At 34.0% G+C, this 144,179-nt stretch overlaps 8 protein-coding genes, 2 long non-coding RNA genes and 2 pseudogenes across 20 annotated transcripts; 6 read left to right on the top strand and 6 right to left on the bottom strand.

The window, feature by feature from the left end:
- Positions 1 to 14,889: 14,889 nt before the first annotated feature.
- Positions 14,890 to 83,520, bottom strand: LOC146922864 (serine/threonine-protein kinase CTR1-like). Its single transcript, XM_085715666.1, has 15 exons — positions 82,169 to 83,520; positions 81,365 to 81,666; positions 81,001 to 81,145; positions 80,707 to 80,822; positions 80,247 to 80,449; positions 79,712 to 79,804; positions 18,252 to 18,524; positions 18,123 to 18,163; positions 17,809 to 17,877; positions 17,478 to 17,747; positions 17,298 to 17,398; positions 17,141 to 17,207; positions 15,972 to 16,103; positions 15,757 to 15,851; positions 14,890 to 15,231 (listed from the first exon to the last, which is right to left on the bottom strand). The coding sequence occupies exons 10-15, from the start codon at positions 17,517 to 17,519 to the stop codon at positions 15,135 to 15,137; spliced, it is 534 nt and encodes a 177-aa protein (XP_085571792.1). The 5' UTR covers positions 17,520 to 17,747; positions 17,809 to 17,877; positions 18,123 to 18,163; positions 18,252 to 18,524; positions 79,712 to 79,804; positions 80,247 to 80,449; positions 80,707 to 80,822; positions 81,001 to 81,145; positions 81,365 to 81,666; positions 82,169 to 83,520; the 3' UTR covers positions 14,890 to 15,134.
- On the bottom strand, positions 17,785 to 19,090 carry LOC146922865 (serine/threonine-protein kinase CTR1-like). Its single transcript, XM_085711621.1, has 6 exons — positions 19,037 to 19,090; positions 18,760 to 18,919; positions 18,635 to 18,652; positions 18,252 to 18,536; positions 18,078 to 18,163; positions 17,785 to 17,877 (listed from the first exon to the last, which is right to left on the bottom strand). The coding sequence occupies exons 1-6, from the start codon at positions 19,088 to 19,090 to the stop codon at positions 17,785 to 17,787; spliced, it is 696 nt and encodes a 231-aa protein (XP_085567747.1).
- On the top strand, positions 20,115 to 22,014 carry LOC146922866 (uncharacterized). Its single transcript, XM_085711622.1, has 2 exons — positions 20,115 to 20,732; positions 21,379 to 22,014. The coding sequence occupies exons 1-2, from the start codon at positions 20,115 to 20,117 to the stop codon at positions 22,012 to 22,014; spliced, it is 1,254 nt and encodes a 417-aa protein (XP_085567748.1).
- On the bottom strand, positions 40,691 to 42,739 carry LOC146922867 (uncharacterized). Its single transcript, XM_085711623.1, has 2 exons — positions 42,598 to 42,739; positions 40,691 to 42,025 (listed from the first exon to the last, which is right to left on the bottom strand). Exon 2 carries the CDS (start codon positions 41,513 to 41,515, stop codon positions 40,691 to 40,693), a length of 825 nt encoding a protein of 274 aa, XP_085567749.1. The 5' UTR covers positions 41,516 to 42,025; positions 42,598 to 42,739.
- Positions 49,721 to 51,399, top strand: LOC146922868 (uncharacterized). Its single transcript, XR_015010876.1, has 2 exons — positions 49,721 to 49,805; positions 51,210 to 51,399. It is a non-coding gene; the product is annotated as an uncharacterized LOC146922868 (long non-coding RNA).
- Positions 75,433 to 83,520, bottom strand: LOC146922869 (serine/threonine-protein kinase CTR1-like). Of its 8 annotated transcripts, none has more exons than XM_085715664.1 (17): positions 83,364 to 83,520; positions 82,169 to 83,241; positions 81,365 to 81,666; positions 81,001 to 81,145; positions 80,707 to 80,822; positions 80,247 to 80,449; positions 79,712 to 79,804; positions 79,327 to 79,599; positions 79,198 to 79,238; positions 78,885 to 78,953; positions 78,480 to 78,580; positions 78,293 to 78,377; positions 78,115 to 78,213; positions 77,951 to 78,019; positions 76,653 to 76,784; positions 76,437 to 76,531; positions 75,433 to 75,951 (listed from the first exon to the last, which is right to left on the bottom strand). In XM_085715664.1, the coding sequence occupies exons 2-17, from the start codon at positions 83,000 to 83,002 to the stop codon at positions 75,855 to 75,857; spliced, it is 2,754 nt and encodes a 917-aa protein (XP_085571790.1). In that variant the 5' UTR covers positions 83,003 to 83,241; positions 83,364 to 83,520; the 3' UTR covers positions 75,433 to 75,854. The 8 variants fall into 8 exon arrangements, 5 of the variants coding, with proteins under 5 accessions (XP_085571790.1, XP_085571788.1, XP_085571789.1 ...); XM_085715662.1 differs by having other exon boundaries at positions 79,327 to 79,611; XR_015012626.1 differs by having other exon boundaries at positions 76,653 to 76,850; positions 82,169 to 83,520.
- Positions 83,521 to 88,585: 5,065 nt separating this feature from the next.
- LOC146922870 (uncharacterized) lies at positions 88,586 to 92,855 on the top strand. The gene is made up of 2 exons (XR_015012630.1): positions 88,586 to 89,430; positions 90,338 to 92,855. It is a non-coding gene; the product is annotated as an uncharacterized LOC146922870 (long non-coding RNA).
- A 413-nt stretch (positions 92,856 to 93,268) lies between these two features.
- LOC146922871 (65-kDa microtubule-associated protein 1-like) lies at positions 93,269 to 96,584 on the bottom strand (annotated as a pseudogene). The gene is made up of 8 exons (XR_015012628.1): positions 96,566 to 96,584; positions 96,367 to 96,475; positions 95,291 to 95,366; positions 94,951 to 95,004; positions 94,624 to 94,779; positions 94,234 to 94,545; positions 93,682 to 93,769; positions 93,269 to 93,524 (listed from the first exon to the last, which is right to left on the bottom strand). The product of XR_015012628.1 is annotated as a 65-kDa microtubule-associated protein 1-like (transcript).
- A 185-nt stretch (positions 96,585 to 96,769) lies between these two features.
- LOC146922872 (65-kDa microtubule-associated protein 1-like) lies at positions 96,770 to 104,917 on the bottom strand (annotated as a pseudogene). Its single transcript, XR_015012629.1, has 17 exons — positions 104,552 to 104,917; positions 103,842 to 103,899; positions 103,632 to 103,717; positions 103,354 to 103,466; positions 103,007 to 103,147; positions 102,808 to 102,916; positions 101,392 to 101,445; positions 101,065 to 101,220; positions 100,675 to 100,986; positions 100,114 to 100,210; positions 99,859 to 99,998; positions 99,362 to 99,699; positions 99,111 to 99,270; positions 98,111 to 98,551; positions 97,401 to 97,458; positions 97,191 to 97,276; positions 96,770 to 97,025 (listed from the first exon to the last, which is right to left on the bottom strand). The product of XR_015012629.1 is annotated as a 65-kDa microtubule-associated protein 1-like (transcript).
- Positions 104,918 to 106,262: 1,345 nt separating this feature from the next.
- On the top strand, positions 106,263 to 110,406 carry LOC146922873 (uncharacterized). 2 transcript variants are annotated; one of them, XR_015012631.1, is made up of 12 exons: positions 106,276 to 106,660; positions 106,892 to 107,276; positions 107,352 to 107,418; positions 107,497 to 107,589; positions 107,696 to 107,839; positions 107,981 to 108,042; positions 108,651 to 108,816; positions 108,918 to 109,018; positions 109,135 to 109,207; positions 109,284 to 109,367; positions 109,550 to 109,752; positions 109,840 to 110,406. XR_015012631.1 is itself a non-coding variant. In XM_085715668.1 (10 exons), exons 5-9 carry the CDS (start codon positions 107,995 to 107,997, stop codon positions 109,322 to 109,324), a joined length of 429 nt encoding a protein of 142 aa, XP_085571794.1. In that variant the 5' UTR covers positions 106,263 to 107,276; positions 107,352 to 107,418; positions 107,497 to 107,589; positions 107,696 to 107,839; positions 107,981 to 107,994; the 3' UTR covers positions 109,325 to 109,367; positions 110,031 to 110,170. The 2 variants fall into 2 exon arrangements, 1 of the variants encoding a protein (XP_085571794.1); XM_085715668.1 differs by lacking the exon at positions 109,550 to 109,752 and having other exon boundaries at positions 106,263 to 107,276; positions 110,031 to 110,170.
- On the top strand, positions 107,168 to 107,952 carry LOC146922874 (beta-galactosidase 8-like). The gene is made up of 5 exons (XM_085711625.1): positions 107,168 to 107,217; positions 107,352 to 107,418; positions 107,497 to 107,589; positions 107,696 to 107,839; positions 107,899 to 107,952. The coding sequence occupies exons 1-5, from the start codon at positions 107,168 to 107,170 to the stop codon at positions 107,950 to 107,952; spliced, it is 408 nt and encodes a 135-aa protein (XP_085567751.1).
- Positions 110,407 to 124,220: 13,814 nt separating the features above from the next.
- LOC146922875 (GATA transcription factor 25-like) lies at positions 124,221 to 129,085 on the top strand. Its single transcript, XM_085715669.1, has 7 exons — positions 124,221 to 124,615; positions 124,832 to 124,915; positions 125,740 to 125,873; positions 127,259 to 127,366; positions 127,548 to 127,653; positions 128,399 to 128,458; positions 128,712 to 129,085. The coding sequence occupies exons 1-7, from the start codon at positions 124,346 to 124,348 to the stop codon at positions 128,802 to 128,804; spliced, it is 855 nt and encodes a 284-aa protein (XP_085571795.1). The 5' UTR covers positions 124,221 to 124,345; the 3' UTR covers positions 128,805 to 129,085.
- The last annotated feature ends 15,094 nt before the right edge of the window (positions 129,086 to 144,179 follow it).

The raw sequence follows: 144,179 nt of genomic DNA on the forward strand, positions 1-144,179 counted from the left end.
GAAGGTATTCTATTCTAAAAAGTTGAATGCTGTCTTTCACACTTATACCTTTATTATAGCTGAGTATTCATAGAACGTAAAGACGATACCTTAGGAACTATTCCATTCACCGCGTGAGGAAGATTCAATGGTTCAAGTTGCCACTTCCCATAAAGTTTAATTCGTTGTGATACTATCTTGTACCACTTCCTACAGTACCTAATATGTCAATATGTACCGGCAATGTCAGGCAAAGAAATGTAACTTTACAACCTTATGGAAGCTAAAAATTAGCATGCATGCAGAGTCGAGTAGTGCTGCAACCGTATAGAACACCAAATGGAAAATATACATCGTTAAAAATGAAAAAATGTGCGACACATATTGCAATCTGTAATACTTATTTGTGTCAAAATTTGACATGTGTTGCCTTTCTGTTAGTGATCCATAACGTTTTCAATGGGATTTTGTGACAGACTTGCATGCTATTCTAAAATCATGAGAAATTTCCATACACAAATAAAAAGGGAACTCAGCAAACAAGCAAGTGTTTATGCAAAGCTATCAAGAAATTGACTAGTGTTTATGAAGTTAAAAACCATCACTGTTTTCATTCTGAACATATACAATGTAGAAAATATCAAACCTGCGGGTCACATCTTTGGCCCCCTAGCCCAGCAAAAGCAACAACATATCTCAGAGAGCAGCAACCATGGCTTCAATCTTGTCTTCTCCATCAATAATCAAATTCACAGCATCGATATACACCCACTTTCCTGTCAAATTTTCTTCACTACAATATACTTCTGCCCAATACTTTCCTGTCAAGTTCCCAGAAGCAAATTCCATAGTTTTTTATTTTTTGAAAGGGAATCAAATTCCATAGTTGTTTATGTTGAATACAGACTCTCTCTATAACACCCTCTACCTACTGTGGTTAATCAACGGTGGATTTAAAAGGGGGGCCTCAACCATCAGTTGAATTTTCAGGAATGGACAAATAAGAAATGGAGGGTGTGAAACTAAGTTGAAGGGACGGATGTAATCAATTCCATGGAGAAAGAGGGAGAGAAAGATAGGTTTGGGTTTGGCGCTTGTTCGTGAAAAATGGTGTTCGTTTGATGTTACCGAGTGGGGTGGCTATGTTCTTAAAGAAAAATTGAAATTAATTAAAGTGGCGCTCAAGGATTGGCATGCTTCAAATACTCAGAATTTGCTGGCAAAGATTGATTCCTTAAAAAACAGACAGGCGGCCTTAGATAGTAAGGGGGAGGAGACGGAATTGTCTGAGGATGAGCTTGGTGAATTGCACGGTATAGCTACGGATATTCATGCTTTGTCCCGTCTTAACACTAGTATCTGTTGGCAACAGTCGAGATTAAATTGGCTTACTAGTATCTGTTGGCAACAGTCGAGATTAAATTGGCTTCGCGATGGTGACGCTAATTCTAAATTCTTTCATTCTGTTTTGGCCGGTAGAAGACGCCGCAATTCTTTGTCTTCGATCATGGTGAATGGGACGGTGGTGGAAGGTGTTCAGCCTGTCCGTCAAGCTGTGTTTACGCATTTCAGAAATCATTTCATTTCTCCAAGAGTGGTGCGGCCCAGCGTGGGAAATCTTCAGTTTAAAAAACTTTCGGGAGTGGAAATGGGTAACTTGACCAGACCTTTTTCGGTGGATGAAATTAAGTCGGCGGTGTGGGACTGTGATAGCTTTAAGAGTCCGGGTCCTGATGGTATCAATTTTGGATTTATCAAGAATTTTTGGAACGAGATGAAGGATGATATTGTGCGATTTATTACTGAGTTTCATAGGAATGGGAAGTTGTCGAAAGGTATAAATTCTACATTCATTGCTCTTATTCCTAAAGTTGAGAGCCCTCAATCCTTGAACGAGTTTAGACCTATTTCGCTGGTGGGGAGTCTTTATAAAATTTTGGCAGAAGTTCTAGCAAATAGGCTGAGACAGGTTATTGGGAGTGTTGTGTCCGAGGCTCAATCTGCGTTTGTTAAAAATAGGCAAATTCTTGATGGTATCCTGATAGCCAATGAGGTGGTAGATGAGGCTCGTAAATCCAAGAAAGATCTTTTGTTATTCAAAGTAGACTTTGAAAAGGCGTATGACTCTGTTGATTGGGGGTACCTTGAGGAGGTAATGGTTAGCATGTCGTTTCCGACGTTGTGGAGAAAGTGGATTAAAGAATGTGTTTGTACTGCCACAGCTTCAGTTTTAGTGAATGGCAGCCCTACAGATGAGTTTCCTCTTGAACGGGGTTTACGTCAAGGTGACCCTCTATCTCCCTTCTTATTTTTGTTAGCTGCAGAAGGTTTGAATGTGTTGATGAAAGCTTTGGTTGAAGCGAATGTCTTTACGGGTTACAGAGTGGGGGGTGCTAATCCAGTAGTAGTGTCCCACCTTCAATTTGCTGATGACACGCTCTTGATAGGGAATAAAAGTTGGGCTAATGTTCGTGCACTGAGGGCTGGTCTGGTTTTGTTTGAGGCAATGTCTGGGTTGAAAGTCAATTTCCATAAAAGCTCTTTGGTTGGGGTCAATATTAATGCCTCTTGGTTGTCCGAAGCGGCTTCTGTGTTGGGTTGCAAAGTGGGTAAAGTTCCGTTTCTCTATTTGGGCCTTCCGATTGGGGGCGATCCGCGCCGGTTATTATTTTGGGAGCCTGTTGTTAATCGTATTAAATCTAGATTGTCTGGTTGGCATAATCGGTTCCTTTCATTTGGTGGTCGCCTGATTCTACTCAAATCCGTCCTGACTGCGCTTCCTGTCTATGCACTTTCCTTTTTCAAAGCTCCGTCAGGTATAATCACTTCCATTGAATCTTTGTTTAATAAATTTTTTTGGGGGGGTGGTGAGGAAAAAAGAAAACTTTCTTGGATTGGTTGGAATTCTGTGTGTTTGAGGAAGGAGTATGGAGGGTTGGGTGTTAGGAGGTTGAGAGAGTTTAACATTGCGTTGTTAAGGAAATAGTGTTGGCGGTTATTAGTTGATAGGGATGGGTTGTGGCGTAGGGTGTTGGTGGCTAGGTATGGTGTGGCGGATGGTGGTTTGGAGGATGGGGGCCGGAGTTGTTCTTCGTGGTGGAGGGAGATAGTCAGGATTAGAGACGGGATAGGTGAGGGTGGGAATGGTTGGTTTGCGGATTGTGTTAGGAGGAGGGTGGGGGATGGAGCCGATACCGATTTTTGGCGAGATTGTTGGTGTGGTAGTGTTCCGTTGTGTGAGCGCTTTAGACGGCTATATGACTTAGCTGTCAATAAAGTTATCACGGTGAGGAACATGTTTTTGTTGGGGATGGAGGATGGTGGGGGGGCGTGGCAGTGGCGTCGTCGTTTATGGGTGTGGGAGGAGGGCTTGGTAGCGGAGTGTAGGGATTTATTACTAACAGTCTCTTTGCAGGAAACAGAAACTGACAGGTGGTTGTGGTTACCGGATCAGATTGGAGGTTATACTGTTCGTGGTGTTTATGAAACGCTGACATCACAGGAACAACCTCATGTTCATCAAAATATGGAGTTAATCTGGCATAAACAGGTTCCTTTAAAAGTTTCAATCCTTGCTTGGCGGCTGTTGAGGGATCGTTTACCTACAAAATCAAATTTGGCAGATCGCGATATTATATCTGTGGAGGCCCGATTTTGTGTCACGGGGTGTGGGCATGTTGAAGATGTGAATCATATGTTTTTGTCCTGTCCAATTTTCGGTGCATTGTGGCCTTTGGTGCGGGCATGGCTTGGTGTCGAAGGGGTAGATTCTCTTGCTATTTCAGATCATTTTTTGCAATTCATTGAATATGCAGGTGCCTTGAAATCCCGCCGATCCTTATTTCATTTGATTTGGCTTCAGTGTGTGTGGGCTTTATGGAATGAACGGAATGACAGGTTATTTAGGAACCGTCAAAGTTCTATACCACTTTTGTTAGATAAAGTAAAATCATATACTTTGTGGTGGTTGAAAGCATGTAATGTGGTCTTTCAGTTTGGTACACATAGTTGGTGGTCGAGCCCGCTTGTATGTATGGGCATCGATTGAATTTGATGTATTTTTGACAGGATGTTGATTTTTTCGTGATTGTTATGGCACACCTTGTGCTTCAACAATTACGTGGTTCTTGGTAATATAATTCATTTTTGATTCTTCAAAAAAAAATTTAATATTTAGTGGAATATGAATGGATAAATAAGAATAGGCATTTAAAAAAACACTACACATGGTAACATAAACAAAATGCATTGGGTCCAATTATATTCCTTTGGCTAATTTATACCATTTTTATTAGGCTTAAATGTGTTATTAATCCCTGCAGTTACACCATTTTTTGAGTTTAGTCCTTGCGCTTTTTTTGGTTTTAGTCCTTGCACTTTATAAAAATTTTGGCTTTAGTCCTTGCCAGAGTTAGCCGTTAAAAAAAAAGGTTAAAATTAACTGAATGCCACGTGGCCCAATCGTTACATGCCATGTGGCACATCAAAAAGAAATATTTACAATTTTAATTAAATAAAATAAAACAATTGATTTATAATTTGTTTTATTATTATTAGAGCTTACTGTTCATCATCCCCTCCAATCCCACATCAACACCTTCATTTCATTGTTCTGTTCCGAATCACTCACGCTTCCTTAGGATACCCATCAATTTATTCATCAATTATTACCATTATACCAATCAATTTCCACATTTCCCTTTCATTGTATCGGAAAAACTACCCATTCACCCAACCGAACAAAAAGCACTCTACAATGTTCTCAACTCCATCAAGCCAGATTTCCCATGGACTACTCGCTTCCCCGCCGACCTCTGTCGCTTACTACCACCCGACGTCGTTTGCCGTTACTCCTACTTTCGTTTTCTGAAGTTTCTAGTACTAATTTTTGCGAACTTGAATTGAAGCTCAAATTAAAGTCAGCTCTGAAAATTGTATTGGATGGGATGAGATGCGTGTGTTATAATTGCTTTCCTTTACAATCCATAAGATAACAATGTTAATCGTACTAGAGTAATTTGTTTTTGGAAATTGGAATTGAAAGTTAGAGAAGGTTAATAATAGTAGTCCTTTGGAGAAAGATGGGACTCTTATGTGTATAATTTGGTGTTGGGTGGGTTGTGTAATGCCAAGAAAATAAAGGATGCACACGGAAGGTTTTTTTTTTTTTTTTTTTTTTTTTTCTGGGTTGGATTGGGATTGATATGAAGAAAGGAAGAACAGTACGCTTTAATAATTATAACAAAACAAATTATAAATCAATTGTTTTATTTTATTTAATTAATATTATAAATATTTCTTTTTGATGTGCCACATGGCATGTAACGATTGGTCCACGTGGCACTCAGTTAATTTTAACCTTTTTTTAACGGCTAACTAACGGCAAGGACTAAAGCCAAAATTTTTATAAAGTGCAAGGACTAAAACCAAACAAAAAAAAGCGCAGGGACCAAACCCAAAAAATGGTGTAACTGCAGGGACTAATGACACATTTAAGCCTTTTTATTAATTAGCAATCCAACACTCATTTTCAAGTTCCAAAAGCTACAACGTATAAGCATTGTTGTTTTGATAAAAATGAATCAAGTGATATTTATTCATTAAATACTAATAAGAAATCTATCACTCTTTCCACTATCCTGGTTTTAATTTGTGTCGATATATCTCTCCTCAAATTTATTCATTTCTAATTCACACCCTTGATCACACACATATATAATAGCATTCTTGAGTTAGATAACTCATCTTTCATTCATAACCTTGATATCACACACACACACACACACACACATCATTCTTGAGTTTGATATCTCATTTTTTAGCTTCTCCTATTATCATATTTGCCTAATGCTTTATGTATCAACTGTTGAATCCATAACAACGTATTTTTTTTGCCTAAATTTCCATGATCATGATGAATCACTGAGTCAACATGAATAGTAGAAATTATCAACTAAGGAGAAATAAATTGAGAGAGTTGAGTTGATGACAATCAAGCTATGTCATCCGTGCACAAATTGTGACGTTGCCTCAACTATGATGACTGAAAGAGCAACACCATGTATCTCCAATACCATGAATTGGGGTGAGACACTGACCATGAAAAAAAACAGAATTCATATTTATAATCTATTTTTTTAGGGATCACATGTCTATAATCAAATTAATAAAGTTGTTAAGCTTGAGTTAAAAAAAAAAAATTCACCCTCTATCTTTATTTGGTGTGCTTAATTGAGTGAACTCAATTGTGTTGCCATTCTCATAACCCATTGTATCAGCATCTAATCTTAATTGATATTTGTTAACGTATTTTGAATTTAATTTGGACAAATGTGTTTCTGATTGTTTGCTGGAGTGGTGTACGATATTTACAACTTTTATTTACTTATTGCTCTATATGTAGAGTCATATTCAATTTTTATTATGGAGCCATTGTAGTATATTATTGTAATAATTTATCAAATTTATCCAATGATATTCAATATGAGGTTTCTCAAAGCTCTTTGATGTCGTCAAAGAAAAAACATACAAATAAGTCATTGTTGCACTTAGTTTCAGCAAATTGCCCTACTCAGTTTTTTAAAAAATGAAACTATTTTGTATCAATTTAATTAATACTCCACACGTGTCTTTGGTTGAACATGTATATATGATTTTAAAGCATATTAATATTGGAACGTGTCTTTGAAATTTTGAAAGTTTGGATGTTTTTTTAAGCTAGAACCGTGTTGATATGGCACACAAAAAAAGTCCCACTCTTTTTGATACTATCTAATTTTAAGTTAGAATTGTGCAACTCTTAAAAAAACTTTCCACTCTTATTCTATCTAATAATCACTAATATTAATGTAATTAAGCATAAGTTAAAAAAAATATCACCCTTTGATATTCCATAATGTCTATACCTGATTAAATAAACCTAGGAACATAAACATTAATTGGAAGAAAAAAATAGACAAACAAAAATAGGAAATAAGCAAAGTGAAAATTAGGTAATCCAAATCGTTGGCTAAAATAATTTGAACCAAGCAAGGTTCAAAATATTTTAATTTATCACCATAATGATTATCTTTTCAATAAATATAAGAGACCTTGAATAAGAAATAGAAAAGTAAAAGTAGTTAGGTCAGATGTAATTTAGAAGAACATGGTCAAAAGATGAAAAAGACAAAACCACCAAAGATTAATCACATCCTAACTTGAACTTCTTGCAACCTTTCTTACAAAACCATCAAAGATTAATCACATCCTAACTTGAACTTATTGCAACCTTTCTTCTGGGTAATATTGACATGTAACATGAATGACTCTAACTCTAATAGAAAAGAATATGAGATTCCAAGATAAAAAAAAACCAAGCAACATATTATTACACCACGACTATACCATAAAAAAAATTTTCTTATATGATTTGCATTAAGATAAACTATGATATATGTCTTTCAACTTATTAAATATTGTAGGATCCACAAAAAACTGTATTATTTGTCCTTAAAATATTTACACAAATAATCTACGATATAAATCAATATAAATTCTCATGTGTTTTAAAATATTATAAATCAATAAAATATATGTAATTATACTTATCACAATTTTTATTTTCTCAAGCACAAGCTATAATCCAACTCGTGCAACGCACGGGTTATATACCTAGTAATAACATATAGTGAGAATCAGTTCACAGATTAACCACATAGTGGAGCAAATACCACACTAAAGTCCATTAAGGAAAAGTAATTCACACCCTGAAAATTGACCTTAAGTGGGCAATAAATCAAGTCGTAGTGACTTGAAAAGACTGAATATTTTCTTGCACTATCCATGGCCATCAAGACTATTAATATTTTCTATCTTTTAGAAGCTCCGTAATTCTTGGCCGTGACCATATATTTTTACCTGATAATGTAGGAATTCCTTGCTCCCCAAAATGCTTATATGAGGACTTACAGAATATGCAAAGACGATATCATACGCTTTTGCTGTGATGTACGCTGTGATTCTGATGACGGTTTTGATGAGGCTTTTGACATTGCAAAATAAGCCGATTTTGTTGTTATAGTTGTCGGGATTGATACAACACTAGAGACAAAGGATCTTGATTGAGTTAGTCTTCTTTTACATGGTAAACTAATGGACCTTGTATGGCATATTAGTGCTGCTAATAAAAGACCAGTTATTCTAGTTCTTATCGGTGGAGGACCCCTTGATGCCTCCTTCACTGAAACAAACTAACTAATCGCAAGTATTCTTTGGGTGCGGTACCCTGGTGAAGCTGATGGAAAAGCACTAGCCGAAATTATCTTTGGAGAGTTCAATACAGGTATGTATTTTGTTAGTAAATGAATATATGCTGCTCAAAAAGGATATTGTTATACATAGTGAAAACTTGAAGTTGATTTTGATGCAGCTGGAAGGTTTCCGATGACTTGGTACCCTGAGTAATTTAGAAATGTTCCCATGAACGACATGATAATGCGAGTTGATCCTTCCCGTGGTTATCCAGGAAGGACCTTCCGATTTTATATTTGAACTTGGCACCTTGAGTAATTTAGAAATGTTCCCATAAACAACATGAGAATGCGAGTTGATCCTTCCCGTGGTTATTCAGGAAAGACCTTCCGATTTTATATTTGAAGTAGAATATATGATTTCTCCAAGTAAACCTAATTTGTCTAGAATCCCCGGAGGTAGTTTTAGAAAAAAGTTTGTTTATTAAACAAGGTCAAGAAATGTATGAGTATGAAGTTGATCATGTTTATGTTGATGAGTTACAAAATTGCAACTCATTAAGTTTCCGCAAAACTGAATGCACCAGCGGAAAGTTGAGTACGACAAAAATAGAAACAATAGGCAAAATTGAAACACATTAGTAGAAACAAAATTTAGAGATAAGTGTGTACCAATGTACCAATTTCGAGAGATTTTTCAATGTCTCCTACCTTTTACTCTTCATACCAATTCCTTAACATCTTTCTTATTCCTTTATTTCATAATAAAAAAATATCAAATCAAATGACAAGATATTGAACTTATTTAAACACACGCCCATTAAAAAAAACAAATATCCTTGCGTAAAAAAGGTAAATAAATATTGCATTTTGATTTTTGATTTTTTGATTTTACTTTTTTAATATTTATTATTGTTATTATTAACGTTCTTTTTATTGCACTAATATTTGTTTTTTTTTTAGTAAATGCACTAACATTTATAAATAATCAACGTTTGATATTGAAATATCTATATTAAAAGCACATTGCTGATCAAGGTTTAATTTTTGAATGTATCGTATAAGTTCCCATATTTTATTTTAAATGCCACGTGAGTCCTATTCATAGGAAATAAATCTTTTAATTTATAATTATATGAGTGGTCACACATTTAAAAAACCAATACCAATAAGTAGAGGCACCAACAATAAGTAAATCAACTCACTAATACGAGTTATAGGGAAGGCTAATGAACGGCATCCACTAATCATAATATTCATAACAATTTGATAAGAAAGCGAGGAAAACTAATGAAATAATTAAAATAAAGACCAAGTGAAAACTTTAAAAGTTATAATACGAAATTGAATAAAATATATATATATATAAAGTAGACTAGACTTTTTTTTTTTTTTTTGAAGGATGTAGACTAGACTTATAATTCAAGACGGAGGAAGATAGCACAACAAATTGAAATCACTGAAATCGCAGCAAATATACCAATTAGAACCCATGCCATTATTTCTAAGAAACAGTTGATAACATGAGATCGAGGCTTCGATACAGGTGGACTTTGAGGGACCACATCTTCACAGTTGATAATAGGAGGTGGAGGCTTTGATAAAGATGGAATTTGAGGGACCACATCTCCACCGCTGACAAGAGGAGATGGAGGTGGAGGAGGTAAGATGTGATGAAGTGGTGGATCATCAAAGTTCACATCAGGAGACAAAGGAGTCGATGGCATGTTTCTTCCAGCAACAACTATGAAGAAACTGAACGCAAAGAGGCAATTGATGATCTTCACCTTCATATCAGCGAATATAATTTTTCTAGAATGAAAAATAAAAAATTAGTATCAAAAGAAGGTTAACAACAGCGGTGAATAGATTCAAAAAAAAAAAGTAGCAATGAATATAGGCAGCTTAACATCATAAAATAAAGAAAAAGGGGTTTGGGGTGGTTTATTAGGGGCTGGAGATATAAAGTGGCCTATTAACAGGAGATATAAAGCACCAAAAAACCCTAATATCAGAAAAAAATAGCACAACTGACACAACAACACACAGCCAGAAGAAGAGCAAATATACAACATCAACTAGGAAAAAAAAACAACACCAATAGCAAAGACAATAGACATATAATAGAAACCCCTCCATACAAACAAGATTTAGAGAAAAGTGTGTACCTACTTCAAGAGATTTTTTTGTATCTCCTACCTTTTACTCATCTACAAATTCCATAACCTCTTATTCTTATTTATTTATAGGGAACATTTAGGTTATACAAATAAAAAAATTATCAAATCAATTTACAAGATATTGAAAATATTTAAACATGCAGATTTATAAAAACAAAACAAAAAACAAATATCCTTGTGTAAAACAAATATCCTTGTGTAAAAAACGTAAATGAATATCACATATTGATTTTCTAATTTTTTTATTTTCCTTTTTTACTATATTATTATTATTGTTTTTTTATTTTCCTTTTTTACTATATTATTATTATTGTTGTTGTTGTTTATTTATTAATATTGCTTGTTAATGAGCTTTAAATTACTATGATACCCTTCCATTAAATGTAGGAGGATTAACACAAATTAGGAACAATATTGGATACTATTAAAAAATATTTTTATTTTAACCTTATATAAAAAAAATATCAAATCAGTTTACTAGATATCAAAAATATTTAAACATGCACATTTTAAAAAAAATATATCCTTGTGTAAAAAATATGATTGAATAATCCATTTTGATTTTCTATTTTTTTATTTTCCTTTCTATACACTTCTCTTTCCTCCTGTTTATGAGTTATAAGAACTACATTGGTTTTTTCTTATATTCACTGTTTTTTTTGGTTCCACGGTAGTAACTACTCAACTCAGAGTTTGAAATGGTTCAGCATGGTTTTACCCTATTATTTTAAGTTTGGTTTTTATATCGAGAATCAATTCTAAGTTAGAGCAACTATTTTTAGCTTTCACGTTGAAGTTGGATCAATTCTAACTGTTTGCAATTTTTTCATATATATGTTAAAACTCTTTTTGGTAATTACACACTCTAAAGCAATTTTGATCTAAAATATGCAAACAACATGATTTTATGTAAATGCATCCCAACACAAACCACTTTACAATCAACTTAAGTTTAACCGAAATCAATTTTAATTTATGAGTTTGATTGATGACAATTTCTCTTCACATGTTGAAGAAGTATGAAACCTCCCAACAACAAATGGTTTATTGAAAGGCATTAGTGAAGTCAACTCTTTTTCACCATATTGTGCTAACAATTTTGCACAATTGGAGTGTAACCGTACAGTTAAAAGAAAGTTGTAGTTGGCATGAAAAGGTTAAAAAATCAGCACAACATTGTCCATAAACTCCAATGACATACATGGAAAATGATATTAATCCATTGAGAACTTACTTAGAATCAAATTATCATAAAGAGGTGACAAATCATGAAAATATGATATTGCTTAGAACTTATTTAAATTCAAATTATCTTAAACGAATGTTCTTTGAGGGTAGTAAATGAAATGAAATGTAATATACGATGATTTGAGTGATTGGACTTGTACTTGTGTGAGGGAATATTATATTTTCTTTTATTATCAAGAGAAAGTTATAATAGATTTTTTTACCCAAGATAATTTTATTTAACAAACTATGATTTGGAGCTTTATCAATGGAAACTCAATCAAGATGTCACAAGTTTTAATTCAAATCATGGGTTTAAAAAATATCATTGACAATTTCAAGTTAAACTTGTTCATCTTACGCAACTATAGTTTGTTTGGAATGTCCATGGTGTTTGTTCATCTCGCACTTGTGTTTGTCTATTTGAATACTTGTGTTTGTCTATTTGAATACCAACGTATTTTTATGTGTCAATATCTGGAGATTTTTATGTGTCTCCTACTTTTTGCTCCTCATACCAATTCCTTAATTAAACTCTTATTTTTATGTTTTTTATAGTAAAAGTTTAGGTTATAATAATAAAAATAGATCAAATCACCCCTAAAAAAATAGATCAAATAAATTTACCAAGTATTGAAAAGATTATTTTTGAGATGAAATATTGAAAAGATTTAAATAAGCACAATGAAAGAAGCAATGTGTCTTTTTGTTAACCTTCCGATTAGGAGGAAAGGGGTCTTGTTAAAGCCTCCTTTTTTATATTTCAATTTAGTACTATGACTTTTAAAGTTTTCATTTTAATTATTTACTTAAGTTGTCATCACTTTCTTATCAAATTCTGTTTTATAAGCATTAATTATAATGTAAACAAGTTTGCTATAATTTGCCACTAAAACATACAATGGTCTTAAAATGTTACTGAAACAAACAATTTAACGAGAAAAGCCACTCAAATCTTATTTGAGGCATTTTTTTCATGAGTATGAGTTGAAGTGTTTAAATAATTAAGACAGATACATTCTGGAATGACCAATATACCCTTTAACTGAAATAATTTTTTATTTAATCTAAAACTCTTTCATTGCATGTCTCGCTTAATCATTCAAACCCCAAAAACTTAGTTCGCGTATTCATCATTCAAATCTCAGAAACTTAGTTCACATATTCATCAATCATCATCTTCAAACACTCGCACCATTTTTGAAAGTCATCGCTATTTTCACGTATTCTTCTCTCAAACCCTGACAAAGGCAGAAAGATAGACTTGTACACGATTTTTGAACGCCTTCATCTCCTCGTCTCTTTCCACTCTCATACTCTTGAATAACATTTCACGTAAGATAGAAAAATTGATCAATCTGTAAAATTGATTGAAACGTATGATAGAAAAATGTAAAATTAAGAGAAAGATAATAGTTTTTGAAGCTATGTAAATTCAATCTACGTAGTTAATATAAACTGAGTTTATATAAGCTACGTAAAGTAAGTTTACGTCTTTGTGTATAAATCTATTTACGCGCACTCTACATAATATATATGTAAAACTTAGTTTACACTAACCTCTCATAGTTAATGTAAATTGAGTTTACATAATCTACGTAAATTAAGTTTGCGTCTGTGTATATGTAAATACGTTCACGCACACTCTACATATTACATAAGTAAACTTAATTTTCACTAACCTCTCATAGTGAGTAATTGTACATACGTAAACTGAATTTAGACTAACCTCTCATAGTTAATGTAAACTAAGTTTGCATAAGCTACGCAAACTAAGTTTACCTCTGTGAGTGTATAAATTTGCGCTCTATATAAGTTGTACATACGTAAACTTAATTTACACTAACCTCTCATAGTGAGTAATTGTACATACATAAACTTAATTTACACTAACCTCTCATAGTGAGTAATTGTACATACGTAAAATCAAATTATGTTTACCTTAATAATTGTTTTGTAATCTTAAATAAATAGAAACTATTCAATAATGAAATTCATGAGATTCACTGACCTTTATGAATAGAGCACCGATCAAAGAAAAAGATGTTGATTCAATCTTTGATCTTGGTTGCACAACTATGGTGGTTTGTGGGTCAAATGGGGTGAAGGTTTAGAATGATCAAGAAAAAGAGGTTTTTAGAATTTGAATTATGCTCTTCTCCCAGTAAGATTTGCTCACTTCAACCAAACTTCTGAAAATACCTCTGACGTGAGTTAAGTCACGCATGTGTTAAGCTTAGCGTGATTTAAGTCACGCTAAAAATTCACACTGAACCCCCAGCGTAAGTTAACTCACGCAGCGTGACTTAAGTCACACGCAGATGTATTTTCGAAATTTTGGTCGGGAGCGAGCAATTTTTGATGGGAGAAGAGTAGAATTCTTAGAATTTTACATAGATAGACAATTTCAGTATTATTGTAAAAAATTAAGTAAATTTGAGTGTAACTAGAATTATATGAGGTGAGACTAAAAAGATTCAAAAATTAATAACATCCAATATTATTTCATATTACGATACATTCAACCTTTATTTCATATTACGATACTCTGTCCACGTGAGTTTAGCTCAGTTGCTAAGGACAATGCATAATATATGCAAGGTCCGGGGTTTTTTTATTTCATATTACGATACTCTGTCTACGTGAGTTTAGCTCAGGGTTCAAACCCCAACCACCAAAAAAAATATTATGATACGATTTTGTCCGGGGATTTTGTCTCCATCTCATTGCGTCTAGGGGTCCGACTCTTGCCACTACTACAAACTGTTGCATTTGACACATTTTCATTTATAATAACATGGACATTATTTATATTTTTTGAATAATAACATGGACATTATTTGTCTATAATAGTTGAACCAGAATGTTATGACATAAGTGAAATCAGATAGGCTAAGAGTAAAACATGTTTGCCATACTATACAATAGAAAATATATGAAGTATTCACCTTGAGTTTAAAAATCTGAATTCGATTCCATTCAAACCAAATGATGTTTGTGCTAAAACATTTCTTATACAAGTTTTGTGTAAGCTATTTTAAGCCTAAGAATAAAATAACAAGTAACTAACATGTAATCAAATGGAATACTATGAGATAATGGTTGCCAAAATAAGTAATTCACGTTTTCAAAATCATTATTACATAATTATAGGCCTAAAAGCCAGAAGCAAGTCACAAGACATAAGTGCTTGAATATTTTACAGATCTCAAGCTACAAGATAAATGAGCTTGAGGTCCAAAAACCACTTACAAAAATCCCATATTCGCACCTTTTTTTCAGTTACTAGACTTCATTGCTTTAATTGCCCTTATGAAATGTGTTAGCATGAAACAACTGATATCCAGTTGCAAACAACCAAAAGGTTTCATCAATACTAGTTTATGACCAACAAGGGTCAGGTTACTTGTTAATTAACATTTCCATACATAGCCAACAAATTTTAGCGACAGAAACTCCGATCATGAGCGACATGCTCCTTATGGTTCATTCCACCCAATCACGGGAGGCGTACTCGTTATGTTCCACCCATTTTTATCGCATCCGCTGGTGACTTTAGCAGCTTCTTTATGGTCTCAACTATGCTAGCAAAAGATGGGCGATCAGCAGGGTTACTGCAAAAAAATTATCAAGCATCAGAAATGAATCTATGCTACAAAATGTGTATAGAAAGAATGAAGTTTACTAGACAATGGAAACATAAAGCATTCAATACAAAATATAAATGTAAACCATGATAATTTTTCCTAAAGCAAAAAAAGGTCCTCCTTAGAGAATCTGAAGTTGGTAAGATCCAAGAGAAACAACTAAATAGTGAGTTATCAGTCACATTAAATTCTGTTTTTGGTTTTATTGTTGCTAATTCAATATTCAGTAATCCCAAAATGGAATCCATCTGATCAACCAACTAATAGCAATACAAAGAAGCGCAAAACCAAAATTAAGCCCAACCAAACATTACATTTATCTAAACTACGCAAAGCTTCATCCAGAATTCATAATTTATTAGAAAGGCTATCCTACATTAGAATATATACACTTCACAAGGATTAAAAAAGGCTTTCCATAAAAATTTGGACAAATTGACGATGTGTGAGCATATTGAAAACTGCCTGAAAATAAAGCAAGTAAACACTTACTCAGCCCAACAAGATTCCATAAGGGATGCTAATACTGGGGAAACGTTTGGAGGGATAGAAGGTCTGCTATTCTGAAATGCGACGGCTCCAACCACCTGAGCATACACATGAAGATTATTTTACAAAATTCACTTGTAAACATTGCAAATTTCATTTTGTCATGCACTGTTTGGAACATTCAAGGTCAGACTCAAATAATTACTAAACAAATTTACCTGGGCATGGCTAAGTCCATTCCATGGTTGTTGTAAGGTCACTAGTTCCCACATGATGACACCAAAACTGTAAACATCAGACTTCTCGTTTGTAGGTTCTCCACGAAGAAACTCTGGAGCCATCCACTCAGGCTGAAAATAAAATTAAGAGAGTTACACACTTATTGAAGGTGAGTAGCCGTGAAGTGAAAGTTTAACCTGCAAAATATTAATAGAATAGTGACTTTTACTAAAAGGATTTTCCTGTATATATTACATCATAGAGAACCTCTCAAGTCAGATATTATAAAATACTTTGTTCCATTTAGTCGTTATTTAGATTTTCTCCTTTTTACTTGTAATTTCGATAGTTTAAGATTTTACTTTGTTAACTCTTCCCTTATCCCTCATTAATTATCTTGCACATTTTCCATGTAGTGGTGATCAATAGATTAGTGGTGATCAATAGATAATCGAAAATATTAGAGATGAATTTATTATGCTACGCCTACTCTCCAAAAGATGATCTCCACATTTTTCAATTCAAGTTAGTATTTCCATGATTTTTTAAAACATGATCTCCACATTGTCAGTATCAAAGAGCTTATATGGGAAATAGAGGGTGAAAAACGTTGTGTTTTAAAAGAGAGATCAAATTGAGTAGAATACTATTTTGACGACTTCACTAAGGAGAGAGATTAAAACGGTAGAAGTTGAGTAAGATGAGCACATAATAGAATGTTTTTATCAAACAAGCTCTTTCTTGGTAATTGGAAAATATCGAAAAAGACAAGCATTAAGGATAAGAGGGAGTATAAAATTGGCTTCCATGAAGCACACAAGAAAGAGTGCATGCTTACCACCCAAGGCAGCATCAAATAATTGACTGTCAAAAACCGAATCTCTATGGTAATAAAACAACTACAGAAATCAGGATTATATCATTTTATTGAGAACAACTTCAAAGGACATGGTTAATGAGAAGTAACAGGAATTTTGTCTACTTCACAATGGTTTTCTTATGTATGGTAACTCCACAAGTAAAATTCTCTTCAAAATTCAAACTTGAAATTGCTACCAGAATAATTTTATTTGGAAGCAGTGGATCACTTGCGACTTAATTAAAAGAAAACTTCAACACTAGATTGTATATTGTCGATTATGTACATGCTAGAGTTCAAGAGACTCACTGTTCCAGCAACAGATTTTGATGACAAGAAAGTATTTGCCTTAAATCTGGACAACCCAAAATCACAACCTGAGCATAAATTTGAAAAAAATAATCACCACCTTTCACAAATATTTTAAAAACATTGAGAAACTCAAATTCTCTGTCAGTTTCAATATACCTTTACATTCCAATTTTTGTCTACCAACAGGTTTGGAGATTTGAGATCCCAGTGCACGATCGGAGGCTTCAGACAGTGGAGATAATTGATCCCTTTAGCCTACAATGAGAAAAAACCATATATCACCTACAATTTAAGTTATTCATGTAACAAAAGAATAATAATGTTATGTACAAACAACGTCTAGAGCCATTCGTAATCTTCCCCTTGGATCGTGCATTTCACTGGATGCTGGCCGGTGAATCAGGCGGAATAAACTACCTCTGCGATACACACCAAGAAAATAAAAGACATACACTATCTTATACAAAAGAAATTTGTTGTATTTAGAAAAGGATCAAGTACACAGCACTATCCCAAAGCAACTAATCACCCTAATGAGTCAATTAATACTTACATTCAATGGCATGCCAGAAATACAACCCTTAATTGAAGCATAACTCAGATCCTATACAATAAATAGATATACCTCGCGTAACATTTGTTTAATCAATACTAGGAAAACAAACCTCTCGTAAAAACTCCTTCAACTGATCGTCATGAAAATTCTGAACTGATAAAACTTTGACAGCAACATCCTGCAATTTTAAAACATCTGATAAATACACCAAAATGATAAAAACAAAGAGAAGAGTAATAAAATATCCAGTCGTCATGGCAGCTAAACCTTATTCATGCAATTAACTACAAGTCTACAATCAAACAGACTTAAGTGACTAGAGACTGTGACCCCAATACAAAGCATAATTAACTCATGAACTTATATATGCAAAAATACAGTAAATTTCGGCATGAAGAAGAAAGTGCTTAATATAACGCTTACTGATCCATGCCATTCAGCACGGTATACTGTCCCAAATGATCCTGCATAAATAAAAGAGCAGTAACATTTAGAGCCATCACTTCATTTATGCTCCTTCAAAACTGCAAGCATGAGAAACAGAAAATTTACCAGCACCAATGCGTTCTTTGATCCGCAGCTCATCCCATGATATCTCAAGCCAGTCCATTGCTAGTGATGGTTCAAGATTCACATATTTTGGAATATCCCCAGCACCCTGGTTATAAAGTCGATTTTCTACTTGATCCTGCTTTGACTGGATACCATTTACCACTGAACTTCCCTTTGCAATGATCTCATTGTAAGAAATTTCTTGGACTACAACTGAATCTTTACCAACAAACGGAATGTCATGTAATAATGCTTCAGAGGCTGGGCGAAGAGCTTCAGAAACACCTTCACAAGTAGAAGGAAAAATTTAGTAGCGTAAATTTTGCACATTGATATTGATGCCTTTCAAGCCAAAAGGAATTACAGGTGGTTCTATTCTATACCTCCAGGAGTTTTATCAACTGAAGCATAAATCAAGTCATTGTTATTTTTGAGCAAATCGGTTTCTTTATTTGGTTGATCTATCTATCTGTACGCGACCTGTAAAAGATTGAGTAGCAACTAAGACCAACTTCAAAATCTGACTGGTCTCTCAATTCAAATTTATTATGACAGAACAGTTGCCTGTCATCTTTGATCTTCACAAGAATAGAGGATTTATGATCTGAAGCACAGTACCTGCAACCTCGAGCAATGCGGCATGGCAAACCTATATAATCCGCCAATCTCTGCATCAACAAAACAAAACCAACAGTGAATAACAATCAATATCTCAGGGCATCATGTTAATCCACACCCTCCTCTTAGGGGGAGCTATTTGGATTGACTTGTTTGATTTTATCTACTTGTATAGCACTTGTGAGACTGTTTGAAAAGCTTATGGTATCAGCTAACCACATGTTCGTAAACAGTTTATGGCTTATGTAAACGGCTAATAACTTATCAACTTACTTTATTTTATCTCTTGTTATAGAAATAATTTATACATAAATGACTTATATGATAGGTATTTATGCTATAAGCGATCAATTAAAACGTTTATCCAAATAGACATAAATAAACCATCCAACAATCACCAAGTAACAAAATGATTTACCTTGAACAGAATTGCACGATGCCGACAGAGTCCCGTAGACAAACTACCAACTGGAAGCACAACACACTGATGAAAATGAGGGAATGAATCTAAAACTTTAGGCTAAACTAGAAGAAATCCATTATCATTTTATTCAAGTGCTATTGGGTGCTATAACTACCTTTTAAGTCAAACAAAATTGTTAATTTTTTTAAAGTAATAAAATTGTTTTTTGTTTTTAAGGAAACAAACCAAATTGTGTATTACTCTTTGTAATACACAATGTAGTATTACTCTTTGTCACTTTTTATATAAACCTTTTCCTTAAAAAAAACAAACATAAACCTTTAACAAAAATTATGAGTATTAAAAAAAAAAAGTAAAAATAATATATTTGTCTAAATTATTATGTATGTCTATTATTAAACCATTCTTTGTGTATAAATGTATTATTTAACATTAATGATTTCCGTCCTATATTGTTGGTGGGTTGCATGTATAAGGTGCTAGCTAAGGTTATTATGTATGTCTATTATTAAACCATTCTTTGTGTATAAATGTATTATTTAACATTAATGATTTCCGTCCTATATCGTTGGTGGGTTGCATGTATAAGGTGCTAGCTAAGGTTCTTGCGAATCGTTTGTGAACTGTTATTGGTAGTGTTGTCTCTGATGCTCAATCTGCTTTTGTCAAAGGCAAGCAGATTTTGGATGGCATTATGGTGGCTAATGAGGCGGTGGATGAGGCTCGCTGTCTCAAGAAGGAAATGTTGCTTTTCAAGGTAGATTTTGAGAAAGCATACAACTCGGTGGATTTAAAATACTTGGACGCGGTAATGCAAAAAAATGAATTTTCTGACGTTGTGGAGGAAGTGGATGTCAGGATGTGTAGGAACGGCTACTGCGTCAGTGTTGGTTAATGGGAGCCTTACGGAAGAATTTTGTATAGAACGTGGGCTTCGACAGGGTGATCCTCTTTCACCGTTTCTGTTTTTATTGGCTGCTGAAGGTTTCAATGTCCTTATGTCGTCTTTAAAGGAGGAGGGGTTGTTTCATGGTTATCAAGTGGGGCGTGACAATGACTTGTGTCTGTCACATCTTCAGTTTGCTGATGATACGTTAATAATTGGTAACAAGAGTTTGTTGAATGTCCGTTCTATGAGGGTTGTTTTGTTGATTTTCGAGCAACTATCAGGTTTAAAAGTTAATTTTCACAAGAGTTTGCTTACAGGAGTTAATGTGTCTGATTCTTGGTTGTCGGAGGCGGCGTTGGTTTTAAATTGTCGTGTTGGGGCCTTTCCTTTTGTGTACTTGGGGTTGCCTATAGGACGGGATCCGCGGAAACTAGACTTTTGGAAACCGATTTTGAACAATATTCATTCTAGATTGTTGAACTGGAAAAGCAAATTTCTCTCAGTTGGTGGCGGTCTGATTCTTCTAAAATCAGTCCTGTCGTCCCTACTGGTTTATTTTCTTTCCTTCTTCAAGGCTCCCACAAATATCATTTCTTCCATTGAATCTATTTTTTAAATTTTTTTTTGGGGCGGGGGTGAGGATGTTAGGAAAATTGCTTGAGTTGATTGGCATTCTGTCTGTTTACCGAAGGAGGAGGGAGGGTTAGGTGTTAGGAGGTTGCTGGAGTTTAATGTGGCGTTATTAGGGAAATGGTGTTGGCGGATGCTAGTGGAAAAGAAGGGTTTATGGTATCAAGTTTTAAAGGCTCGATACGGGGAAGTTGGGGGGCGGTTGGTAGAGGGAGGGAGAGATAGTTCTATTTGGTGGAGGATGTTGTCTGACATTCATGGAGGTATAGGTGTGGGGGCGGAGGGTTGGTTTGAAGACAATGTTCGGAGGAGGGTGGGAGAAGGGAGTAGTACATACTTTTGGCTAGACAATTGGGTGGGGGGGGGGGGGGGATGGGTCACCTCTTCGGGTGCAATTTCCTCGCCTTTTTGATCTGGCACAAGACAAGGGGGCGACGGTTAGGGAGTTGGAGGAGAGGGGGTGGACGGTTGGTGGAGGTGCATAGGTGTGGAGGAGGCGCCTTCTGGCTTGGGAAGAGGAGTCCGTTGCGGAGTGTGTGGCTTTGCTTTCTGACATTGTTTTGCAGGAAAATACTCTTGACAGGTGGCGATGGGTTCTCGATCCCATCAACGGTTATACGGTTCGAGGGACCCATCAATATCTCACATCATCTGATTCACCTATGGAGTGGGGCTGTTCTGACATGGTTTGGCTGAAGCAAGTCCCGTTGAATGTCTCTATTTTTGTTTGGCGACTTCTTCGAAACAGATTGCCAACAAAAGACAACTTGCTTCGAAGAAGAGTCCTTCAACAAAACGCCATTGCTTGTGTTGGAGGGTGCGGATGCCCAGAGACGGTGGTTCATTTCTTTTTTCGTTGCGACATTTTTGGGAGCTTGTGGCACCTTATTTATCAGTGGGTTGGTATCTCTTTCATATCTCCTGAATTGGTTGTTGATCATCTTTATCACTTTGGTACTTTGGCCGGGTTACCACGATTTACACACTCTTATTTCAAAGTGATTTGGCATGCTACTGTTTGGGTCATTTGGAAGGAGAGAAACAATAGGATTTTTAAGAATGCAGCTCAGGATCTACATAAATTATTAGATACTGTCAAGTTTATGTCATTTTTATGGTTAAAAGCTAAGCTGCTTACATCCGCTTTCAGTTATAACGACTGGCGGCGGCACCCTTTATTATGTATGGGTGTTAGGGAGTAGTTTGCTTTTAGTTTGTTCTCGTTGTGCTTTATGGCAACAAACTCATAACTTTGTATCACTTTTGGGTGGTTCTTTTCGGCACACCTTGTGCGAATTGAGCCACTTTTGTTGAGTTAAATATCATTTTGGTTTCTTCAAAAAAAAAAAATTATATTCAAACACAAATTGAAAGCATTAATAAGAATGTATTTAAAAAATAAATAAATGCATATTAAAATTCGTAGATTATCCTATAATTAAAGACAAACCATTTTTACACCAAAAAAAAAAAAGGCAAACAATTTTTTACAAAAGATGCTAACATTAAAAACGGGTGGAGATTGTTATATGCATGCCACTGTGTTTTTTTTTTTATTGTCACGATCATGTGATGAAGAAAGGGCATGAAATTTGTCAAGGGAGTGAGAATCCACTGCTATTAAACTGAAGAATGTTGATCAAGCAGGGGTATGAAATTACATTATTAAACACATTAGCATTCATGTCTGTCTGATATTTTATTGTGTTAATGTGTATAAATTACGGATATTAGTTTTTACCAAATTTCGATTAAAATTATAGTTATAGATAATTTGCATTTTTATATTGTCACAAATTATATTTGTCTTTTTCAATGATGAGACCACTAATATACAGAATATAATATAAATTTTATTTTTTTGAATGACACCAACAATGTAACATTCTTATAAGAAAATTTGTTTAAGGTATAATTAAAAGTGAAAAAACCAGAATGACACCAACAATATAACATTCTTATAAGAAAATTTGTTTAAGGTATAATTAAAAGTGAAAAAACCATTTTTTACCTAATTTAGATCTAACCCAGTAGAATATTAAACTAATGATGAGTCAAATAGTTTATCTTTAAAAACATGGTAAATGTAATTTCTTCAATAGCTTGCATTGTGAGATGAGGTTATATACTTAGATCTAACTGAGTTAGAGGAGTGCTAAACATAGCGAATTATGTTTTCACGAATGCATCATGATGCCTATTTTTAGTTTTTTTTAGAGATATTTTAAGTTAAAATGACAATTGTGAAACTGTTTTAATTTTGAAAACGACGGAAATCACCATTAGTTGTGAGCTTACAAATAATCAATCATGATGCATTTGTGATCAACATTCTCGCGCTATATAACATTTTCATATAAATTATTGTATGCGAGTAAGCCTTGCTCCAAAAATGATGTATCAAGTTTGAACCTTACCAAATGTGCTTTTACATTTGTTCTTTTTATTTGAATTTCTATCAACATTACGTTTTCTAGCAAATTATTTTTCCATTTATGCCCCATAATTTTTTTTCTAATTCGTTGAACATAAACTTATAATAACTCTAGAGAAAATCAAACCATGCTTAAGCTTCTTCTAACTATCCAATTCATTTATATAGAACAAACAATTATCATGTTGATGTATATTCTAAGGATCATGTTTAAATTGTGAGACTTTTAAGGAAAGAGAAGGAAAATGATGATGTTGTAACATTGATTTCTTGTTAGACTTAGGTTGAGTTTTTCTACATTGAAGTATAGCCGGTGGGTGCTAATTCGTTCAATTAGCCATTGTTTTTCTACATTGACTCATTGAGTTTGTCTATACTAAACTTCCCATTTTGCTTTCTCTTTTGATCAACCCTTACTGTTTGTCATTGCTTGTTTATTTTGATGTATATTCTATCTATGATTGAGTTTAGAAGCTTCAGGAAGGGTGCCATGCCATTAGTTTCATCTTGTAATGGCTAGTTGTTCGATATGCAAGGCTTTTGGTATTGGTGTAATCAAATGGAATAAAATAAGAAGTAACTAACATGTAATCAAATGCAATACTAAGTTACCAATTTCACGTTTTCAAAATCATTATTATTACATAATTATAGGCCTAAAAGCCAGAAGCAATTCACAAGATACAAGTGCTTGCTTGAATATTTTACAGATATCAAGCTACAATTGCTTTAATTGTAGACTTCATTGCTTTAATTGCCCTTATGAATTGTGTTAGCATGAAACAACTTATTTCCAGTTGCAAACAACAAAAAAGGTTCCATCAATCAACAAGGGTCAGGTTACTTGTTAACTAACATTTCCATACATAGCCAACAAATTTTAGCAACAGAAAATCCAATCATGGGCGACATGCTCCTTATGGTCCACTCCACCCAATCACCGCAGGCATGCTCGTTATGTTCCACCCATTTTTATCGCATCCGCCGGTGACTTTAGCAGCTTCTTTATCCTCTCAATTATGCTGGCAAACGATGGCCGATCAGCAAAAAAAATCAACTAGCATCATAAATGAATCTATGCTACAAAATGCATATGGAAAGAATGAAGTTTACTAGACAAAATAGGAACATAAAGTATTCAAGACAGAATATAAACATAAACCATGATAGTTTTTCCTAAAGCAAAAAAGGTCCTCCTTATAGAATCTGAAGTTGGTAAGATCCAAAAGTAACAACTAAAATCAATGATTTATCAGTCACAACAAATTCTGTGTTTCGTTTTATTGTTGTTAATTCAGTATTCAGTAATCCCAAAATGGAATCCATCTGATCAACCTACTAATAGCAATACAAAGAAGTGCAAAGCCAAAATTAAATCCAATCAAACATTAATGTATCAAAACTACGCAAAGCTTCATCCAGAATTCCTAATTTATTAGAAAGTCTATCCTACCTTAGAATATATACACTCTGCGAGGATTAAAAAAAGCATTCCATAAAAATTTGGACAAACTGACCATGTGTATTGGAAACTGCCTGAAAATAAAGCAAGTTAATACTGGGGAGACGTTTGGAGGGATAGAAGGTATTCTATTCTAAAAAGTTGAATGCTGTCTTTCACACTTATACCTTTATTATAGCTGAGTATTCATAGAACGTAAAGACGATACCTTAGGAACTATTCCATTCACCGCGTGAGGAAGATTCAATGGTTCAAGTTGCCACTTCCCATAAAGTTTAATTCGTTGTGATACTATCTTGTACCACTTCCTACAGTACCTAATATGTCAATATGTACCGGCAACGTCAGGCAAAGAAATGTAACTTTACAACCTTATGGAAGCTAAAAATTAGCATGCATGCAGAGTCGAGTAGTGCTGCAACAGTATAGAACACCAAATGGAAAATATACATCGTTAAAAATGAAAAAATGTGCGACACATATTGCAATCTGTAATACTTATTTGTGTCAAAACATGACACGTGTTGCCTTTCTGTTAGTGATCCATAACGTTTTCAATGGGATTTTGTGACAGACTTGCATGCTATTCTAAAATCACGAGAAATTTCCATACACAAATAAAAAGGGAACTCAGCAAACAAGCAAGTGTTTATGCAAAGCTATCAAGAAATTGACTAGTGTTTATGAAGTTGCAAACCATCACTGTTTTCATTCTGAACATATACAAAGTAGAAAATATCAAACCTGCGGGTCACATCTTTGGCCCCCTAGCCCAGCAAAAGCAACAACATATCTCAGCAAAAGCAGCAACCATGGCTTCAATCTTGTCTTCTCCATCAATAATCAAATTCACAGCATCGATATACACCCACTTTCCTGTCAAATTTTCTTCACTACAATATACTTCTGCCCAATACTTTCCTGTCAAGTTCCCAGAAGCAAATTCCATAGTTTTTTATTTTTTGAGAGGGAATCAAATTCCATAGTTGTTTATGTTGAATACAGACTCTCTCTATAACACCCTCTTCCTACCGTGGTTAATCAACGGTGGATTTAAAAGGGGGGTCTCAACCATCAGTTGAATTTTCAGGAATGGACAAATAAGAAATGGAGGGTGTGAAACTAAGTTGAAGGGACGGATGTAATCAATTAATTCCATGGAGAAAGAGGGAGAGAAAGATAGGTTTGGGTTTGGCGCTTGTGTTGGTAGCGTAAGCATGTTGTGGGAGGAGGTGGTTGTTAGTTGATACTATTGGATATTGGAAATTGAGTTATGAAAACATTCACAGTTTCACACATACTAGTAGCTACCATGGATTGTAAATCGGTTTTGGAAGAAAACAAAAGATGCATAATGGAAGACCAAACTGGAGAGAGAAACCCACGGGAGAGCGACAATAACACGCAAGCTGCATTGAAAAGTCATTCGCGAGGCTCTCGTGAAACTAGTTTTCGCGAGATTTACCATTTTCCTAATTCAAATCTTCAGCAATAAAAGGATCATAAGGCTGATACATATTGCTTGGTGCAGTGCATTTCTTACTTTTCCGTGTATGACCAAGAGAACTTTGACATAGTTTTTCTCTCACAAGACAATGAATTTTCAGGTGACATAAAATTCAACTTTTGCTTAGATACCATTGGTGTTGAAGTATTAAATATCCCCTTACTAGAACCACTTACAATTGGTCTAAAGTATTGATCTCGTTTAAGTGATGAAAAGTGGGATCCTGCAGGTGGTTAAAAATTAAAAGAAATGAAAGGATAACCTTCTGTGCTCTTATCGAATACCTGACTAAGATTTAAAGCTCTGAACAGTGCCATCAACAAAGCTGCAATCTGCCAAAAAAAAAAAAATCTCCCTGTAAATTATCTCAAACTACCGAGCAATAATATAAAGTTAACAGATAACACAACCAACCCATTCTTGAGAAATTTTATTTTACTTTTGATTTAGGTTAAGTCAACTCTAAGCAGATAAAGAGGGTAGTTAACTTAAAAGGCCATCATTTCATTCTGAGATTGAATTAGCACAGACCCTGCACTTTCTACCATTTAATGCCTGATAGGAACTAGTCTCTCAATTAGAAGAATTAGGAAAGAACTTCCCTTAATAGTTAATACAGTAAGGATCCTCTCCCTCTTCATCCCTCTTCTTATTTATTGGCAACATGCCTTATTTCTCTAATCATCCCTTCCTGACAGCCGTCAACTACTAACTATATAACTAACTATATCTCCCTCGACTAACAAATCTATCAATATATCATAGGAAAATGTTGAATGTTACGGTAGATTGTATGTAAGAAACACAAGAATCCTATGTGGCAGCAAGTTACTCTTTCAGATAATAACCACCCACTACCCTATGTATGATCAGCCATAACCTAATTGATCAAATCCCCTAAGTTCATGGATTCTTCTCTTTCTTGTGTAAATAATCCTTACTAAATAGCATTGCTCTATATTATATACCCCGCTAAAATTTTCACCTAGTTCTCAAGTTTGGATCACTCTCTTCTTGTATAGCTCTACTGGTTAAGAGACACCTCTTCTGGATTATCATCATTTCCTAAGGCGTCAATAGTAATGGTCAACCGTTCATGTCTCACATGTTGGCCAGTGATAACTGTGACACCTTGTAAATGCTGCTTCACAGGTGAAATTTCTTCAACATCATCAACTGTATTGTCAAACACAACAACGGCATGAAGACGGGGCTCGCTCCCACTCTTGCTACAACTGTATCACTTGGACCTTCATTTTGCTTTTTTATTCATTGACTTTGTTTCATTTACTATACAGCCCACCTCTAGTATAAAAAAGGATGAACTTGGCCCACGGGGGGTTAGAGATAATCAGTCCTACCTCTCCTTCATCCTTAATCAGAATTTTAGGGACTATAAATTAGTCAAGGTACCTTATGGAACAAAATTGACCCCACCTTGCTCACGTCTCTTTTACGCCCTGGCCTTGAATTTGTGGCACCACTGCCTGTTTAACATTCTTCTCTGTCATGTGAGCAGTGTCGCCAACGGAACGTGCAACACAGTTATGCCGTTCAAATGGAGAAAACATCCCCAGTTTCGTTGTTGCTAGTGTTTCATTCCCCTCATGTCCCTTCCAGAGCGTTACTAATTCTTCCGTTTTTGAAGCCATCATCACTGTATAGACACCATCACCCACATGAGTCTTCTATTTTTGTTCCTCCACCCTTCACGATGACATGATCTATGGCAACACCATCTGTTCCTCTGATTTCTTTTTCTCTTTGTTTCTCTTCTGTTAGGGGTTAATCAGCATCTTTCTCCCTCATTTTGTTATCCGTTTTACTTTCTTTCCCAGTGTTATGTACTAATAAGTCTTCACTGTTCTTTCAAATTTTCAAGATTCCTCGTGTACTTGAAAAAACTTCTTCACTCTCGTATTTCAACACTTCTAGTTCCGATTTCTTGCTATCATGTTCATATGTCACAGATTCTAATTCTGTATCATTTTTTGCATTTGCCTCCTCTTCACTGCATTTTTCTTTGGCTTCTTTTCTTGATCATTTTCATGGCTCATCGACAAATCTTGTTCTTCTATATCTCTACTGTAACCAGCCTCCGTTGCTTTGCTTTTCCTCAAAGTTCCGATGAATTGTGAACTCGTGGCGCCCCAATCCTTCCTTCCACAACACTTCAAACTGGCTCAGCAATTCTTGCACCATATAATGGCCCTCTCTCTAAAATGACAAGATACCTCTCATTCTCATCCCTCTTTTTATACATAGGCAACACATCTCAATTATTTAATCATTCAAGCCCCCAACTACCAACTAGGTAGTTCTAACTCCCTCAACTATCAAACCTATCAAAACCTTACTAAATGACAAACTACGAATCTAGTAGAGTATGTATGAGACAGTAAATACAAAAAGTCATAAACAACAAAGCTTCTATTAAAAGAAATCTACCTCTTCGGATGTAATTCTAAAGCGGATGCCAAAGCAAAGTGTGGAGGATACTTTTCTCCATTTGTGTATCTTTTAACATGGAAATTGTCATGAAACTGCAAGTGTTACACGCAAGGAATCAATCAAGATATAACAAGTGATATAGCATAATAGCAAAGCAATGCTGATTAAAGAATGACTATTGATTATCACAAAAATAGGGATGCTAGGGAAGCACAGGAATGATAACAAAATGATACAAAACGACACGAGCAAAGCAAATGAACCTTGTGCACAAGTTATTTTGATTCTAAAGCCAACTCCACTGATGTTTAAAGATAACAGCTTACCCATTTGGGTCGGCCTGGTGGTATTGGTTTAAGACCGAGGACCGAGGAATGTGCTCCTTCTCAAGGTCTCAGTTCGATTCTCCCCAGTGCCAATTTGGATGGGTTAATTTAACTTCTTCAAAATTAACCCTCCAAATGTCCTCTATTCCTTCATAATACAAAACACTCTCCGTTTTTTCAAAACCTAAATCATTGCCGGTGTCTACATGTGTGTGTTAATGTTGTATCCGACCGACATGAACACATTGTGAATTAAAAAAATCTAAAAAGGAACTAAGAAAATGATGTGACATAACACTCTTCGATTTGATTTATAAGAAAGAGAATGAAAACTACCTGAGGTCTTCTTCCGTTGTTTGTGAAGTGCTTCATCTACGTGGCATTCTCATTCTTCAAAAGAAAGCGGGAAGTGAAAAACGACGTCGGGCCCAAAATTGTTTCCTTAACCTAGATTGTATTGTACTACCCTAACATAGATAGAGTACGATTTAAATATAGCATGAGTTAGCCAAAAATTTTATAATTAATCTACTATCTGCTATGAATATTAAAGTGTTAATTGTTTAAATGAACCTTTTTTTTTTTTTTGAGGGAAATTGTTTAAATGGACCTTGTTAATTGTTTAAATTGTCCTCGTGAGCTTAGCTCAGTTGGTTGGACAATGCATAAAATATGTAAGGTCCGGAGTTCAAACCCCGACCACTACCAAAAAATTATTTAAATGGACCTTGTAAGTATGAAGAATGACTATTTAAAATGAAGAATGACTATTTAAAATTTTATGAAGAATGACTATTTAAAATAAAATAAAAAATAAGAATGACTATTTAAAATTTTATGAAGAATGACTATTTAAATTATGAAGAATGACTATTTAAAATAAAATAAAAAATAAGAATGACTATTTAAAATTTTATGAAGAATGACTATTTAAAATAAAATAAAAAATAAAAAACAAATCTTTAACCTTATAATTTGAGTTTTTTTTGTTATTTTTAACCTGTAATATATACGAATCTAAAATAAATAAAAAAATCTAGAGATTAAATTTTTTCATGATTTTTTTCAAGCATTTAAGATATTAAAAATATGGTTTTACACAAAACAAATTAGGATCTTTTGACTATGGACGAATTAATTATGAATTTTTAAAGCGTCAAAAACTCAAAAAACAAAACAACATAAATCTTGACCTATAAATCGAATTTTAAATTGATTGTTTGCATAGACATCTCAAAAAAATATAAAAAGCATATGCAAAGTTTCATAGCATTTCAAATGTGTTTTGATTTATTTTTATTTTTCAACCTAAACGTGCAAAAAAATTGAAATGTTGTTCCGAGTAAACGTATATTCACAGGTGAAACTTCACTCCCTAATTTTCTGTGTCTCCTACCTTTTACTCTTCATACCAATTCTTTAACATCTTATTTTTATAGGGGTTCTTGTTCTTATTTATTTATAGTAAAAAGTTTAGGTTATAATAATATAAAATAATCAAATCAATTTACAAGATATTGAAATTATTTAAACACGTACATTAAAAAAAACAAATATCCTTGTTTAAAAACGTAAATAAATATTCCATTTTGATTTTCTATTTTTTTATTTTACTTATTATTATTATTATCATCATTAGCGTCCAGGGGCACTCATCATATATAACTCATAAACATTACGCTTTTCTTTAATCCACTAATGATGATTAATCAGGACTAAAAATATATGTGCTCACCAAAAAATATTATCAATGGAAAGCCTTTATTGTGATTAATCAACGCTTTTGCTATGTTGTAGTAAGATTAATCATATTTTTGGCACTATACCAGATTGTGTCATAATAATTGATTATTCACATCTTCATCCCATCACTTCCAGGTCTTTATCCCTCATGCCATGCGCCCATTTTATGTTATTTGCACATTCTCTTGAAAATCTCAGCTATCTAATGCCTCATTTCTCAAGTTTGCACCGATTCAAGAAAACTACAATTCTTTAGTTAATGAAATTAAAAACCTTTAAAAATGCAAGCAAGAAGACAATCGAATTTAGTTAACACCGTGTAAAAGAGTAGTATATAAAGCTTATGACATAAGATATAAAAAACCAGAAGATAGTCATAGAATTTAGTTAACACTATGTAAAAGAGTAATATATAAAGCTTATGACCAGTGGCGGAGCGAGAAAAAAATGCTTGGGTGAGCCGTTAAAATAAGAACTTTTTTTTAGTATAAATATTAATTGGAACAATTTTCAGTTGACAAACAACATAAAGGAGATTTGAAACCACACAAATTAGAAGGTCTGTAAAATTGATAGCTCACAATTGAAGGTGTAATATGATTATATGAATAACAACCTAAGTTTCAAAATAACCAAAATAGCATTGCAATACACATAACAGTAATAACTAATAATAATTAACATTCAATAATTTATGGGTCTTGTTAACAAGTGCCCCCGAGGCACTAGTTAAGGAAACAAAAAAGGAAATATTTGCATTGAAAACATCATTATTTACACTTTTTAAACTTTGACTACACAAGTTTCAAGGTGCTTATACTATATTTGGTTTTCTTAACCAGTGCCCCGGGGCACTAGTTAACATTTTCCATAATTTATTTATAACCTTGAGTAGAAAAGAAGTTTAGTGTGTAACGTGTTACTGAGGAAAGGAAAGGACCGGGTGGGCCACTTTGGAAAAACAATATAAAATGAGGGTATTTTTGTAATTTCCATATAGAAGAAATAAAATTAATTTTTGTTTGGCCCATACTAGGCTCCGCCTTTGCTTATGACGAAAGAAATAGAAACCTGATGATTAGAGATCTCATTGCGTTCTCCACTCATCGCAGTCCACTATTTTTTTGTTTTCTTATTGTGCTGACATGTGTATTTGTGTGTGTGTTTTTATTTATGTAATTATGGTTACAATTTATAAATTATTTAGATATTTAATATGTCTTCATACACTTAGATCATTTAGACAGAGCTCTCTATTTTGTGTGTTTAAGTGAGACTCACATGTGCTCATACAAAATTACACACATAAAAATAACTTCAAAGAAAACCATGAAATATCGTAGGGGATAAAATATTGCATGACCGGTTTATGTAATGGAGTGTTGTACATTGTAAATGATCCAATATTATTTGTTTCAAAAAAAAAAAAAATGATCCAATATTATTATTATTTTTTTAAAAAGAAAATGATCCAAATATTAACGTGAGGTGGAATTTTTTTTTCCCTTCATAAATTGGTTTAGATACACATCAGTTTCAAGATTTTCACAATTCAAACAAACTCTTAACTATAAATTAGAGGTTTGATAGATGGTTTAATTTCAATTATCATCATCACAAACACAGACTCTTACACAATGAAATGTATAGACCCAATACACAATGTTGGCAACAAATTTAATGAATAGACTCCAAATAATGATTTAATTTCAAACTATCGTGAGAAAAAGATTAACTATTTCTTATATACATTTTTCACTATAAATATATTTAGAAAGAATTCAGAATAAAATATTGCACAAAGAAGAGTCATTCCTCAAATTGGTTAATGTAACTACAAACACGATCCCTATATCTAAACTTCTAAGACTGAAAATATCATGGTTTGGTCATAAAAAAGGTGATATTTGAACTATGTCCAAAAATGTCGTTGAAAAAAAATATAAAGGGATGAAAAATATGAACACAATGATATCTAAACCAAAGGGCAAAAAAATAATATATTTTTTTTTGAACAAGCCAAAATGAGATATATTAATAAAAAGTTTTGGTCCCTAGCACAAGGAGTGCCAAAGGAGACAAAACAAGATTACACAATAGTTCCAATCAAAACCGCAAAAAACATGAAGGAAAACAAATCAGTCAATCCCTAAACAAGCAAGGGGACGCTGCCACCACAAATGATAACCAAATGGAAAGCACACATTTTTTGCTTTCAACCATTTGAGAGATGTAATCTTAACCTTCTCGAGTAGTTGCTCTGGTTGTTTTTGCTGTGTTGGCAAACAATCTTTGGTTTCTTTTATTCCAAAGAACCCAAATGCCACAAAGCCAAATCAAGTGGAGAAAAGATCTTCTTGGAGCATAACCACCTGAAGAATAAACAAACTGATAATAATGATCCAAAACCTATTGAGGATCCACAGAGAACGCCAATCCAAATCTTAATTTGTTGCCAGAGATCACCAAAAATAGGACAATGAATAATTAAGTGGTCTATTGTTTCATTTTGACCACAACCTGTAGCACATAACTGAGAATCATGAGAAATAACACCTTGTCGCACCAAGTTATCCTTTGTTGGCCATCTATTGCGGAAAAGATGCCACACACAAATAGAGACTTTCAAAGGAGCACTCTTATGCCACGGAGCATCCGAAACGACGTCATGGTTATGCATCTCCTGCCGCATGAGCATTTTCTACACACCACGAACAGTGTAGCCATTACCAATGTTGGACCGCCAAAGCCAGACATCTGATTCCGTATCCTGTGGGAATAAGAGCAAAAAATAATATTTGATTTACTTTACTAAAAAAAAATATTATGAAGGTTTGATATTGAAATATCCATATTAGAAACAACTTTTTTTAAGGAGTTAGAAACACCCTGCCGATCTTCAAGATATATTTTAGGCTCAAGTGCAATTTTGCCCCCCTATTTTGACTGAATCGGAATTTTACCCCCCCTATTTTAAAACTCGGAATTTTACCCCCCCAATTTAATGTTTTTCGGAATTTTACCCCCCTATTTTAAAACTCAGAATTTTACCCCCCCAATTTAATGTTTTTCGAAATTTTACCCCCTCCACCACATTATCTTATTATCCCCTAATTAATTATTTAAATTAAATAATTTTTAATTACAAAAAATAAATAACTTTTTAAAAAAATGGAAAAAAAACTTTAAAAAATACCTTAAAATACAAAAAAAAACTAGAAAATAAAGATAAAATGTAGGAATTACAAAAAATAAATAACTTTTTATAAAAATCGAATTGTTTTTTAAAAAATACCTTAAAATGCAGAAAAAATACTAGAAAATAAAGATAAAATGTAGGAAATAAACCAGAATAAACAAAAAAAAATCCATTAAAAATACATGGAAAAACAGTATAAACGGAAAAAAAAATCCCATTAAAAATACATGAAAAAAAACGTAATGCACCTGTAAATATTTGGATGATCATTAGCCAAATATACGAGTGTAATAATACACCTAATAATTGATCATCCAAATATTAGCCATGTATTTTTAATGGAATTTTCCATGTATTTTTATTGGATTTTTTGGTTTATTCTGGTTTATTTCCTACATTTTATCTTTATTTTCTAGTATTTTTTCTGCATTTTAAGGTATTTTTTAAAGTTTTTTCGATTTTTTTTAAAAAGTTATTTATTTTTTTGTAATTCCTACATTTTATCTTTATTTTCTAGTATTTTTTTAGAATTTTTTCTGCATTTTAAGGTATTTTTTAAAGTGTTTTTCGATTTTTTTAAAAAGTTATTTATTTTTTGTAATTAAAAATTATTTAATTTAAATAATTAATTAGGTGGATAATAAGATAATGTGGTAGAGGGGGTAAAATTCCGAAAAACATTAAATTGGGGGGGGGGGGGGGGGTAAAATTCTGAGTTTTAAAATAGTGGGGGTAAAATTTCGAAAAATATTAAATTGGGGGGGTAAAATTCCGAGTTTTAAAATAGGAGAGGTAAAATTCCGATTCAGTCAAAATAGGGGGCAAAATTGCACTTAAGCCTATATTTTAAATGCCACGTGAGTCCTATTCATAGGAGATAGATATTGTAATTTATAATTATATTATACGAGTGATCACATTAACATTAGAAAAACCAATAACAATGAGTAGGGCCACCAACAATAAGTAAACCAACTCACGCTAAATGAAAGGCCATCTATCTACTAATCATAATATTCATAGCAGTTTGATAAGAAAGTGAGGAAAAACTAATGAAATAATTAAAATAAAGACTAAATGAAAATTTTAAAAGTTATAGTACTAAATATATTATAAAAGGTAGCCTAGATTTTTAATTTAGTGACGGTGGTAGATAGCACAGCAAATTGAAATCACATCAATCACAACAAATATAACAAGCCCAACATAAACATATTCGATATTCCATTGTTTTTGATGGAGAGTTGACAATACGAGATGGAGGCTTCGATAAAGGTGGACTTTGAGGGACCACATCTCCACAATTGATAATAGGAAAATTAGTCACTTTAGTCCTTGAATATGAAAGGAGTCGTCATTTAGTCCTTGAATGCAGATAAATTGTAAAATAGTCCATGAATGTAGACTATGTTAGTCAATTTAGTTCCTGAATGCAGACTCCGTTAGTCAATTTAGTCCTGAATGTAGACTCTGTTAGTTTTAGTCCCTGAAATTGACCAACAGAGTCTGCATTCAGGGACTGTTTTGCAATTTCTCTGCATTCAAGGACTAAAGTAACTACTCATTTCCCATTCAGGGACTAAAGTGACTAATTCCCCATGGATAATAGGAGATGGAGGCTTCGATAAAGACGAAGTTTGAGGGATCACATCTCCGTAGTTGACAAGAGTAGATTGAGGTGGAGGAGTTAAGATGTGATGAAATGGCGGATCATTAATGTTCACATCAAGAGACAAAGGAGTTGATGGCATATTTCTTCCTGCAACAACTAGGAAGAAACAGAATGCAAAGAGGCAAATGATGATCTTCACCTTCATATCAACAAAAATAATTTTTCTAGAATAAAAAAATTAGTGTCAAAAGACGGTTAACAATAAATTATCAAAAAAAAAAAAATACAATGAATATAGACGGCTAAAATCATAAAATAAAGAAAAAGGGGTTTGCTTTGATTTATTACGGGCTGAAGATATATAGTGGCCTATTAATTATTGTTTGTTTATTTATTTTTATTTATTTAATTAGCACTCATAAACTTTAATATCGTGGAAAATAGCATAACCGACGCAACAACACACAGCCGGAAGAAAGCAAGTATACAACAACATCAACTACAAAAAAACAACACCAATAGCAAAGACCATAGACAAAATAGAAACACCTCAATAATACAAACCAAATTTAGAGAAAAGTGTGTACCTATTTCGAAAGATTTTTTTGTATCTCCTACCTTTTACTCCTTTGCAAATGTCATAACCTCTTGTTCTTATTTATTTATAGTGAACATTTAGGTTATAAAAATAAAAAAAATATAAAATCAATTTATAAGATATCGAAAATATTTTTTGTCAAGAAAAGAGATATTGAAAATATTTAAACATGTACATTTATAAAAAAAAAAAAAATCCTTGTGTAAAAAACGTAAATGAATATTACATTTTGATTTTCTAATTTTTGAGTTTCCTTTTTTTACTATATTATTATTTTTGCCGTCGTTGTTTTTTTTTAAAAAAAACTAAAATGAAATTTATTAAAATCGCAATGAATCATAACCACCACAAGGAGTGATAGGCTAGGAGTCTTACAGTAGCAACATACAAAGGATAGATGGGAAGCTCCGGGAAGCTCCCAATGGAAAACCCATACACCCGTGAATCAAAGAAAAATCCAAAACCTATAGGAAACGCCTCCTATCAAAGAGTAATCTCCGAAATCAATAAATAGAAATACCAAAACAAAGCTAACACCATGATCAACGAAACAACATAAACAAAATCCTCAAGCAATTCGGTTTTATTTGGAGTACATAATATATTTCCACTCTCAAATGTAAGAATCTGTTGTTGTGATAAAAAAAAAAAAAAAAGAATCTGCTGTGTTGAACATTTTTTTTGACTGAAAACCAAATAAAACCGAATTGTTTTTCATTTTAGGGAAATCGACTTTATTTTTTTTGAAGAAAGATGAAAACTGAATCGTTACATCCCCTATCTCTAACTAGTTTTCATATTTTGATTAATATTCTTACATGTACCCATTTTTTTTTGAAGAAAGATGAAAACTGAATCCTTACATCCCATATCTCTAACTAGTTTCATATTTTGATTAATATTCTTATATGTACCCAAACTATTCTTAGAAATGAAATGCTATAATCATCTCTTTTTTATAAGCAAGTATCTTATGCGCACAACCGTAGAAACTAGTCCCTAAAACCATGTTAGATTACAATGGATAACAAAATTGTTCTCTTTTCTTTTAAAGATTTAACACTGTTTTAGCCTATACTCTCAAGGTTGAATTCTAATCTAAAACGTTTTTTTTTTTGGAAATGAATCTAAAACTTTAGGTTAAACTAGCCTATATTTAAAGTGTTATAGGATGCTAACCAACTTCAAGTCAAACAAAATTGTTATTTTTTTAAAGTAACAAAATTGTTTTTGTTTTTAAGGAAATAAACAAGATTTTTTTTTTAAGGAAGGAAATAAACAAGATTGTTATTTGTTTTCATTTACTTATGTATATAAACTTTAAAAGACAATACAAACTTCATTTTTTCTTCCAAAAAGTTACTATGGTCTATGTTTCTTCCAAAAAATTATAGTGTCTTTGTTAAGGATAAAATATTAAGAGTGACAATTATTTCTTGGGTCATGTTAACATGTGCCCTAAGGGCACTGATGTAATTTCCTTTGTACATGTCATAAATCTATATATACGTTAGTATAGTATAGGATCGTTTCCACAGGGAGTTACGTTAATCATAAGCATTTTCACAATAGTTCACATTAAGGGTTTGGATATAAATTGTTTGTTTGTAAAACTATATTCCTACACGACATAAAAGTAAAAACGAGAGGAGATTGAACTATTTCGCTTGCGGTATAAGATAACAACCAAGCATAACAGCAGCAATCTCTCGATCGATTAACAGACTCTAGCTTTAAAACCAATATTATCACAATCATTTCTACAACATCCTTCGTGTCCAAAGCGAAATCGTTATTTCTAAGTTAGCGTTTAAACATTCGTGTCCAAATTCCTTAAACGATAACAAAGTCGATCGGATAACTTAATCGACCGTGTCCAGCCTGATTAAGTATTCGAAAGCATTAAGTTCTTGATTAAAAGCAATTATCAAATGTTTACAAGCTTGTCAAGAGTGTTATAACATAAGATAGATTGTTATTATAGTTCTAGATTTAAGAGTTTGTGTCCAAATCATCTTGAATCTCTTTGAAAGCATTAAACATAATAATAACAACAATATTGAATCATTAAGCTAGAACCTTATGTATTAAAAGATCAAAAGATTACATAATAGCTTGTTTAGTTACCTCAATACTACAAGAGTAGATAATAGCTACACATAGACATGTAAACTATGCAAGAGATGAAGGAAAGATGAAGATTCCATGTCAAGATCCTTAGTGTCCAAAGTGATCTTGAGTTGAATCTACTCCTCAACAACTTGCTTTGTGTTTCTCTCTTGAAATAGCTCTAACCTCTCTCTTAGAATGTATGAAAATATCTTAATAAAGCAGTGAATGCCCTAAAAGAGAGGTAAGAATGCTATTTATATGGGCCTGTGTTTTTGTACCTACGCTAATAGCGTCATTTACGCTAATAGCGTGGTATGTCGGCTTATAAACTGGCCAATGGGCTGTTGCCACGTTGGCCTTGCCCTGCTTCTACGCTTCAGCCACGCTAATGGCGTGGCTTTCTGGACTCTTTACGCTAATAGTGTGTCTCACGCTAATGGCGTGTTTCTTCATGGCCTGTTACGCTCCAGGTACGCTATTAGCGTATCTTTCGGGAGTGATTACGCTAATAGCGTAGCTTACGCTAATAGCGTGTTCTTCACAAGTGCTCCAGATTAACGCTCCAGGTGCGCCATTGGCGTACCTTTCTGACCTTGGGCTTTTCTTCCTCACGCTAATAGCGTAGGACATGCTAATGGCGTGGCTTCCTTGAATTTTGACTTTTCTTGCTCCTTGCTTGTATTTTCCTGCACAAAATGGGTAGAATAAGGCTCAAAAGCATAAATGACATATTAACACAATATTTGAAGTTTTCCATAGAGAATCTTGCAAAACAAGTCATTAAAATGCCTAAACTCCTATATGAAATATATCACTTTTAAACACTTATCAAACTCTCCCCAACTTGGCTTTTTGTTTGTCCTCAAACAAATCAATTGAAAAGGAAACTAACAAGGCTTTGGACAAGGTTTTCAACATGGTGTCAAACAATTCAAAACAAAAATAAACAAATGGTGATTCAAATATGATCGCGTGGACAAGCATGAAGTCCTCCGCTACTCTAGATTCAAACTAAGAATGCGAAAAATGTCCTAAGCACAAACTATACATCATAAACTTCAAGACATAAACATAACTATCCATGAACCACACCTAACACACTTCTTTAAAAGTATATGAAATACTATGATAACAATAAGTAAGGTAATGAACACACATCCAACAATCATGCTAACATCCTATTTAAGTTAGGTGTCCATCCAAATATCGTCTTAAAAAGCATAAAAGCATGGATCAAAAGGTCTTGAAAAGGTTATAACTTGGCCGGGCTACAAAAGAAATGTCATATGTGGGGCAATTGATCAGAAAGCCTATCAAAGAGGAACATTCTTTGTATCACAACTTGAAATCCAATATCTTCCCTACCAATAATTACAACCTTTGGTGATTATCAAACAAACCAATAACCTTGACAACTTATTCTATTTTTTTTCTTTTCCTTCTTTTTCTTTTCTTTTCTTTTTCAAATGTACAACTTTTTCTTTGATTCAATGTTGTCAGGTTATTTTAACAATTTCACCATAAACTTGACATATAATGCCTCCTTTTCTCCCCAACTTGAATACAACAAAACTCTAATTGAATGTTCTCCTATCCTAAGGCAAGGGACAAAGTACAAAGAGGTTAAGGGTTCAACAAATTAAAAATTATCAAAGTCCTTTCAGAAACAAGCATGAACTGGATTTATGAAAAATTTCAGACAAATTCACTAAGCATTGTGCTTATGAATATTGACAGTTCATGTTTGAGGACTTGATTCATTAGGCTCAGATTGGGGTATCAGATACTCGCTCTTCTCACAGGTAGGCTTTATGTGGTCAAGTAGGTTACTCTCAATTCAAAAAGTGCCTTGATCCTTTCCCTGTTTTCAAACAATTCAAAATGATTATCAGATTTAACATAACTAAAACAAGTTAGACGGTGATTATCGGTCTCCAACATATATACAACAGATTGAAGCTACCTCACATTTATGTTAAGTACTAAGTGGTTCAAAAATATTTATGTTTATGAAAAGAATTAAATGATACATATTTTGTGCAAAGTACAAGTTTCAAATTCTTATTAAAAACCTAGAATAACAGGAAACCAATACCTTGGCCTTACGCTTTCTCACAAGTAATATCATTATCACTCACCTGCTTTTGCTCAACATGGCTCCATGGAGCACTTTAAAATTTTTTGTTAATGAGCAATTTTCTTTTGAGAGACACAAGCAAGATGTAAACAAAAAAATTCATCCAAAGCATAAGTTAAAAACCAAAAAGCTAAGTTATTAAACCACAATAATATAAAGTACTAAAGTATCAGGCCGAGCACTAAAAACCACAATGCTCGAAGAGTACAAAAACAACCAAATTAAATAAGTTCCACATGAAATAAAGAAACATAAGTTCGAAAGCAAAAATAAAAACATCACTAAAAATCCATGATATCACTGATCATCCTCTCCATCATCATCCATATCCAGATCCACGTCCACATCCAAATCATCATCTTCACCTCCAGCATCAGCAGCATCAGCATCAGGTGTAGCCTCATCATCCATAGCATCTGCCACCCCCACATAAGGACATGGCCTGCCCTCAGGCCAGTGAACATAGCTCTGGTACTGGTCAGGTGTCATAACCGGGTAATCAGCATTCCCCGGATACATGTGAGCATTGTAGAGGTCCTGATGAATGCCCATGTTGCTCCTATAGATTGCCTCGTTCTGATCCATCAAGAAGCTGTTCTGGTCCCTCACATACTTGTTATGCATTTGTTGCTCCAGCATGAAAGTCTGAAAACCTGAAAAATCAAAGGAACCAGGGCCCTCAAATGGGCCACCCTCATCATCAGAAAAGTTGCTTTGAGAACATCGCTGCTCTCTCTTCTCCCAGGTGCGGATAGAAGTGTCAGTAATGGTCCCCTCAATGTCTTCATCAAAGGGTCCAGTAATGGCTACTCCATGGGCCTTAAGCAAGGCCATGATAAGTCCGGGATAGAATAGTGCAACCTTCTTAGCACCGGTGGCAACCTTCAACGCCACAGCCTTCAGCTCATTGGCTATTATGCGAGCAATATCAACCTTTACTTTCTTCATAATACACCAGATGAGTGGCAGGACAGCTTTTGGGGCATCGGATGTATGGGCTCGGGGTAAAGCATTGTGGACAAGAAATTGGAACACTAAGCAGGCCTTAGCATTCATCTCTTTTGTGAGAGCATGCCTGATCTCTCCCCTGTCATTCTTCACAAAGTACCTCCCCTTGTTCATGATATCCCGCTCAATTTGCTCATAGGTCCAGTTTCCTTGAGCATTTCTCTTAGCATAAGTACACAAAGGAGGGTCAGTTGGATCAGGTGAAGGTGCAAGGACTAAGGGATTGCCTAGGAATTCATTGATTGAATCCCTATCAAAAGGGATTTGCTTCCCTCTCACATATGAAGTCCAAGAAAAAGCATCAGCAAGGGTGGTGGGTGAGGCATCAGGTGTAGCATTGCAATAGAACTCCTTTACTAAATCAGTGTTAATCTCAGTTGTAGGATAAAAGAGTTTATGCCACTTACGATCAGTGAAAATGTAGAGGAGGTCACAATGTTCACCATCGGGGTGAATGTCAAAAGTTTTCTCGTGCCAGGTTTAGTATTGAGCCATCTTCTTAAACCTGGCAGAGTGGGCAGGGGTGGGAAAACGGTTTGGGGTTACAGGTGTAGCAGAGGTTGAGGCACCTTTGCCTCTAGCACGTTTGGTCCCGGTGATTTTGTCTTGGTTCTTAGGTGCCATCTGCAAAATAACCAGGAAATACCAACATATTGCATAGGAAATACTAGCACAAACTGGAATTTATCATTTAAAAACATCAAAAATTTTGAAAATCTGGGCAAGTATGAAGAACCACGCTAATAGCGCCTGCCACGCTAATAGCGAAAATTTCTGGAAAAATTTCGCTATTAGCGTAGATTTCGCTATTAGCGTATTTCTTCGTTCCTGCAATTTTCAAATTTTCAAAATCTTTGTTCCTGCAATTTCTCAGCACAAACCAGCAAATTTTAACCCTAAGTTTCATCCTATGTCTCTACAACACACTAGAATCTTGAAAAGGAATCAAAATCACAACAATTGCACACAAATCATTCAAACCCCTGTTTTATTGAAAAATTTACAAATGGGTCATAGATCCAAAACAGAATGTTTGTTGCATGTGGGTTATGATTCTTGTTCCTTTTCAAACTATAATCAAGGAAGAACAATCTCTACTCACAAATCAAAACTCTAACCCTAACCTAACCATTTAATCATGTCAAAATATGGATTTTTCTCAAATTTAAAACAAGGAAAGGATGAGAAGATCAAACCTGTTAATGCAGAGAGAAGCAACACAAATGCAAGATGGGATGATGCAAAATGAATGCTTGACTTGAATTGACCCAAAATGGAATGGGTTTGATTTCTAGGGTTAGTGAGTGGGAGAGAAGTTTTTGTGTGTGGTTATGAGAAAATGAACGAGTGAAACCGTAAAAAGGGAAAACTGAGGAGTTGTGGGAAGTTAAGGGGAGTTAATCCCCTGGGCCCACCAAAAAAAATTTCTCCCACGCCAAACTCACGCTATTAGCGTGGCTTTCTGGAGCTCCCACGCTAATAGCGAAAAATACGCTAATGGCGTGAGGCTTCAGGATCAGTTTCTCAAAATTGTTTCATTTTTACTTTCAATGCTTATGTAATACTACTATATGCGATAAACATAAAAAATACTTACAAAACTGGGTGTACCTCCCAGCAAGAGCTTGTTTTACGTCATGAGCTCGACGCATTTTGAAGAAATCATGGTTCGCCTAGTGAAATCGTCGACAAACACCGATCAATTTCACCACCGAAATAGGGTTTAAGCCTTTGCCCATTAACAGTCCAGTTGGCTTTTGTGACTGGGTCCTCAAGTTCAACAGCTCCATATGGTTTGACCTCTTTAACCATGAAAGGTCCGGACCACTTAGACTTCAATTTGCCCGGAAACAGTCTTAGTCTTGAATTGAAAAGTAACACCATTTGCCCTGGCATGAATTGTCTCAGAATGATCTTCTTGTCATGATACTTCTTGGTCCTTTCTTTGTAGAGCTTTGAACATTCATAAGCTTGATTTCGCAATTCTTCAAGCTCATGCATTTGAACTTTTCTTCTTTCACCGGCCTTCTCTTGATCAAAGTTTAGGAACTTCAATGCCCAAAATGCTTTATGTTCGAGCTAGACCGGTAAGTGACAAGATTTGCCATAGACCATTTGAAAAGGAGTGAGGCCTATAGGAGACTTGTATGCAGTCCTATATGCCCACAAAGCTTCATCAAGTTTAGCCGACCAATCCTTCCGAGATGTAGAGACCGTCTTCTCAAGTATTCGTTTGACCTCCCGGTTGGAAACTTCGGCTTGTCCATTCGTTTGCGGATGATACGGTGATGCTACTTTGTGCTTGACTCCATAATGATCTAGAGCTTTGGCAAGTTGTGCATTGCAAAAGTGTGACCCTCCATCACTAATAAGAACTCTTGGTGTACCAAATCGGGTGAAAATATTCTTTTTTAGGAACTTCACTACCATCTTGCTATCGGCTTTAGGCGATGCTACGGCTTCCACCCACTTTGAAACATAATCAACAGCTACCAAGATGTATGTAACACCCCATTTTTATTTAATTATTTTTAGTAGATGTGTGAGTATTTTTATATGAATTTATTTGTTAAATAGATGATTTTATGTGAAATATGTGTTTTGGGTGATTTTATGTGATATATGGTGTGATGCTATTTTATTATATGATTTATAGAGTTGTGTTTTATTTGAATGAATATTGTCTTATTATTTGTGGAAATAATAGGAGAAATAGAAATAGGTAGAAATAGTATTTATTTTAGTTAATGAGAATTAAGTAAATAATTATGAGAGTTTAGTGGGAGTTAAGTGAGAAAAGGAAAGAGTTATATTTTTGAGAGTAAAAGAAAGAAAAGTGAGAACATAAACATTTTCACGTACAATTGAGAAACAACTGGTTTTGGAGAGGAAGAGGAGAAGAACCAAGAGAGAGCTAGGAAGGAATCGATTGTTGTAGCTATTCGTTCATTTCTGCTGAATTAAGGTAAGGGTGGGATTCCTTTCAATAATCGTGATATATAATTTGAAAATTGATGAATTTGTTGTTCTTGGTTTCTAGGGTTTGAGAAGTTATGATAGATGATGAATTATGATGTAACTTGTTGTTGAATTGCATAATTATATGTTGTTTTGTTCCCTATGTTGTATACTAAACCTGTAAACATGTTTCTAAGACAATTTGGGTGATTAAGGGATCAAAGATGGGATTTTTGGGTGAAACTATGTTGAAATCGCACTTTTGAAAAGCTGTTTTTTTTTGACCTGGTACTGTCAAAAACGTGGCACGTTTTGGGCATCGTGGCACGATTTTAAAATGTCGAAAGTTGGGTTTTTCTGGTCGTAAAAACGTGGCACGTTTTCCAAAATCGTGACACGTTTTCTGCAAACTTTTTCCTCGATTGTTCAGTGATTTTCACCCGTTTCTGTGTTGAATTAGCTTTCAGTGTAAACATGAAAGTTGTAGATAATTAAGTTAGCTTTATAATGGCCTTGGTTTGGAGTGGACAAGATTTGTAGATTTTGAGTTATGATAAAAATAGTTTAGGTGGGTCTTCAGAAAATTTTAAGAAAACTTAGCATAACTAATCTCTAGTTAGTCCAAAAACTTATGGTTGGTTTTCCAACTTCAAACTTAAGTGTTAGGGATTTAGTTGAGGTGTTTTATGGATATTTGACTTATGTTCTATTGATCAAAACTTAATTGCTTTTGGGGGATGTTTTAGACTTTGAGATGAATGTAATTGATTTATATATATGCTATGTTGTTGATTTCCGTTGTTGACGTTGTTGTATCATCTAATGTCAAAGTTGGGGAGTGTGTCATAATTGTTTTAGGCACATATGTTGTTGTTGTAGTCGTTGTTGAAGTTGTATGTTGATATACACAAGTTGAGTCCATTTGCATACTCACATCTGTTGGGGGCTTATGCCCTGGAATGTTCATCATTCAACCCGTTGGGGGCTTATGCCCTGGGATGCTTTAACCATCCAAATCGTTGGGGGCTTATGCCCTGGAATGCTTAGCATTCAACGCGCGTAGATTGGTACCACCTGCATGATGCATTAGTTGTTGTTGTCGTAGCATTGTTGGGTTGTTGTTGTCGTTGTAGCATTGTCGAGTTGTTGTCGTTGTTGCATTGTCGAGTTGTCGGTGTCGTTGTGGATAATGTTGTTGTTGTCGTTGTTGCTGTACCTTGTTGCTGAAAATAATTATGTCGTTGTTTAGGTGTTTATTTAAATACATTATTAATGATGCCTGTTGTGATATGCTTTGTTGTTTTCATTAATTTGATGAATTATATATTATTATTATTATTATTGGATAAGTTTCTCACCCCTTCTGCGTATATGTTGCCTCGACCGTGGGTAATGTGCAGGTACTGATGACTTGTAGGTTTGGTCGGCTCAAGTGTCTAGGGCTCTGATACATACTAGGATGGGGAAATCGTTGCGAATGTCTTCTCATTCTTTTATGTATCATATTTTGAAAGGACCTCGTTGTTGGATTTATCATTGTTGAGGATAATGTCTATTACGTTGAGGCCTTTGTGCCAAGATTTTCATTGATGTTGAATTCGGTTGAAATTATATTTTTAAAGAATTATTCCGCTGCAGTTTAGTAAGATATTCTAAACATTGATTTTAAATAAATAGATATTTCCTATTTATGAAATTTTGAAAAGTAGTGTGACACTTCGTTGTGTGATTACTCTGATTATAATAATTAATATTACGTTGTTGGGAGAACGGGGTGTTACAATTGGTATCAGAGCAAGTCGGTCCGTCCGGCCAATTAGTAGAGTCGTGTCGAGCCTAGTAGTGTCGTGTGGCAATTTTGTATTGTCCTTGTTGTCCTGTTTGTTGTTTGTTGTGTAACCCTTAGTATGAACTGGTTGGAATACAACCATGTGCATATTAATTGTTTTTATCTACCAAGCAGCTGAAGCGGTTAGAGCATGATGGAAACTTAATGTTTTCCTTGATGGCGTATTTGTCTGTAGAGAGTCAGTCGATAATTGATAGATTGCCCGTGATGAATGAATTTCCTGAAGTTTTTCCTGGTGAGATTCCAGATGTACCACCAGAGAGGGAGGTTGAATTTTCGATCGATCTTGTGCCGGGTACGAAGCCTGTGTCGATGGCTCCTTACCGTATGTCAGCAGTTGAGTTAGCAGAGTTGAAGAAACAGTTAGAAGAATTGCTTGATAAGAAATTTATAAGACCGAGTGTCTCACCTTGGGGAGCGCCAGTATTGTTGGTGAAGAAGAAGGATGGTAGCATGAGATTGTGCATAGATTACCGTCAGCTTAATAAAGTGACGATAAAGAATAGGTATCCACTTCCGAGGATTGATGACTTGATGGATCAATTAGTGGGTGCACGTGTGTTTAGTAAAATTGATTTGAGGTCAGGTTACCATCAGATTAAGGTGAAGGATGAAGATATGCAGAAGACGGCCTTTAGGACACGGTATGGACACTATGAATATAAAGTGATGTCTTTCGGTGTTACTAATGCGCCGGGTGTGTTCATGGAGTATATGAACAGAATTTTTCATGCTTTTCTGGATAAGTTTGTTGTTGTATTTATTGATGATATTTTGATTTATTCTAAGAATGAAGAAGAGCATGCAGAACATTTAAAGACTGTCTTACAGGTGCTGAAAGAAAAGAAGTTGTATGCAAAACTGTCAAAGTGCGAGTTCTGGTTAAGTGAAGTAAGTTTCCTTGGCCATATTATTTCTGGTAGTGGTATTGCAGTGGATCCATCGAAGGTTGAAGCGGTATCGCAGTGGGAGACTCCTAAGTCAGTTACGGAGATTAGAAGTTTTCTTGGTTTGGCTGGTTATTACCGTAGATTTATCGAAGGATTTTCGAGGTTGGCACTTCCATTGACTCAGTTGACCTGTAAAGGTAAAGCTTTTGTGTGGGATGCTCAGTGTGAGAGTAATTTCAATGAGTTGAAGCGAAGATTGACGACGGCTCCAATTTTGATTTTGCCAGAGCCAGATAAACCTTTTGTTGTTTATTGTGATGCGTCCAAGTTGGGCTTGGGTGGTGTGCTGATGCAAGATGGTAAGGTAGTGGCTTATGCTTCTAGACAGTTGAGAATTCATGAGAAGAATTATCCTACACATGATTTAGAGTTGGCTGCTGTGGTTTTTGTGTTGAAAATTTGGAGACATTATTTATATGGTTCCAGATTTGAAGTGTTTAGTGATCATAAAAGTTTGAAATATTTATTTGATCAAAAGGAGTTGAATATGAGGCAGAGAAGGTGGCTAGAGTTGTTGAAAGATTATGAGTTTGGTTTGAATTATCATCCGGGTAAAGCTAATGTGGTTGCAGATGCCTTGAGTCGGAAGACGTTGCACATGTCGGCTATGATGGTGAAAGAATTTGAATTGCTGGAACAGTTTAGAGACTTAAGTCTTTTTTGTGAATTGGCACCTCAGAGTGTGCAGTTGGGAATGCTGAAAATTAATAACGATTTCTTGAAGAGTATCAAAGAAGCCCAGGAAGCTGATGTGAAATTTGTAGACTTGATGGCTGCTAGTAATCAGAATGCAGATGGTGATTTTCAGATTGATAATCAAGGAGTGTTGAGATTCCGAGGCAGGATTTGTATCCCTGATAATAATGAATTGAAAAAGTTGATTTTAGAAGAAAGTCACAGAAGTAGCTTGAGTATCCATCCGGTAGCTACAAAGATGTATCATGACTTGAAGAAACTGTTTTGGTGGTCTGGGATGAAGCGTGATGTCGCACAATTTGTATATGCTTGTTTGACTTGTCAGAAATCGAAAGTTGAACATCAGAAGCCTGCTGGTTTGTTGACGCCTTTAGATGTGCCTGAATGGAAATGGGATAGCATCTCCATGGATTTTGTGACTAGTTTACCAAACACTCAAAGAGGGCATGATGCCATTTGGGTTGTTGTCGATAGATTGACGAAGTCGGCACATTTTATTCCAATTAATATCACTTATTCGGTAGCTCAGTTGGCGGAGATTTATATTCATAATATTGTGAAGTTGCATGGTGTCCCGTCGAGTATTGTGTCGGATAGAGATCCGAGGTTCACTTCGAGATTTTGGAAGGGCTTGCAAGAAGCTTTGGGCTCTCAACTGAAGTTGAGTTCAGCGTATCATCCGCAAACAGATGGTCAGTCAGAAAGAACGATTCAATCATTAGAAGACTTGTTGAGGGTGTGTGTACTTGAGCAAGGTGGAGCTTGGGACAGTCACCTACCATTGATAGAGTTCACGTACAACAATAGTTACCATTCGAGTATTGGTATGGCACCTTTCGAAGCTTTATATGGTCGAAGGTGTAGGACTCCTTTATGTTGGTTTGAGTCGGGTGAAAGTATTGTGTTGGGACCGGAAATAGTTCAGCAGACTACAGAGAAGGTCAAGATGATAATAGAGCATATGAAAGAGTCGCAGAGTCGACAGAAGAGTTATCATGACAAGCGTAGGAAAGACCTTGAGTTTCAAGAGGGTGACCATGTGTTCTTGAGAGTCACTCCTATGACCGGTGTGGGTCGTGCATTGAAGTCCAAGAAGTTAACTCCAAAATTTATTGGTCCTTATCAAATATCTGAGAGAATTGGCACGGTGGCTTATAGAGTCGGGTTGCCACCACATCTTTCGAACTTGCATGATGTGTTTCATGTGTCGCAACTTCGGAAGTATGTAGCGGATCCTTCACATGTTATTCCTAGAGATGATGTGCAAGTTAGAGACAACCTTACGGTGGAGACTTTACCTTTGAGGATTGATGATCGCAAGGTGAAGACGTTGAGAGGCAAAGATATACCTCTAGTGAGAGTTGTTTGGGGAGGGGCAACTGGTGAAAGTCTTACTTGGGAGTTGGAGAGTAAGATGCATGAGTCATATCCTGAGTTGTTTGCTTGAGGTAATATTTCGAGGACGAAATTCTATAAGTTGGGGAGAGTTGTAACACCCCATTTTTATTTAATTATTTTTAGTAGATGTGTGAGTATTTTTATATGAATTTATTTTTTAAATAGATGATTTTATGTGAAATATGTGTTTTGGGTGATTTTATGTGATATATGGTGTGATGCTATTTTATTATATGATTTATAGAGTTGTGTTTTATTTGAATGAATATTGTCTTATTATTTGTGGAAATAATAGGAGAAATAGAAATAGGTAGAAATAGTATTTATTTTAGTTAATGAGAATTAAGTAAATAATTATGAGAGTTTAGTGGGAGTTAAGTGAGAAAAGGAAAGAGTTATATTTTTGAGAGTAAAAGAAAGAAAAGTGAGAACATAAACATTTTCACGTACAATTGAGAAAAAACTGGTTTTGGAGAGGAAGAGGAGAAGAACCAAGAGAGAGCTAGGAAGGAATCGATTGTTGTAGCTATTCGTTCATTTTTGCTGAATTAAGGTAAGGGTGGGATTCCTTTCAATAATCGTGATATATAATTTGAAAATTGATGAATTTGTTGTTCTTGGTTTCTAGGGTTTGAGAAGTTATGATAGATGATGAATTATGATGAAACTTGTTGTTGAATTGCATAATTATATGTTGTTTTGTTCCCTATGTTGTATACTAAACCTGTAAACATGTTTCTAAGACAATTTGGGTGATTAAGGGATCAAAGATGGGATTTTTGGGTGAAACTATGTTGAAATCGCACTTTTGAAAAGCTGTTTTTTTTGACTTGGTACTGTCAAAAACGTGGCACGTTTTGGGCATCGTGGCACGATTTTAAAATGTCGAAAGTTGGGTTTTTCTGGTCGTAAAAACGTGGCACGTTTTCTGCAAACTTTTTCCTCGATTGTTCACTGATTTTCACCCGTTTCTGTGTTGAATTAGCTTTCAGTGTAAACATGAAAGTTGTAGATAATTAAGTTAGCTTTATAATGGCCTTGGTTTGGAGTGGAAAAGATTTGTAGATTTTGAGTTATGATAAAAATAGTTCAGGTGGGTCTTCAGAAAATTTTAAGAAAACTTAGCATAACTAATCTCTAGTTAGTCCAAAAACTTATGGTTGGTTTTCCAACTTCAAACTTAAGTGTTAGGGATTTAGTTGAGGTGTTTTATGGATATTTGACTTATGTTCTATTGATCAAAACTTAATTGCTTTTGGGGGATGTTTTAGACTTTGAGATGAATGTAATTGATTTATATATATGCTATGTTATTGATTTCCGTTGTTGACGTTGTTGTATCATCTAATGTCAAAGTTGGGGAGTGTGTCATAATTGTTTTAGGCACATATGTTGTTGTTGTAGTCGCTGTTGAAGTTGTATGTTGATATACACAAGTTGAGTCCATTTGCATACTCACATCTGTTGGGGGCTTATGCCCTGGAATGTTCATCATTCAACCCGTTGGGGGCTTATGCCCTGGAATGTTTATCATTCACCTGTTGGGGGCTTATGCCCTGAGATGCTTTAACCATCCAAATCGTTGGGGGCTTATGCCCTGGAATGCTTAGCATTCAACGCGCGTAGATTGGTACCACCTGCATGATGCATTAGTTGTTGTTGTCGTAGCATTGTTGGGTTGTTGTTGTCGTTGTAGCATTGTCGAGTTGTTGTCGTTGTTGCATTGTCGAGTTGTCGGTGTCGTTGTGGATAATGTTGTTGTTGTCGTTGTTGCTGTACCTTGTTGCTGAAAATAATTATGTCGTTGTTTAGGTGTTTATTTAAATACATTATTAATGATGCCTGTTGTGATATGCTTTGTTGTTTTCATTAATTTGATGAATTATATATTATTATTATTGGATAAGTTTCTCACCCCTTCTGCGTATATGTTGCCTCGACCGTGGGTAATGTGCAGGTACTGATGACTTGTAGGTTTGGTCGGCTCAAGTGTCTAGGGCTCTGATACATACTAGGATGGGGAAATCGTTGCGAATGTCTTCTCATTCTTTTATGTATCATATTTTGAAAGGACCTCGTTGTTGGATTTATCATTGTTGAGGATAATGTCTATTACGTTGAGGCCTTTGTGCCAAGATTTTCATTGATGTTGAATTCGGTTGAAATTATATTTTTAAAGAATTATTCCGCTGCAGTTTAGTAAGATATTCTAAACATTGATTTTAAATAAATAGATATTTCCTATTTATGAAATTTTGAAAAGTAGTGTGACACTCCGTTGTGTGATTACTCTGATTATAATAATTAATATTACGTTGTTGGGAGAACGGGGCGGTACAATGTACTCATTTGAATATGATGAAGGAAAAGGGCCAACAAAATCTATACCCCAACAATCAAACACTTCCACTTCAAGGATGAGTTGTAGAGGCATCTCATTTCTCTTTGACATTGATCCGGTTCTTTGGCATTCATCACAATGCTTGCAATGTAAATTGGCATCTTTGAATAGAGTTGGCCAATAGAACCCGGATTGAAGTACCTTTGCGGCTGTTCTCTCCCCGTTGAAGTGACCTCCATAGGGTGAATTATGACATTGCCATAGGATCTTCTTTGCCTCTTCATCATCCACACACCTACGCAAGAGATTGTCCGCTCCAATTTTGAACAAGTAAGGCTCATCCCACACATAGTGGTTAACATCATGGAGGAACTTCTTGCGTTGTTGCCATTCAAAATCTTCCGGAATGAACCCGGTTGCTTTGTAGTTCACCATGTCGGCAAACCACGGTCTCACATTGATTGCAAGCAACCTTTCATCGGGAAATTCTTCACGAACTTCCGTTTCATTCTTGGTTACCTCATTGTTTGTCAACCTTGAAAGGTGATCAGCTACAAGATTCTCCGTGCCTTTCTTATCTTTGATCTCTAAGTCAAACTCTTGAAGCAACAACATCCAACGGATGAGCCTTGGCTTTGAGTCGGACTTAGTAAGGAGATACTTGATAGCTGCATGGTCAGTATAAACAACAATTTTGGAACCTACAAGGTAAGAACGAAATTTCTCCATTGCATAAACTATTGCAAGTAACTCTTTTTCAGTTGTGGCATAATTGATTTGTGCCTCATTTAAAACCTTACTTGCATAGTGAATAGCATGAAAAATTTTGTCCTTACGTTGACCCAAGACCGCACCAACAGCATAATCACTTGCATCACACATTAATTCAAAATTTAAATTCCAATTAGGAGCAATGATTATTGGTGCAGTGGTCAATCTTTCTTTCAAAGTTTCAAATGCTAAAAGACATTCATTATCAAAAATAAAAGACTTATCTTTGTTGAGCAAGTTGCTCATAGGCTTTGCTATCTTTGAGAAGTCTTCAATGAATCTCCGGTAAAATCTGGCATGACCAAGAAAACTCCGAACACCTTTGACATTCACCGATGGTGGAAGCTTTCCAATAACATCGACCTTTGCTTGGTCTACCTCAATACCCTTAGCAGAAATCTTATGACCAAGGACAATACCCTCGGTAACCATGAAGTGACATTTCTCCCAATTGAGCACCAAGCTAGTTTCAATACACCGCTTCAGTACGGTATCCAAGCTATTCAAACACATATCAAATGACGAACCGAAAACTGAGAAATCATCCATGAACACCTCCATGCATTTACCAATAAAGTTGGAGAAGATTGCTTGAACACACCGTTGAAAAGTTGCGGGTGCATTACACAAACCAAATGGCATTCTTCGATAAGCAAAAATACCAAAGGGGCAAGTGAAAGCCGTCTTCTCGTGATCATCTGGGTTCACGGCGATTTGATTGTAACCGGAGTAACCATCTAAGAAGCAATAAAAGGATTGACCGGAGAGTCTTTCAAGCATTTGATCCATGAAGGGCAAGGGGAAGTGATCCTTCCTTGTTGCTTGATTGAGTCTTCTATAATCTATACACATCCTCCATCCGGTGACGGTTCTAGTTGGGATCAACTCATCTTTATCATTAGTGATCACCGTCATTCCTCCTTTCTTGGGAACTACTTGAACCGGGCTTACCCAAGCACTATCCGAGATAGGATAGATCATACAGGCTTCAAGCAACTTCACTACTTCCTTTCGCACCACCTCTTTCATGTTTGGATTTAAGCGGCGCTGTGGTTGTGCTACCGGCTTGTAGTTTTCTTCCATCATAATCTTGTGCATACAATAAGATGGACTTATCCCTTTCAAGTCGGATAACTTCCACCCTATCGCTTCCTTGTTGGCCTTGAGGACCTCTACCAATTTTGTTTCTTCATTGATGGACAAGGAGCTACTAATGATCACCGGTTTTGTACCATCTTTCTCAAGAAAAACATATTTCAAATTAGATGGTAAAACATTCAATTCTACCTTGGTGTCATCAACTTTTGCTTCTTCCTTAGATTCTTCTTTCAAATCTTCCAGTATGGCTTGATTAGGAAGAATCTCCTTCAAAGAATCTAGCTCCTTCAAACACTCTTCAAAAGCTCTTGCTTCGTCTTCATCAATAGCATTGAGTGCGTCCACCAAAGCACTCTCAAGGGGTGTTCTATTGTGCAATTGCTTCCGAGTAGTCAAGATGACTTCTTCGGTTGCATCCATTTTGAAACATGCACCCTTGTCTTTTGAGTACTTCAAGGCTTCCCGGATGTTGAAAGTAACCTCTTCATCATTTACCTTGACCTTCATGATATTATCATCAAGATCAATCATCATCCGAGCCGTTTGCATGAAATTCCTTCCCATTAAGATAGGCACATCCTCATCTTCTTCGACATCCATAACCACAAAGTCAGCCGGAAAAGTAAATTTGTCCACTTTTACAAGAACATCTTCGGCCATACCTAGTGGTTTTGCAAAGGATTTGTCGGCCAATTGCAACATCATCCTAGTCCGCTTTATACAAAGGTCACCAACTCTTTTGGCAACGGACAAAGGCATGAGATTTATGCTTGATCCAAGATCAAGTAGTGCTTTACCTACATGTGTTGTGCCAATAGCTACCGGTAGAGTGACTCTTCCCGGATCTTGCTCTTTCTTAGGCAACGTTCTTTGAATAATAGCACTACAATTGGCATCAATTTGGATCGTCTCTTCATCATTGACTCTTCTTTTCTTGGAAAGGATATCTTTCATGAATTTCGCATAGACCGGCATTTGCTCCAAGGCTTCTGAGAATGGTATATCAATTTGCAACTTCTTGAAGAGTTCAAGAAACCTTGCGTATTGCCGCTCTTTGTCTTTCTTCGATGGAGCATGTGGGTATGGTAAACGTTGAGCCACCACTTGCTTCTCAACTTCTTGTTTCTTCCCTTTATCTTTCCCCACATCTTTCTTCTTCCTCTCCATCTCCTCTTGTTCCACTAGTTCTCTTTTTTGATTTTTTTTCTTTTTCAACTAATTCTTCTTTATTCTTTATATACACTTCCTTCTCTGTCTCTACAACATCCTCCTCGAACTTCTCTTTGTCCTCCTCATTGACAACTTCATCATTCTTCTCTTCAACAACAATATCTTCACCTACCCCTTTACCTACTACTCTACCACTCCTTGTAGCAATAGCTTTTGACTGCTATGCTTTGTGATGCTCCTTAGGATTTGGTTGAGTGTTAGCGGTGAAAGTTCCCACTTGCGGAGGACCTTGAGCCATTTGTTGTGCTAACTGACCAACTTGCGTTTCAAGGCCTTTGATGGACGCGTCGGTATTTTTCTGGTTAGCCATGGACATTTGCATGAATTGCTTCAAAGTTTCTTCGGTGCTTTGGGAATTGTTAGGTTGTTGAGGGTTATTTTGTGGTGGAAATTGGTATTGATTATTGAATGGTTGTTGGAATTGAGGGTAAGGTTGTTGGTAGAAGTTTGATTGTGGATATTGGTAGTTATTGTTGTAAGGTGCTCTCCATGGTCTTTGAAAGTTTTGATTGGCCGGATATCTTCCTTGAAAGTTGGAAGTACCCGGATTTTGGGATTGTTGTGAGGTTCCGGCTTATTGTGGTTGGTTAGGTCTTTGTTGGTTTCCCACATAGTTGACCTCTTCCTCTTCAAAAGAACCGGGTGCGGGACAATAGCCGGTGGGATGATCCCCCGTACAAAGTCCACAAGTATTGACTTGAGCGGTTCCTCCTTCTTGCTTGAGAGATTCAAGAATTTGTTTTGGCATAGCTCTCATCTCCTTTTGCATAGCTTCTATTTGTTGAGTGAGAAGCTTATTTTGAGCCAAAACCGCATCATTTGCTTCTAGTTCAAGGATACCGGCTTTCCTTTGTTGAAGATTCCGGTTGTGAGAAGATTTTCTTGTGTTGAGAGCCATTTGATTAATGATTTTGACAGCATCAACTGGATTTTTCATAGCAATAGAACCTCCAGCACTTGCATCTAGCATCGTCTTGGACATGTCTTGAAGCCCTTGATGAAAAAGATATAGTTGCATTTGGCTATCAAAACCATGCTTTGGACAATTCCTTAGCAATGATTTATAGCGCTCCCAAGCTTCACAAAGAGACTCACTTTGGCCTTGAGCAAAAGTTATAATTGAAGTTTTTGCCTCAAGATGCCTATCCTTCGGAAAGAATCTTTCTTGAAACGCTTTCTCTAGCTCAGCCCAGTTTTCCATCAAAGAAGTTGGTTGATCAATATACCACTCCTTTGCCTTCCCGATCAAAGAATGAGGAAACAATTTCACAAACATACCCTCTTCCTCATCTTCCTTCAAACCAAGTGTCCCGGCGATACCATAGAAGTTGGTTAAATGTCTATATGGATCCTCATGATCCATACCGGTAAACTAGTTATGAGTTATCAAGTTTATCAACCCCGACTTCAGCTCAATTGATTTGGCATTTTGATTTCCAAGATTAGCTAGCCTCCTCGGACTAACCCACATTGGTAGAGCATCATTTTCACCTTCATTAGCCATGACTACTTCTGGTTCATGTAACGCCCGTCTTAATTATTTACTTAATTTAATGAGGATTTATATATTTATTTATATATATATTTATATGATTTAAGAATTTAAATAGTTTGCATGATTTATAGATAAATTATGTGATTTTCTAGAATGACGTGAAGTATATTGATGTTGTGAAGTTGTTATGTTGGTGTGACTTATTTTATTATTAAATAAAATAAGATATGATAAATAAAATAAAAATATTAAAGATTGGGCTGCGTGGTGAGATGAGAAATTAGTAGTGAGAAGAGTAAAAGGAGAGATAAATAGACAGACATAAGTTAGGAAAAGTAGTACGTACGTTTTTGGAGAAAAAGGGATAAAAGTCAGAAAGAGAGAAGAACCAAAGGAGGGTTGCGATTCTGCTATTATCAGGTAAGGGTGAGACTAATTTTCAATATTATTAAGGGTATAATTCTATAGGATGAATTTAGCATGATTAGGTTAAGTTTTGGTGAGAATTGAGAATTAGGTTTAGGATCAATTTTGACGAATGAATCAAGAACAGATGTTAGATTGATGCAAAATTAGTGTACAGACCTTAGATATGACTTAAGATGATAATTAGATGCTATTTGGATGAAGGAATCATGAGTATAGGTGAAAAGTTGTGATTTTTAGGTTTCTGGCCGTACTGACATTCATCGCTCGCATCTGCGAGCAAGAACACTCGCAACGGCGAGCTAGAACCCAGAGCTCGCATCTGCGAGCAATGCAACTCGCAACTGCGAGTGACCTGTAAGCTCGCAACTGCGAGCAGAATAACTCGCCACTGCGAGTAAGGACTTAGGAACCCAGAATGCACGCTTTGCTCGCCATTGCGAGCAGAGTTACTCGCCACTGCGAGTTAGGCTGTTAGTCGCCCAAAATTGTCCCGATGCGATCCCTTCGCACGTGTAGTCTTGAGTTGACCTCAGAATTAAGTAAGAGAGCTGTTTAGGATGTTTTAATAGACCCTGCAGTCTGTTCAGGTGACTGAAATTAGAAGTGTGGTTGCATGAATGTTATAATGATGCTTTATGGTATTTATGTTGATGTAATTCATACCTTAGATGATGTTAACGCATTCAAATGTTATTAAATGTTGTATCTTGCTGCTGTTCCCTGCTTTTGACTGTTAGTGTCTTGAAGTTGCATGAGTCGGTCTATGTTGTAGAATTCAAGGAGTGGTCCATGATTATGAGTCGTATGAGTTGTTTATGTTGTAGTCTAAGTTGTTGGAAGTTGAGTTCATTGCATACTCATTAAAGTTGGGGGCTTTAGGCCGGCAGCCATTGTGCTCATTAAAGTTGGGGGCTTTAGGCCCGGCAGCCATTGTGCTCATTAAAGTTGGGGGCTTTAGGCCCGGCAGCCATTGTGCTCATTAAAGTTGGGGGCATTAGGCCCGGCAGCCTTTGTGCTCACACGTTGAAGAGCCTACTATGCTCATTTTGTTGTTGAATGGTACCACATGCATTTGCATATCAAGAAGTTTCATGTTGTTTAAGTTGTCAAGTTGTTGTTGAGTTGATAGAGTTGCATGGTCAAAGATGAGTTGTGTTGTCAAGTTGTTGTTGAGTTGATAGAGTTGCATGGTCAAAGATGAGTTGTGTCGTCAAATTGAGTGTTAAGATGATTATGATTTGCGATGAAAATTAGTAATGGTATTTGATGGTTGTATTTGTTATGAAATGAAAAATATGCTAATTGTTAATTGTTGATATGTTATTAATGTTTAAGTTGTTAAATGCATTTTATTAGATTATATGCTTAATGTATTGATTATGAAATCTCACCCCTTCTGCGTATATGTTGCCTCGACCGTGGGTAATGTGCAGGTAATAAAGATTAGAGGCGTTCGTGAGTGGACTCCTCACTTGGTGTTTAGGTGCTCTGATACGTAACGGGATGGGGGCTTGCTTTTACTGCTATTCCTTACGTGTCTCTTTTATGAACTAATTTATGAGATTTTCCAATAAGGCTTGCGTGCCAAGACTTTAAAATGTTGAACTATTTTCTGCTGCAACAGTTTAAGATTTTTCATGATGTTGAATTTGAAGGATAATTATTATTATCTGTTTTGAGATGTTAAAGTAGTGTGTAGCATTCCGTTATGAATTAAATACTCTGATTTTAAATGAAATTTTATGTTGGGAAAACGGGGTGTTACAATTGGTAACAGAGCAGGTCGGTCCGTCCGGCCAAGTAGTGAGTCGAGTTGTGTCTTTAGGAGTTGGAATACCACTATTATGATATTCTAAATGTTGTGTGTTGTGCAGAGAAGAGACCTGGAGGCTGCGAATCTTATTTGCTATAAGAGGACTAGAATGGCTGGAAGAAATGATGCTGCGATTGCTGCTGCTTTGGAAGCTGTAGCCCAAGCTGTGGGACAACATCCAAATGCTGGTGCTGGTGCAAATGCTGATGTGAGAATGTTGGAGACCTTTCTGAGAAATCATCCTCCTACCTTCAAAGGAAGGTACGACCCTGATGGAGCACAGACGTGGCTCAAGGAGGTTGAGAGAATTTTCAAAGTTATGCAATGTACTGATGATCAGAAGGTGCGTTTTGGAACGCATATGCTGGCTGAGGAAGCTGATGACTGGTGGGTGAGCCTCCAACCTACACTAGAGCAGGATGATGCAGTTATTACTTGGGCTGTGTTTAAGAGAGAGTTCCTCAACAGATATTTTCCTGAGGATGTTCGCGGAAGAAAAGAGATCGAGTTCCTTGAGCTGAAGCAAGGAAACATGTCGGTGACAGAGTATGCAGCAAAGTTTGTGGAGCTGGCTCAGTTCTACCCACACTACACTGGGGACAATGCTGAGTTCTCTAAGTGTATCAAGTTCGAGAATGGTTTGCGTGCTGATATTAAGCGAGCCATTGGTTACCAACAGATCCGTGACTTTTCTGCTTTGGTGAGCAGATGCAGAATCTATGAAGATGACAGCAAAGCTCATTATAAGATTATGAGTGAGAAGAGGGGTAAGGGCCAACAAAGTCGCCCAAAGCCTTACAGTGCTCCTGCTGACAAAGGAAAAGGAAGAGCTAATGATGAGAGGAGGTCAAATAAGAAGGATGCTGGTGCTGAGGTTGTTTGTTACACTTGTGGCGAGAAAGGCCATAAGAGTAATGCTTGGACTAAGGATATTAAACGGTGCTTTCGTTGTGGCAGTAAAGGACATACACTTGCAGAGTGTAAGCATGCGGACATTGTGTGTTTTAACTGCAAAGAAGAGGGTCATATTGGGTCTCAGTGTACGAATCCGAAGAAGACTCAGACTAGAGGGAAGGTGTTTGCTTTGACTGGTACTCAGACTGAAAATGAGGATCGTTTGATCAGAGGTACTTGTTATATTAACAATACTCCTTTAGTTGCTATTATTGATACTGGTGCTACACATTGTTTTGTTGCTTTTGATTGTGCTTCTAAGTTGGGTCTTGCTGTGTCTGATATGAGTGGAGAAATGGTCGTCGAAACTCCAGCTAAGGGTTCGGTGACTACTTCTCTTGTTTGTTTACGATGTCCTTTGTCTATGTTTGATCGTGATTTTGAGATTGATTTAGTTTGTCTGCCTCTGAGTGGAATGGATGTAATTCTCGGTATGAACTGGTTAGAGTACAACCATGTTCTCATTAATTGTTTTAGTAAGTCGGTGCGTTTCTCTTCTGCTGAAGAGGAAAGTGGAGCAGAATTTTTGTCTACTAAGCAGCTGAAGCAATTAGAACGCGATGGGATCTTGATGTTTTCCTTGATGGCATCCTTATCTTTGGAGAATCAAGCAGTGATTGATAAGTTGCAGGTGGTGTGTGATTTTCCTGAAGTTTTCCCTGATGAAATCCCTGATGTACCACCGGAGAGAGAAGTTGAATTTTCTATTGACCTTGTTCCGGGAACGAAGCCTGTGTCTATGACACCTTATCGTATGTCAGCCTCTGAGTTGGCTGAGTTGAAGAAACAGTTGGAGGAATTGCTAGATAAGAAGTTCATTAGACCGAGTGTTTCACCTTGGGGAGCGCCGGTATTGTTGGTTAAGAAGAAAGATGGAAGTATGAGGTTGTGCATTGATTATCGACAACTGAATAAAGTAATTATAAAGAATAGATATCCACTTCCTAGAATTGATGATTTGATGGACCAGCTGGTGGGTGCACGTGTGTTCAGCAAGATTGATTTAAGGTCGGGTTATCATCAGATTAAAGTAAAAGATGAAGACATGCAGAAGACGGCCTTTAGGACGCAATATGGTCATTATGAATATAAGGTGATGCCTTTTGGTGTGAGTAATGCGCCTGGCGTGTTTATGGAGTATATGAATCGCATTTTCCATGCATTTTTGGATCGCTTTGTGGTTGTGTTCATCGATGATATTTTGATTTACTCTAAGACAGAAGAAGAACATGCAGAACATTTGAAAATCGTTTTGCAAGTGCTGAAAGAGAAGAAGTTGTATGCTAAATTGTCTAAGTGTGAATTCTGGTTGAACGAGGTAAGTTTTCTGGGCCATGTTATTTTTGGTAGTGGTATTGCAGTCGATCCATCTAAAGTTGAAGCAGTATCACAATGGGAGACTCCTAAGTCAGTTACAGAGATTAGAAGCTTTTTGGGTTTGGCAGGATACTATCGAAGATTTATAGAAGGATTTTCTAAGTTGGCACTTCCGTTAACTCAGTTGACGTGTAAAAGTAAAACCTTTGTGTGGGATGTTCATTGTGAGAACAGTTTTAATGAATTGAAGAAGCGTTTGACGACGGCTCCAGTTTTGATTTTGCCAAAACCTGATGAACCTTTTGCGGTGTATTGTGATGCGTCCAAATTGGGTTTAGGCGGTGTGCTTATGCAAGATGGTAAAGTTGTTGCTTATGCATCAAGACAGTTGAGAACTCATGAACGAAACTATCCTACTCATGACCTTGAATTAGCTGCAGTCGTATTTGTCCTTAAGATTTGGAGACACTACTTGTATGGTTCGAGATTCGAGGTGTTTAGTGATCACAAGAGCTTGAAGTATTTGTTTGATCAGAAAGAATTGAATATGCGACAGCGACGGTGGCTCGAATTGTTGAAGGATTATGACTTTAGTTTGAATTACCATCCAGGTAAAGCTAATGTTGTTGCGGATGCCTTAAGTAGGAAGAGTTTACATATGTCTGCTATGATGGTGAAGGAATTTGAATTACTTGAACAGTTTAGAGATATGAGCTTAGTTTGTGAAATGTCGTCTCGGAGCGTTAAGTTAGGAATGCTGAAAATTGATAACGATTTCTTGAAAAGTATTAGAGATGCACAGAAGGTTGATGTTAAGTTTGTGGACTTGTTGGTTGCTAGTAATCAAACTGAAGATGGTGACTTTAAAGTCGATGATCAAGGTGTGTTGAGGTTCCGAGGTAGGATTTGTATTCCAGACAATGATGAGATAAAAAGGATGATTCTGGAAGAGAGTCATAGGAGTAGCTTGAGCATTCATCCGGGAGCTACAAAGATGTATCATGATTTAAAGAAGCTGTTTTGGTGGTCAGGATTGAAACGTGATGTGGCACAATTTGTGTACTCTTCTTTGATTTGTCAGAAGTCGAAGGTAGAGCATCAGAAACCTGCTGGGTTGATGACACCGCTAGATGTACCAGAATGGAAATGGGATAGTATATCCATGGATTTTGTGACGAGTTTGCCAAATACTCCTAAAGGGAATGACGCAATTTGGGTGATTGTTGACAGACTGACGAAGTCGGCACATTTCCTTCCGATTAATATTAGTTTTCATGTGGCTCAGTTGGCAGATATTTATGTTCGAGACATTGTGAAGCTGCATGGTGTTCCTTCGAGCATTGTGTCAGATAGAGACCCACGATTTACTTCTAGATTTTGGAAGAGTTTGCAAGAGGCTTTAGGCTCTAAGTTGAGATTGAGTTCGGCTTATCATCCTCAGACAGATGGTCAGTCAGAAAGAACAATTCAGTCACTCGAAGACTTGTTGAGAGTTTGTGTACTTGAGCAAGGTGGAACTTGGGATAGTCATCTTCCGTTGATAGAGTTCACTTATAATAACAGCTATCATTCAAGTATTGGGATGGCACCTTTCGAGGCTTTGTATGGTCGGAGGTGTAGGACTCCGTTGTGTTGGTTTGAGACCGGTGAAAGTGTGGTTCTAGGACCAGAAATTGTTCAACAGACTACTGAGAAGGTGAAAATGATTCAAGAGAAGATGAAAGCATCGCAGAGTCGACAGAAGAGTTACCATGATAAGCGTAAGAAAGACCTTGAGTTTCAAGAGGGAGACCATGTGTTCTTGAGAGTTACCCCAACGACCGGTGTTGGTCGTGCATTGAAGTCAAAGAAGTTGACTCCAAAGTTTATTGGTCCTTATCAGATATCTGAGAGAATTGGCACGGTGGCTTATAGAGTTGGCTTACCACCGCATTTATCGAATTTGCACGATGTGTTTCATGTGTCGCAGCTGAGGAAGTATGTTCCAGACCCGTCCCATGTGATTCAGAGTGATGACGTGCAAGTTAGAGACAACCTTACGGTGGAGACTTTACCTTTGAGGATTGATGATCGCAAAATGAAGACGTTGAGAGGCAAAGAAATACCTCTAGTGAGAGTTGTTTGGAGCGGCACTACTGGTGAAAGCTTGACGTGGGAGCTGGAGAGTAAGATGATGGAGTCTTACCCAGAGTTGTTTGCTTGAGGTAAATTTTCGAGGACGAAAATTCTATAAGTTGGGGAGAGTTGTAACGCCCGTCTTAATTATTTACTTAATTTAATGAGGATTTATATATTTATTTATATATATATATATTTATATGATTTAAGAATTTAAATAGTTTGCATGATTTATAGATAAATTATGTGATTTTCTAGAATGACGTGAAGTATATTGATGTTGTGAAGTTGTTATGTTGGTGTGACTTATTTTATTATTAAATAAAATAAGATATGAGAAATAAAATAAAAATATTAAAGATTGGGCTGCGTGGTGAGATGAGCAATTAGTAGTGAGAAGAGTAAAAGGAGAGATAAATAGACAGACATAAGTTAGGAAAAGTAGTACGTACGTTTTTGGAGAAAAAGGGATAAAAGTCAGAAAGAGAGAAGAACCAAAGGAGGGTTGCGATTCTGCTATTATCAGGTAAGGGTGAGACTAATTTTCAATATTATTAAGGGTATAATTCTATAGGATGAATTTAGCATGATTAGGTTAAGTTTTGGTGAGAATTGAGAATTAGGTTTAGGATCAATTTTGACGAATGAATCAAGAACAGATGTTAGATTGATGCAAAATTAGTGTACAGACCTTAGATATGACTTAAGATGATAATTAGATGCTATTTGGATGAAGGAATCATGAGTATAGGTGAAAAGTTGTGATTTTTAGGTTTATGGCCGTACTGACATTCATCGCTCGCATCTGCGAGCAAGAACACTCGCAACGGCGAGCTAGAACCCAGAGCTCGCATCTGCGAGCAATGCAACTCGCAACTGCGAGTGACCTGTAAGCTCACAACTGCGAGCAGAATAACTCGCCACTGCGAGTAAGGACTTAGGAACCCAGAATGCACGCTTTGCTCGCCATTGCGAGCAGAGTTACTCGCCACTGCGAGTTAGGCTGTTAGTCGCCCAAAATTGTCCCGATGCGATCCCTTCACACGTGTAGTCTTGAGTTGACCTCAGAATTAAGTAAGAGAGCTGTTTAGGATGTTTTTATAGACCCTGCAGTCTGTTCAGGTGACTGAAATTAGAAGTGTGGTTGCATGAATGTTATAATGATGCTTTATGGTATTTATGTTGATGTAATTCATACCTTAGATGATGTTAACGCATTCAAATGTTATTAAATGTTGTATCTTGCTGCTGTTCCCTGCTTTTGACTGTTAGTGTCTTGAAGTTGCATGAGTCGGTCTATGTTGTAGAATTCAAGGAGTGGTCCATGATTATGAGTCGTATGAGTTGTTTATGTTGTAGTCTAAGTTGTTGGAAGTTGAGTTCATTGCATACTCATTAAAGTTGGGGGCTTTAGGCCCGGCAGCCATTGTGCTCATTAAAGTTGGGGGCTTTAGGCCCGGCAGCCATTGTGCTCATTAAAGTTGGGGGCTTTAGGCCCGGCAGCCATTGTGCTCATTAAAGTTGGCCCCGGCAGCCTTTGTGCTCATTAAAGTTGGGGGCATTAGGCCCGGCAGCCTTTGTGCTCACACGTTGAAGAGCCTACTATGCTCATTTTGTTGTTGAATGGTACCACATGCATTTGCATATCAAGAAGTTTCATGTTGTTTAAGTTGTCAAGTTGTTGTTGAATTGATAGAGTTGCATGGTCAAAGATGAGTTGTGTTGTCAAGTTGTTGTTGAGTTGATAGAGTTGCATGGTCAAAGATGAGTTGTGTCGTCAAATTGAGTGTTAAGATGATTATGATTTGCGATGAAAATTAGTAATGGTATTTGATGATTGTATTTGTTATGAAATGAAAAATATGCTAATTGTTAATTGTTGATATGTTATTAATGTTTAAGTTGTTAAATGCATTTTATTAGATTATATGCTTAATGTATTGATTATGAAATCTCACCCCTTCTGCGTATATGTTGCCTCGACCGTGGGTAATGTGCAGGTAATAAAGATTAGAGGCGTTCGTGAGTGGACTCCTCACTTGGTGTTTAGGTGCTCTGATACGTAACGGGATGGGGGCTTGCTTTTACTGCTATTCCTTACGTCTCTTTTATGAACTAATTTATGAGATTTTCCAATAAGGCTTGCGTGCCAAGACTTTAAAATGTTGAACTATTTTCCGCTGCAACAGTTTAAGATTTTTCATGATGTTGAATTTGAAGGATAATTATTATTATCTGTTTTGAGATGTTAAAGTAGTGTGTAGCATTCCGTTATGAATTAAATACTCTGATTTTAAATGAAATTTTTATGTTGGGAAAACGGGGTGTTACAGTTCACTCCTTGGAGATGATAGTTCAGAAGAGTGTGAAGAACCACTAAGTGAAATAGTATGCACCGAACCGGAAGGAGAAGGAATAAAAAGTAAAGATTCCGGCTGAGCCAGCCTGGCTAATCTTCTAGCTTCCTTTGCTTGCTTCCTAAGTAACCTAGCAGTTTTCTCAATCTCAGGATCAAATTGTAGGTCTTCTTTAGCAACAGTACCTCGCATAAACAAAGTTCACCAAGACTATACCAGGTGGTTAGCATAAAAAATAATGAATGATATAGGTATATGCATGAAAGAATTTTGTGCAAAATTTGACTTAACATGACAAAATTGTTTCAATACTTATGATAGAAATTTCCGTTACTCCCCGGCAACGGCGCCATTTTGATGTAATTTCTTTTGTACATGTCATAAATCTATATATACGTTAGTATAGTATAGGATCGTTTCCACAGGGAGTTACGTTAATCATAAGCATTTTCACAATAGTTCACATTAAGGGTTTGGATATAAATTGTTTGTTTGTAAAACTATATTCCTACACGACATAAAAGTAAAAACGAGAGGAGATTGAACTATTTTGCTTGCGGTATAAGATAACAACCAAGCATAACAGCAGCAATCTCTCGATCGATTAACAGACTCTAGCTTTAGAACCAATATTATCACAATCATTTCTACAACATCCTGCGTGTCCAAAGCGACATCGTTATTTCTAAGTTAGCGTTTAAACATTCGTGTCCAAATTCCTTAAACGATAACAAAGTCGATCGGATAACTTAATCGACCGTGTCCAGCCTGATTAAGTATCCGAAAGCATTAAGTTCTTGATTAAAAGCAATTATCAAAGGTTTACAAGCTTGTCAAGAGTGTTATAACATAAGATAGATTGTTATTATAGTTCTAGATTCAAGAGTTTGTGTCCAAATCATCTTGAATCTCTTTGAAAGCATTAAACATAATAATAACAACAATATTGAATCATTAAGCTAGAACCTTATGTATTAAAAGATCAAAAGATTACATAATAGCTTGTTTAGTTACCTCAATACTACAAGAGTAGATAATAGCTACACATAGACATGTAAACTATGCAAGAGATGAAGGAAAGATGAAGATTCCATGTCAAGATCCTTAGTGTCCAAAGTGATCTTGAGTTGAATCTACTCCTCAACAACTTGCTTTGTGTTTCTCTCTTGAAATAGCTCTAACCTCTCTCTTAGAATGTATGAAAATATCTTAATAAAACAGTGAATGCCCTAAAAGAGAGGTAAGAATGCTATTTATATGGGCCTGTGTTTTTGTACCTACGCTAATAGCGCCATTTACGCTAATAGCGTGGTATGTCGGCCTATAAACTGGCCAATGGGTTGTTGCCACGTTGGCCTTGCCCTGCTTCTACGCTTCAGCCACGCTAATGGCGTGGCTTTCTGGACTCTTTACGCTAATAGTGTGTCTCACGCTAATGGCGTGTTTCTTCATGGCCTGCTACGCTCCAGGTACGCTATTAGCGTATCTTTCGGGAGTGATTACGCTAATAGCGTAGCTTACGCTAATAGCGTGTTCTTCACAAGTGCTCCAGATTCACGCTCCAGGTGCGCCATTGGCGTACCTTTCTGACCTTGGGCTTTTCTTCCTCACGCTAATAGCGTAGGACACGCTAATGGCGTGGCTTCCTTGAATTTTGACTTTTCTTGCTCCTTGCTTGTATTTTCCTGCACAAAAGGGGTAGAATAAGGCTCAAAAGCATAAATGACATATTAACACAATATTTGGAGTTTTCCATAGAGAATCTTGCAAAACAAGTCACTAAAATGCCTAAACTCCTATATGAAATATATCACTTTTAAACACTTATCAGGCACATGTTAAGCAACCTAAAATGAACAATTTTGCATTGGAAAACATGATAATGTAACTTTAAAGAAGTTGACTGCACGACTTTTAATACGTATATTTCTATAATAAGTTCCTTAACATGTGCGCTTGAGGGCACAAGTTAACATTTGCCTCCATCATCACTTTGAACAACAAACCCATCATCATTATTCTTTTTTTTCTTCAAATTCTACGCTTTCCCTTCAAAATCCACCGTTTTCCTCACCCGTACTTCAACCGCTAATACCATCATACCATTCACATTGTATCATGATCTACGCTCATGAACAGATTTGAAAGATGTCCGAGTCATATCTAATGCTGGTTAGAAAACAAACACTTAGCAATTGAGTAAGAAATTTGGGAATCACGATTTACACACCACATAATAGAGGACGTTTGGGTTTTAAGGTCTGTTGGACCAGAAAGCAGACCCAAGATAGAAGGAACTATGAGGAGAATAAAGATTTCAAGACCGAGATCAATGTTGCCGACATAGAATAGCATTTTGTTCAAATTCCACTAGGCTCGTACTAAATTGTGTATCGCAAAACAATAACGTTTTGTCCAAATTACGCTTGGCTATGGTGTTGTAACGCTCTATAGTCGATATTTGACAACAATGGCCAAGATTGCTCTAATACCAACTTGAGAATAAATTTCAATTTGCAAGAAATATTTTTATAAATTGCTCGAGTATTTTGCACTCAACATACTGAAAAACAATAACAACAAATCCCTACTTTTTACTATGAAAAAAGCCTATAAAACAAATAAATCCGTCTTTTCAAACTCAGATAACAGTCAATAACATAATATAGATAGGCCCAACTTATTGGCTAACTTGAGGAAAAGTTTCATCAATGGTAACAATTATCTGCTAGTAATAATTTAATCAATAAAGAAATAGGGTCTTATTATAGATGCAATGAGGTACAAAGTGAAGAAAATTAAAAATCATCATCAAAATAAAGCAAATTCATGGAGCTTAATGGATATGTTCGGTCTTACAACGACGTCCAAATTCAGCAAAATTGAAATCTAAAGTGTTACAGTAGAAATCCTACAAATTAAGTTCAATAAAAAATTCACAAAGCAATGTACCTTAATGAATTTGTGACTGTGGATAGGAAAAATGCAACGATTCAAGCAAATTAAAAATCATCGAGTTTGGCAATCTGGGACCTCGAGAAGTTTGCACACTGGAACACAAAAAACTAGCACTTGAAAGCTGCAAGGCAGGGGATGATACTTCTGCAGAACGACAATAAGTTCCTTCCCTTGGATAGGAATGATTGTGTCTCCTTAGCTGTCATTGGTCCAATGGCAACTATAAGCAAATTAGGCGGTTGTTATTCAGGTAAGATTTTTCATATTGGAGCATTTTAATTTGTTCATCTTTTATTTCTTCATGATTACGAACTATAAAAATTGTAAGCATGAAAGAGTTGCAACATTTTAAATGAAAATCTTCAACAGAGCCTCTACAGTATACCACATAAACCTTGGCCACACTCAGTGACATAAGTTAGACAAGTTCTTCAAAAACAAATGTGATACGATAAAAACATATTAAACACAGCAGATCGACCGCACACTAGTGAGAACCAGGTCACAGATTAACCACATAGTGGAGCAAATACCACACTAAAGTCCATTAAGGAAAAGTAATTCACACCCTGAAATTTAATTTGACATTAAGTGGGCAATAAATCAAGTGGTAGTGACTTGAAAAGACCGAATATTTTCTTGCACTATCCATGGCCATCAAGACTATTAATATTTTCTATCTTTTAGAAGCTCCTTAATTCTTGGCCGTGTCCATATATTTTTACCTGATAATGTAGGAATTCCTTGCTCCCCAAAATGCTTATATGAGGACTTACAGAATATGCAAAGACGATATCATACGCTTTTGTTGTATACGCTGTGATTCTGATGACGGTTTTGATGAGGCTTTTGACATTGCAAACTAAGCCGATTTTGTTGTTATAGTTGTCGGGATTGATACAACACTAGAGACAGAGAATCTTGATTGAGTTAGTCTTCTTTTACATGGTAAACTAATGGACCTTGTATGGCATATTAGTGCTGCTAATAAAAGACCAGTTATTCTAGTTCTTACTGGTGGAGGACCCCTTGATGCCTCCTTCACTGAAACAAACTAACTAATCGCAAGTATTCTTTGGGTGCGGTACCCTGGTGAAGCTGATGGAAAAGCACTAGCAGAAATTATCTTTGGAGAGTTCAATACAGGTATGTATTTTGTTAGTAAATGAATATATGCTGCTCAAAAAGGATATTGTTATACATAGTGAAAACTTGAAGTTGATTTTGATGCAGCTGGAAGGTTTCCGATGAATTGGTACCCTGAGTAATTTAGAAATGTTCCCATGAACGACATGATAATGCGAGTTGATCCTTCCCGTGGTTATCCAAGAAGGACCTTCCGATTTATATTTGAACTTGGTACCTTGAGTAATTTAGAAATGTTCCCATGAAAGACATGAGAATGCGAGTTGATCCTTCCCGTGGTTATCGAGGAAAGTAGAATATATGATTTCTCCAAGTAAACCTAATTTGTCTAGAATTCCCGGAGGTAGTTTTAGAAAAAAGTTTGTTTATTAAACACGGTCAAGAAAGAGATGAATGAGTATGAAGCTGATCATGTTTATGTTGATGAGTTACAAAATTGCAACTCATCAAGTTTCCGCAAAACTGAATGCATCAGCGGAAAGTTGAATACGGCAAAAGTAAAAACAATAGGCAAAATTGAAACACATTAGTAGAAACAAAATTTAGAGTTAAGTGTGTACAGTGTACCAATTTCGAGAGATTTTTCAATGTCTCCTACCTTTTACTCTTCATACCAATTCCTTAACATCATCTTTCTTATTCCTTTATTTCATAATAAAAAAAATATCAAATCAAATTACAAGATATTGAAATTATTTAAACACATGCCCATTAAAAAAAACAAATATCCTTGTGTAAAAAAGGTAAATAAATATTGCATTTTGATTTTTTGATTTTACTTTTTTAATATTTATTATTGTTATTTTTTTTTGAAGAAATATTTATTATTGTTATTATTATCGTTCTTTTTATTGCACTAATATTTATTTTTTTGAGTAAATGCACTAACATTTATAAGTAATCAACGTTTGATATTGAAATATCCATATTTTTTTTTGAGAGATTGAAATATCCATATTAAAAACATATGGTAGAAGTTCCCATATTTTATTTTAAATGCCACGTGAGTTCTATTCATAGGAAATAAATCTTTTAATTTATAATTATATGAGTGGTCACACATTTAAAAAACCAATAACAATAAGTAGAGCCACCAACAATAAGTAAATCAACTCACTAATGGCAGTTATAGGGAAGGCTAAATGAACGGCCATCCACTAATCATAATATTCATAACAATTTGATAAGAAAGGGAGGAAAACTAATGAAATAATTAAAATAAAGAGCAAGTGAAAACTTTAAAAGTTATAGTACGAAATTGAAATAAAAAAATATATATAAAAAGTAGACTAGACTTATAATTCAATACGGAGGTAGATAGCACAACAAATTGAAATCACTGAAATCGCAGCAAATATACCAAATAGAACCCATGCCATTGTTTCTAAGAAACAGTTGATAACATGAGGTTGAGGCTTCGATACAGGTGGACTTTGAGGGACCACATTTCCATAGTTGATAATAGGAGGTGGAGGCTTTGATAAAGATGGAGTTTGAGGGACCACATCTCCACCGTTGACAAGAGGAGATGGAGGTGGAGGAGGTAAGATGTGATGAAGTGGTGGATCATCAAAGTTCACATCAGGAGACAAAGGAGTCGATGGTATGTTTCTTCCCGCAACAACTAGAAAGAAACTGAATGCAAAGAGGCAATTGATGATCTTCACCTTCATATCAGCGAATATAATTTTTCTAGAATGAAAAATAAAAAATTAGTATCAAAAGAAGGTTAACAATAGCGGTGAGTAAATTCTAAAAAAAAAAAAAATAGGGGTTTGGGGTGAATATAGACAACTAACATCATAAAATAAAGAAATAGGGGTTTGGGGTGATTTATTAGGGGCTGGAGATATAAAGTGGCCTATTAACATGAGATATAAAGCACCAAAAAACCCTAATATCAGGAAAATAGCACAACTGACACAACAACACACAGCCGGAAGATGAGCGAATATACAACATCAACTAGAAGAAGAAAAAAACAACACCAATAGCAAAGACAATAGACATAATAGAAACCCGTTCGTACAAACAAAATTTAGAGAAAAGTGTGTACCTACTTCAAGAGAGTTTTTTGTATCTCCTACCTTTTACTCGTCTACAAATTCCATAACCTCTTATTCTTATTTATTTATAGGGAACATTGAGGTTATAAAAAAAAAAAGGTTATACAAACAAAAAAAATATCAAATCAATTTACAAGATATTGAAAATATTTAAACATGCAGATTTATAAAAACAAAACAAAAAACAAATATCCTTGTGTAAAAAACGTAAATGAATATCACATATTGATTTTCTAATTTTTTTTTAGGGTTAAATATGTTTTTGGTCCTTATAAAATTGCGACCTTCTAAGTTTAGTTCTTACTTAATTTTAATAGTTTTTTTAATCCCTACAAAAAAAAATTTACTTATAATTTTAGTCCCTGCTAAAATAAATTTTGTTTAATTATCCTTAAACTCTTAAATTTTTTTACGATTTTTTTATACAAGTTTAGAACACTATGAAAGGTTCATTTACTAAAATCTATAATTTTTTAACATGAAATAAATTAAATATGAATTTTTTAAAATGACAAAAGTTTAAGATATAAGTAACAAAAATATGGACGTAGAAATCAAATTTTTGCGATATTTTTTTCGGAGGACCTTTTAATAACGTTCTTAACACGCCTGTAAAAAATTGTTGAAAAACTCAAGAGTTTAAGCATAAATTAAACAAATTTGGATTGAGTAAGGACTAATATTGAGTGCAAAATTTTTTTGTAGGGACTAAAAATGCTATTAAAATTAAGTAAGGACTAAACTTACAAGGTCGCAATTTTGTAGGGACCAAAAACATAATTAACCCTTTTTTTATTTTCCTTTTTTACTATATTATTATTAGACTTTTTCTAGTCACACCCTTTAAAAAATTAGTTACACCCCGAAATGACCAAAATACCACTATTATGAAATCAAATTTTCAAAACCTATCTTCTTCCCTCGTCTCCTCTCAAATGATCTCCTAATTCCATTCATTTTCCTTCATCTTCTTTAAATCTAACAAGAAGCAATATATTGTTAAATAGATATATTCATTTTGATGGAATCTAGAAGAAAAAAATTGAAAGAACGAAATGTTATTTTTACATATCAATCCGAACACCACCACAACACATTACATCATTCGCCAGTCGCCACTAGTTACCTATAAACAAGAATTGGTGGCTTTCTTATGTGATTCACCAAGAAATGAATAGCGCTACTTGCTACAATATCACGATTGCCGCAACGATTGTGGAATCAATTGACGGTGAATAGGCGAAAGGGAACAGCCCTAGTTATTTTAAAAGTGGCAAACGTGAACTTAAGTTCACGTAGTTCAAGTTAATTGAATTCACGTACAAAGTTTTAAAATCAATCTACGTTAATTTAATTCACACGCATGTACGTAAACTTTGAGATTTTTTGTGTTATATAAATTAAGATTACGGAGGTATACGTAAATTCAATCAATGTACATACAGTATATGTAAACTCATATGGATTCACTTATTTGTGCAATTGATTATCAATAGAAGAATTTATTATTCAATCTTTGATCTTTTGTCAAGCTTGATAACATATTATGAATTTATGGATCTTTGTGACATAGATGAATGCTTACAGAAGATTTATGAAGAAGGGCAAATGTGGTATTATAATAAAATTTTAAAAATATTTGGGTGTAACCTGACATTTTAGGGGTGTGACTAGAAATAACCTTATTATTATTGTTGTTGTTGTTTATTTATTAATATTGCTTGTTAATGAGCTTTAAATTACTATGATACCCTTCCATTAAATGTAGGAGGATTAACACAAAATAGGAACACTATTGGATACTATTAAAAAATATTTTTATTTTAACCTTATATAAAAAAAATATCAAATCAGTTTACTAGATATCAAAAATATTTAAACATGCACATTTTAAAAAAAAATATATCCTTGTGTAAAAAATATGAATGAATAATCCATTTTGATTTTCTATTTTTTTATTTTCCATTCTATACACTTCTCTTTCCTCCTGTTTATGAGTTAATGAGCCTCCCTCAGGTTATTTATTCTTACCATTCTCTCATAAGAACTACATTGGTATTTTCTTATATTCACTGTTTTTTTTGGTTCCACGGTAGTAACTACTCAACTCAGAGTTTGAAATGGTTCAGCATGGTTTGACCCTATTATTTTAAGTTTGGTTTTTATATCGAGAATCAATTCTAAGTTAGAGCAACTATTTTTAGCTTTCACGTTGAAGTTGGATCAATTCTAACTGTTTGCAATTTTTTCATATATATGTTAAAACTCTTTTTGGTAATTACACACTCTAAAGCAATTTTGATCTAAAATATGCAAACGACATGATTTTATGTAAATGCATCCCAACACAAACCACTTTACAATCAACTTAAGTTTAACCGAAATTAATTTTAACTTATGAGTTTGATTGATGACAATTTCTCTTCACATGTTGAAGAAGTATGAAACCTCCCAACAACAAATGGTTTATTGAAAGGCATTAGTGAAGTCAACTCTTTTTCACCATATTGTGCTAACAATTTTGCCCAATTGGAGTTGAGCCGTATAGTTAAAAGAAAGTTGTAGTTGGCATGAAAAGGTTAAAAAACCAGCACAACATTGCCCATAAACTCCAATGACATACATGGAAAATGATATTAATCCATTGAGAACTTACTTAGAATCAAATTAGCATAAAGAGGTGACAAACCATGAAAATATGATATTGCTTAGAGCTTATTTAAATTCAAATTATCTTAAACGAATGTTCTTTAGGGATAGTAAATGAAATGAAATGTAATATTCGATGATTTGAGTGATAGGTCTTGTAGTTGTGTGAGAGAATATTATATTTTCTTTTATTATCAAGAGAAAGTTATAATAGATTTTTTTACCCAAGATAATTTTATTTAACAAACTATGATTTGGAGCTTTATCAATGGAAACTCAATCAAGATGTCACAAGTTTTAATTCAAATCATGGGTTTAAAAAATATCATTGACAATTTCAAGTTAAATTTGTTCATCTCACGCAACTATAGTTTGTTTGGAATGTCCATGGTGTTTGTTCATCTCACACTTGTGTTTGTCTATTTGAATACCAACGTATTTTTATGTGTCAATATCTGGATATTTTTATGTGTCTCCTACCTATCCTATTACTCCTCATACCAATTCCTTAAACTCTTATTTTTATTTTTTTATAGTAAAAGTTTATTTAGGTTATAATAATAAAAATAGATCAAATCACCCCTAAAAGAATAGATCAAATAAAATTACCAAATATTGAAAAGATTATTTTTGAGATGAAATATTGAAAAGATTTAAATAAGCACATTGAAAGAAGCAAATATGTGTGTCTTTTTGTTAACCCTCCCATTCTCAGGAGGAAATGGGTCTTGTTAAGCCTCCCTTTTTACATTATGATACTTACTCTTTCAGAAAAACATGATCGTGATCTTTTACTGGGATACTTAATGAAACATCAAGATCGGTATCACGTTTGTCTATCTCATTGTGTCTAGGGGTCTACTGCAAACTGTTGCATTTGATACATTTTCATTTATAAAATTGGACATTATTTGTTCCCTATGATGTCATTGTTATTTATAATAGTTGAACCAGAATGTTATGACATAAATCATTGAAATCAGATAGGCCAAGAGTAAAACATATTTGCCATACAATACAATACAATAGAAAATATATGAAGGATTCACTTGAGTTTAAAAATCTGAATTCAATTCCATTCAAACCATGGATGGTTGCTTTTTTGACATTCAATAGTTCCTAAAAACACATGTAAAAGACTAAAAAACCCAGCGGTAGTTAACTACCGCTGGGGATATTTTAGTATTTTACTTGTGTTTTTAGGAAGATTTTGATGTTAAAAAAGCAATTGTCAACCAAATGATGTTTGTGCTAAAACATTTCTTACACAAGTTTTGTGAAAGCTATTTTATTATTCCTTCCATTCATCGTGGGTTTGCATTCACGAAAAAAATCGAATAAAAAAAACAAAAACAAAATATGTAGTATATTAAGCCCAAGAATAATAAAATAAGAAGCAACTAGCATGTAATCAAATGGAATACTATAGAGATAATGGTTGCCAAAATAAGTAATTCACGTTTTCAAAATCTTTATTACATAATTATAGGCCTAAAAGCCAGAAGCAAGTCACAAGACATAAGTGCTTGAATATTTTACAGATCTCAAGCTACAAGATAAAAGAGCTTGAGGTCCAAAAACCACTTACAATTACAACAATCCCATATTCGCACCTTCTTTTTAAGTTACTAGACTTCATTGCTTTAATTGCCCTTATGAAATGTGTTAGCATGAAACAACTGATATCCAGTTGCAAACAACCAAAAGGTTCCATCAATACTAGTTTATGACCAACAAGGGTCAGGTTACTTGTTAATTAACATTTCCATACATAGCCAACATATTTTAGCAACAGAAACTCCGATCATGAGCGACATGCTCCTTATGGTTCATTCCACCCAATCACGGGAGGCGTACTCGTTATGTTCCGCCCATTTTTATCGCATCCGCTGGTGACTTTAGCAGCTTCTTTATGGTCTCAACTATGCTGGCAAAAGATGGGCGATCAGCAGGGTTACTGCAAAAAAATTATCAAGCATCAGAAATGAATCTATGCTACAAAATGTGTATAGAAAGAATGAAGTTTACTAGACAAAATAGAAACATAAAGCATTCAATACAAAATATAAACGTAAACCATGATAATTTTTCCTAAAGCAAAAAAGGTCCTCCTTAGAGAATCTGAAGTTGGTAAGATCCAAGAGTAACAACTAAAATCAATGAGTTATCAGTCACATCAGATTCTGTTTTTGGTTTTATTGTTGCTAATTCAATATTCAGTAATCCCAAAATGGAATCCATCTGATCAACATACTAATAGCAATACAAAGAAGTGCAAAACCAAAATTAAGCCCAATCAAACATTACATTTATCTAAACTACGCAAAGCTTCATCCAGAATTCCTAGTTTATTAGAAAGGCTATCCAACCATAGAATTTGGACAAATGACCATGTGTGAACATATTGAAAACTGCCTGAAAATAAAGCAAGTGAACACTTACTCAGCCCAACAAGATTCCATAAGGGAGGCCAATACTGGGGAGACATTTGGAGGGATAGAAGGTCTCCTATTCTGAAATGCGACAGCTCCAACCACCTGAGGATACACATGAAGATTATTTTACAAAATTCACTTGTAAACATTGCAAATTTCATTTTTGTCATGCAATGTTTGAAACATGCAAGGTCAGACAAAAATAATTACTCAACGAGTTTACCTGGGCATGGCTAAGTCCATTCCATGGTTGTTGTAAGGTCACTAGTTCCCACAAGATGACACCAAAACTATAAACATCAGACTTCTCGTTTGTAGGTTCTCCACGAAGAAACTCTGGAGCCATCCACTCAGGCTGAAAATAAAATTAAGAGAGTTACACACTTATTGAAGATGAGTAGCCGTGAAGTGAAAGTTCAACCTGCAAAATATTAATAGAATGGCGACTTTTATTAAAAAGAATTTGCCTATATATTACATCATAGAGAACCTCTCAAGTCCGGGTATTATAGAACACTTTGTTCCATTTAGTTGTCGTCATTAAGATTTTCTCTCTTTTTTACCTGTAATTTCAATAGTTTAAGATTTTACTCTGTCAATTCTTCCCTTATCCCTCATTATCTTGCACATTTTCCATATAGTGGTGATCAATAAATAATCGAATATTTTAAAAGATGAATTTTATTATGATACATCTACTCTCCAAAAGATGATCTCCACATTTTTCAATTCAGTATGAAAGAGCTTATATGGGAAATAGTGGGTGAAAAACGTCGTGTTTCAGAAGAGATGAAATTGAGTAGAATATTGTTTGGCAAATGTTAACTTGTGCCCTTGAGGGCACATGTTAAGGAACTAATTATAGAAATATACGCATCAAAAGTCGTGTAGTCAATTTCTAAAAAGTTAAAATATCATGTTTTCCAATGCAAATTTGCTTTTTTTAGGTTCCTTAACATGTGACCTTAGGGCACAAGTTAACATGACCCATATTGTTTTGATGACTTCAATAAGGAGAGAGATTACAAAGGTAGTGGTTGAGTAAGTGAAAGATGAGCACATAATATAATGTTCTTATCAAACAAGCTCTTTCTTGGTAATTGGAAAATATCCAGAAAGGCAAGCATTAAGGATAAGAGGGTGTATATAAATTGGCTTCCATGAAGCACACCAGAAAGAGTACATACTTACCACCCAAGGCAGCATCAAATAATTGACTGACATAAACCGGATCTCTATGGTAATAAAACAACTTCAGAAATCAGGATTATATCCTTTTACTTTAAAGGATGGGGTTTAATGAGAAGTAACATCGATTTTGTCTACTTGACGAAGGTTTGCTTATGTATGGTAATGGTAACTCGACATGTAAAATTCTCCTCAAAATTTAAACTTGAAATTGCTACCAGAATAATATTTATTCGGAAGCAATGGATTACTTTCGACATAGTTAAAACAAAACTTCAACACTAAATAGTGTATATCATCGATTATGCACATGCTAGAGTTCAAGAGACTTACCGTTCCAGCAACAGATTTTGAGGACAAGAAAGTATTTGCCTTAAATCTGGACAGCCCGAAATCACACACCTGAGCATAAATTTGAGAAAAAATAAATCATCTTTCACAAATATTTTAAAAAAAAATTAAGGAGAAACTCAGTTGTTTGGTCAGTATCAATTTACCTTTACATTCCAATTTTTGTCTACTAACAGGTTTGGAGATTTGAGATCCCAGTGCACTATCGGAGGCTTCAGACAGTGAAGATAATTGATCCCTTTAGCCTACAACGAGAAAAAACGATATATCATCTACTATTTAATTTATTCATGTAACGAAAGAATAATAATGTTATGAACAAACCACGTCTAGAGCCATTCGTAATCTTCTCCTTGGATCGTGCATTTCACTGGATGCTGGCCTGTGAATCAGGCGGAATAAACTACCTCTGCCATAGATGCACCAAGAAACAACAACAGTAAGACACTCAAAATTATTAGTGTAAGAGTCCTAAAACACATTTAGTTAACCACCAAAGAAAGTTGATTACCTAGGCAAATACTCTGTCACTATGGATAGATGAGGACGTTTTGTAACCGCACCCATGAAGAGCACCACATTTGGATGGCGGACACGTTTCATTATTGCAACCTGAAGCAATGAAAATAATATCATCAATTGTAACTTCCTCGTAGATGTCAAAAATACTGAAGAAAAAGAAAAAGTACGTAGACTAATAGTAACACTGTCTTATACAAAAGAAATTTGTATTCAGGAAAGGATCAAGTACACGGCACTATACCAAAGCAACTCATCACCCTAATGAGTCAATTAATACTTGCATTCAATGGCATGCCACAAAAACACCCCTTAATTGAAGCATAACTCAGATCCTATGCAATAAATAGATAGACCTCGCATAACATTTGTTTAATCAAATATTAGGAAAACAAACCTCTCGTAAAAACTCTTTCAACTGATCGTCATGGAAATTCTGAACTGATAAAACTTTGACAGCAACATCCTGCAATTGTAAAACATCGGATAAATACACCAAAATGATAAAACAAAGATAAGAGTAATAAAATATCAAGTCGTCATGGCAGCTAAGCCTTATTCATGCAATAAACTACAAGTCTACAATCAAACAGACTTAAGTAACTAGAGACTGTGATGCAATTACAAAGCATAATTAACTCATGAACTTATATATGCAAAAAAAACAGTTAAGTTCAGCCGAAGAAAAAAGTGCTTAATATAACACTTACTGATCCATGCCATTCAGCACGGTACACTGTCCCAAATGATCCTGCATAAATAAAAGAGCAGTAACATTTAGAGCCATCACGTCATTTATGCTCCTTCAAAACTCAAAGCATGAGAAACAGAAAATTTACCAGCACCAATGCGTTCTTTGATCCGCAGCTCATCCCATGATATCTCAAGCCAGTCCATTGCTAGTGATGGTTCAAGATTCACATATTTTGGAATATCCCCAGCACCCTGGTTATGAAGTCGATTTTCTACTTGTTCCTGCTTTGACTGGATACCAGTTACCACTGAACTTCCCTTTGCAATGATCTCATTGTAAGAAATTTCTTGGACTACAACTGAATCTTTACCAACAAATGGAATGTCATGTAATAATGCTTCAGAGGCAGGGCGGATAGCTTCAGAAACACCTTCACAAGTAGAAGGAAAAATTAGTAAGCGTAAATTTTGCACATTGATGTCAGTTGTCACTGCCTTTCAAGCCAAAAGGAATTACAGGTGGTTCTGTACCTCCAGGAGTTTTATCAACTGAAGCATAAATCAAGTCATTGTTATTTTTGAGCAAATCAGTTTCTTTATTTGATTGATCTATCTGTACGCGACCTGTAAAAGATTGAGTAGCAACTAAGACCAATTTCGAAATCTAACTGGTCTCTAAGTTCAAATTTATTAAGACAGAACTGTATGATCCAAGGATAGGTATCATTCTTAAACTTCCTAACCAGCCATACTCCATATGAAACTTTTGGGGCAATGGAAAATGAAACATGAGGCTAAAACTTGATTGATGATGTAAATAGATCAATTTACACATGCAGATAACAGTGATGTTTGTGCGAATCTGCAGAATTTGCAATGAAGTACACTTCATACTGAAGAAACCACTTGGTAAAACTACTTATACCCTACTATAAATAGGGTTCAAATAATATATGCACCTAAATGAACAAAAATGCATCAATGCAACATATATGCTAAACTTGAAATAATAGTAGTTCTAAAACAGTTGGAAGTTAAATGGTCAGGTATATAAAGCCCAACATACCTGAATACAGTTGATTGTTAGAAGAACTCTGATTAAAACTTATAACTTGAGAAGATGCTGCATCATCCACATAGGGCGACTGAGATTTTCTCAAATGAGAAATTTGAAATGGAGAAGGTGTTGAAGACACATATGCTCCATTAATTGAGGAATCTGGCCCAGTAATATTTCCTGGTTCCCCAACAAGGTCAACAACATACTCCCTGACAAAGGAATTAAACAAATTTGAGTTCTTGACAATCATAAGTGAACTTAAAAAATCTTCAACAAAGTCAGTGAGTTATTAATTGCAAAACCAAAATCCAAATATATATGAGCAATCTAAACAGAGATGTAACAATGATTCATATAAATTATCTATCTAAAACCGGTTGAAGATGATCAAAGCCAGGAAAACATAAAATTAACAAATAAACTTGATGGGATGTAGGAAAGAAGCCACAGTAGCCGTTGCACTAACCTTGACAGTTGCCTTTCATCTTTGATCTTCACAAGAATAGAGGACTGATGATCCGAAGCACAGTACCTGCAACCTCGAGCAATGCGGCACGGCAAACCTATATAATCCGCCAATCTCTGCATCAACAAAACAAAACCAACAGTGAATAACAATCAATATCTCAGGGCCTCGTGTTAATCCACACCCTCCTCTTATATGATAGGTATTTACGCTATAAGCGATTATTTAAAAATGTTTATCCAAATAGATATAAATAAACCATCCAAATAATCACCATGTAACAAAATGATTTACCTTGAAGAGAATTGCGCGATGCCTACAGAGTCCCGTGGACAAACTACCAACTGGAAGCACAACACACTGATGAAAATTCCTCAACCGCTTACTAACCATCTTCCACCTTTTTTGCAGATCCCCTTGCTCCACAGGGAAGGAACCCCTTTTCATACATCCAGCACCAAACAAATAAATAAATAAATCGATTAACATATAAATACTAATGCTAATTTTTCATTAATATCGTCTGCATCATGATTATAAAAAATTGTTATGTCCCCCGATCTAGATCACAATTGTCTAGATCAGGGTTGTAGACATTTATTTAAAACCATGATTACTGTTCTTATTATGATCTCATTCATTCTGATCTTATTCTTACCCCATAAAGATAGCAACAAGTTTTCCAAGCTTTTCAACGAGCACCAAGGCATTCTCAGAAGCAGAATACAACTCTTGTGCTTTATCTTGGAGTACTTGTAGACGAGAATCCTCGCGTCTATCAATAAGTATCACTTCCAAAGAACTCTCATTGGGTTCAACCGCTTTAAGCGCCATCAATGTAGGAAGGAAATTCCCGTCTTCCTCCATGTCATTACACATCACCCACAAGTACGGATTCATTCCCAATATGTTATAAAATCCATCCGCAATCTTGTCAGTGTACGACAAACACCCTGTCACCTGAGACAAAAAAATCACAAAACCAAAACCATCATTATCGATCTCAATCTCGTACTAAACTAAATGCATCAGTGATTTTGACGAAATCATATCATAATTTTTAAAGACCTACAAAATGTACATGATACTATCAAATTCACATCTTGCATGTATGATATCATTGTGGGATTTCCAGAATCATACTGCGCTAATGGAATTTACTGAAATTTAGCAAAACCTACAATCAATAAGGTGATCCACCCTAATTCTAACAAATCCATTATGATACCACTAAACAAAACACGATGAGTTTGATTAAATCATATTTATATCATAATTTTATTAAAGAGTTAGAAAATGCACGTGATTCGATCAAAAACACATTCGATCTAAGTGCATGTTTGGTAACACGGTGGGATTGACAAAATCACATGATTTCACAAAATCTACTTTGATTCCGACAAAATACACCTTGATATCAAACATGCACTAAAGATACACAAACATCGTTTAGATATCGTACCCATAAACGACGAGAAACTGATTCAACATCCCATGTTTCTAATCCAGTATCAAAAGTGAGAACCGGTTCCGAACCAAGGGTTGATAAGAAAGAAAGCCTCTTCGCCAACGCTTGTTGTAGTTCATAGCCTTCTTTACACTCCTTAGCGTAGTTCTTCTCATCGTTGAGTTTTTCTTCTTCATGATGTTCCTCTTCTTCTTGTTTCTTCCTTCTTGTAACTTCATTTGTAGAAACTCGAAACGACGACGTATCTTCTTTTGTAATATCATCACTTGAGAATGTAGCAGTAACGGTAACATCCGAAGCAAACAAACTCGTCGCGTAACTGCTTCCACTCGACAATCTCGATAGTGAAACTTCCCTATCAAACCTTCTTTCCACATCAACAGCGTCCTTCTCCGGCGAAGACACCTTCGCCGAATCCGGAAGCAGAAGCTCACGATCCTCCTCGTCCTCTTCATGTAGAATATGATCTGATCGGTGACGGTGATGATGATGCTGATGCTGGTGTTGATGAGGACGATGACGGCGGTGATGGTGGTGGCTGTGTCTTTTATCAACCAACCAATCACAAAACGCTGCAATTTGCTTCTGCTCGTTTCGAAACTTTTTACTGTCGGTGAAAAGTTCCAAAACAGCGGAGTTTTTTGATAGATTGTCTTTGGTAGTAGAGTTTGAGCTTTTCGGCACGTCGTTTTCAATGCAAAAAGTCGTATCCGTTGATTTGACTGCTGATTTTTTCTTCTCGTGATCTAATGTACTACTCTTTGAAGATTCATCGAACCTTTTCTCTGGAAATTGCCTAGGAAAAAAGTAAGTTGCTCTGTGAGGCATTCCTTTTCTTGTTGAGACTTGAGAGTTTCACAAAATAACCGTGATGATCTCTAACTCTAACTGTTTTTTTTTTTTAACCACCAACCCAAACGAACCTGCACTTGCAATTACAAACGATCTCGCTTGATATTTTGCACGTACACACGTGCGATTCACTTTTCTCCGTCGTCGTCGTCGCCGTCTCCGTTACTCAGCTGGCTTCACCTCTAACAGTAACTATAACCGCCGTGAATGAGTTTCTGTTTGATGAAACAGAAATTGCATGCACCAAGCTAGCGTGAGAAGGTGGTAGTTGCAAATTTGCAATACTCTATTATTATTATAATATGAAAAAGAAAAACAAAACAAAACGAAAACCCACCGAGTTGGGAAATCTGCTTCTAAGGCGGTGGAAAATGAGAAGTAAGAGAGAGAGAGAGAGAGAGAAACAAGAGTGTGTGAGAGAGAGAGAGAGAGAGAGACAGAGAGACTGAGTCCTGTGTCTAAAAACTGGTGCAAGCTATTGGTTGAGTAAATGTAAAATGTGAGTATGTTAGTAATATTTTATGGAGAAGGAAAGCAATGCAATTTGCTAGTTGAGAGGATCATGGAATGGAATATTGAAGTGGGTGGGAAATAGTCGATAAAATATGAATTAAATTTTGGTTTGTTAATGTATGCATGTGGTATATTGTGCACCCATTGTTATAATAGGACACGTCAAATTGTTAGCCAATAGGGTTGTGACACATATGTTAGAAGAGAACAGCAGTCAGCAGGACAGAAGATGCGGTATACTTGAGTTTAGACACAATGTTGCCTTACTCTTTCAAAGTAAATTATTCATACATAAAAAATTACTAAATTTAGTATTATTTTCTTCTAAGAAGTCGATCTGACGCACCAAAATTGACACCGAAGATAGAAACCACATCGGACATTGAGAAGATCATACTTCAAACCAATATTGCCATGTCAACTTAAGTGAATTAAAGTTATTATTACTTTAATAAAAGTTATATTTAATTATTGACTTAATTGTAATTTTGGTCTCTTTATTTCACTATTTTACAAATTTGGTCCTCTTGTTTTAAAATGTGATAGTTTTGATCTCTTCATCATATTTTTGAAATAATAAGTGTTTGATGCGGTATATTTTAAATGATATGATATATAATCTAATGATGAAATTGTAACAAATTTTTATTAATTATTTCATTTAAAATATATCATATCATCGTATTTTAGACCAAATATTTGATAAAGTATCAAAACAACTAAATTTTAAAATAAGAGAATCGATTTTATAAAATGATAAAGTTTTAAATTCTAAATTATTGTACATTGAATTGAAAACATTGCTTGTACAAAAGAAAATCAAAACATTTAATAAAGTTCTAAATTTTTTAACAATAATTAATTATTCAAATTATAAACATCTCTCATGCACTCATCTATTATGAGATGTTTTTGTTAGCAATTTTTGTATTTACAAAACTCAACATTTTCACTTGTAATGTCTACTTTAATGTTAATTTGTAGGATACCATTTTTCATAGTTGTGCCTAGAGGATTAGGTTCACCATGAGACGACCAACATATTGTTGTTCATTCATTAATAACGAAATCCATCCCTTAAAAAAAAAAAACGAGATCCATATTACATCGTAGCTAGATTTTTCTATCCTAGTATCCCTATTTTTATTTTACTTTTGATTATCAATTGATAAATCATTTTATTAAGTTATATCTATTTCGTACTCTTAAATAAAAAAGCAATTGAAATCATAATGAAAAATTATTATGTTATTTATTTACAAAATAAGTATTTTTTAATTTTTGTATCATATTTAGATAATTGTATATCGAAGATTAAATGAATATTGCTTAATACCCCAAATATTTTCGTTGATGAAACCGAACTCACACTAGGCAGGGATAGTCGATTGAGCTCAAATAGGAGGGACTCACTAGAGTTGTATTTGGCTAAAAATGGACTAGTAAAGGAATGATTTATTATGATGATGTTTCTTTATGACCCAAGACATAAGGCATGTGAAAAACCCCTAATTTGCTGTGTTTGAGGTGTTTTTGATTTGGACAAAACTCATGTGTAATTTTTTAGGTGTTTTCGTATGGTTCTTAACTAATTTTTTTTTTTTTATAAAATAAACTATGAGAAAATTATGGATTTCAGAAAATCATGATGAATTTAATAAATAACTATACGAAAAGCATCGAAGGAATCATACCTAAATTTTTTCCTTCTTATTTTCCATGCTCATTTGCTATATTATTTTTTAGTACTGATATTTTGTAACAATTATCTTATTTTCTCTATTTTTTATTGATAAAAAACAATAGAGATAGAAAAATGAAGAGAGACAAGAACATCATATGCATATGAGACAAAAATATTCAAAAGTTATCACAAAATAGTTATACAAATGTCATTTCTCGTTATTTTTAAGTTGATTTTGGTATTAGAGGGTCTTTTGCATGTACTTTTCCCCTCCGACAACCACTACCACAAGAGACATAAACCACCATCAACCTCTCCCATGATTGATTTATGTTTTGTAACGAGAACAAATATCAAGTTTACCAAAACTGCAGTTAAGCCAAATAAATATATCAAGTGAAAAGCTCTTAGACCATCGTAGGAGTTTGGATGATCACAATATTGGTCTTTAAACAACCACACACATGTAAAATTAGACACAACATTTTTATTAGAGCTTTTAAATCTAGACGATGTAGGAGTTTGTAAAATCACAGTGATTCAACGGACAAATCTACTGCAATATCAAACATGAATTTATATGTTTTCACATACCATTTTTATCCAATATAATAGAACTGTTACCCGTATTTGACATTCTAACACCAATTAAAATACTTCTACACCAATCAAAACAAAATTAATATTTTATTCTCTTGTAAAAAAACTGAATCACGCAGCTCTAGACAATGGAAGTATTATTATCCACATGAACTACAATGACGGAGTTGGACCATATTTTTCTCTACTGTTACTTTATTGGTACACATGAATTTTATCTTTTATAATAAGGGCATGTGACGACTCTTATGACTTTTGGGGAGCTCTCTATGAACCTACGAATGTGATATTGATAGTTTGATCAATCAATTATGGTGTGTAAATGTGCTAGCTGTAAAGGCCAGTTTATTACTCCCTCCGTCCCGGAATAACTGACCTATTTTCTAAAAAAAAGTGTCCCAAAATAACTGACCCATTTCAATTTTCAATACAGCTTTTATCATTCCCAATACAATATAACACTAAATAATACTACTTTTATCATTCTCAATACAATATATTCCACTTTCCCCTTTATTTATACATTTTTCTTAATATGTGTGAAAAACAAAATTGTGTCAATTAAATTGGGACGGAGGTAGTAGTACTATTTTTGACTCGAATCATCTATTGGTTTTTTAGCTTTCTGGTGCTTCATCCCCTTGGTCTGCGTGAACTTTGTCTATTTCTTATTCTAATCCATACTTTTATGCTTTTTTAGGTTAAACAATGTGATGCTTAGATCTTCTCTTTCCGGTTTTGTATAATTTGCATTATTGCCGTATCTTGGTGTTGAGTTTTGTTAATATTAAAATGACAAAAACCTATCCGAATTCTGTTATTTTTGTAGGGCTTAGAATTTAAAAATGTTCGTTGCTATTGGTGTATATTTATACACGAGACAACTTTGTCTAAAATAATGTAGTACACGCAAACAACACAACTAAAAAATTGTTAGAATATCGTAAGACTAGTTTGATTAATCGTGGAATGCATCCTAACTTTTTTAATTAAAGTAATGGTATTTTGTTCCATCATTTTGTGAAAAAATTTAAAATAACTTTCTTTGTGAAAAAATTTAAAATAACTTTCTTCTTCCCTCTTCTTTTGGGATAAGAGTAAGAACACAATAAGATATAAAAGAATTATCTTAAAAGTTGTTCTAAAATGAATATATATATAACTATCATTTTATGCGATTCATTTACGCAACAAAAAAATTGACTCTCTGTCATAGTAGATGTCGGGAGTAGTATTAGTCCTAATGTGTGATAGGCCCTATGCCCATTAGAATTGGGGAGAAACTCTTTTATAGTCACAAACACAAATGCATAGTGTTTGGGCACGATTTTATAATAATGAAAATGATAAAAATGATTTAGTAGTATTTTAAGAAATGACACTTTTATGTGTATGCCCAAACACTATGCATTTGTGTTTGTGACCATGGAAGAATGCCTATGGAACTAGGTTCGAAAATGATTTTTTACCCAAAAAAGTGAAAATCAATAGCATGCAACTGAATATACAATATCTTTTTATTTATTTATTTTTAAAAAAAAACTACAATAAAATTATATTAACCAATCAGCTTTACTTTCCGAGTACAAGAAGTGTTAGAGAGAAGTAAAGAAGAAGAGCAAATACATCAAACCGTCAAGATTCACCTCAAAAAAGGTAAACAAAAGAAACAAAATAACTAAAAAACAAGAGGATTCATCCACCACATGTGGTAGTTAAATGCAAGATTGACGTGTTTTTACCTTTATCCGCCAAAAAGGTTAAATCTTAATCTTGTCAATAAGATGATGAATTGAATACTATCTTACTCTTGTCGATAAAATTGAATATATAATTTTAATAAGGTTATTGAAATATTCTACAGCTATACCTCACATTTTGTCTGATAATTTTTTCCTCTTTTTTCCATGTTAAATTCTAGTCGGTACCACTTTTCTTCTTCTAGATATATAGAAGACGAGTGATTTATTGCCCATTTTAGTCCAAAGTTCCCCCTCCAAATTGTTCATATCTTTTGTATTAGTTAAATAAATGATTTTCACAAATTTTTAGTCTTCTTTTATATGTTTTTATGATTTCATCGTCTTACCACGATGATGTTTGTATTGATTTTTTGTTTTTGTACAATGTTTCTTTTTATTTCTAGTATTAATGCAGTATTTACTTTAGTTGCAAATCAAATAACTTTAACATCGTAACCTTATAGATTTAGGGACATGTATATTTCACATGCTTGTATACTTTATTGTTTTACTGTTTCAGCAACTTTAAATTTCAATTATATTGATGTATCCCTTTTTTTTTTAAAGATATTGATGTATCCTATTAATTTAAATAAATGAAGATAAGTTATTTTTTTAAAAAAAGAAAGTTTAAACGTAATGCACACTCAACATATTCTAAATTATAATGATAAAATAAAATACACAAGAGAGAGATGTGTGTTTTAGTGGAATCATTCCACTAATATTCTATATATATTCTCCTTATATAAATAAATATTCTATACACTGCCACTCACCATTTTCCCTTGAAACAGAAAATACCACTTATCATTCTTTTTAGGAGAAAAACTAGTTGTCAACCCGTGCTTCGCACGGGGTAGATTGCTTTTTTTCGGATAATTTTGTTGGCAAACACATTTGTTAATGGTTAAAAGTGAACTGATTGTGAACATAGATATTACATGCCTATAAATATAAAAAGCTATGGTCCATGACATATGAATTCCTAGATAGGTCTACCATAAAAGAAATATTGCACAAACATTAGAAATATTTATCAAAGCCTTACCAAGTCTTGATTCATGAAAAGAGCATATATTTTGTTCATGAATCAGGAAAAACAACATAATAATTAAGATTAAACTAATTGGAACCAATGATGTGCAAATTACGATTACATATTAGCCAAAATTATAAAATCGAGCGCTACTGTTGTAGAGTTACCAAAAAGGGATTAACACCAATATTCACATCACACAAAATGAACCAAAGAAACAACATTCCCAAGTTAAGATAGTTTTTGAAAAACTTTGTTTTTTTTTTTGAGCAAAGAAAAACTTTGTTATAAAGGAAAAAAGAGCAAATTAAGGGAAATAGCTGCATTTTTCAAAAAAAAAATTGCTGCCCTTTTTACACTCTAGCATACTAAGGGAAAATGCAAACTTCATAAATGTGAAAATCAAGCAAACATATTGCACAAATCGTAGCTATATGCACCTTTTTAAAAATTTATTGAAGGATTATATAGTTTTGCTGCAGGAAAAGAACATGTCTTATTTTGTTCAAGAGATTGGGAAAAAACATTATAATTAACATGATACTAATAGGAATCAGTGAAGGAACCAACAATGTGCAGATTATAAGATGTGAAGTAAATATCAAAGAGACTGTTATTGTCATATACTAACCAAAAAGGAATTTTTGCCCATAAGTTTTGAAGAAATACTTATGAATTTACTTGATTGTTGGTTGGTTTCTTTGTGAAACCGATCCCTTCTTTAAATTTGACCTTAATTATTTACTTTGCTCATTTTTTACTCTTTATATAAGATGCTATTGGAGCTTTTCATGATGTAACTTCTACAAACAAAAGTGGATTAAAGGTAAGATCAATCACTTTCGGCGTGAATACTTTATTTTGGTGAATTACTTGAAAAATAGGTGATTTTCCAAAATGAAACGAATTTCAATAAAAAGGTAGGATAAATTGTGATAACATTAAGACATTAAGTTTTTTCTTGCTAAATGAAACAAAAGTTTTTTGGTTCCACATGTGCTCATAAATGAATTCTTTGGATTTTTTAATTAAAGAAAATAGGATTTGGTTTCATATATGGTCATAAATAAATTCTTTAGTATTTTCAGGAGAAAATGAAATGGTTTTTGTTTTTCTTTATGGTGATAAAATGGTTTATGTTCTTGTGAATAAAATAGCGCTTGTTCACTTTTGTTATATGCTCATTCCTCACTTGAAAAGAATATGTTCAAATAAAATGTCAATTTTCAAAATGGTTTTAGTAAAATTATTATTACTACTTTTTATATTACTTTCGATAGATAATTTAAATTTAAGGTGAGAAGAGAATACTATTTCAGTCTCTGTTAAGAAATACTTGAACTCAAAATCTGATGTCAAAGATCCGTCTTTTGACCACCCAATCAAACACTTGGAGTTACTCATACTTTTTATTTAAATTATGAAAAATGATTTAATATGAATTTTTCGAGAAAGTAGTATCATTTTTGGTTATGATCCAGTTAGGTCATAAAGTCCATAATGGACAATATCAAGAGTTAGATCAAATGCATGGTTCTTATCAGGGATTGTTTACACTATATAAGCTCCACTTTTCCTTCAATTAATGATGTGGTAACATGCAAGTGATTTGTTGGGTTGAGATAAATTTTAAAAAAAACCATGGTATATTTTTTTTATTGACTCAACTGAACATGTATCTAGACTATAAGTGTAGTTTTTGACCTCTAAAATTTCCATAAATGCATTTTCAGAAAACATAAAACGTGCATGCCTAAAATAATGTCAGGGATGGGAAAAGTTGCTCTCTATTTTTATAGTACCTGCATTTTGTCAACCGTAAACCTTCGTCCATGTCTTATGGACAGATTTTGATAACTCCAGAGAATGATGTGTGGACTTTGAAGTCAATAACATTGGTTTATTATTCTTATTGTTGAAGCTATTTTTCCATATATTATATAAAAAGAAGCAAACCTGCTAGATGAAACATAAATTTCATACTATTGCCACTTTGAACAACGGGTAGGTACCACACTAAAGATAAAAGAAGCACAAGACATGCATAGCAAAAGCCACAGGTAGCTACAACAGCAAATCATGGGACATAATAGTCTACAAACATCTTACAATAGTCTCTAAATCCACAGTGAAAATTAAATTACAAATTTGTGGGACATGCTAGACTAACTCGGCGAATAAGCTGTTCAAGTCGAAGTCAAAACTGAATCTAACTTTGTCGCCCACCTGAAGAGTGTTGTCAAATGCGAACTGAATCCAAGCATCTTTCATACATTTCTCATCCCTATCCCTGGACTGAATAATGTCAGTTTTATACAATTCCATTGTGTCTAAATCCATCAAAATAATCGACATCTTCTTGACTAAATAACTTTTTACAGAAAATGTTTTTAATCTCTGTACCTGTATTCATTCAGTCCCTATTAAAGCAGAATAAGGACCAATATTTATATAAGGACTAAATTTGAAAAATTGTGAATTTTATAGAGACTAACATTAACCCTAAGATTAAAAAGAAAATAAAAGAAAGTGACCAAATAAAACTTTAAGAACAATGTAACATAGAAATGATGGATGAACCTTTACCTGACCAACTGATGTTGCTCCATGTCGCTTTGATAATTTACTCCGATCAGGAGCTAAAATCAAGGAAATGTGTGCAAAATGAGGCATGGGAAACTCTAGTGCCTGTAAACAGATTCATGCACACATGCAGAACAAACCAAAATCAGTGACCAAGATACTATAAAAGATTATATACTTTACTGTTTGCGCTTTACCTTATATATTAATGCCTTCCTTAGAGTGTTTGGTAAATGCTCCTTTGCTCTGAATTACAAATACTTTACGGAATAAGATAGCAAAAGTATTTAATCAAACAGATTCATTTGATTGAATAAGAAATTTAACCATTACCTGATAACATGAGAAATAGCCATGGTAGCATTATCAACTGTCACACAAAAGTTATAAACTGGCTGACCGGTACTCCTCATTATCACAAAATCTCCAGGTGTATCCAAATTCCAACTAACCATCAAGACACTAACAAAGAAAGTTAATATCTAGTCAACATGATTTGCAAGAAATTTGTTTATTTTTTTATCAATGAAAAGCACATCTTAAACATGTAAAGAAATAATGTGTTTATGCGATTACATTAATCCACTGTTTCAAAGGGATCATGGATAGCAAATTATGAGATGAAATACATTACTTAATCAGTTGACTTATGAATATGAAGGCAACACATTAAAAGAAGTGAAGTACTTCATTTTTGTACTACATGGAGTAGGAAATCACCGATCATACCTTCAAAAAAAATACCAAGATAAAAAAAATGGATAAAGGGCGGAAGAGAAATAAAGAACTCACCTCGCCTCGTATTAAGTCAGTAATTTTTAAACTTCCTTTGGGGACACGAAACTGGAATGTATAAGGAGTTCCTTTTGCCGGCTCTTCTTCTACTTCCGCATCTGTTGCATTGGCCCATTTACCTGTGTATACTGGAGGCAAATTTTTTAGTTTAGCATCATTGGGAGAAGAAGCTTTATGTCACTCACTAAATGAGGTTATCTATTTTTCCCATGTCTCAACGAAATGTTTATGCATTAAGCTGATATGGTATTCATTAAAGTCTATGCCAATAATTAAGTTGTTATGGTATTCCTCAAAGAACCAAACGACCAAGGCATATACCAATAATTTTAAACTTTAGCCAAATTCAACCCTTCCACCGAATTTAATACACATATGAAATCTATAATATAAATATCCAACATGAGCTGTTAAAAGTGTTTGTGCAAACAGTTCTTATATATAAAAACAAATGTGTAAAAAACTTGTATTTGTGATTAAGTCACCCTCAAATTCTGTTGTTGCAGACAGAGGTCACGACAGTAATTTGTGGACAGAAAGAATTGAAAACACTTTTAAATATTAGCGTCACATGATAAAGCTCTATCCTTAATATATTCAAAACTCCACATATACTCATGTACTCATATTTTCACATATTCCGACACAATATACACATGTTGCCAAGAACTATTAATTAAGAAATACCTGTTCTAAAAAGGAATCAACAACACTGGGGTCATCGCTGCGACTCCCATTAACCTTGTAAGAACCATCGTGGTTTGGATTCGCAATGTTTTCTTCTCAACAATAATTGTTTGTTCTTCAAAGCCTCAAACTCACATGGATAAAATCCTGCATTTTATGCCTTGAAATAAAAAAAAAAAATCAAAACATTTCAAATATAACATAAAATATAAGAACTCAGAAGGATATAGTCTAATCAACAAAATGCTAACCTCACGAATTAAGGTTGGAAATTAAGCTCTCATTAGGGTGATGTTGGGATGGGTTCAGTACCAGAAACATGGGAAGCAGCGTCTTCTTTTGATATGGCCACATAATTCACAGGAGCAACTGGTCTAGTATTATCCCTTTTTCCATCTTTTGATATGGACCTACTTCCATTTTGATGAGCATTAAGCGATAGCCGTCGGCAAGGAGTACCGTTGGCCCCTCCATTAGCACGAGGGCCACCTACCTTCTTAGCAGCGCTAACTGGCCTAGCAGGGCTTCGTTTTGAACCAAAGGGGGCTTCTGGTTCCGTGCTTTGCTACTCCTGAAATTTCTTCTGATCATATACAGTGGAAAGTCCACAGAGTATTCGAGTCGGTAAAATTGTAGTCAACAGAATTACATCAAGTTGACTTTTTACTTTTGCTCAGTCTTATTATTAGCAAATGCTCCAGTTAATTCGATAATCAGTCATCCTAATCATCATACCAATAAAACTTACCCTCATTCTTCGTTTTTCTTCTTCCGATTCATGCCTAAGCATGGCATATTCATCTAACATGGCAAGAAGACTAACACCATCATATGTGAATGACATATCATGAGTCTCTTCCCAAGCACATGTTTTGGCAATGCATTTACACCAAAAGAAACAATGTTAATTCTTCCAATAATGTAGCATCTTTTTGTTTTACCTAATATTGACAGCAAATATAACTAATAATAACATTATCTGATGGTGGTTGTGGTTTCATTCCATACATACCGGGAATTTTATTTACCAGTATCCGAGCTTTCTCTGCTCGCTTGAGGTTTAAGTGTGCACCTCTGCTTGCATTATACCTGTTGTCATCCTGTTTTGCATTGTTGTGTATGACAAAATTATTAAATCGAAAATGATATATTGGACAAACTTATGCAACCATTTAATGCAATGATCAAATTGCAGTAAAGCTAAACTTGGTAATTCTGGAAACATGGCAAGGCACTATCAAAAAGCAAATCACTCATACTGATAGGCTATAGAAGAAAAATGAGCAAATTAAGGGAAATGGCTGCATTTTTCAAAGAAATAGCTGCATTTAGTATCAATTAGTTCTTAACTCTTTATTGCTTGAAGTTTTTAGTTGGAAGCAAGTCATCATTATCAACCAATACCATACAGATTATGAAGAGTTTACTTGGTTAAAATTTTAAATTTTCTTTGATACATCAATGCTTTTATACATCAATGCTAACATGATAGTAAATGTCTTGACTCACCTCTCTCACCAAAACTGGACACATAGAAAAAATGCACAAGGGAGATTATAATTACCCGATTATAGTCCTCAAGCCAGCTCTCTTCTTCACATGCTGACATCCATTTCTCAATCTTGTCCAATATACATTTTCGGCTTAAAGTTTCTTCTTTGGCTTTTGCTATTTGATTGTCCATGACAGCCAGTAATTCAGTTGGTTCAATGTCTCCAGAATCAATCAATGCCACGATCTTCTATCTTGCAGCATCCGAATCTATTTCTATATGAGCATTAGCAAATATCTCTTCAAGTTCTGCTTGCTTCTTGAAAGCAATTTCCTTCATCCTGCTTGCTTTAAGCTGGTCCAGTCTCTCAACTTCCACTTCAGCCTTCATAAAAAGAACAAAATAATATGTTAGCATAAGTTTCGGAGCCCAAATTTTTAAACTTCAGAAGGTCTCTAGCACCTGCTCAATCAGATCCAGAGCAAGGGTATCAGGAAGAGTGACTTCATCGACAGAAGCTGAGATGTTACAGGTAACATGGTCAAACAGTTTCCTTTCCTCTGGAGGAGTATCCATTAGATTACACAGATCAATTAATTGAGAAGCTAATTCCTGGAGCTGCAATGGTTGAAGTAAAATACATTATACCATAAACTAAAAGCCAATCAGAAATGAATTCAAAATGATGAAGGTAAATTTACTTCCAAGTGTGATAGGCATGGATATTTTGCGAGACAAAAACAACATTATGTAAAAATTACAAACAATTGAAAGCATATTGTTAACAACCTTGTGCAACCTCTGATTTTTATCTTCTTTCAGCGTTAAAACTATGTTAGCAAACTGTTCAGAAACAAAAAGAGAGAGCATGAATAACAAAGCAGAAATTTCCGTAAATATCCACCAAAGTTATCTTGATTAGTTTTAGGATTAAAACAATTCAAATTTTGGAAGTACTGTTCGAATATTAAAGCATGGACAATCAAACCACATTTTAGGAACAGCTTTTAGGTTCAAACCTTAGGAGAAAATACAGAGTTACTAACAAAAATGGCACAGAGAATTATAGCAACTAATAAGTTTCTTAGAATAAGCTTATAATTTGAGCTGAGAGATAAAATAAGCTCACCTTGCAGCAAACAACGAAATTTTTTGTTTCTTTTAACTATTTAAATCTCAAACATTTCTGAAACATTTCAAGAGTTCTACAAAAACATTGAAAAAGGAAAATATCAACCGAAAAATGTAAAGGAAAATATATAATACACCATTGTGTTGTTACATCCATGTCCAATATGTCTGATTTGAACCTTTCTATACCATTCCTCAACCCACAAAACATAAAAATTTCATCAGCTCACAAAAAAAGAGTCGAAATTGGCATTATTCAGACCAAACCTAGTATTTCTTCTCAGACCAAACAAAACAAAAATTTTGTAACTTGTGATCAATAAGAAGAAATTTTCCTCCAATGCAATGTAAAGGAGAAAAGTGTTGATTATATCTATTGCTTAGATAATAAATGTTTGTGATTGTGATTAAAATAAAATATGTACACATCTATAATATACAATAAAGTTATGAAAATCCTCTTCTACATGTTCTAATCAACATTCAATAAGAAGACACCACACCTGTAGTTACATTTTATCATTATCTTCCCCTCTTCATCTCTAGCACACATGACAATTTACTAAGCATCAACGTAATTGAACTTATAGCTCAAAGTCTAGAATAGTATGTTGTGTACACTCAAGGTGTATTTAATCTTATAGCTAAAAAGGCATCCTTGCCCCAACCACGACATTTTTTAAACGTATAGCTACAACTTGTAAGTTCTAGGCTAGGCTTATCATAGCTTTCATGTCAGCCTTGTATAAGTTATTTAAACTTACAGGGTCCACTCAATTCTAGATGAAAAAAATATTATTTTATTGATTATATAAACTAAATTAATCGGTCTATCACACCTCAAAATTTGAGAGACCAAAGTCTAGCCTTCTCAGCAAAATGTGCTTTAGAAGAATTCTTAACCTAGTTTATCAATTACATATGTTTGTCCTAGCCTAAGCCTAATGTGCGCTACGTCGGGCTGTCTGGCCTATTTTCATCCTTATAAATAGAAGTGGCATCTTATTTGCTAGGAACAAAGTAGAACTTGATATACAATAAGCTTTAGAATTCTCAGTGCAATTGTTGACATACCATAAATACAACATTGGTGATGGAACCAATTTCACTTGTGAATAGCCGTCTTGCAAAAACCGCCTGCTCGACTATTTCTGCGGCAGTAAGATGTCTCTTGAGACCCATTCTGCAAAATTACACTGTATGAAAAACATGCAGCAAAACTAAAGACGGTGTAGCCACTGAATCGATCATTATAGACAGAAAAAAGGCTTGCCTTCCAGTATAGCAAAATTGACAATTCATGGCACATCCAACTTGACTTGAAACGCACACAGTAGTCCTGCCTGTATCACAAGGTATGACAACTGTTTCTATGATCAGCCCATCATCCAATGTGAATAAAATCTGCAATATTCTGTGAGTTTAAACAGTCAACAAAAAGACTCTCCAGAAACGAAATTAAAAAAATATAAGCAAGTAATCTTGAAGCTAAAAACTGAAATATAAATGTCATCAAGTAACCTCCAAGGTTGCATGTATCACTAAATGAAGTAATAGATGCAAAGTATATAATAAGAATTAGAAACAAAATAGAGACAAAAACTCAAAAGAATTCTCTACTCAAAAACAAAAAATCTGAGCCAATTTTCCAAATGTTCACGCTTCATTTTTCTCTCTTTCGGCCTTGTGAATTCTTAGGGACTTTTCCTTGCTTCATTGTACCAGGATCAGACCTGAAGTCAATCAATATGCATTAAATAATTTTTAAGTATCATAATTAAGTATAACAAATATAGCCTTCATATTAGAATATTAGATCTTAATCCTGCACCCAAAGAATAGAAGCTAAAAACAATGATTATTATTCAAATTCAAATAACATATAAAGTAATATTTACCATATCATGATAATTATGTCTAAAATTAGATTGTTTCTTTTCATTACTTTGTTCAGCACCTTCTTCAACTTTCTCTACTCCATCTCCTGACACCAAAAAAACAAATAGGAACTGAAATAACCACGAACAATCTTTTTCAACCCTAACCTTCAGAAATACATATAAGCAAAATTGAGTTTTGAATTCTATTAGAACTATACATAGACTAACATTTTGTAGGCTGATCAAAAGACTATCATTCCTAATCTTCATCAACAACTCTATGAACCTGCCAAGTAATATTAGAGAAAAACATAATTTAAAATCTCAATTAATGAAATGCAAATAGGAATATAATTAAAGCAATACAAATCCTACTTAATACATATTGAGACATTTCCTCAAACACTTAGTGAGCCCTCATCTTAACAATGAAAAAAATTAAATCCAAAATGTAAATAAAATGCAAATTTGAAATAAAGAAATCATTTAAATAAAATCACAGGACTGAGAACATAAAAAATTTCAATAACACATGATACATACACTTCAGCTTAAGCGTCCCTTGAGCTCCAGCCATCTCGAATTCTCCATAATCACTACTTATTGCTTTTCTCTAAAAAAATTCCAATTATCTCAAACACTATCTTTCACCCAAATTTTGTATCAAACACTATCATTATCAGTTTTTAACACCTTAGACATAATCTCATATCAACAGATTTTCCAAAGTTAGAACAAAACCAAAGCACAAAACACCAACAAAACACAAAAACATAACAAAATCAAAGCACAATCAAAAAAACCTAACAAATAAACGACATGCAAAGTGTAATAGCAAACAAACCTGAAAAAGAAAATGAAAACAGAACCTAGAACAAAAACAAAGGACACAAAAAGCAACAAAACATAAACATGCAACGAAATCAAACAACACAAACCTTCAAACAGCAAACAACCGGACCAAAAGCTGCTATCTCCTAAACAAACCTGAAGAAGAAGCTGAAAACCAACATTAGAAGAAAAACAAAGCACAAAAGAAGCAAGAAAACACAAACATGCAAAGCGATTAAACAACACAAACATCACAACCACAAAAAACCGGACCAGAAGCTTCTATGGCGAGAAAAACAGGAACCGGACAGAAGAGATGAAGAAATATGAGGAAGTAGTCATAGTGGGAAGCACAATTGAATCATATCGACCAATATATATAAGGGAACACCATGATTTACTAATTTACCAAACTGCCCCCACAGGGGTAAAATTGGAAAAAGAACGTCCAAAGATTTTCCTATTTAGTTTAGTAGTATAAGGAGTTCCTTTTGCCGGCTCTTCTTCTACTTCCGCATCTGTTGCATTGGCCCATTTACCTGTGTATACTGGAGGCAAATTTTTTAGTTTAGCATCATTGGGAGAAGAAGCTTTATGTCACTCACTAAATGAGGTTATCTATTTTTCCCATGTCTCAACGAAATGTTTATGCATTAAGCTGATATGGTATTCATTAAAGTCTATGCCAATAATTAAGTTGTTATGGTATTCCTCAAAGAACCAAACGACCAAGGCATATACCAATAATTTTAAACTTTAGCCAAATTCAACCCTTCCACCGAATTTAATACACATATGAAATCTATAATATAAATATCCAACATGAGCTGTTAAAAGTGTTTGTGCAAACAGTTCTTATATATAAAAACAAATGTGTAAAAAACTTGTATTTGTGATTAAGTCACCCTCAAATTCTGTTGTTGCAGACAGAGGTCACGACAGTAATTTGTGGACAGAAAGAATTGAAAACACTTTTAAATATTAGCGTCACATGATAAAGCTCTATCCTTAATATATTCAAAACTCCACATATACTCATGTACTCATATTTTCACATATTCCGACACAATATACACATGTTGCCAAGAACTATTAATTAAGAAATACCTGTTCTAAAAAGGAATCAACAACACTGGGGTCATCGCTGCGACTCCCATTAACCTTGTAAGAACCATCGTGGTTTGGATTCGCAATGTTTTCTTCTCAACAATAATTGTTTGTTCTTCAAAGCCTCAAACTCACATGGATAAAATCCTGCATTTTATGCCTTGAAATAAAAAAAAAAAATCAAAACATTTCAAATATAACATAAAATATAAGAACTCAGAAGGATATAGTCTAATCAACAAAATGCTAACCTCACGAATTAAGGTTGGAAATTAAGCTCTCATTAGGGTGATGTTGGGATGGGTTCAGTACCAGAAACATGGGAAGCAGCGTCTTCTTTTGATATGGCCACATAATTCACAGGAGCAACTGGTCTAGTATTATCCCTTTTTCCATCTTTTGATATGGACCTACTTCCATTTTGATGAGCATTAAGCGATAGCCGTCGGCAAGGAGTACCGTTGGCCCCTCCATTAGCACGAGGGCCACCTACCTTCTTAGCAGCGCTAACTGGCCTAGCAGGGCTTCGTTTTGAACCAAAGGGGGCTTCTGGTTCCGTGCTTTGCTACTCCTGAAATTTCTTCTGATCATATACAGTGGAAAGTCCACAGAGTATTCGAGTCGGTAAAATTGTAGTCAACAGAATTACATCAAGTTGACTTTTTACTTTTGCTCAGTCTTATTATTAGCAAATGCTCCAGTTAATTCGATAATCAGTCATCCTAATCATCATACCAATAAAACTTACCCTCATTCTTCGTTTTTCTTCTTCCGATTCATGCCTAAGCATGGCATATTCATCTAACATGGCAAGAAGACTAACACCATCATATGTGAATGACATATCATGAGTCTCTTCCCAAGCACATGTTTTGGCAATGCATTTACACCAAAAGAAACAATGTTAATTCTTCCAATAATGTAGCATCTTTTTGTTTTACCTAATATTGACAGCAAATATAACTAATAATAACATTATCTGATGGTGGTTGTGGTTTCATTCCATACATACCGGGAATTTTATTTACCAGTATCCGAGCTTTCTCTGCTCGCTTGAGGTTTAAGTGTGCACCTCTGCTTGCATTATACCTGTTGTCATCCTGTTTTGCATTGTTGTGTATGACAAAATTATTAAATCGAAAATGATATATTGGACAAACTTATGCAACCATTTAATGCAATGATCAAATTGCAGTAAAGCTAAACTTGGTAATTCTGGAAACATGGCAAGGCACTATCAAAAAGCAAATCACTCATACTGATAGGCTATAGAAGAAAAATGAGCAAATTAAGGGAAATGGCTGCATTTTTCAAAGAAATAGCTGCATTTAGTATCAATTAGTTCTTAACTCTTTATTGCTTGAAGTTTTTAGTTGGAAGCAAGTCATCATTATCAACCAATACCATACAGATTATGAAGAGTTTACTTGGTTAAAATTTTAAATTTTCTTTGATACATCAATGCTTTTATACATCAATGCTAACATGATAGTAAATGTCTTGACTCACCTCTCTCACCAAAACTGGACACATAGAAAAAATGCACAAGGGAGATTATAATTACCCGATTATAGTCCTCAAGCCAGCTCTCTTCTTCACATGCTGACATCCATTTCTCAATCTTGTCCAATATACATTTTCGGCTTAAAGTTTCTTCTTTGGCTTTTGCTATTTGATTGTCCATGACAGCCAGTAATTCAGTTGGTTCAATGTCTCCAGAATCAATCAATGCCACGATCTTCTATCTTGCAGCATCCGAATCTATTTCTATATGAGCATTAGCAAATATCTCTTCAAGTTCTGCTTGCTTCTTGAAAGCAATTTCCTTCATCCTGCTTGCTTTAAGCTGGTCCAGTCTCTCAACTTCCACTTCAGCCTTCATAAAAAGAACAAAATAATATGTTAGCATAAGTTTCGGAGCCCAAATTTTTAAACTTCAGAAGGTCTCTAGCACCTGCTCAATCAGATCCAGAGCAAGGGTATCAGGAAGAGTGACTTCATCGACAGAAGCTGAGATGTTACAGGTAACATGGTCAAACAGTTTCCTTTCCTCTGGAGGAGTATCCATTAGATTACACAGATCAATTAATTGAGAAGCTAATTCCTGGAGCTGCAATGGTTGAAGTAAAATACATTATACCATAAACTAAAAGCCAATCAGAAATGAATTCAAAATGATGAAGGTAAATTTACTTCCAAGTGTGATAGGCATGGATATTTTGCGAGACAAAAACAACATTATGTAAAAATTACAAACAATTGAAAGCATATTGTTAACAACCTTGTGCAACCTCTGATTTTTATCTTCTTTCAGCGTTAAAACTATGTTAGCAAACTGTTCAGAAACAAAAAGAGAGAGCATGAATAACAAAGCAGAAATTTCCGTAAATATCCACCAAAGTTATCTTGATTAGTTTTAGGATTAAAACAATTCAAATTTTGGAAGTACTGTTCGAATATTAAAGCATGGACAATCAAACCACATTTTAGGAACAGCTTTTAGGTTCAAACCTTAGGAGAAAATACAGAGTTACTAACAAAAATGGCACAGAGAATTATAGCAACTAATAAGTTTCTTAGAATAAGCTTATAATTTGAGCTGAGAGATAAAATAAGCTCACCTTGCAGCAAACAACGAAATTTTTTGTTTCTTTTAACTATTTAAATCTCAAACATTTCTGAAACATTTCAAGAGTTCTACAAAAACATTGAAAAAGGAAAATATCAACCGAAAAATGTAAAGGAAAATATATAATACACCATTGTGTTGTTACATCCATGTCCAATATGTCTGATTTGAACCTTTCTATACCATTCCTCAACCCACAAAACATAAAAATTTCATCAGCTCACAAAAAAAGAGTCGAAATTGGCATTATTCAGACCAAACCTAGTATTTCTTCTCAGACCAAACAAAACAAAAATTTTGTAACTTGTGATCAATAAGAAGAAATTTTCCTCCAATGCAATGTAAAGGAGAAAAGTGTTGATTATATCTATTGCTTAGATAATAAATGTTTGTGATTGTGATTAAAATAAAATATGTACACATCTATAATATACAATAAAGTTATGAAAATCCTCTTCTACATGTTCTAATCAACATTCAATAAGAAGACACCACACCTGTAGTTACATTTTATCATTATCTTCCCCTCTTCATCTCTAGCACACATGACAATTTACTAAGCATCAACGTAATTGAACTTATAGCTCAAAGTCTAGAATAGTATGTTGTGTACACTCAAGGTGTATTTAATCTTATAGCTAAAAAGGCATCCTTGCCCCAACCACGACATTTTTTAAACGTATAGCTACAACTTGTAAGTTCTAGGCTAGGCTTATCATAGCTTTCATGTCAGCCTTGTATAAGTTATTTAAACTTACAGGGTCCACTCAATTCTAGATGAAAAAAATATTATTTTATTGATTATATAAACTAAATTAATCGGTCTATCACACCTCAAAATTTGAGAGACCAAAGTCTAGCCTTCTCAGCAAAATGTGCTTTAGAAGAATTCTTAACCTAGTTTATCAATTACATATGTTTGTCCTAGCCTAAGCCTAATGTGCGCTACGTCGGGCTGTCTGGCCTATTTTCATCCTTATAAATAGAAGTGGCATCTTATTTGCTAGGAACAAAGTAGAACTTGATATACAATAAGCTTTAGAATTCTCAGTGCAATTGTTGACATACCATAAATACAACATTGGTGATGGAACCAATTTCACTTGTGAATAGCCGTCTTGCAAAAACCGCCTGCTCGACTATTTCTGCGGCAGTAAGATGTCTCTTGAGACCCATTCTGCAAAATTACACTGTATGAAAAACATGCAGCAAAACTAAAGACGGTGTAGCCACTGAATCGATCATTATAGACAGAAAAAAGGCTTGCCTTCCAGTATAGCAAAATTGACAATTCATGGCACATCCAACTTGACTTGAAACGCACACAGTAGTCCTGCCTGTATCACAAGGTATGACAACTGTTTCTATGATCAGCCCATCATCCAATGTGAATAAAATCTGCAATATTCTGTGAGTTTAAACAGTCAACAAAAAGACTCTCCAGAAACGAAATTAAAAAAATATAAGCAAGTAATCTTGAAGCTAAAAACTGAAATATAAATGTCATCAAGTAACCTCCAAGGTTGCATGTATCACTAAATGAAGTAATAGATGCAAAGTATATAATAAGAATTAGAAACAAAATAGAGACAAAAACTCAAAAGAATTCTCTACTCAAAAACAAAAAATCTGAGCCAATTTTCCAAATGTTCACGCTTCATTTTTCTCTCTTTCGGCCTTGTGAATTCTTAGGGACTTTTCCTTGCTTCATTGTACCAGGATCAGACCTGAAGTCAATCAATATGCATTAAATAATTTTTAAGTATCATAATTAAGTATAACAAATATAGCCTTCATATTAGAATATTAGATCTTAATCCTGCACCCAAAGAATAGAAGCTAAAAACAATGATTATTATTCAAATTCAAATAACATATAAAGTAATATTTACCATATCATGATAATTATGTCTAAAATTAGATTGTTTCTTTTCATTACTTTGTTCAGCACCTTCTTCAACTTTCTCTACTCCATCTCCTGACACCAAAAAAACAAATAGGAACTGAAATAACCACGAACAATCTTTTTCAACCCTAACCTTCAGAAATACATATAAGCAAAATTGAGTTTTGAATTCTATTAGAACTATACATAGACTAACATTTTGTAGGCTGATCAAAAGACTATCATTCCTAATCTTCATCAACAACTCTATGAACCTGCCAAGTAATATTAGAGAAAAACATAATTTAAAATCTCAATTAATGAAATGCAAATAGGAATATAATTAAAGCAATACAAATCCTACTTAATACATATTGAGACATTTCCTCAAACACTTAGTGAGCCCTCATCTTAACAATGAAAAAAATTAAATCCAAAATGTAAATAAAATGCAAATTTGAAATAAAGAAATCATTTAAATAAAATCACAGGACTGAGAACATAAAAAATTTCAATAACACATGATACATACACTTCAGCTTAAGCGTCCCTTGAGCTCCAGCCATCTCGAATTCTCCATAATCACTACTTATTGCTTTTCTCTAAAAAAATTCCAATTATCTCAAACACTATCTTTCACCCAAATTTTGTATCAAACACTATCATTATCAGTTTTTAACACCTTAGACATAATCTCATATCAACAGATTTTCCAAAGTTAGAACAAAACCAAAGCACAAAACACCAACAAAACACAAAAACATAACAAAATCAAAGCACAATCAAAAAAACCTAACAAATAAACGACATGCAAAGTGTAATAGCAAACAAACCTGAAAAAGAAAATGAAAACAGAACCTAGAACAAAAACAAAGGACACAAAAAGCAACAAAACATAAACATGCAACGAAATCAAACAACACAAACCTTCAAACAGCAAACAACCGGACCAAAAGCTGCTATCTCCTAAACAAACCTGAAGAAGAAGCTGAAAACCAACATTAGAAGAAAAACAAAGCACAAAAGAAGCAAGAAAACACAAACATGCAAAGCGATTAAACAACACAAACATCACAACCACAAAAAACCGGACCAGAAGCTTCTATGGCGAGAAAAACAGGAACCGGACAGAAGAGATGAAGAAATATGAGGAAGTAGTCATAGTGGGAAGCACAATTGAATCATATCGACCAATATATATAAGGGAACACCATGATTTACTAATTTACCAAACTGCCCCCACAGGGGTAAAATTGGAAAAAGAACGTCCAAAGATTTTCCTATTTAGTTTAGTAGACACCACTTATCATAAAATCAATACTAATATACTCTTTATCCTCAAATAATTGTCCTTACTTATAAGACAATTCACAAAAAAAATATTGTCCTCAAATATAAGATTATATACAAATTTTTAAATTTATTACTCTTTATCCTAATATACTCTTTATTAATACTATTAATTTGTCCTGATATATGAAAAGTTGTTTAATAATAGTCACACACATTCAATCTTTAAAAAAAATAATCACACACATTCGAGACAATTTTTTACAACAACTTTTTCTAGTGCCTACAATTTTTGTAAAGTACACTCCTTTAAGAAGGGATGGAGAGTACTTAATATAGGAGAAAAACACCACTTATCATAAAACCAATGCTTAACAGCTTAATAATTCAATTAATTAATTGATTACCATGACACTAAGCTTGATTCGTCAACAATCTATTTCATATGCAGCGATTACTTTATTGGCAACGGGACGTACTAGAATTCTAGCATGTTCTTACTTCCAACGATTATTTCTCAAAAGAAAATTAAACTCCCAACCAACCAATTATGCTAAACTACTATAATATTGCCCTGTATACTTCTGTTTGCCTATACATGTATTCTAAACTGACCACTGTGGAGAGTTTCTGAATTTATATATTTAAAAAAGTTTCCTCAAGAAAAAATATATATTTAAAAAAGTAAAATCAAATCCCATGCTATCACGTGATGGGCGGCACTCATGGTTTAGTGGTCCACGGATGAATAATTAGTAAAAAACTAGTTTATTATGATCTGTCTTTTGGTGCAAAGTAAAAACTATATCATATATTACGAGGCATAGCATTTGGTTACACACACAGTAACTACTTTTTTTTTCAAAAGATTAAATCATTTTATTATTAATTTATTTTATAATAATAAAAAAAATTGATGTGTGTGTCCAAACACTATACATTTATATTTGTGATCATTAGACATGGCAACAATACCCGTCCCCATGGGTACCCGCCCAAACCCACCTCGATTTGACGGGTTTTCCCCGCTTTGACTGGGTTTGTGTATGGGTTTGGGTTTTCCCCGATCTCAAAACACGGGTATGGGACGGGTAACGGGGTTTTATGTACCCATCCCGAACCCATACCCATACCCGTCCCAAATGTAAAAAACTATTTTTTTTTACCCCTTTTTATATAAATAGAAACACAATCACTAGTACAAAAAACACTTACTAGATCAGGGATTTTAAGTGGGAAGTTATCCACCAGATTTAAAAACATGGGTAGAGGGGAAGATTTTAACTTGAATAGATATTAAATGGTTTAACCCCATTTAAAATCTATTCTATATTAAAAAAATAAACACACATATCAAAATTAGAACTCCAAAATCAACAAAGCCCCAAATATGCCGAGATCTCACCAAACTTTCTCTGCTACACTGTGAAACCTAAAACTTCATCAAACTTCATCATTTGTTCATCGACCTTCAGCCTCACCAACATTTCAATTAGTTTACTAAATCAGGTTACTCTGATTCACGAATCTGAAGCCCTCACTCTTGTTCTCGTCATCTTGATTGAAACGCATCGGTCCTTCGATCAGTTTTCTCTGATTCACGCATCTAAAGCCTATTATAGCTCACCGAAACGCAGTCTCACTCAGGTTGCTCAGATCCATGCTATTTCAGGTTGCTAAAAAGAGTGAGTTGCTGATTTCGTTTCTGCAGCTGACGTTCTCGCTGATTTCCTTCAATACGTTCAGGTTATGCTCGCTGGTTGAATTGAATTTTATTTCATTTGTGATCTTTGTTATAATTTTGAATAGATTGTTGATGTTACTATTTTGATTTCATTTTTGTTCCAATTTGATTTGTAATTTTTGCTATAATTGTGTATTAATCTTTTACCAAATTCATGAAGAAAAGAGATAAATTTAACTTGTTGTTGATGTAAGTGTTAACCCCTTTTTCCCCCTTTTAATTTGTTGTCAAAGAATTAGGGTTTTGGGATGCTTAATTGAAGCTTCAATTGGATACGAAATCAGTTTTGGAGTATGCGGTGTCGAGGGAGATGAAATGGTTGAGATTCCTGATCAATTTAGGGCTTTGGAATGAGCAGTTTCTGATTTGGGTGAGTAGTTGCTGGTCAGGAGGAATGAAGCCCTTTCGCTACTGAACATTGATAGTTCGTTAACCCCTTTTGATCATTTAGTCCATAAGCCTCGACCACCATATCTTAAATTGAACACATGAAATCTCTTAAAGTCCCAATGGCCTTGCTAATGGCCCTTGCCACTGCTAAATCCTGGCTCTGCCCTGAGTAAGGTTATATGTGCATCTCCGTGTTGGTCCATATGTTTGTGCCGAATGGAACTATGGGTAAAGTTTGGTAATTTACGTGTACTATTTTTTTGGGGTGTTCATGTCTAATTGAGGGCTTTAACTTTTCGACAGTGGTTTCCCTCTTTGGCTGCACTTCATCCCAGGGATTAAGTTCCGAACTGACAATGAACCATTTAAGGTAAGGTAACCTTCACCCTGCTGCTTCATGCTTTTGTCCTTAAATCTGAGTTCACTTGCCTGGAAACTTTTTCTTCAGGCCGAAATGAAGCGATTCACAGCTAAAATTGTTGATCTCATGAAGCAAGAGACAATGTATGCATCACAAGGAGGACCTATAATTTTATCTCAGGTTTTTTATCATTAAATACAAGTATAGTTAATATATTTTTTTTGAAGATATTAAGGTCAAAGTTTATATTTGTTAATGTGAGAGTATTTGTGATTTCTAATGCCAGATAGAAAATGAGTATGGAGACATCGATTCAGCCTATGGTTCTGCTGGTAAATCATACATCAATTGGGCAGGAAAAATGGCTACATCTCTTGATACAGGTGTTCCTTGGGTCATGTATCAGCAAGCAGATGCTCCTGATCCAATCGTAAGTTTTAATGTTTTGATATGTCTACGTTAATTGTTTTTTGGTTTATGGTTTACTAGGTTGCCTGTCTTCCAGAAAAGAGCAATCTTAGTATACTGTCTGCATTCATCTGACTTGATTTTTTACTTTAACTGCATGAAGATTATTTTGTTCGAATGTCTTACATTCCAACAAGTGGACACACTGTGATTGCAATCCTCCAGGTTGGCCCTGCTTCAACTTTTCATCATGTAATCTTTTACTATATGTTAAATCCTAAATGCAAGGTTTAAATGAAAAAGTAATAACTATAGAAGGACCCGGTGCTGCAAAAGATTGTGATTCAATCAGAAATATAATTAAAGGGTTTGTAGTTTAGTTGTTCTCATGATGCCCATAAATGATATCCAAAAATGTAATATGTACTTTTTGGCTAGAGTTAATAATATGCAAACAAAACCCCGATGGATGTATTATTTGAGATGGTGGGGACAAACATTGTGATTTGCTGAAGTGTATTTTTAATTAAGTACAGAAAAAGAAAATCATATAACATTAGGAAGTTATATATTCACAAAATGCATACAACTTTTCTTTTATTCTTAGATGACTGGCACAGATATTGTTGTTCTGTTGAAATTTTGTGTTGCTTATTTATTTATTTATATTTGGTTACCCGTTTAGTTTAGGTTGCTTTGTGAATTTCATTGTTAACATTTATTCAATCTGGTACTTGTATTAACGCCCCTTAATATGTTGTTAGTTTGTAACTTTGTATATTTTGATTAGAGCTCTTTTAAAATAACTGCACCTGTTGTTCTTACACTTGTAGGATTGTACAATACGTTCTTGTGATTTTGACTTGGAGCAAACTTGTGTTTTGCATTCACCCGAGAAAAAGTCCGAGCAAATTTCTTCTGATACAGAAGTTCATATGGCTTTAACCCCAATCCAACCTGTTGTGTTTTTTGGGTTCCATAAGAGAATGAGTGTTACAGGTTGGTTATGGTTTCTCATGTCTTTAGATTAATGCATTTGCCGCGGTATGATTACTGATGGGCGTGATTTCAGTTCAATATCTGTTTTTCTGTAAATGAAGTTGTTGGAACTGTTGAAGGCGGTCGAACGCCTACCAAAATCAAACCAGACCTGAAGAAGGCTATCGTAAATCTTGCTTGTCATCCTCGACTCCCTGTACTGGTAATGTGTGCAGTATACTTGTGCAGTAATACATGTCTAGTGTCGAGTCTCTTATGATGTTATGATAATGATACACTAATACTCTAACTGTTGACTTCATTGTTTTCCCATCACAGTATGTTTCTTATGCTGAAGGTTTGATTCGGGCATATAACATTCATACCCATGCTGTTCATTACACACTTCAACGTGAGATTTTCCCACATTATTTTCTTGTTGTTCATATGGTTTATATTTCTAATTTCATTGTCAATCCTATCTGCAGTATTATTTAAATTCATATCACTTGCCTGCATGGTCTGTTAGCATCTTATCAGATTGCAAGAATGCAGTGCTTAATACTGCAAAGGTTAGTCATACCTTCATTCGTGTTAAGTTGCTTCAATAACAACGATTATCGCGGCAAAATAGATACTTTAATTGAATAGAGTTGCTAAAAAGTGTGATTAATATTCATTGTGTGATTAACCTATCTATAAACATGGCGTTTTCTCTTATTTATTAGTCCAGAGTAAGTAGAAATTACGGCAGATTAATTCTGCATCTGTGATTTCAAACTTCGTAACTGAATCTTCAAAAGAAGATATCAGTTCTTTAGAAACTTCTAGTTCAAAATGGAGTTGGATAAACGAACCTGTGGGTATTTCGAAGGATGATATATTGTCAAAATCTTGACTGCTTGAGCAAATAAATATCACCGCTGATAGAAGTGACTACTTGTGATACACCTTAAGGTACACAAGCATCCAAGTTTTAAAGATATTTTCCCTGACCAATGATTATGTACTTCTCGATAACACTTCTATCGTATTGTTTTGAAGCGTTGATCTTAAGGATGATCCTGGTTCTCAAACTGTCCTTCACATTGAATCGCTCGGCCGCCCTTCATGCTTTTTTGGAGGGAGAGTTGACCATGGATGTTCTGTCCAAAAATGTTCATAATTTATTGTTTCAATTAAGTTCTTGAATTATTAAATAATAGTTTTGTATGATATTATTGATGAATTCTTAGGGAGTCAAACCGGGAACAAAGACAAACCTAAGCTTAATGTGGACATCCCAATCACAGTAATTTCTGGAAAGAACCAAATTGATTCAGTTGATGCTTTGGGCCATAGTGAGGTTATTGGCAAGGCGGAAAAATAGAAGGCCGATGATAAGACTTTGCAAATTCTAGGTTCTAAAGCTAGTGAATTGATTTCTTCTAGTAAGCTTGTCCATGTCATGTTCATAGCTTATTTTGTTAGATGAACAATATTTCTCTTATTTTTTTATGTTTACATGACGAGACATTGTGTTACAGAATTATTTTGTAATTTGACATGTACTTGTAAGCACACATTAAGTTTCAGTAAATTAATATTATTGTTTTATACCTTCATTGATCATATGATATTTCATATTATATTCAGTACCATAATCGTTTATAAAAAAAATTAAAATAGAGAGAATTTAAATGGGGTGAACCGATTTAAATTCAAAGATTTTTTACTCTTGTTAGCCTTTTTTAAATGGTATCAACCGATTTAAATGATAAGATTTTAGATGGGTTCAACCGATTTAAATTAAACGATTTTAAATCGGGTAAAGGGGGCTGACTTAAAATCAAATACACTTTTTAAATCGGCCACCTATAAATCGGATGTTCACCCGATTTAAAAAGTCATATTCACCTGATTTAAAAAGTGTTTTCTGCACTAGTGAATCCTAGATCATGTTATGTTATTTGGTTTAATAATTCCCATGTTATAAAAATTGCCTTTGATTTTTAAAGGAGCAACCAAATCATTATGTTAAGGAAATGTTAAAGGGAACATAATGCTTTACAAAATTGCCATTGGGGTTGGAAAAAAAATCTTTTTTTATTAAAAAATATTTCACTGCGGGTACGGGGATGGGGATGGGATCCCCGAACCCGTTGGGGACGGGGATGGGGTTCGATTTCTCATCCCCGTTGGGTATGGGTAGGGTAACGGGTAAATATATGAGAATAGGGTATGGGGATGGGGAAGGTAAAACCCATCCCCACCCCGCCCCATTGCCATGCCTAGTGACCATGATACACTATACATTTATATTATCTGTAATATTTTAAGCAATGATTATATATATGATGAATAACCTACTAGTATTCTATTAATAAATTTGCGACTGTTGCGGAGATATTTTTGTTAGGTTGGGGAGAGAGTGATGAGGCTTAGAAATGGCACAGAAGGCTATTTGTTTGGGAGGAAAAGTTGAAGAGTGATTGATGTACGTTATTATTATCAATTGTTTTGCAAAACTGCGGTGAATGACAGGTGGATTTGGCAACTTCATGCCTCCTCAAAATACAATGTTTCCAGTGCTTACAATTGTTTGACATCAAGACCTCTAAACAATGACCACACTTCAATCATTTGGCACAAGGCAGTTCCTTTAAAAGTCAACATCTTTGCTTGACGTCTATTACGTAACAGACTTCCAACAACTAACAACTTAATCAGGAGAAGGGTTCTTCTGCCAAATTCGACTTCTTGCTCAGGTAGTTGTGGTTTTCAAGAGGATATTGACCATCTGTTTTTGTTTTGCGACTTCTGTGGACATATTTGGTATGAAATTTATAATTGGCTAGGCTTGGTTTCAGTTAAGCCAACTCATGTCAACGATCACATCATTCAATTTCGTTCGTCGGATGGTTTCTCAAAACACACTTGCTCTTGTTTTTATTTGAGTTGGCTTTCTACTGTTTGGACTATTAGGCGTGACAGAAATACTAGTCTTTCCACATAAGAGAGATTCTATTAATCAACTTATAGACAAAATTAAGCTCAAGTCTTTCTGGTGGTTGAAGGCAAATTATCCTAACTTTACTTTTAATTATCACATGTGGTGGCTTAATCCCTATTATGTTTGGGACTTCCAATTTAGCTTTATTTAGTTTCAGTTTCTTATTCAGTTTTATAGCGCGCCTACTTTGTGGCTAACACACTAAGTTTTTTCTTGGTTTTTTTTTGTAACTTATATATGTTATCCTTAGTTCTTCTCTAACACACTTCTTGTGCCCAAGAGACTAAGTTGTGTTTAATATATTCCATTTTAACTTCTTCAAAAAAAAATTGTATTAGCAAAAAAGTTAAAATTATATCAAAACACCTATATTTCCACTTAAGAATTTCACACTGTGGAGCCATAATCAAGAACCATGGATTAAAGTTGATTATAATAATTAGAAAAGTTTTTAATAGGGAGTGGCCCAGTTAATCCTCCTAATAGAGTCTATCTATGGTGTATTCAATGCTGAGTTTTTAACCATTTAAATAAGTAGGCTATAGTTTAGCATCTATTGTCAAGAGAAGAAAGGTGGAGAGAGATTAGAAAAGAATTCGGCAGAATGAATAGAAAAAGCCATCTTTTACATTGACACCAAGTGGTAAAATTGTCATTCAAAAACATAAGAGAATTGTTCAAAAATCAATATAGTAGAAGAAAAGGGAGGAAATGAGCATAAAAGAAAATGTAAGAGTTTAAATCTAACAATAGAAAATCAACAAAAAAAAAATGCTGGTTAATTTTCCGACGCGGCTGGGCTGACCTCCGGCGTGAAGTGGTGGTCGGAAAATGAAGAAATTGACAGTCTCAGAAATGAAACTTCGTAGATCTGAGAAATAAAGATGACAATTTTATAGATGACATAAGGAAGATTAAGATGGTGGTTTTATTTTAGCATGGGGCTGCTGGAATTGATGGAAAAAGAAGAGAGAAGGTAGAGATAATAGTGGCTTCATGGTATTCCCAGTGAGAGAAGTAAAAGGAAAAAAATATAGCAAGAAGAAGAAGGGAACGCAGAGGGGGGGAAGAGACAGCCAGGTTTGGGAGTTTGTTGTGTTCACACGTGAGATAGGTTGCAGAAATCACGTGTCCATGAAGCAACAAATAAATCCCTTTTCTTTTCTTTTTATTTTTTATTTAGAAATATCCCTTTTATTTTCTTTCCTTAAATGTTATGTTTATCATTTTTAGGATTTTTTGTTATATTTATTTCTATATTTATTTTGAAATATTTTTTTTAGGAAATTTTGAAATATTTTTTTATGCAAAGTTTTCATCATTGATTAACAATGATTAATCTTCATCAAATAAACTGTGAGCACACAATTAGGTTCTCATCTCTTATTTAGATTTTTTTTCATATGCATAAGATAGAAATTAAACTCCTAACCACATACTTAAGGGGTTCAATTTATTTACTACTTCAACTAATCTATTGTTGGTTATTTAATAATTTATTAATGAATTTAAATTAATAGTAAACGGATCTCCATAAACTTAAGTCAGTTGGTAGAAATATTATAATATGGAGAGTGGTTTGATCATCTTAAAAGGTAAAATTTTGTCCACCAGACCAAAAAAAACAAAATAGTAAATGATTAACTATATGAATTAAACTGAGTCAATTGTTAAAATATAAATTTTGCATACTTTTTTGAAACATTCATATTTTTATTTTTTTTTATTTTAAAATGTACTATAAAGTGATAAACGAATTTTATGATTTATTTTTTGAAAAAAGAAAATCAATAAAAAATCCAAGCCACATGGAACATTGGAGGATATTGCATATACTCTGGACACACGGGAAACATGAACAAGAAAAGTTGTTTATGAGTTTTTTTTTTTTTTTACATGTCAGAATTTGTCATTGTTTTGTGCAAAGTCATACTCATAGTTGATTGACTTCGGCAACAATAGTAATTTATTTTCTTTTGTGTGATAGATAGGTAAAAATTATTCAAAAATAATGATCAATAGATATAAAATCATAGTCCCCGTGACTTTACTAAATTGATAGAGATATTACATAGTATATGTAGAGGTTGTGGCTCGAACCCCGGACACCCCATTTATTCATCTTATAAAATTGAACTTCTAACCACTAGACTATTTGAAGAAAAAAAATATAAAATCATAAGGACATATATAATTTCTTTTAGGGAATGATTCAGATAATAATCAAGTGTTGGATTTTTTTATCAATTAAAAATTTATTTAATTTCTTGACAAAAAAAGTTATTTAATTTAACTTTTTTTTATTCTTTTATAAATTATGTGTCATAACTCAATCGTGATCTAATATGAACTAAGTTTATGATCAAAGTTTGATTGGTTCTAATTGAAATAAAAAATTGAGTATTGTTTGCCAAAAAAAAAAAAACTAAGAAGTTGAGAATTTTAATATAGGCAAATTAATAAAGTTTGATTAGATTAGGCAACGAGCTTTGTCAAAACTTATGCAACTAAGTACTAAAAATTAGTTTAAATCCAAGAAAAAATTGTATCTTTAATATTAAACCGACCTTATAATATCGATTTTATATACCAAACAAAAATTTGTGATGATGTGCTGAGATCATTACATAGTATTGATTAAGGAGTAGCCAATATCAAATGTCATTTTTGGAAGTTATTGGATGGAGTTTTATTATGAGATTGACTTTCTGATGTGTAGAGTTTCAATTCAAATGCATTTGTGATCAGTGGCGGAGCACCACTTGGGTTGAGGTGGGCCACGGCCCACCCCCCAATTTTTTTAATAATTTTTTTATATGTGTAATTATAAATATATCATTAAATTTTAATACAAACTTCAAATTGGTCCACCAAATTCTCTTCACCTACATATATATATGCTTTGTGATTTGTTTACTTTAATTTACTTTTAGAACAAATATACTTTTGGATCTCATCAAATGATTGATATTTCATTTATTTGAGAAGTGTATAATACGTTGATTTTGAGACATTAATTCTAAATATAGCATGACGATTTATTTTGAAAGAGAAGTTAGTGTAAGTATTAGTTTTGATTCTATTTTATATGATTTCAAGTATTTTGGAATGAGTAAAGAATTATTTTAAATGTTTAATATATGTAGTTTGATTTTTGGATTTTCAACTTTATGTTTAATGCACACTACAACATAAATTGTGTTTTATATATCGATTACTATAAGGTTCAATTACTTATTAGATTGCATATTTTATTTAATGCATATATCAATTTTTAATTTTATTTATGTTAGTATGTAAGAATTATAAAAAAAACCTAAAATAATTTTTTAATTGTAGTAATCGGTTCAAATGTGGTTCAACCACAGTTGAACTCTTGAACCTTATAATGGTGTGTTTACCGGTTCAATGATTGGTCGGGTTTTTTAAATATTGTTTAATCATGTTACATGTTCATCACTTAATTTATTACTTTTTTTAAGCAAGAGGAAAATTATATTAAATAAAAAGTAAAAGATACAATGACTCGGGAATTATACTTGATGCAGGTATAACTCGAACGGGAATGCATCACGGTAAAATAGACCAAGTGGATCAACCTTAATCTATCATAACAAAAATTCACTCATCACGGGTGCAACCCAACAAACCTGCGTACGGTCGCGAAATCAAATTGTTAAAAAATCTTAATAGTGAACATCTGCAAAGAACAGTCAGAGTTTAAAAATGGCGAATGGATCGACCGCCAACATAAAAGCAAAATCCAAGTGCCAACAACTTCTTGAATAAAGCAGCAAGCATAAAAGCTCTTTCAAACATTAACAATCAATTAATAGTCACATGGACTTCACAGATAACCATTCAGTACCAGAGTGGAGGCAGACATGATGCCTTAAAACCTGCAGATCTCAACAAATCTAGAACATAAGATAATCGAAGAGGTTAGACCACCAAACACAACAGGTTTCAATCGACGCGTAAAAACTTAGATCGGGCGAAGAGTCCAATATGTTAGTATTCAGACCCTTTCGAGTTATTAGAACCAGACATTTTTGGGTTTTTGAAACTAAACCACATCAAAAAGAAGCCATAAATATTCAACCACTCAATCTCAGATCAATAATAGAAGCATAAAAACACATACCAGATAGTCGTAGACCGACGAAAACAAACAACACACTAGCAACAAAACCAACCACACATGAACACCACCAACGACCCATCTAGAACGAAACAAAACACCAATGACCGCCAAACCAACACTGGTGACAATACTGCCACCAACCTCGCCTCAACAACGAATCTATCCACCAGCAACCATAAACCTTCCGGCACGTAGACCAATCTCAACCGAAACTAACCTTGTGATGAACGACGGATAATATCAAACTAAGGCACGGTGGATGCCGGTCTGAAGAAGGAGACAAACTCCAAAACACACGGCGCAAAACCATATGAACCGAAGAAACTCATATCACAACACCGAAGGACTAGAAAAGGATGGTGCAGAGAAGGAAGGCTCTCTTCGCACCACCGAGTCAACGATCGAGCTGGTTTATAAAACATTAGACAAATATTTGTTACAGATAAATTAATAAAAAAACTCAAGTTAAGTGTTTCTCATTGATTGTTAAAAAAAAGTATTTTTCATTGATAAATATAATAAAAAAGGTACAAATGTTTGTCATTGATAAATATAAATAAACATGGGATAAGTTTACACCACAAAAAAAAGGGATAAGTTTATGTGAATAGTAATAAACATAAAAAATATGGGACAAACATTTGTTATTAATAAACTATTGGCAAGTGTCTTGAATTTCTATTAAATATGAAAATTATGTACATGATATCACATATATTAGTAGATTAATCTAACAATGTTGAATATATTGTAAAAAAAAATCTTTTTTGGCATTACCAGATCATTTTGTTGACTATCTGCGGCAACACTTCGTTCAACATCCAATACTTTGCATTGATAATGAGCAGATTTTTTTTTAAGTCTATATAAAAAAAGTATGACATTTGAAATAGGTCTTTCGTGGGAAGATTTTTGTGCTTCAAATGATTTAAAAGCCCGGGACAATATTCGTTTTAATTTCACAATAAAAAATCCTCATTTGAGATGTAATGTTTTTAAAATTATCAATTGCTTTCATTTTCGCATTCAAAGGTGTAATGTATTTTTAAGTTTAGTTGTACCTAAATTTCTTCGTTTTCTTTTTTCGGTATGAAATTTCTATTCCTATTTTAGACTTCATCGATCATATTTTTAATTTTAAGTGTATGTGATGTTGATTTTAGGTGAAGTGTACAAGTTGTTGTCACTATTTTTTATGACATTTGTATTCCTATATTAGACATATTTCAATGTAGTCTTATTTAATTATGAGTCACACGCTAGGTTTAAGTCGTCTGACTTACACCAAATATGGACCGTTAAATTCAAGAGATCATGTGGTTCAAAATATTCAACCGAAAAATTTAAAAAATTGTGTCGTGAGAAATTTTCCGTGACATATTTTCTTCCCTTGACATCCCTTTTCCATCAAGTAAACCCAGAGTGTGTCATCAACGAAGACAAAATCAAATATATTTGAACAATAGTCAAGACATTAAGTTCCACTAATCAATCACAAACTAATTGTCATCCAAACGTTATTTAATTAGTTGAACCTAATTTACGACTGAGGCACTCAAGTTTTTTTTCCTTCACAAAAACAATCAGTTTTTGAACAATAGTTTGATCAATACATCAAGAGAGAACAACACTGTAATTAAATTTCATCTTGAATCCTATGTTGGGATTTTTTTCACTGTCCACATGCGTTCAAAACAAATGGGGAAAAAAGGGGACTAATTGGTCACATTGTGGGTTAGCATAAATAAAAGAATCCATATGAATTAAACAATTGTACTAAAATTTAGAATTAATTTTATTCAAGTTGGTTATTGTGTTTTATATTTTCAATGACATCGTGTTTTTTTTTTTTGCCAAATTGATTTTAGTCCCTGCACAACTGGTGTTCAATTTCCTTGAACTTTTTATAGAACTGATGATCATATTGCTCTCTATGAAAAACAAGAAAGAAGAAAAGAAACAGAAACGTGACTCACGTGCCTTTCTTACGGAATATTTATGAACCGTTGGATCTATTTGATTTAATGGTTGAACTTTTGTATAAGTCTTTTTCCTTACACCCTGCGTGGATCTTGACTCTTTAATTAAAGCTATTTGTATTATCGTATTTTTATTATATGCTCTAATACGCCAAAAGTTATGTTGAATTGAGATGTGACTTGATACTTAACCTCCCAGCTATTATTTGACTTGGCCTTTTTTGTGTGTTAACCATCTGATTTTTAGGAGAATAGATCCTGGTAATTAGGCATGGCACCAAAACCCATACCCGTGGGTAGCCGCCTAAATGCACCCCGATTGGATGGGTTTTCCCACTTTGATTGGGTTTGGATTGAGTTTGGTATTTCCTTGATTTCAAAACATAGGTACGGGACATGTTACATGAATATATATACCCACCCGGAACCCATAACCAAACCCGTCATTCGGATGTTAAAAATTACCATATTACTTTTTTTATATAAATAAAAACTCAAATCCTAAGCCATTTCACTCAATCAGTAAGAATGTCAGTGTGTCTGGACTCACTTGAGTTCTCTCTCTTCATTTTCCATATCTCACACTTTCAGTCTCTCTTTTCTACAATACAACATTGCCCTAAGGGTTGGAGAAAACTTCTTTTTGTATTAAAAGAAATGATTCGATTTGGGTACGGGGATGAGATACCCGAACCCGTCGAAGACGGGGATGATATTCGATTTCTCATCCCGGTTGGGTATGGGTAAGGTAACATGTAAATATATAGGAATTGGGGACGGGGACAAGAAAGGTAAAATTTGTCCCCACCTCGCCTCATTGCCATGCATACTGGTAATTTGGAGTTCGATCGTGAGGTAAGTATAGTCTGGCCAAGAATTGTTTCATCCAAGAATCAAACTCAGGTTCCCATAACAATTCATCATTTGGATGAACTCATTAATCACTTGAACCCAATTAATTTAGTAGTTGTGGCTCATCTTTGAACCTAAACGACATTATTTTTTACACTAAAAAAATGATTTTTTTTTTGTTTTATTTTTAATTATGTTAAAGCATGTAATGTTTTAGTTGAATGCTTATTCTATGTTGAACGTAGGTTTTGGATGTCATTTTTTTTTGGTATGATGTTTGTAATTTGTATTTCTATTCCAAAATTTCCGTTATTTCATTTGTTTTTTGTTTTTGTGTCTAACATATGATTTATCTTTCGTTTTGTAAATGAACTATTTTCTCTTTTTACATTTGTTTGTGCGAGTCAATATTCTATTTTTACATCTGTTTGTGCAAATCAATATTTATCACGGTATGAACGTGAATGGTTGAAGGAAACCGAACGAGATCTGATTCAATACAAATGAACCAAAAATTTTAACCGTGCGACGCACGGGTTAGATCACTAGTATATACACACTCAACCAACGTTGGTTAATCTAGTCGATAAAAATTCAACTCATTCTAAAAGGTTTAGTTCGAATCCCATTATCGATATAATTTTTTTGTTGGATAATATGCAAACAAGACTTAAGTTTGAGCTTGTGGCCATGGTGCCAGAGTCCCCACTATTTTTCTTTTTTATTCGATACAATGTATACAATGAAAGTTTGATATACACATATCTCTTTTTTAAATGATATCAATTAGGTTTGGATACAAAATCACATGAGAGATTATTAGTTAAATAATTGTATAGTTAATTATATAATATTTTACAAAGTGACTTTTTTCAAAAGCTACTCTTAACACTAGCAATAGCCCTAGCAAATAGAAGTTTACGGGGGGTCAAACGAGGGGTAGGATCCCTTGCAAAATTGTTCGTCGCAAATGTGGTTGCGAGGGGTTTTGGTTTAGCCCCTGCCAAATCTACGAGGGCCTTACCCTTGACAAAGTCACTGTCAATAAACATGGAGTGACAAAATCCTTTATTCAGCTGTTAACCTTTTTGCTGATTTGACAACACGTTAGTTTGACCGACATCTTTTTTGTGATGAACTATGCAAAGGGCATTCCCCTCTTAGAAGTTTATTTATTTATTTTGTATTTGAAAATTTTAATTTATTTAAAATTCAATTTAATTTTTTTAATTAGATATAAAAAATGATTATTAAACTGAAATAAAAGTTGTCATTAAATAATTTTACGAAAATGTTCGAATAAAAAAAACAATTTATTATTCATTATATTTTTTTAACAAAAAGAAATATACAATCAAAGGGATAGTAACAAAAGTCTAAGTTCATTAATAGAGTTTTAGGCAAACATTTCAGGTTTGGGCATCAAAGGCAACAAGTGTGTGTAAAGAAGCAACATATGGTAAGCGTTTGAAGTTTAGGCTCAGAACTAGTACAACGCAAAACAATAACAACAACGAGACCAAATGGAGGAAACCAGCTTATCGGTGAGGTTAATTGCAACGTGGATGGATCAATTTTCAAGGATCAAAGGTGTTACGGTATATGAATTTTCCTGGGGCTTGTTAAAGGTGAGGATATAGCAACAAAACAGTTTGGTTTCTAGGCATTCCATAACCATATGAAGCATAAGCATGTGATCTAAAAGACGTGAAAATTTGGCTTGCCAGTCGTGGCTTAACGGTGGTGTCCATAGAACTTGACTATAAGCAAGTTATTAACAACATCTCTAATAAAACTGATAAAAATTTCAAATTAGGAGTTATTCTAAATTATTGTAAAGCTTCACTCCCTAATTTACCAAACTTTAAGATAAGTTTCACCACACGACAAACAAACAATGTGGCCCATTTGATAGCAAGAGTGTCATTGTCTTATGCTAGTTCTCATTGTCATGATCATATGCCAACTTGTATTGAGAACAATATTATGAATGAAATGAGTTAATTTGGTTCATGTAGAAAACAAACAGTTAACGTATACTAAATGTCCAAAAAATGAACCCAACTTCTTGCCTTATATCCCTTAAGCATGTTTGCGGATGAAAATAAAACTTGTCCATCACATGAAGGATACAAAAAAAAAAAAAAAAAAAGCTATAAACCCCAATACTCAAGGCAAGAACCACAATAGGGGAGATTTTGAGTACAGGGGCACCATCGACGTAAAAGTGAAGCATAGTTCCAGCAACTCCTTCAAAGGCTCCAACACTTGTAGTTTTCATTCTCCTAATGCTTGCAGTAGTTGTTGCACTTCCTCCACCTAAAAAATAGGAATGATGAAGGAATAGAGAAAATATATGAATTTGAGGCAGCAGAAAGTATACGAACGAGGAAAGAAAATAGTAAAATAATTTCTAAGTGTATGATGAATGATATAAAGAAGGGATCCAATGGTATTTGTACTAGAATGACAATAGGGTTTTTCGAGGGGAGATCCCTCACAAACACCAAGTTAGAAAACGAGTGAGAATGGTCGATTTTGCAGAAAAGTGGCCAAAATTTGCAAGGGGTTATGACCTTGAGAAAACACCTTTCAAAAAAAGTTTATAAAATGGTCGTTTTCGAGGGTTGTATTTGGAAGTTTTTACATATTTATTCAAATTTAAATATGTGTGTACTGTGTTTCCCGTCTGAACATTTGTGAGGTTTTTTTTAGCGAGGGGTAAACCCTTATCAAAAATCAGATTCTCGAAACGAACTTTTCCAAGGGTATCCAAGGACTTTGCCCTCGCAAATGCATGATATTTTCTAAGGGTTCATGCCTCCGACAAATAACAAATTTTCTTATAGTGTAACCCGCTTTTCATTTGAAGTTTTTTTTTTGACAGAAAATAACTATCTCATTTCATTAATAAGAACATCTTGAATACAATCAGGTAATACGGTGAAAAGGTGGATTTGAAGTTGTTCTATGTTTTTTTTTATTATAATTTTAAAAAAAAAGTTGTTACAACTTAAATGTGATTTTTTTAATAAGTAAAGTTATTTTTTTTCCCTTAAAAAGCTATAACAAACAACCTCTTTCTTTTTTTGGTGGAGGGCGGGGTTCAAACCCCGTACCTTGCATATTTTATGCATTGTCCTTACCAACTAAGGCCCTGTTTGGATAAACAACTTATATAGATACTTATAGCATTGGGGCTTATAACATTAGAGCTTACATCATAAGCTCTTATACTTGATAAGCTATTTATGTTTGGATATGTACACTAAAAAGTACTTACATAAATTGAAGTGTTTGGATGTGACATTGCATAAGCAATTATCGAAATTTTAAATATTTTTAATTTAACAAAAAAATCAAAGAATCGAACCACAATTATCAAGATTTTTTTTTGATAAAATTAATCAAGATGTAAAAAACAATATTATAATATATTAATTATAATTATATATATAGTATAATCAATATTCATCCTTAAAAAAAATATCAATATTCATATAAGACAAAATTAACATTAGAGGTGTAAATAAACTTACCATATATATAGATATTAGTGTACAGTTTGTTACTAAAAAAAGACAAGTTAAGTTTGTTTTTTTTATTCAATTTCATTTTGTTACGTAACAAAAAATAAATAAAAATCTTCCTTAAAAAAAAAATCTTAGTTACGTGTGTTACTTAAGATAAGTATATAACAATTTTGTTACTCATGCACCGCCAAAGATAACTAACATTATAATTAAAATATATGTTTCGAAAAAGTGGATCCAGAGAGAATCGAAGGGGTTACATAAATTCATAAGCTCCTTGTTAAGCCGGAGGGTAAGCTGAAAATTTAGGCTTATTAAAATATGACATAAGCAACTTATGAGACTATGATAAGCTATTTTTATTTATTTACCCAAACACCTTTAAAAAGGCTTATGGGAGTAGATAAGCCCACATAAGCTCAAAATAAGTCAATCCAAACACGAGACATAACAAACAACATCTAAACTGATTTTGAAAGTGTTCAATAATTCTAAAATCCATAAAATGTTATATAATCGTGATATATATTATGAGGAATGCTAGCAACACTCTCTTTTGAGCACTCTCTCTAGCACTCACTCTTTTATTGGGTGAAATCAATGTATGACCCACCACTTTATGTGGGTTCCATTTCCAAAGTGTAGGTCCCACATTGATTTCACCCAATAAAAGAGTGAGTGTTAAAGAGAGTGTTCAAAAGAGAGTGTTGCTAGCATTTCTCATATATTATATGTCTTAATTAATAAAATGTTATATATATATATATATATATATATATATATATATATATATATATTAAAAAAGCCATGATTTCTACTCGTGAAATTTGTTTTTTAGTGTTCATAAAAAATAACATTGTTGTTGTTTTAAACTATGTTCTATTTTCTCATCTAATCTATATGATGTGGCATGCTGACATGACATATCACATCTTATTTTAGTGTTTTGTGCGCCCTTAATTTTCATGTGCACTTAGTTCTAATGTTATTATCCAATGGGTGTATGTCTTGTGAGAAAAATCAAAACAAAACATAATTACATAAATCAAAAGAAAAACTATGAATTTCAGGGACCCAAAAGATGAATTATGCAAAATCATGTAAAATAAACGATTTTTGGTCTATATTCTCTATAATTCATCTTCTCTTTTTATATATATAAAGGTTATATTGAAGTTCTTTTCTTTATTTTAATTGTCAATACTACTCAGAAAAGTAGAGTACTATATGCAAGCTTTTTCCCTTACCAATTTTTAAAGAGAAAAATTAATTTGCATTTTTAATAATAAATAAAAATTCAAGGAGTAATGAAATGAACAAATGGTGCAAGGGAGAACTTGTAAAAAAATAAAAGGAAAAAAGTCTTCTTCAACTTCACTACTAAAACACGAAAAATTCATCATACCGACACATAAGAAAATCACACTTCAAAGACTAGAATTAGGCCTAGATTACATGTCACACATGTCAACTTGTCGTTATGACTTTTGTCTTTAAATAACGTTGATGACATTATATTAAAGTCTGCTCAGTACATGTCAGAAATCACATCTAACGTCTTTAAGAACACATGGAGTAGAAATTTTGGTTAATCTAAGGAAACTGCTCTTTAAGCTTCTGAAATCGCTAAACTGCGCCTAAAATTACCTTCAATATCCCAACGATGGTTAACTCTTTCGCTCTTTAACATTTAGCTTAGGAGCATAGAAGATATTAAGATGATTTTTCAGATACGCAAGAGTAATTTTAGAAGCTTAAAGAGCAATTTTTATAATCTAATTGCTTGACAACAATTCATATACCACGGGCCCATTGGGCTTTTAAATTGCCAAGCCTTGTAAATATCACTATCACTAGGGTCAATTTAGTCATTTTGATTTTTTTATTATGATTTATGACCTTGTTCGTTGTATTGTCGTTCTCTTAACTTGCCTACACCTTCTGCACTCTCTTCCCCCTCGCTTTCGCAAACACAAAAATCCCAATTAAACTCAAAACCTCTACAACAAATTAGGGTTTCAATCGCTTCTCAAATTCTCTCTTTGGTGCAATGGAACCACCAATGTACGAACACTCTCAACCCACAGTACCAATCACCGCCGGCGAAAGCGACGACGGTTCCGGTCCCGACGCCGGCATCGACGCTCAACATCAAATTCAGTACGAAACGCACGGTATGGATGATTCCAACTCCGATGCTGTTTACGGCAACGGCGGCGAAAATCCTGAATTTGCACTTCAAAGTTTTGATGAATCTGATCAGCTTACGCTGTCGTTTCGTGGTCAAGTTTATGTCTTTGACTCTGTTACGCCTGCTAAGGTTCGATTCTCAATTGTTGGAATTCTTTTTCTGTGATTTTATTTTGTTTATTATTGATTTTTCTTGGTGATTTTGTGACACTTTCGTTACTGAAATTGATTTAAGCTGAATAATGAATAATGAACGAAATAAATTTGATTTTTTTGTTGTTGTTGTTAAAAGTTGAATTTTTTAATTATTTGGGATTGAAAATTCGTATTTGGTTTCATGTTACAGGTTCAATCGGTGTTGTTACTGTTGGGTGGATGTGAACAACCTGATGCTGGTGTGAATGCGGTGCCTCAACAAAGTTTGAGGGTGGTATGTTTTCTAATTGTTGAATAATAATGCTATTCACACAAACTTGCTCTCAAATCACTTCACCAGCTTGTAACATGTTGAAAATTTGTAATTTGAATATGCATTAGATTTGGGAAGTAAATACTAGTGAGTGGAAGAAGATAGTGATTAATTTGCCGATTTGTGGCTTGCTAAATGCTAGCTTAGGTCAACAATACCTGTAGGTTAGGGGATATAAAGATGGCTTGGTGTGGGAGAGTTCAGGAGTGGATATATATTGATAATGATCCTCAACATAGGAATTGGTAAATTATGGGCGAGTGACATGAATACACTCTGTGTGAATGGCATTATTCATAAATCATAATAGGCTCTGAAGCCCCGTTACTCAAAAAATGCCAAATATCGGTTTCCGACACGGATACATCCTGATATGTACCGGGACAGTATCAAACAATTAATATATATTTTATTTTTTTTTAAATAGATTGGCCGATACGTATCAGATATAATTTTATTGTGCTCCGGATACGGCTGCCCATGATAGTAGTAGTACTTATGATTTCCTTTTTGGACGGTACTTAAGATATGTAATTGTTACTTGTTTTAATGCGAATGTTTCTTTATTATCATTATCATTTTTAGTTATGTTTATATGTTGTGCATTTATATACTTAATTTAAATTTAATTTTTTATTAAAGTATTTTGGCTGTATCGTGTCTATTTAAAATTTTCCATATCGCCGTATCCTTATCATGTCAAGTATACATGCTTCATAGATAATAGGATTTGATTAATGTTCAAGTGCAAGTGGAAATTTATAATTCTTTGGGTTTTGGTGCAGGAATCAATGGATTTTCCTACAAAATATAGTCAATTACATCGAGAAGCCTCATTACTTAGGTTCCGGCAGAAGAGGAAAGAAAGATGCTTTGATAAGAAAGTTAGATATGAAGTACGTCAAGAAGTTGCACTCAGGTCCGATAACTATCCTACCGGGGCTTGCATTTTAAGCTTAACATTTTTGTTGCATTATATGCCAGATTCATCATGCGAATGATGATTGGGAATAAGTTTTCGATTTTGCTTCTATAAAGCAATTTGTTGATAAGTTGTAGATATGATATAATTGTAGAGTATTATATAACAAGAGAATAATATAACTGAATGGTTTGCTATTAGATCTGTTAGCAAGCTGGTCTACGGGCTTAGTTATCCCAGTATGATCGTGTTTTCTTTGCATCCAGGCTTCCTCTTACAATTATTTTCAGATTTAAAATGTATATTACATAGAATCATGTTGGCATTTAGGCTTGACTTGGTAAAGTCAAGCTCAAGACAGACCATATGTGCTGGTCTATCACAGAAATTTGTGCTTTAAATTGCCTTCTCATTTTGAAGTGGCATAGGATGGTAGATTTTACGGTGGGCGGGTCTGACAATTTAATTTTGGCCCTGTTACCAAATTGACTATACAACAACAGATATTTATGGGCAATTTCAACTTCGTTGATTTGGAGCATTCTCAAACCTATACTATTGAGAACCTGGTCTTTTTAATTGTGGAGGAATTGGAACTGACAAACTTTTAATCTCAAAAAATGTCAAACTGCCTCTGTTAAATTTGTTGATAAAGATTCATTTTTGCCCTTTTGATTGGTGTCCTTGGTTTTGCGTGTTATTTTCAGTGTGATTGTTATTTTTTGCAATTCTCTTCATTTAATTTCCTTCAAATGATTTTGATTCTCAAATTTTAGAAATATCACTAGTTGACCGAGAATTTGAGGATAACTTAGGTTCATGATGTTGCCTGTCAAAAGAGTTCTGGTATGAGTCCTGCTGACAAGTCCTCGTAGGGCACGGACTAAGAAATCAAGAAATATAAAGTATTTGTTTCAATATGCTCCTATTGTTTAGTTTAGAAACAAATATTGATCTCTGACCATAGTAGACAAGAAACTAACAGTTGTGCTGTCATTTTGTTCCTTCTTCCCCTAGTCAAAGAACAACATTCCCCATGTATCTTGGATGCATGATACCTCAATAATTTATATCTCATAGAGTGAAAGGTGGAAAGAATGATAATGCCTTGTGACATGCTTGGTGTATGCTATATGTAATTGGTATGCATAGTTGTACTTGTATGTATTGTATTAATAATGACTTGAAGTCAACAGATGTTAGTTATGCCTCTCATCAATACATTTTTATAGGACTTAATCTTGTATTTTTTAATGGACTAAAAACTGATGGTTTGTCATGTCATTAACTATTCCATGTTATCTATGTTGCACTTTCTCTTATTTGGCTCTTAAATTCTCTGTTGTTGCCAATTTCACTCTTTATTTTATGTTTAAATGTAGGATGCAGCGAAAGAAGGGTCAATTTACTACATCTAAGAAACAAGATGGGTCCAATAGTTGTGGTACAGACCAGGATTCTAGCCAGGATGCCAGTCCATCAGAAATCTCGTGAGCTTGTTTTTACTGTTGTTATGGCCAAAATATATTTTTTGTTCCGAGACTTGTAGTTGTAGCAATTCATTTTTCTAGAAAAGTCCAATATGAAATAACAATGCATCAAGTTTTCTCTTCAGTGGAAGGTTTATAACTAGATTTTAACCACCATTCTTTAAATGGCATGTTTAAATAGTTGCACACATTGTGGCACAAGCTCAAAATCAACCCCAATGATGCGGCGAGGGCCATCTGGTCCAAGGTCACTTTGCAATGCTTGTGGGCTTTTCTGGGCAAATAGGGTAGGTGTTCTCTCCAAAGGCTTTTTTTTTTTTTTTTGAAAATTTGTCTGTGGGTTTGTGTTTTGTTCTCTATAATGTGTACATTCACTCATACACTCATGCATGCCCTTCCCTGTTCCTTCATTGCATTGGAATTTGCAAATATATACTGTTATATCACTTGTATGACTGTTTTGCTGAGAAGTAGTTTGTCGATCAGTGCAGTGAATATTCAGTTCTTTTAATCTTATTCAGCTTGAATTTTCATAACCGTGTTTGTTTTGCTTTATCTTTTTAGTTTTTCTTGTTTGAAAATATTTACGAGCTCTGTCTATTTGGCTATTTTAGATATTTTGAAATGTCTTGTGGCTACATGCTGCAATAATGATATTGAATGTGCATAAAAATGCAATGCATATGACCATAAATTTGTTTCACAACAAAATGAAGAATCTAGCTAGTGGTGTATAATGTCTGGCACTGGTCTATTTTTGCACTGTTTGGGAATATTAAAATTTTGGGTAGTCTTGTTGATATTGCTTTTTGAACTTTGTGGACTATTTTCTTTTAAAACTTGTCAGAGGGTAATTTAATTTTTTTCCACTCATCCTCAAAAATCGAATTATCGTCTCTTGGGGTGATGCAAGTATTTTCATTGTTGCATCAAGCCTAATTCGTTCAACTGTGAATCTGCAATTTCTTCTATGTTGACCAGTTTATTATTAACAGTTCCCCCTTTTGACAATGGTCTTGGTCTATTCTACAGGGTGTCTTGAGAGACCTTTCCAAGAGACATCAGGAATTATCTACTGTACCTGTTGAGCAGGTATTTCTTTCATTCATCATCTATTAATCGTCGTCATCATCATAATCTATACTATAAAGGAAATAGGTTGTTTTGGGCTGGTCTTTCTCCTTTCAATTATACCCTTAAACAAATTTTAATCAAAATATCATAAAATCTACTATTCGTAATTTATACGCACAAGCGCAATCTATTCATAATTTGTGTGCTAGTAATTATAATAACAATAAAAATATGTGCACCATTTTACCATTTTTTTGCTTGCGATGACTAGGTTGATCAAGGTAACAACTCAGACTGTGGAACTACAACTATCCCTGCACACAACATCACTCCAATTGAGCAACCATCTACAACTATTTGCTAGTACTATACTGGTACTTGTCTGTTTGGATGCACAGCTGTCTATTGGATGCAAGATATTATGAAGTTGCAAGATATTATGAGAGCAAACAAACACACATCACCTGATTTTGTTGTTTTCCCCAATGTATTTTGATATATTTAGAAGTATAAATCTAGATGAAATTACATGGGATGTATATAGATTCAAGTGAGATTTTGTCTGGATATACTTTTGGGCGAAACATAACAATCGTTTAGAACGAGAATTTTATGTCTAATCATAGCAACACAATGTTTCAACAACTTGACTAAGTTTAGAACGAGAATTTTATGTCTAAATCATAGTAACACAATGTTTCAACAACTTGACTAAACTGGTAAACTGGTGATTCTCTTGGAAAAGAGAAACTAAGCAGCAATGATGAATGAATGAAAAGAGTCTATTTACTATAATGTTTCAATCAAATTATTGTCGAAAAAATATCATAACAGAAAAAAGAATTAGTGATATGCATCCTCATAACTAACTGATGTATACCGCCCCTCAAATTAGCACGAGGTTGGTGATTGCAACTGTATTTGTGTGCATTTGTATTTAGGAAACAACAGATAATTCATATAGTTTTGCTGGATCAGCAGCTGAAACCAAAGCACCAGGCTCTAACTTAGGTTCCCTTACATCAAAGTTGTTGTGATCAGACAACTTCCCTGGACATAACAAGCATTTAACTGTCCTGCAACCTATGTTGTTAAGTCAATAGCCAATGTTTCTTTCTTTTCTCAAGGCAAGGTGACCCATATCATGCAGATACAACTTGGCATTCTATAACTATTATTTGATGTTTTCTCTCAATCAGAAAATTCAATTCAAAGCTATATGGATTGGTGAACCTTTTTAATAGACACGAGACTGAAATGAAACTATGCATAGTAATGACAATGACAGAGTACAAGTTTGTATGTATCTATAATAACCAATTCAGAACAAGAAAATCGCAGTTCACTTGTTTCAGTGTTAAATACAAATCCACATGTTCCCCTCAAATGCGTTAAATTAATCCACATGTTCCCCTAAAGATGCGTTAAATTAATAGTAGTACAGAAGAAGTTTCTTCCTAGTTTAACACAGTTTCATGAATCAAGGTTCAACTAAGCAATTATTCTTATATGCAGAAGAAAAAAAATCATCGATCAACGTTCGGGACAAGTTAAAGTTTTGAGCTATAGTCGTCCTTAAAATCATGCCAAAGCAGCTGTTACTATGGTTAATGACTTCATGCTTGAAAGAATTGTATTCAGGTTTGGCATGAAGTACACATGGTTAATTCCTTAATTCAGTAAGCATGGTATAAGAAGAGTATCCACCACTTATTTTTATGCAAATCACTCTATGAATGTAGAAGAATCAGTGGTGGTTGTCTAGACTTTCTTTCAAAGAATGCAATTATTTAAAACAAAATACACAGAGGAATGTTGAAATTAAAAATTCGATTTTCAGAACCTGCAGCTATAAGACGTGACATGTTTCACACAACGTTGTATAGGTGAAACATACTTACATACATACTCTCACTTAATTTGACCTGGTTAATGACTGACATGTAAATCTTCTTTAATATGATTCATCTTGTACTTGGTGAATTATAAATATTTTTTTACACAATCCACTCAGAAGTTAATGGTTAATAAATAGGCAAATTCTATGGTACACCCAAAGATTTGAGTGTATTGGTACACCAAATCAATAAATTAATAGTTAAATGTGTTATTTTTATGAAGAGAAACATTGTTTTCTATCACTTATAATTATAATAATTAAATCTTATTTACCAAAACCGTCAACGGAATAAAATTTAATTTTTCTGAATTTTTAGTACTCATAATAGAGAATTTTGATTATTTTTTACAATAAAATGTAAAAAAATTAGTATGATTTTTATAAACAATGAAATGATGTTTTTTCTTATGAAATGACATTTTCTAAAATATACATATCAACAAATAGTTTTTTTTTTCCATAAAAATAATAGTTAATTTAAAGATTTTTGAAGTAGGAGTACCGGTACACCTTAATTTGCGGGTGTGTACCGTAGAAGTTCCCAAATAAATAACAAAATAATTGGTTAGTGGATTTTATCAATTTGTTTTAATTCATTACGTCTCTATTGGATTATTTTGATACTGCATTTTTCAGCATATGGTTTATGACTTACAAATATTTTGTTAATTCACCTCATTTTATGGCTACTGCATGAATCACACCTGGTTAATCGAATTTATATTAGTGCTTAGCACAATTTTGAAATCGGTTAACAATTTTTTTGTTGTTGAGGGGAACGATAATATAATTATTCGCTATATCAACCGCGCAATGAACAGATTAGTAAAACGGAAAACATGTTCCCCTAAAAAAAAGATTAGTAAGTATTTTGAGGGGAACGATAGTATAATTATTCTCTATGTCTTTTGGATGTATGATATTTTTTTTCGAAAAGGCCAAAATGAATTATATTATTAACAACCAACGATCTCCCCAACACAAGACGTACGTGAGCAAAAAACCAAAGTTTAAATTACAACAAAAGTTCAATAAAAGAGAACATCAAAGGAAAACATGAATTAACCAATGCCAAGCACAACAGAGGGCTTAGCCACCAACTGAAAAAGAAATTTAGCCTTACCCACCACCAGAAAGAAAGCAGCTTAATATTCCCGAGGAGCTGAAAAATTGAACTTTCTTTGTGCTGAGAGATTCTGCTATTCCTTTCCTTCCAAGTAGCCCAATTACAAGCAAACCAAAATAAAAGCAAGAGGGATCGCCTAGAGTGAGAGAAACACGATAAATTACCCAACTCAATAAACTGATCCGAAATACCAGAGGGATCAACAGAAGATCAACCAAGCCAGTTTCGAATAAGGTGCCATAACGAACCAAAGAAACGACACTCCAAAAACAGATGATTTGCTGATTCCAAATTACCGGAATTGCCAACACAAAACTGAGAATCCCGAGGGATAATGCCACTTCGGAATAAATTACCATTTATGGGCAATCTATTCCGAAAAAGCCTCCAAACGAACACATACACCTTCAAAGGAACATCTGCCAAATAAGATATGAAAGTGCTGAATAATGATCAGAGCCCTGATGGTAAGAAGACGATAAGCACCACAAACAATCAGGCCCGGCCCTTGGGGGGTGCAAACAGCTCAATGGAGCTGGGCCTCCCCAAGGTATGGGCCTCATATAAAAATTTATAGCCCAGTAAATAATAATAAATATATTAAGCGTTAGTTATGTTTCAAGTTAGCTGAAGCGGCCTAGTGGTACAGTTGCAAGCTGGTAATGCTTGGGTCATGGGTTTAACACTCAGATTTCATTTTTTTCATTTTTCTTCCTTTTCTTTCCTTTTTGCTTCTATAATTAATATTCTCAGATTTCATTTTTTTTCATTTTTCTTCCTTTTCTTTCCTTTTTGCTTCTATAATTAATATTTTTAGTATGACAAGGCTTTGACTTAGCCATTATTTTTTTATGGATTTGAAGTTCATCTATAATCTCTTCAATTTAGCCAAATTCTTCTTAACATATTTGATTATATATTCACAAATGAAAACATAATATAATTTTTTTTTCTTCTTATTTTGTTAGAACACTTCTTGTAATTTTTGGCCCATGCTTATTGTATAAGATAGTTAAACTCTAACAACAAATATTATAATTTTTTTTATTTGAAAGAACAAACATTATAATTATTCTCTAAAAAAAATATTATAAACCTTTTATTTTTGGCTTTGTACAAACTAAGGAAAAATATAACCTAGAAGATTGATAAAGATATTCGCTTGAATTGTATTTTTATATTATTGATTAGAATATTGATCTTTTATGTTTTAGTTACAATAAACACCTTTTTTTAGTCTTTAACGATCTTATTTTCAATTAAAATGGATAATTGCTATTTAAAAAAATGTTTTTATTTTATTAGGGGGCCTATTTTTATATGAGAGCCGAGCCTCCAATTACCTAGGGACGGCCCTGCAAACAATGTACCCAACGCCTGTATCAGGGGTCCACAACCAGCCATCCTTTAAATCATCCTACAAAGTCACAGTGAGTAGTAAAATCCTACACTCCCCTACTATCTCCTCCTCCCACACCCTCAGTGTCCGCCTTCACTTCCAAGCCTCACCTCCCCCACCCTAGCCTAAATCAAACATATTTGCTACCGTCGTTTGTTGATTCTCTGCCAAATCAAATAGATTACAAAACTTATCTCAAAACGATACATCCCCTAACCACCTATCTGTCTAGAAATAAGATGTAACACCATTGCCCATCCTTCAACGTACGCTATCCTCATGACCAACCCGCTGCATCAGAACCTACTCCATCGCGAATACGGACTAGCTCCCTCCACCAAACCGACCCATCCCTACCACCTCCTTCAAACGACCTCCCTCAATATCATCTCTTTTGGATGCATGATATTATGAAGCTACAAGCATAAGCTTCAATGTTTTAAAAAAAAATACAAGTATAAGCTTCAAATCCATGTGCTGTAGAAAAGTATTTTGACATGAAAGCAAACAAGCACACATCACCTGGTTTTTGTTTTCCCCTGCATTTTTGATATATTCAGAACTCAGAAGTATAAATCTAGATGAAATTACTTATGGATGTATATATTCAAGTGAAAGTTTGTTTGGATATATACTTTTGGTAAATATTATAGTTGCTCTCGTTTTTATTTTGTAGATATTAAAAAAAGGCTTAAATATGGAAATGGTCCCTGCAAATATCTAGTGTTTTGGTTTTAGTCCCTGTAAATTTTTTTTTTTTGGTTTTAGTCCCTGCAAATATAGAATAATTGGTTTTGGTCCTTCGTATTTTGTTTTAATCCTTGTAAAATCATTTCATATTGAAATTGGTCCCTATAATATTCATTTTAGTCCTTGTTTTGAGGGACTAAAATCAAATATTCTACATATTACAAGGACCAAATCCAATATGAATCAATTTTACAAGGACTAAAACAAAATACCAAGGATCAAAACCAAATTTTTTATATTTGCAGGGACTAAAACCAAAAAAATATTTTTACAGGGACTAAAACCAAAATGTCAGATATTTGCAGGGACTATTTTCATATTTAAGCCTTAAAAAAAATAACATTAAGTAATTACTTTGTCATAAACATTTGTCCATTGTATGTTTTATTTTATTTTATTTTTTATAATAAGCTTATAACAATATAATATAAAGTATTCTTATTTTTATTTAGAAGATATAAAAACATTATACTTTTTTTCATTAGTGACAAACAATCGTCTGACTCTCTTCTGAATTTTATGCTTCGAATTCACTCTTTTGTGACTCTTTCAGAGAAAACACAACATGAAATACAACGTAAAAACAATGAAGTGTGCAAAACTTACGATTGATGTATTATAATTGTTTATTTTTTCACGTCAAAGATATTAAAAATAAGGGTTAAATAAGTAAATAGTCCTTTTAAATATACCAACATTTGATTTTACTCTCCCTAAAATATTCCTTAGGCTTTTGGTCCCTCAAACAGTTTCCATCCATAAAGTTAATCCCTACGATGACAAAATTGGCTAGAATTTTGTCAAAAAAAAAAAAATGGCTAGAATTGTTAACTTAAAAAATAGCGATTCAAAATTTCAAATAGAAAAAAATATTATATATCTATTTATAGGTAAAATACTTGTCAAAATATCATCTCAAAGAGGTATGAAGCATTTTACGGATATAAATACAGTGAAATAGAAATATATAAAAAAGAAGAACAATTTGGGTTTTGAAAACATACTATACGAGTATGAATATAATAGAAATGATTTTGACTTCACAACTGATTTTAGCTTGTAGTTTGCATTTGTAACTTTTGGCTCCAAGCATGATTATTACACTAAAATTTATTATTCAACTTACTTATATCCAAACATAAATTATTTTACATTCAATTCACTTTTAATTAAAATTAACTCATTCAAAATCAACTTTTTTCTCCGCAAAATAAAACAAACATTTAGTCTCTCTAAAAACATCACAAATCTTGCTCCTCATAAAATCCTCATACTGGGTTCGATTCTCAGGGGGAACAACGCTTGGCCAATGCACATGCCTCTACGCACGAGCCGGATTAGTCGTCCACTTTTGGTGGGTCGGAAACCGGTGCGAAAGCCAAAAAAAATGCTGAACAAGAGTATTGGATAAATGTAACGGTTAGAAGAGTTAGTTATAATAGTTTTATTGTTGTTTTTCTGTTAGCTTGTTAATAGAATAAGTAAGTTTCCTTTCCTCTCTTCTCCAAGAACCAAATCAAATTTGTAGATGGATTTTACACGTTTCTGAATAGGTTTTGTAAATAAGAAACATATGACATTCTATTATTTTTGAAACATATTATTGTGGTAATATTAGTCATCAATTCAAACATACACTTTTTGTCCAAAATTATAAAATTCAAACATACACTTAATATAAAAAACACACACTTTCTTTTTGTAATATTTCTCTCATGTTAAAATCACATTGTTGAGTCAAAATGTTTTCTCCAGAACAAACAAATAACCTCAACGAGCAATATAGGATTCAAGTTATATCTTTAAAAAGGATTCTTAGTTGATAGGTCAAAAGGAAAAATCTATGATTAACATATGAGAAACATGCATGATATTCTTAAATGCTTATTACATGAGATTTTTTACACTATATTCTCATTTTAAATCAAGGACATAATAGATAATAAGCAACAAAATTAAAACATATCAATCCACGACGATCATTCCCCATTTGGCCGACCTTCTTCATTCTTATTTGGTTAATTTATACTATCAATCTATACCACTAATAAAGATGATACATACTTTTGGTGCGATTTTCTTTTTCTCCATTTTATCATTTATTTAAAATTATAAAAGCTAAAATTATATTAGTGTTGCAATAAAATTATAAAAGCTAGTCATCTCGAGTTGAATTATATGACATATAGAATTAATTGGATTTGTCCGACCTGAGCATCATATACATTCTGCCCTTAGCAATTCAAGATACGTAAGGGTACTCGTTACCTCCTTGTTTAACAGGATCAAGTCTCTTACTACTTACCAATTTATTGTTGAGAACAACCTTTCTAACATACTCTTATCAACACACTTTTTATGGTTGATAATTATATGAACGGTATTAAATTTATGTAGCCTCGCATAAATTTACTGGAAGCCTGTAAATTTCAATCAATAAGAAGAATGTGTTGAAAAAAGTGTGTTAATTAATGTCTTGCTAGCGCTCTTCAAATTAACATTTAGGTATAGGCGAGTTTCCCCTTAGTCATGGAGGGTTAAGCGGGCACTATTCCAATTTGCGGTTGAAAAAGAGTCATGTAATTCATCCTCAAGTCTACTTAAGAGTATGTGTGTCTTGAAAAGACATCAGACTTAGTCAAAGCTTCATGAAACTGTACAGGCCTACAGGGAGGCACTCAACCTATGATCTATTTTTATAGCACCACTAACTATAAGGAGTGATGGGCAAGGACACACTTAACCCATGTTCTATGGTTGTTTGGCCAGTAGGAATAATTTTACTTATAAATACTCATCTTATACAATGTATTTACACAAATAATCAATCAAACTTAAGTTATTTACGCATATTTACCTCTTTACATTTCTACCTCTGTCTTTATTTTTATATACATTTTTTTTAGTTCAATAGCTAAAAATCCCATACTTAACGCTCCAATAGAGTAGTTAAGAAACTCATAGTTGAAGCACCAACAAACGTCTTTCATTACATATCAAATTGAAATTGGGATACATAACATCATGTAGTAGGTCTCTGAACAACTTTTCTTCTATTCAAATGATATTATACCCTTTCTGATAATAATATGATTAGAGGCACATAACAATTAGACACTAATCACTTTTCTAAATTTTGGGATTTGACATACTTCGTTGATACGTCTTTGTTGGGTGCAATACAGGCGAGACATATATATAGTTGGATCATTATGCTTTTCTAAATATTTTTTAAAAGCGTCATTACACATCACACAAGTGGTTTGACATGGAACTCCTCGGCGATGAAGGTTGAGTCTAGTAAATACTAAAAATAAGTCATGAAAATGGGAAGTGGAGAATATTATTAATCTCCTTTAAGGAAAGATGAAAAAATTTACTAAAGAAGAACATAATTTAGTTTTTTTTGGTTGAGGTACAAAAATAAAAAGGTCGGAACCAGTTGAAACTTGCTATAATAAAAAGTAGATTGAACATGTTAAACTACGAAATTTGGCAGGTGGAAGAGGTTACGAGAGGTGAGAAAATTGGAGATATCATTTCAAAATATGACCTCCTGTTGGCACGTGCCAATAAATGTTTTTTTTTTTTTTTAAGTACGTGACAATATATAAATGTTGGACATATATTTTAAAAAAATAAAATAAATGTTGCACACACATATTATTCGTTTTTTGACAGAATACGTAATTATTCTTGTTCACTCTAATTACTTGTAGAGTTGTAGTTTCTAAATGCAGTAGTTTTGGGAATTTCCTCTATAGTAATTTAAGTAAAGAAAGAGTACTCTCTTCTTACACATATATGAGATTTAGTGACACTTGAAAAATGTAACTAAATCAAGAAAAATGTTACTAATTAAATTTAGTAACATTTGAAAAATGTTAAAAGTGTTACTAAAAAGTGTTGTAAAATTGTCTAAGGGCAAACGCTAATTGACCAACAACTTAATAATTAAAAAAAAGCATTATATTATATAAGTAACACTATTACTTGTCACCATTTTACATGTTGCAAAAGAAAAACCAATAGATATTATTCAAAATCATATGAAGATAAAATAAGTCAGGATTCAGGATTCCATGACTTCCACCGAAGGAGGCATAAGCCGCCTCTTCTTTGGAGGTCTCTCATTCCAAAAATCAAGATTAATGTTATCAATAATCTGAACATCATCATTGATGACATTGTTATCTACTGCATCATCAGAAACATGATGCATTTGTAGAGTTGGTGTCCCTTGATAGGATAAGTGTGGATACCAATTCTTGTTGCCAGTACTCATCATATTCGAGTGTTGAGAAATATCAATGAGAGGATCAACCGGAAAATTGATAGTATCTGTAGAATCATTCATATGAAGTAATGATCGTTGGTCAAAAGATTGGCAATGTCTTGAACTGTTGAACAAATGATTATGTCACGACCCAAAAACAATCATCGTGACCGGCGCGCGAACTAGATCATTCTAGCCCGGCAAGCCTATTAATCAAACTTGACAACTATAATACATAAAAATTTCAATTTAAATTTCATTTCAAAATAAATATCCACTGAAATTTCGACAGAGTTTCGTCTATATTTTTAACATTTTCCAAGATGTAAATCCTGTTTTAAAAATCTGTTATCAGCCAGAATCTCCAAATAACATCTTTATTTTTAAACTACTTGTACAACTCAAAATAAACATCCTAGATATTATATTAAATCATGCCCCTTTCTAACTAGTATAAATCTACAATTTAGCTCATTTCACAAAAATCATGACAAAACCCGTAAGCCCTTTTCCAGCAGAATTATCCAACTTCAAACGCACTTTCCGAGTTCATTACTAATCGGAATCACATGAAATTTAGGTCCAAACTGTAGGGAATTGAATGAGGAATCCAAAAATCTAATTATTACTTTATTCCAGGTTACACAACAAGATATATCACGAATATACTACGAATATGTCATACGAAGCTTTTACCTAATTTTCATAAGGTTCAAGTACGACCACTTTTAACAATAATACTCCATTTTGATCACCAACTCATCTCAATTATATTAGCAATAAACCTTCAACAATGATCATCAAACAAAATTCTCTAATTATCTCCTTTCAATAATATTAGAATAATTCTTGACTTAAAATTTCATGTCATTAATTATACATTTCATTCGTTACTATGAGCCGTACCTCATAGGCTACATTATCTCTCGTTGTAGCAAACGGAATACTATGACCCGTACGTCATAGGCTACATTATATCTCGTTGTAGCAAACGGTATACTATGACCCGTACGTCATAGGCTACATTATCTCTCGTTGTAGCAAACGGTATACTATGACCCGTACGTCATAGGCTACATTATCTCTCGTTGTAGCAAACGGTATACTATGACCCGTACGTCATAGGCTACATTATCTCTCGTTGTAGCAAACGGTTTTTCCATATATTCTTTTTTTTTTCTTTTTCTATGAGCATGTTACTCATTTCAATTTTTCTCCTCATTTCCATTTTTCTGCGATTTTCTATAATTCACTGTGAGCATATTACTCACAAGATGCATTTCAAATTTTTCTTTCAATTCTTTACTATAAGCATATATGCATCAATTTCGTTGTTAATTTCCCTCCAACATTTATACTAACATCACATACTAACATCAATTAACTATGCACAATTAACATTACTATCCAATCACTTATTCTTAAAATCATCACTTATAAATAATATAAGGAATCCTCTTACAATTATCACTTATAAATAATATAAACAATCCTCTAGGTTATCAAACGTGGGAAAACCTCGATAACCTAAACTAACCGACTTGTGAACAAAAGTAATCGTTACATCAATTGTCTTGCTTAGCATTTTCCTCCAATATTCATACTAACATAAACACACATATTAACATACAAGAGATTTTAGAATAAACACACATATAATTATGAAATAATCATACTATCTCATAATTTCTATTCAAATGAATCATTCATAGGGCACAATTCTACTACTCAAAATGGAAGGTTTACTAAGGAACTCACCAATAAACATCTGACAACTCTTATTTCTCCGTGATACTTCAACTTAATTCCCAATAGCCACTTGTGCCTTCATCTTTGTTACCTTAGCTTCTTACTAATCCAACCGTGAAATTTTTCCCAAAATTGCCACATCCAATTGTTGAAGGAAGACATCAATGTGATGTTTTTGAGGACTTGAAAGACAAAAACTCTCTTTTTCTTATATTGATGTACGGTTAGAGAGGAAGGGAAAATAGAATTTGATGCATATTTCTCATTTCAAGTTGCTAGAAAAACACTAATCCAAACATGTGAGTTGAATTGCTAAGGATTTGGTTGAGAAAAATGAAGATTGAGGGGGAAAGGGTGAGTGACGAGAGAGAGAAGTGAGAGAGGAGAAGAAGAGGAAAATTTGGAATGATGTGGAAGAATGTAGAAAATTGTGGATTTTCCACTTAAAAAAAAAATCTTGAGTGGCAAAATTACAATTCTGCCCCTTCCTTAAAAAAATCTTATGGAGGGATATTACATTCTACCCCCCTTAAGAAAATTTCGTCCTCGAAATTTTAGGGATTTACTTGCTAATAAGCATAAACAATTTCAACTTTAGATTTCACATACGTCCATTACGAACTGATTCTTTCTTCCTGACTAATTTAAACTGTATAGGTACCAGCCACCACGCTTCCGCTGCGCCACTCTGATTTATTTCTTCACACCTTACATCATACTCCTTATACTGCGTCTTCTGTTAAGGTTCCATTCATCTCTCAGACATTTATTCTAACTGTCATATACTAGTCTGAGTTGATCAAGCTCAGCCAGATATGACATTTGGAATAAATATCTGGAACCCAAAAGTCACACTACATCTTATTGAATTCCATTGACCCAAAGGTACGATCTGAATCGACCTGCTCTGATACCAAATTGTCACGACCCAAAAACAATCATCGTGACCGGCGCGCGAACTAGACCATTCTAGCCCGGCAAGCCTATTAATCAAACTTGACAACTATAATACATAAAAATTTCAATTTAAATTTCATTTCAAAATAAATATCCACTGAAATTTCGACAGAGTTTCGTCTATATTTTTAACATTTTCCAAGATGTAAATCCTGTTTTAAAAATCTGTTATCAGCCAGAATCTCCAAATAACATCTTTATTTTTAAACTACTTGTACAACTCAAAATAAACATCCTAGATATTATATTAAATCATGCCCCTTTCTAACTAGTATAAATCTACAATTTAGCTCATTTCACAAAAATCATGACAAAACCCGTAAGCCCTTTTCCAGCAGAATTATCCAACTTCAAACGCACTTTCCGAGTTCATTACTAATCGGAATCACATGAAATTTAGGTCCAAACTGTAGGGAATTGAATGAGGAATCCAAAAATCTAATTATTACTTTATTCCAGGTTACACAACAAGATATGTCACGAATATACTACGAATATGTCATACGAAGCTTTTACCTAATTTTCATAAGGTTCAAGTACGACCACTTTTAACAATAATACTCCATTTTGATCACCAACTCATCTCAATTATATTAGCAATAAACCTTCAACAATGATCATCAAACAAAATTCTCTAATTATCTCCTTTCAATAATATTAGAATAATTCTTGACTTAAAATTTCATGTCATTAATTATACATTTCATTCGTTACTATGAGCCGTACCTCATAGGCTACATTATCTCTCGTTGTAGCAAACGGAATACTATGACCCGTACGTCATAGGCTACATTATATCTCGTTGTAGCAAACGGTATACTATGACCCGTACGTCATAGGCTACATTATCTCTCGTTGTAGCAAACGGTATACTATGACCCGTACGTCATAGGCTACATTATCTCTCGTTGTAGCAAACGGTATACTATGACCCGTACGTCATAGGCTACATTATCTCTCGTTGTAGCAAACGGTATACTATGACCCGTACGTCATAGGCTACATTATCTCTCGTTGTAGCAAACGGTTTTTCCATATATTCTTTTTTTTTTCTTTTTCTATGAGCATGTTACTCATTTCAATTTTTCTCCTCATTTCCATTTTTCTGCGATTTTCTATAATTCACTGTGAGCATATTACTCACAAGATGCATTTCAAATTTTTCTTTCAATTCTTTACTATAAGCATATATGCATCAATTTCGTTGTTAATTTCCCTCCAACATTTATACTAACATCACATACTAACATCAATTAACATTACTATCCAATCACTTATTCTTAAAATCATCACTTATAAATAATATAAGGAATCCTCTTACAATTATCACTTATAAATAATATAAACAATCCTCTAGGTTATCAAACGTGGGAAAACCTCGATAACCTAAACTAACCGACTTGTGAACAAAAGTAATCGTTACATCAAATTGTCTTGCTTAGCATTTTCCTCCAATATTCATACTAACATAAACACACATATTAACATACAAGAGATTTTAGAATAAACACACATATAATTATGAAATAATCATACTATCTCATAATTTCTATTCAAATGAATCATTCATAGGGCACAATTCTACTACTCAAAATGGAAGGTTTACTAAGGAACTCACCAATAAACATCTGACAACTCTTATTTCTCCGTGATACTTCAACTTAATTCCCAATAGCCACTTGTGCCTTCATCTTTGTTACCTTAGCTTCTTACTAATCCAACCGTGAAATTTTTCCCAAAATTGCCACATCCAATTGTTGAAGGAAGACATCAATGTGATGTTTTTGAGGACTTGAAAGACAAAAACTCTCTTTTTCTTATATTGATGTACGGTTAGAGAGGAAGGGAAAATAGAATTTGATGCATATTTCTCATTTCAAGTTGCTAGAAAAACACTAATCCAAACATGTGAGTTGAATTGCTAAGGATTTGGTTGAGAAAAATGAAGATTGAGGGGGAAAGGGTGAGTGACGAGAGAGAGAAGTGAGAGAGGAGAAGAAGAGGAAAATTTGGAATGATGTGGAAGAATGTAGAAAATTGTGGATTTTCCACTTAAAAAAAAAATCTTGAGTGGCAAAATTACAATTCTGCCCCTTCCTTAAAAAAATCTTATGGAGGGATATTACATTCTACACCCCTTAAGAAAATTTCGTCCTCGAAATTTTAGGGATTTACTTGCTAATAAGCATAAACAATTTCAACTTTAGATTTCACATACGTCCATTACGAACTGATTCTTTCTTCCTGACTAATTTAAACTGTATAGGTACCAGCCACCACGCTTCCGCTGCGCCACTCTGATTTATTTCTTCACACCTTACATCATACTCCTTATACTGCGTCTTCTGTTAAGGTTCCATTCATCTCTCAGACATTTATTCTAACTGTCATATACTAGTCTGAGTTGATCAAGCTCAGCCAGATATGACATTTGGAATAAATATCTGGAACCCAAAAGTCACACTACATCTTATTGAATTCCATTGACCCAAAGGTACGATCTGAATCGACCTGCTCTGATACCAAATTGTCACGACCCAAAAACAATCATCGTGACCGGCGCGCGAACTAGACCATTCTAGCCCGGCAAGCCTATTAATCAAACTTGACAACTATAATACATAAAAATTTCAATTTAAATTTCATTTCAAAATAAATATCCACTGAAATTTCGACAGAGTTTCGTCTATATTTTTAACATTTTCCAAGATGTAAATCCTGTTTTAAAAATCTGTTATCAGCCAGAATCTCCAAATAACATCTTTATTTTTAAACTACTTGTACAACTCAAAATAAACATCCTAGATATTATATTAAATCATGCCCCTTTCTAACTAGTATAAATCTACAATTTAGCTCATTTCACAAAAATCATGACAAAACCCGTAAGCCCTTTTCCAGCAGAATTATCCAACTTCAAACGCACTTTCCGAGTTCATTACTAATCGGAATCACATGAAATTTAGGTCCAAACTGTAGGGAATTGAATGAGGAATCCAAAAATCTAATTATTACTTTATTCCAGGTTACACAACAAGATATGTCACGAATATACTACGAATATGTCATACGAAGCTTTTACCTAATTTTCATAAGGTTCAAGTACGACCACTTTTAACAATAATACTCCATTTTGATCACCAACTCATCTCAATTATATTAGCAATAAACCTTCAACAATGATCATCAAACAAAATTCTCTAATTATCTCCTTTCAATAATATTAGAATAATTCTTGACTTAAAATTTCATGTCATTAATTATACATTTCATTCGTTACTATGAGCCGTACCTCATAGGCTACATTATCTCTCGTTGTAGCAAACGGAATACTATGACCCGTACGTCATAGGCTACATTATATCTCGTTGTAGCAAACGGTATACTATGACCCGTACGTCATAGGCTACATTATCTCTCGTTGTAGCAAACGGTATACTATGACCCGTACGTCATAGGCTACATTATCTCTCGTTGTAGCAAACGGTATACTATGACCCGTACGTCATAGGCTACATTATCTCTCGTTGTAGCAAACGGTATACTATGACCCGTACGTCATAGGCTACATTATCTCTCGTT

The sequence above is a fragment of the Medicago sativa genome, chromosome 5, assembly GCF_051527215.1.
Source record: "Medicago sativa cultivar Bolivia chromosome 5, Bolivia_mono, whole genome shotgun sequence".
In the NCBI taxonomy this organism is placed as follows: domain Eukaryota; kingdom Viridiplantae; phylum Streptophyta; class Magnoliopsida; order Fabales; family Fabaceae; genus Medicago; species Medicago sativa.

Bases quoted from the DNA above. Each gene is read 5' to 3' on its own strand.
- LOC146922867 (XM_085711623.1), bottom strand. From the start codon at position 41,515: ATGAACAAGGGGAGGTACTTTGTGAAGAATGACAGGGGAGAGATCAGG.
- LOC146922875 (XM_085715669.1), top strand. From the start codon at position 124,346: ATGGAACCACCAATGTACGAACACTCTCAACCCACAGTACCAATCACC. The intron at 124,616-124,831 runs GTTCGATTCTCA...TTCATGTTACAG, and splicing joins ACTCTGTTACGCCTGCTAAG to GTTCAATCGGTGTTGTTACT. The intron at 124,916-125,739 runs GTATGTTTTCTA...GTTTTGGTGCAG, and splicing joins CTCAACAAAGTTTGAGGGTG to GAATCAATGGATTTTCCTAC.
- LOC146922874 (XM_085711625.1), top strand. From the start codon at position 107,168: ATGGCCTTGCTAATGGCCCTTGCCACTGCTAAATCCTGGCTCTGCCCT. The intron at 107,218-107,351 runs GTAAGGTTATAT...ACTTTTCGACAG, and splicing joins AAATCCTGGCTCTGCCCTGA to TGGTTTCCCTCTTTGGCTGC. The intron at 107,590-107,695 runs GTTTTTTATCAT...TTCTAATGCCAG, and splicing joins GACCTATAATTTTATCTCAG to ATAGAAAATGAGTATGGAGA.
- LOC146922869 (XM_085715662.1), bottom strand. From the start codon at position 83,002: ATGCCTCACAGAGCAACTTACTTTTTTCCTAGGCAATTTCCAGAGAAA. The intron at 80,823-81,000 runs GTAAATCATTTT...TTGTTGATGCAG, and splicing joins ATCGCGCAATTCTCTTCAAG to AGATTGGCGGATTATATAGG. The intron at 79,612-79,711 runs GTACAGAACCAC...CTACTTGTGAAG, and splicing joins AGTTGATAAAACTCCTGGAG to GTGTTTCTGAAGCTATCCGC.
- LOC146922866 (XM_085711622.1), top strand. From the start codon at position 20,115: ATGAATTTTCTGACGTTGTGGAGGAAGTGGATGTCAGGATGTGTAGGA. The intron at 20,733-21,378 runs GTTTATTTTCTT...ATTGTTTTGCAG, and splicing joins CAGTCCTGTCGTCCCTACTG to GAAAATACTCTTGACAGGTG.
- LOC146922865 (XM_085711621.1), bottom strand. From the start codon at position 19,090: ATGTGGTTAGCTGATACCATAAGCTTTTCAAACAGTCTCACAAGTGCT. The intron at 18,164-18,251 runs GTAAATTTTCTG...TTATTTATGCAG, and splicing joins CAAAGAACGCATTGGTGCTG to GATCATTTGGGACAGTATAC. The intron at 17,878-18,077 runs GTATTTTTGCAT...TTAAAATTGCAG, and splicing joins TCTTCATGCCGAAATTTACT to GATGTTGCTGTCAAAGTTTT.
- LOC146922873 (XM_085715668.1), top strand. From the start codon at position 107,995: ATGTCTTACATTCCAACAAGTGGACACACTGTGATTGCAATCCTCCAG. The intron at 109,019-109,134 runs GTAATGTGTGCA...TTCCCATCACAG, and splicing joins ATCCTCGACTCCCTGTACTG to TATGTTTCTTATGCTGAAGG. The intron at 109,208-109,283 runs GTGAGATTTTCC...TCCTATCTGCAG, and splicing joins TGTTCATTACACACTTCAAC to TATTATTTAAATTCATATCA.
- LOC146922864 (XM_085715666.1), bottom strand. From the start codon at position 17,519: ATGCACGATCCAAGGGGAAGATTACGAATGGCTCTAGACGTT. The intron at 17,208-17,297 runs ATATTGAAACTG...TTTATGCTCAGG, and splicing joins AAAAATTGGAATGTAAAGGT to TTGTGATTTTGGGTTGTCCA. The intron at 15,232-15,756 runs GTAAGTGTTTAC...ATTTTTTTGCAG, and splicing joins ATGGAATCTTGTTGGGCTGA to TAACCCTGCTGATCGCCCAT.